We start from the raw sequence: 120,113 nt of genomic DNA on the forward strand, positions 1-120,113 counted from the left end.
CCCTGTCTCCGCTTACTGGGTCTGGTAGATGACAGGCAGCACAGACACTGGCTTTTCCAGTTTCAGGAGTAGGTTAGTGTAGCTTTCCCTCACTCCTCTGCCATCTCAGATTTATTTTTGTATTGTTATTCTATTACAGTAGTCCCAGTTTTTCCCCCTTTGTCCTCCTCTGCCCAGCCCACAGTCAAACCCCACACTGTTGTCCATTTCCATGGGTCAGTCATACATGTTCTTTGACTTGTCCCTTCCCCTTCTCTCCACCTTACCCCTCTACCCATTCCCTGCTGGCCGCTGTCAGTTCGTTCCATGTTTCCATGCCTCTGGTTCTATTTTGCTCATTAGCTTCTCTTGTTCATTAGATTCCTCTTATAAATGAGGTCATGTGGTATTTGTTTCACCAGCTGGCTTATTTCACTTAGCATAATAGTCTCCAGCTCCAACCATGCTGTCACAAAAGGTAGGAGTTCCTTCTTTCTTTCTGCTGCACAGTGTTCCATCATATAAATGTACCAGTTTTTTGATCCACTCATCTACTGATGGGCACTTAGGCTGTTTCCAAGCACTTGGCTGTTGTAAATAGCACTGCTGTGAACATAGGGATGCATAAGTTCTTTTGAATTGGTGTTTTGAGATTCTTAGAGTATATTCCCAGCAGTGGGATCACTGGGTCAAATGGCAGTCCCACTTTTAATTTTTTGGGGGGAAATTCCATACTGTTTTCCACAGTGGCTGCACCAGTCTGCATTCCCACCAACAGTACAACAGAGTTCCCTTTTCTCCACATCCTCGCCAGCACTTGTTGTTTGTTGACTTGTTAATGATGGCCATTCTGACAGGTGTGAAGTGATATTTCATTGTGGTTTTAATTTGCATATCTCTAATAGCTAGTGATGCCGAGCATTTTTTCATATGTCTATGGGCCCAAAAGTGAGCCTTGTGTCCAGAATGATAAGTGCTTATCCAGGTTTGGTGTCTTGTGATGAGGTAACTTACCTAAGATCCATGCTACCTGCTTACAACTTCCAGAAACTCCCAGGGAAGATAATGAAAAACATCTCCAACCCTGGGAAGATGTATGAATATCTTGGCCATAGGAGATGTGTGTGAGTGTCATTGTGTGATAATTCCTTCAGAGGAGGGCATAGGAGTAATCAGTGATTGTATAAAATTAGAAAGAAAGATGCTTCTAGTACCAGCCTGCTGAAATAAAAGACGTAAGAGGAGAACTTTGTGTCTGAGATGTTCATTTATGTTTATCTTTTAGCTAGTTCCTCAGTGAACTTCTTGCTATCCAACAAGAAGAGAACAGCAATAGTTCATTAATCTAGATATTCTTTTTCCTTTGTGTACTCCATACCTCTCTGAACCTAGAACAATCAATAATACTTCTTCTCTCCTTCTCCCAAAATTTTTTAGGTTTTTAAAAACGCTTTTATACAGGACTCTGTACCTGGAGTTTTCTGGAAGTACTTGCGTATAAGGACAATTTTTCCTCTGTCTATTTAGACATATGACTATTATCTATGTATTCCAATCTATTTTTAGTAGATACATTTCCCTTTGTCTTTTTTCATAGACTCTTTGGTAAGAGACATTTGGTCAGAGAGAGAAATAAAAATCACCCTTTGTTAGGTGAGTTTTCTTTTCTACCTTAAATTGTATTTTTTTTTCAGCTATAGATGGTCAATGTGATTAAAAACAAAAATCAAAACTAACTGCTTCTAAACTGTATTAAAATAGAAAGCAGACTTCTTAGTGAATTTATGTTCATTCGGAAGAGGACGTGACATTTCTTTTCCATCTGACTCTAAATATTAGGTGGAGTCCTATCACTTTGCCTAAGAAGTACTAACATTTAGTGAGAATCTTTGTGAGTCAGAGTTCAGCTACTGAGATCTTACCAGCTTGTTTTGGCTCACCTTCAGAACCAAAACTGTTGCCACTTACACTATAAATTTTCTATCTTTATATTTATTTTATCTATATCTATTAGATCATTAATTATCTGTACATGGCAGTGATGGACTTTGACTAAAAATTGTTAATAAGGAAATTTCTATGAAAAGTTAAGAAGATAATGTAGCCTCATGTCCATGTGGTCCCTAATTGTCCGGAATGTCATTACTTAGGCACTGGAGCAAAACACCAAACCCGCACACATGTCTATATAGTCCAGTTAATTTTCTGGAAAGATATGTGAAGCCTCACCAAAGAATGGGATTCTGCCAAGGATTCTGGGGGAGGAAACACACTCGGAGACTTAATTTTTCTAATTAATTTAAATAAATTGTCTATTAAAAAAAGCACAGGAGTATTAGGTGCTCCCTGTCTCTACAGACCAGGAAAAGGAACTGGAAGCCTTCCGAATGGCACAGCAGGGATGCTTGCACCAGAAGAAGGGACAAGCAGTTCTGTATGAAGGTGAGAAATGCTATGGAAAAAGCCAGCTGTTGACTGAAATAAACTTACTGGCCCAGAAGGAAGGGCACAGGTAAAAACTCCTGCTTTGTGACTTAATGAGTGCTTCTCTTGAGGCTCCTTTCCCTTGTTGGTAAGACTCTTGTATCATTAAGTTCAGCATCCTTGGGCTGGGCGAGTGAGTACCCTCTTTATGGGTCTCCAGACTCTCTGTGACCATAGTAATATTCACCAGGGTGTTTCCATTGAAGCTGAAGAAAGCAGATTCCAGGCAACGCTTCTATGCCATCCAGACCCTCATGGCCATCTTCTTTGAGATTGACACATACCCTGCCTATTACCAACAAGAGTGCCTACATAAACAGCTCCATGGGATGGTGGAGGAACCACTTCACTGCCTTTTTAATGACCTCTTCTTTGTAAAGGTAATGAAGCCAGTGGCTTGAATTGGATTACTGATGTTGATAGATAGATAGATAGATAGATAGATAGATAGATAGATAGATAGATAGATATAGATAGATAGATATAGATAGATAGATATAGATAGATATAGATAGATAGATAGATAGATAGATAGATAGATAGATAGAATAGATAGATAGATATAGAGAGAGACAGAGAGACAGACAGACAGACAGACAGAGAGAGAGAGCCTAAGAACACAGAGTTAGCAATGGCAGGAGTGAGATTTGAAATCCCTTTGACACCAAAACTCAGGCTTTCTCTTTTTTGAGGAAAGTGAATCCTAGGACTGACTCTTGCTAGTTGTATGTCCTGACACAAAGCACTTTGCTTCTCTCAACTTCAATTTTTTCACCTGTGAAAATGACAAGTATAGTACTTATATGGTTTTTGTTTGGATTTTAAAGGAGATGTTATATAAGAGATTGCATTGTAAATGTGAAAGTGCTAAATCCATCAAGATGATCCTGATCAGTCAGGCATTCCCAACAATTTTATCTCTAGTCAGTTTGCAGTGTTTTTTCCTTTAAACCTACCTTCACTTTCCCTAAACTTAAGCTAGGAGCTGAATCTCAAAAGCTTCTGGTGGTCTAGGGTGCATGTGGTACCTAATGGAGAGCAGGCTAAGAATTCCCTGGTCCACAATTTTCATTTTTTCATCCTCCATCACTTCTCCTAATCTACCCAGCCTACAAGGCCTTGTGTTTAATGGAAAATAGAGAAAACTAAAATCTGTCAATCCCTCAGCATAGCCCTATCATAAGATAGGCCTTGCCTAGGGCTCTGGCCCTGGCCAAAGTGGTTAAGGAGTAGCCCTACTTTGGCTCTCAGGTCCATAGTAGCTAATGTACCTTGGCCTAGCACAGGAAACAATGTTAGGTGATGTCCATTGCAATTGTTTCTGACAAGTCTCATGCACACATCGATCCTGGTTTACTTGGAGTAACTGAGGTACTGGAGCTGTTCAAAGTGACATTGTTAAGTCCCACCTATTATTTTATTCCTTAGTTGTGACCTTTATGGTTTTGCCCGAGTCTAACCGCCAATGGACTTTCAGTCTTACCCACTGAACTATGTATTGACATTTGTAACACTATGCCCAGGACTACAGAAACCCATTCTCACTCAAAATGGAATCATTTTCTATTCCATTTGGAGAACCTGTCTATTTTTATTAGGTTGTCATTTTGAATGCTAATATATGAATAATTTTCCTGGTCAGTTTTCATTATCCTTTGAAGTTTCACACATGGATGAACTGGCCAGAAAAAAGAAGATTAAAGCATGTTTTTTTCAAGTGCTACAGAAGGTGGGTAGTTTTGCTACATACCATTAATTCTTAATATGTGGAGATGGCTTATGCTTATTTTAATCTATCCATATCACATCTTGACTTAGGCATTGCTTGACCTGGCTATTTGTTTATATCTTCATTGTTTCTACCTGTCTTTAACCTTGCATCCATCATATAGTACAGCATACAATAAAGGTCTTGGCTCTTTTCTTATCCTGTTTCTTAAATGAAATTTTAATAATTTAGAACAGTGGTTTCTAAATATAGGTGGATAGCTAAGGAGTGGGCGGGGTTGGTGGGGAGCAATGGGGGAAAAATTGGGATGACTGTAATAGAAAAACAATAAATAAATTTTTAAGAAATACAGGTACTCAGGCCCCAACACAGAATTATAGAATCTATAAGAGAATAACCTGAAAAGCAATCTAGAAGTAATTAATCAAACTTTAAGAATATATATTCTTTAAAGTCAGCAATTCCACTCCTGCATATATATATATATATATCCCAGGGAGTCTTTATTGCAGTGTTTGTTTGTGGAGGCTAGGGAGGCATTGGCAGGAACTCATGGATGAACACAATGGACTATAATGTGGAAGTTAGAAGTAAGGGATTAGATGACAACATCGCAACACAGTGATCTTAAAAACAGCCCTTAATAAAGAGAGAGAAATAATGGGATCTGTAATGCAGTACCATTTATATAAAAATAATATTCTTGACAAAACAACCAGACATACTTATAAAAACAAAATAAAAACATAAGGTTAAATGATAAACACATTAAAATGGTTACCTGTGGCAGTGGGGAATTTGGACACTTCATTAAATGGGGAATGTGAATAAAAGTAAATAAATTTTTTAAAGGTCTGCATGAGTGGGGCCTGGTAATTGGTAGTTTTAGCAAATACTCCCAGGAAATTCTGACTTGCAGCCTGGTTTGGAAATTACTGGTTTAAAGTATTATGAACTGCCACAGAATGTGAAGCCTTTGCAAAATAAAATATTTGAAAGCTTTAAGTTTGATTTGGAGAATATTTTGATGCTTATCTTGTTTTTTTTAGTATTTTCTTGCCCAAAGAAATTCAGTATACTTCTTTAGGGATTAATTATGCAGCCTATATTTTATATTTACAAAATAAAATATTACCTAGACTTAGGATACATTTTACTGTGAAAACCTCAGCCTGTGTTGACATTGTATTTAAGTTGTTGATAGGAAATTCACAGTAGATTTGCAAATCAGGTGACTTCACCTCTAATCAGAGGTTGCTATTGTCTCTTTGCTGTTATTTCCAGGCAGTGAGGGAAACACCACTGTTTTTCCTCATTGATGAGGCCCAGCATATGGATGCAGCGTCCTGGGAGTATTTGGGAACATTGCTCTCCAATGTGCCTATCATCATGGTGCTGACATTGATGCCTACCTTCTCCCTGTGTGGCGGGGTCCAGTACTTCCTGCAGAACCCTCAGGCTATGCTGATGCCCATTTTGAAGTTAGCAATGAGCTCACTGTTGAGAATGGCATGTTGGGAACTGGGGATGGTGAGCATCCCCCAATAGCTGCAGATGTGAGTGGCTAGGACTAGCTGGACATTTCATTGAGGGAGGAATGGCATTAGTAACCATGATGAGACCCAAGACTAGATGTAAGGGTCGACAGTGTCCTAGTAAACCAGTAAGGGGCTACTTCCCTGGGATATCTACCAGGTTTTCACAGGACAGTGAGGACTTGAATGACTTACTTAAAATGTCAGTTATATGTGGTCAGGACATTTAGCAAGGGGACATTAGTCCCTTTTAACATCAATAGAATCAAAATAGTTAAGGAAGAAAAGCTACTGCCAAAACACATTTTAAAGCCAATCAGATTTTTTTTTACATTTCTGTGCTGCTGCTTACCTATGTTAGTGGATATCAAAAGCTGACCTGCACAAAAGAAGAAAGTCCTACTATGAAATACCCTTATGCTTGGCTCTCTTCTAGTGGGAATCTTTAGTCAACAATCCCCTACTTATCTCTCTACAGGTACCTTCTCCACAGGTGCTTAGGAAACCCTCTCTACTGTGAGGTCCTATGCCAGGCCCTTCTCTCTAAGGACATATTGCTCTTCCATGACCTACAAAAAGGGGAGGAGGAGAACAGCAGGTGGGAGACCCTTTCAGGTAAGCTTAGCTTCCCATGTTCTACCCTGATCCAGCTGCATCATTCCACCCATGTAAGGTACATGCCTATTCTCTGCTGAAACATTATAGGTAAGATTAGGCTTTCCTGGCTAAGTGAACTATACAAGTAATATGCAACTGTGGTGAAAATACTAAATACCTGTCTCAGATAACTTGAGTCAATCTCCTTTTTGAGAAGCACAGGTGAGGGTGGGAAAATAGGATCTAGAAATAAGACAGTCCACTAGAAGGGGTTTATAAACATGAGAATTCAGTAGAGAAGTTCACATTCCTTAAGATAAGGATGACCTGAGGATTCATTTGGACGGTGGAAATGGGAGAAGGGGGGAGAACAGAAAAGGAAAGGAAGTATGTAAATCTTGTACTTTTGTGCCTTTAAAACTACAGTCACTGAGCATGTATTTTTCCTTGCAGCCAGTGCCATGAAATCCACAATGTATAGTATTTCTCCTGCCAGCTCTGAAGAAGACCAGGAACTTTATGTCTGCACTGTCAAGAAGGATGTGAACTTGGATACAGTGCTTCTCCCACTATCGTTAAAAGGCAGGTCCCTTGAAGAACTCAAGTGAACCAATAATAGATGTCATTGTAATTAGTCATTTGGCGGGTGATTGAGTATAGGTCTCTTATTATTATGCTAGCTTCATTTTCTTCTAAAAAAGAAACATGCCTTCCAGAAATAAGTTCTGGTACTACCCAGAGAACCCTTTAAAGACTTACAATGCTATTTGAGTAATGGTTTACTTAAATGAGCACATTGTTCTCTTTGACTGATGACCTGGAAAAGTTTTTTAGTTATTTAATGAAAATGATTTCCTGAGCTTTCCTTTGTGCATATTCCTGTGCTGGAGGAAACAGTAAGCAAGGGAGATAATGTTGCTGAAATTTAAGAAAATTCATGGTGCTAGGAAAGAGACAGTGTTATACACATAGCAGGAGTTTAATAAAAAGAGTGCAAAGTAAGTTTAAAATGACTTTTGAGATAAAGAAGCCATTAGAATTAGGTAGGCATAATTGTACAGGGATATTCTTTTTAGAGGTGAGGTTTTTCTTTTGATATTCAAGTGTTTGTTGAGCAATGTACTATATTAAGCCCTCTAGAGGGATATGATGGTGAATAAGCATACCTTCAAATCAAGGATGGTTTTGCTGAGGATATGAGACATGCATATGAAATAGCAGTACAGAACATCATGGTAATTAAGAGTCAGGGCTCTGACCCTGGCTTGTGTGAATCAGTTGGAGCATTGTCCTCTGTACTGTGGGGGTCACAGGTCCAATTCCCAGTCAGGACACATGCATAGGTTGTGGGGTTCCATCCACAGTTGGGGCACATATGGGAAGCAATCATTGATCTCTCTCTCTCTTTCTCTCTCTTCCCTCCCCCCCTTCCTCCTCCCCCTCTACCCCTTCCTCCTTCACTCCCCCTTCTCTTAAAAAAAAAAAAAACACCAGGACTCTGGAGTCACAAAGATCCGGATACTGTTAGCCCCTCCACTTACTGGCTGTGGAAACTTAGATAAATTAATTAGTGTATGTACCATATTTTTCGCACTATAAGATGCACCTGTTCATAAGACACACCTAGGTTTAGAGGAGGAAAATAAGAAAAAAGTATTCTGAACAAAATGATGTAATAAAATATAACAATAATATTTCAACCATGTAAAGTGAACAGCAGTCAACAGTGGTATTAAGAACCATCATTGGAGAGGAAGTTGGGACCAAAAAGAAAAAAAAGAACCATCATCACTGTCATTAACAAATGAGGAGAGACTTTAAGATTCAAATACTCTTCTAGTTTTCTGGGAACCCCATGAACTCATCATCACTCGTGTCAGAATTTATAAAGCTCAGTTGCTCACAATCACTGATATCACTTTCTTCACTATCTTCATACTCACCAGACACCCTGAGATTCAGCAGTAAAGTGGGATATTTAAGCGTCCCCAGGGGTTTCACGTGGGCCCACCGCTTTCTCTTCTAACAGCTGTCACCACTGCCTACAGGTCAGGTAATACTCATCACGGTCTGTGATGCAATATTCGCTCCATAAGATGCATAGACATTTCCCCCACCCCACTTTTCGGGGGAAAAAAGTGTCTTATGCAGTGAAAAATATGGTAAGTCTTAGTCTTCTCATCCCTTAAATGAGGGGAATGATAGCTCCTAATTCATAGGGTTAGCTAAAGATTAAATGAAATAAATCATGATACATAATAAATATTCAATGAACAGTGACTTTTATAAGCTATTTATTCTGGGTGTTTTAAGTCCATCTAGACAGTACATGCTCCTACAACTATGACAGGCCACACTTGGCAATGGCTTTATTAACTTAGAAGGACACAAGTCAGGAAATACAGTGTGATAACAGAACAGCTGCTGGTTTTGTTCAATGGGAGTCTTCACAGCAGTTTCCATTGCTCTTCTCTGGAGCCTCAAAGAATAGTTAATGGAATAAGACCATGATGGATGGATACATAGAAGCCCCATGCCCCGGCTAAAAACTGGTATCTCTTATAACAGCATAACTTTCAGGCCCTGCAAGGGACATGACCTGTTACAAGATTTACTACACCCAAGGAATCCCAAAGCTGTGGCCTATCCCCAGGTATTTATAGTTTATTCACAGTTTCCTAATCCAAATTCAGTTTCCAATTAGGGTTCATTTTCAGCATAAGCAATATTACCTGGTAACTCAGATGACATTCTACTTTTATCAGGATCCTGAGAGAGTACTAAAAACTTAACCCAAGGTCGGCATTGTCCACAGAGAAGGAAAAAGGATTTGTTAACTCATAAGCTAAAATTAATGGCTCAGTCTGCAAACCCTTGGTCCACATGAAAGGCCAAAGCTACATTGTGAAAGGCCACTTAAGTTATAAAAGTATTTAAGAAGGAGATTGACAGGATTGTATTTGTATTTTAAGTATATAACTCTGCCAATAGCTAATATGTTATTGGGATAATAATGAGAGGAAATTGTTGCTATTAAAAACAGGGTATTATAATGATCCTGGTGAAAATGACTATTTATTAGGAGGAAACATGCAAGAACATTCAGACGAAGGATGAGTGGAGTGACCAGTTGGTTGTCAGGGAAAGAGAAAGGTTTAGAATTATTCCAAGATTCTGGGCTTGGTGAGTTACTGCTTCAATATGGACTGCTTTAATGTATGGGTCATAATATGGAGAGATTTTCTATAATGCTTAGAAGTTAAGATCTTTATAATTATTAGAGTTCTGGAACCAGGAAGCCTGACCCTCCATGTTTAGCCCAAAGTAAGAAGCAAAGAGTCTGAGTACTTACTGGTCATGAAAACGGGAAGAATTTTTAGTATAGCTGAATGATTCTGGGCATAGCTTTGGGTTTACCAACAAAAGGTTTTGGTGACCATGGGTGAAGAGTTTCAGTGATGTGAAAATCTGATCGTCGTTGGTTGAACAATGCATGAAGAATAAGGACATGCAGTTAAAGCTCTTTGAAGAGGTTTGGTTGAGTGAAGAAGGGGTGGGAAAAAAGCAAGCCTTTATATATTTTTTAAAAGAACAAATTGTCAACACAATGTATTCTATGTTTGTAGAATGCTTGTTCATTGCTAATTCTTTTTCTCCAGAAATAGCAGTAAACCAACTGGATCAATTGAGCCCAGAAGAACAGTTGCTGATTAGGTGTGCTGCAGTCATTGGCCACTCCTTCCACATAGCTGTGCTGCAGCACCTGCTGCCTGGCTGGGATAAACATAAGCTACTTCAGGTGCTGAGGGCTCTTGTGGGTATACATGTGCTCCACTGGTGTGACAAGAGCCAGGAGCTCACTGTGCCAACATTAGTGCCTTCCCCTACCGAGATTATTGAAAAATCCAAAGATGAAAAGAAAAAGTTGGGTAAGAAAGGGCTGCTCCCTTGTTCTCAAGCCTGAATAGAGAGCCTTGAGTGGGGGTTGGGGGGAACCTGTGTTCAGATAGTGCATCAATATCATATATCAAGGGCCTCCGTCTCTTAAAGCTTATGGCTAAGAAATGGGGAAAAACAATTATTTTGAACCATGGTTATAGTGAATAAAAAGCTTGTATTTTTCAGAATTGTATTAATTTCAAGAATTCTAGCTCCTTGTTAAGTATTTGTGTTTTGATTTTTGTGTCAAAAAATATTGCCATAATCCTTTACTGGTTTCTAGGTATAAATAATAAGAAGGAAGAATAAACTATTCCTAATTTTAGAAATTCACAAAGAAGATAAATACATGTGGTACTGAAACAGACATGAACAAAGCAAGATATATATTAAAGAGCTTGCAATCTCACATTCTCCACATGAAAGAATAAGATTGTGGCATAGAATACCCAAAGTACATATAATCCACAAATAATTTCCTTTTGACTTTGAAATGTGTTTGGGCCTTATATTTGAATAGAGCATTTCTGATGGTTTGACATTTATAATAATTTGTAGTATAAAAGCTCATTTTAGGAGGAACTAAGAAATCTATCCAAGTGTACGTCTGTACCCCTGATCATTCCTTCTCCATGGTACTTTATACTAGATATGGTCAATATCACTCTCAAAGTAGTGTAAAATTCTTTATATAAAGTACACAGTAATACAAAAAGGAATTGTAAATGAATTTCCTTAAAAACTAGCAGCATGTGCTTGGGAATTTGCCATATAGTAGCATACAAAGACTTTAAGGGAGAGAGACTCTCACTTAGATTTTTCTGTATTTCAGATGCTGGCTCTCCCTTCAGGCTAAAAGAGGAACCATTTCTACCTCAAGCTGAGGTGCTAGAATTTGGAGCGCCTCTATTACGGGAAGCTGCTTGGGAGCTGTGGCCCAAGGCACAGCAGATAGCCCTGCATCTTGAATGTGCCTGCTTTCTCCGAGATTTGGCCTGCCACTGTGGGAGCTGCCATGGCGGGGACTTTGTCCCCTTCCATCGTTTTGCCATTTGTTCTATTAAGAGCTCCAGAGAGACATCCTGATTCTGTAGTTACAAGGATACTGGCTCGGTGCTAACACAAGTAATCACAGACACGTTTCAGCCGCCTTCTCCCCAAGGTAAACCCAAGGGGGCAGAAAGAAGACATGTGGACAGCTCCTCACTTTATCATTAACTTGGAGCTCTTCATCCAAAAGGTGAGATCACATTAAGGGAGAAAAAACTAGGTGGAAAGGGCCATTTATCCCTGAGATTTTTTTTTTTTAAAGTAATCTCCAATTTAAAAGGAACTTTAGAAATTCATACTTGCATTGGTTGGCAATCTCGGACAAATTCTTTAACCTCAGTTTATTGGGAAAAATAACAATACCACCTTTTTAGGGATGTTGTGAGGATTAAATGAATTAAACTATATAATGTGCTTTGAATAGTGCAAGGCACATGGTTATTACACAATACATTTTAATTATTTTTTTTATTATTGTGATTATTCCACTCAGTACATATATATGGAGTCTATGTGTATCAGATGCTGCAACTATGTATTAAGAATACATAGCCCTGGTCGGCATGGCTCAGTTCGTTGGGTGTCCTCCCGCAAAGCAGGTCACCAGTTCAGTTCCTGGCCAGGGTGTGTGCCTGCATTGCAGGCCTGGTCCCCCAGTTGGGGCATGTGTGAGAGGCAATCGATGTTTCTCTCTCACATCAATGATTCTCTCCCTCTCTTTCTCCCTACTTTCCCCTCCCTCTAAATAAATAAATAAAATCCTTTAAAACAAACAAAAAAAAAGAATACGAAATGAATGAGCCTTGGTCCCCAAAATGATCAGTTTGGCAGTGGGTGATACAGACACATAAAGAATTCTAATGTAACATAGAAAAGGTGACAAAAATGGCATGCATAGGGGGTAGGTACCTAGAGAGGGGACCATTAGCCAAGCCTGAGGAATGAGTAGGAGAGGACTCTTCCTTGAAGGAGATACTGCCAGAAGTTAGACTTGAAGGATAAGTAGAATTTAGCTACTTGAAAAAGGTTGGATTAGTGAATAGATGGTCCCCAAAGCCTTCTACCACATCCCAAGTAGGAGTTTATTCATCTTTGTTTTAACATTTTTAGTTACTTTACCTTACAGACGCAACCATTCTTCTGTCTTTCTACTTTGATAGAAGAGAAGTTGGTATAGGTGTTGGCAGGGGAAAGGGATATGAGAGAGCTGATGAAGGATTGGTGGTAAAGGACTAAAATGAAGGCTTTGATCTATGATCTTAATACCTCTTCTAGCTGTAACAGTCGGGTGATTCTGTGAAGGTAGACCAGTTTGGAGAAACTGGTTGTTGACTGATGAACACTGTGAGCATTTGTACTTTTGTACTTTCTGACAATAACAGTGAATGTCCTAGTCTGGCACTGTGATGAAATTATGCCATTATTCACATTTCCTATATGGCCTTTGTTTTTAAGGGCCAGCTGTAGATTAGACAGCCTGATCAGTCTATCTGAGAGAGGCTCAAGACCTTCCCAGCACAGTGAAAGCTGAGAAGGCTTCTCAGCCCCAGGGCCTCTGTGCACGGCTACACAGAGCAAGGACTGCATAATCTAGAGGGTGCTAGTCACACAAGCTGTGATGTGATGGTGCCCTAGAAATCGTGCATTGCAACAGTGCTGCCAAACTCCAATGTCATTGCTTTCTCCTTACCTGACCTTATCTGACATTGTTAACTCATCAGAGAGTCCATCCTTGACACAAGTCCTCCCTATAGAAGTTCTCTTAGACACCTTGATCCCACCAACCCATGCTTCTGAGCCCTAGTATGTGACATGTCAATATTACTCCCAGGCTTTGCTTTTTGGTCTTTGAGAAGGCAGCTGTACAGGAAGAGTCCAATCTGGAGGATAAAGGCTATTTAAGGCCAACTAGGTAAAGTTGAGAACCTCTGCCGGCCCACAGGACTCTGCTGGACTGTGGTGTCTTGTGCTCTCATGATTTTCTTCACTAGGTCTTAGGTTCTGTGGTTCACTCTGATCTGTTCATAAACCTGATCCAGACGTTTTCATGGATTTCTACTATTAGAAGCAGTCATCAAACCAAATAGACACTTTATTTATTTACCAAACATTGAGTGCCTCCTGCAAATTAGGAACTGGTTTAGGAGGCATAAGAATGAAAGCAGTTACTACCTGAATCACAAATAGATGCCATTAAGGAATTTGCAAACTATCCTAATTTGGGCTGTAGGCAAATATTAAACCTAAACTTATCATTATTATAATGGAGGAGGCAATAATGTCATGAACTACACTGCAAGGAAAGGTGGTTAGGAATTTAAAGTGTCCTCAGTTAAACAAATATGAATAATTAAAGATAATCATCTTTTTCTCCCTACAGATTGTATTCAGTGCCAGACAAAACCATCCAGAAATCACGAGGCCTTCACAAGTGAACACTGCAGGTAGGTGGAGATGCTGGGACCGGGCACGGATGGGCCCAGAAAGTGATGCACAGCTGACCTTAAACTGGGGCCTTCACCTCCCCTGCAGAACAGGAAGGCATCTGACCCCCAGAAGGAGCAACTCTTGTACTCAGCCTAAAATTCAAGTTAACAGAGATTTTTAAAGGCAATTTTGATTCTTTGTAGAGATGTTATTTGTTAGTGGTTAAGAAAAGCTTTAATAGCTCTCAAATGCATTGTACATATACAGGAGGGTTTTTTTGTTTCTTTATTTTTTGTTTTGTTTTTTTCAGTTATAAATGTGCCTTCTCAATTATTTTTGACCCCAACCAATATTAAAATGAACTTACATTTCCCAGCCATGTACCTTCTGGCTTTCAAATGCTTGTCCCACCACACGCTGGGAACTTTGAGTTCACACATGCTGTAGTTTTCTATCTCTCTTATCCACCTTCATATCCTATTTTTCCAACAGAAAACTATATTTGATATGACTCACCTTCACACAAACCTGTGTGTCTGGCTGACACAATTCTCCCTTTTTAAAATACATCTTTCCACTTACCAGAATGTTCACCACCCTTCAAATCCCTCCTCAGTGCCCCCTTTTTTCAAGCATTCTGTCTCAGAGAGACCTGACCTCTTTTGAACTTGTGGTACCTGTGGAAAGTGCACTGGACTAGTAGTCTGAGAGGTGAGCTCTACTTTTGGTTTTACACAGTAACTGTGAGACCATATACAAGTCACTTAAGCTCTCTGAGCCTTAATTTCTTTATCTGCCAAAATGGCTGTGACTTTTTCCTGCCGAAATGACAGGGTTATTGCAGGATAAGATGGTGGTGGTGTATAAAATAATATTCAGACTTCTGGCAAAGATGGAGGCCTAGACAGATATGCTGCATCTTTCTCCACAACTAAGAAGAAATGCAACTACCTCAAAACTAGAGACAACCAGAAGTTCCAAAAAATTGAGCTGCATGGAAGTCCAACAAACAAAGGTATAAAGAAGAAATACTCATCCAGACAGGTAGGAGGGGCGGAGCCAGGGCGCAGAGGATGCAGTGTGGTGGCAGCAGCAGCAGCAGCAGTGGCAGTGGTAGGCCAGCGGAAAGTGCAGTCACACATTTTAAAAAGTCAGGAGGGACACCTAGGGAGCTATCCCAGCACAAGACCAGACTACACAGCTCACGGTTCCAGCGCCAGGGAAAATAAACCCTCGTTGTTTCTGACTGTGCAAACAAGTGAAGGCTGAGGCAGAGGAAGAAACTGCCAGTCTTTCAGTAGAGTCTGCTTGTTTAAAGGGCCACCACAGTCCTAGAACATATGCAGACCCACCCACTCTGGGAACGACAGCCAGTGAAACAGCTAGAGAGGTGCCAGTCTGATAGGAAGTGGGATAAGTACCTGGAAAAGGGGCAAGTGCTTAGCAAGCGACATTGTTCTCCCTCAGACCCCTCCCCCACATACAGTGCCACAACGTGGTGAAGCAGGTCGCCCTGTACTAACAATATCTAAGGCTCTGCTCCTTACAATGTAACAGGTGTGACAGCTCTACCTAAGACACAGAAGCAAATAAACACAGGAGCCCGTCAAGATGAGGAGACAGAGAAGTATGGCCCAAAAGAGGGAACAGATCAAGATTCCAGTGGGAAAACTAAGCAACGAGGAGATAGCCAACCTAACATAGGTAGAGTTTAAAACACTGGTGATAATGACACTCACAGGTTTGACAGATATGCTTAAGTACAGCAAACGCATAAGGGAAGAAGTGAAGGCTATACTAAGTGAAAGGAAGGAAAATCCACACAAAACCAATGGGGTAGGGAAGGAAGCCAGGGTTCAAATCAATGATTTGAAACATAAGGAAGAAAAAAGCAGTCAGCCAGAACAGAATGAGAAACCAGGAATTGAAAAAAATGAGGAGAGGCTTAGAAACCTCTGGGACAAATTTTAATGTGCCAACATCCAGATCATAGGGGTGCCAGAAGGAGAAGAGGAAGAACAAGAAATTGAAAGCTTATGTGAAAAAATAATGAAGGAAAACTCCCCAAATTTGATGAAGGAAATAGACATACAAGTCCAGGAAGCACAGAGTCCCAAACAAGCTAGACCCGAAGAGGACCACACCAAGACACATCATCATTAAAATGCCAAAAGTGAAAGATAAAGAGAGAATCTGAAAAGCAGAAAGAGAAAAGCAGAGAGTTACCTACAAAGGGGTTCCTATAAGACTATCAGCTGATTTCTCAAAAGAAACTTTGCAGGCAAGAAGGGACTGGCAACAAGTGTTCAATGTGATGAAAAGCAAGGACATACAGCTGATATTACTCTATCCGACAAAGCTATCATTTAGAATGGAAGGACAGATAACGTGCTTCCCAGACAAGGTAAAGCTACAGGAGCTCATGATCACCAAGCCATTATTATATGAAATGTTAAAGGGACTTATTTAAGGAAAAGAAGACCAAATCTATGAACATTAAAATGACAGCAAACTCACAGTTATCAGCAACTGATTCTAAAAAATAAAAACAAAATCCAAGTAAGCAAACCAGAATAGAAACAGAATCCTAGGTATGGGGATCATTTGGAGGGTTATCAGCTGGGAGGGGGAAGGGGGAGAAATGGAGAAATGGTGCAGGATTAAGAAGCATAATTGGTTGGTACAAAATAGGGGGAAGTTAAGAATAATATAGGAAAGGGTGAAGCCAAAGAACTTATATGCATGACCCATGGACATGAACTAAGGGGGGTGGGATTACTGGAGGAAAGGGAGGTGCTGGGCGGAGGGGAGCAAAGGGGGAAAAATGGGGCTACTGTAACAACATAATAAAAATATACTTAAGAAATAAAAACTAAAATAATATTCAAATATTCTGTGACAAAGTTCAGATATGCTAATATATAAATGTATTGTTATTGCTTTGTATCACTTTTATGTTTTTATTCAACACATTGTTAGCTTACTCTTCAGTTGTGGTTGTTTCTCCGTTTAGTGTTTGAGGTATTTAAATTGGCTTTAGGTTTTTAAAAATCTGAAATAGGTCTTTGCTGTTATAAGAGCAGGTCCCTGCCTTTCTAAAACTTATGGAGTAATGGAGGAAAAGGGTAGGCATAGAATTAATGAATTATAAAGGCAAACATCCTGGAAAACGTGGCTTGGAGACCTTGTAATGCTCCAACAACAGTGGCTGCTGCCTGGTCTCTCTCATTTCTTCATCTTCTTTCCACAAAGAACAGAGGGAGAGTTCCTAGATCAAGTGAGCAGGAAGCTGGCCCAGCCCAGCCCAGATAAAGACATGCTGACCACGAAGCCCTGTCACTGCGAGGAAATCCTGAAGTTAGCGCTCTCGCCCCTTACCCAGCACTGCCTGGTCATCGGAGCAAACAGTTGTGCATTTATTACCTGCTGGAGGCTGCCGCTGCCTCCCTCCTTGGACCTGTCAGATAATTACATGGTGAGCAGGCTCTCCTGTCTGTCCCTGAGCTGAGCCCTTTAATTAGGGAATTCCATTGGAATTTCTTAGTATGAAGTTACCTGGAGAGAAAAGTGGAAGAAGTGGGAGAAAGGAGCTTGAAGGGGTTTAGCAGAAAACATGAATGTGGTTGTGGTAGTGAAAGAGCACCAAGCTGCTGGCCCTGCCCCTGCCCCTGGCCCTGCATGTACAGTTCAGCTCCTCATTTCTAACTCAAAATCCGGACAGAGTCAAGTGCAAATCTTGACCCTTATAATCTTACTGCAGTCTTCATTCACCCTTATCATACAGCAAGCATCATCTGAATCCTAATCCACTTTCTCTATCTGTTGTCTTGTTTGGAGGCTTTCTTTTATTTGAGGAAGGCAAGCAGTCTTTGGGGCCAGCCCTTAGCACTCTCACTTTTTAAAAAGCACAAGGTGAAGATCTGTCAGTTTGAGAAGGCCACTTTCTGCCGCCTTCAGTCAGAGGTGAGAGCAGGGGTGACTTGGAAGTTTGGGTTATTTCTCCTTGAGGACTACCCTACTATTTCTTTTAAAATCCCTTCTTTTGTGTGTGTAATTATAAATTTGATCTTGTGATAAAATGTGTACACATTCAAAACATAAAAATATATAATATGTTGAAAATGAAACAGTCCTCACTAATCTCATGCCATCCCCAGCATAGTTAATAATCTGCTGCAAATTCCACTAGCTATATAGACATAAATCATGATTGTTTTGCTATTTTAAAAATAGAATACTATTGCTTACTCTCTTCTGTAGCTGACTTTTATTCTTAATAGTACAGATTGAATGTATGTGCATATTGATATACTTCTAATCACAGTTACAGCTGCCAAGTACTTCATTGTATGCATATGTCAAACTACTTAGCCATTCCCTTTTTCATGTGCATTTAGGTTGTCTCTAATTTTTTATTATTATAAACATTGCTACAGTGAATATTCTTGTAAATGCCTCTTTCTTCCCTTGTGAGAGTGTTTCTGTAAGAGAAATTTCCAGAGATGGAAATAATGAGGCAGAAGATATAAGTGATTTTACATTTAGTAAAGATATTGCCAAAATGTCCACCAAAATATATCAATTTTAGTTTTTTCCATTTCTTTACATCCTTACCAACATCAGATATTATTAGTCTTCTTTAAAACTTGCTAATACATAGATGAAAGTCATACTGTATTTTAGTGTCTATTTTTTAATTAATATGATACATTATTTTTACATGTTTATTGATCATTTATTTTTCTGTGAATTGCCTGGTAATGCCCTTTGCTCATTGCAGTATACATAAACTTATATATACACAGTGTATATGTGTTGGGGTGGAGTGGGAAAACTGAGTGAAGGTGGTCAAAAGGTATAAACTTCCAGTTATAACATAAATAAGTCATGGGATGTAATGTACAGTGTGGTGAGTATAGTTAATAAAACTGTGTTGTATATTTGAAAGCTGTGAAGAGAGCAGGTCTTAAAAGATCTTATCACAAGAAAAAAACTTGTAACTATATGAGGTGATGGATGTTAACTAAACTTACTGTGGTGATTATTTTGCAAAAATGCTAAATTAAAATAGAAGAAAAAAAAAAAAAAACATACAGTTGAAAGTCTCCCAAGCCCTGTCACTCAGCCTCTGTGTCCCTCCCCCGGTATTATGTATCTTTATGTGTTCTACCAGAGGGGCTCAGCATACATAAATACATATAGACGCCCCCTTCGTTTTTCATCTTGTTTTTAAAAAATCATTCTATGTTATAACAAATCTCATCAGGGAATGAAATTTGTGTAACAAAAAGAAACTGGGGAAAGTACACTATGAGCTACTCCATTTTCAGAGGACACGTTGGAGTAAATTTATTTATTGTGTGTGAATAACTTAGGACAGCTCAACAACTTCTTCCAGCCTTAGAGCTAGGAAATTGAACAGAACATAATGTGTTGGGATAATTATTTAGCAGTTTATAAATAATGGCTTCGTAAAATCATAGGGGTGTTTTGTTAGAGAGGCTGAGCTTTAAATTTTTTAAATTGAAAATATGAAACCTAATTTTAATGCAAACCGTAAGATAATCTGGTTAGGAGAGTAAAGCTGATGTATGTAATGCCTTTGAAAGCCAAAGGAAATGTTAGTGTTGTCCACAGTATTGCATTATTTGTGTTTTAACCAAGAGGTCTTTGGAGCAGGGTAAAATAATTATTTCTTTCCTTTATAAGAAGTTATTGTGCAATCTTTCCACAATTATTCTACAATCACTGTAGACTTAATTACTTTTTGGAGGTTTAACCTTAGAACATGAAGGTATATGATAACTTCAGCCAGCTCCCCAGTTCCTACCCCCACAATGACGGATAGTGCAGCCTGTGTAGGAAGAGAGAGATGGGATGTGGTGATATTTCCTGATGCATCTGAATCCCTGCCCAAATGACAATCCCACCTCAGTCTAGCAGTATTAGTTCCTAATCACAGCTTTCTCCACTGCTCACTGACAAATGTATGGGAGATGAGAAAGGAGGGTGCTTTCTCTTTAATCCTGTTTTTTCACTCCTTTACTTGCTCATGGCCCTACAGGTGCTTGTTAGTGTGGCCAGGCTCTGCTCCAGCTCAGCTCACTCAGGCACCTCAGTGACCCCAAGGACACGTCCCAAAGTGAAAGTCAGTGTGTTATATCCAGGACCTTGTCCATAGTATTCCTCCCACATTTACATTACTATTTCTTATTTCCTTATGTCCAGGTCTGTTTCAACATGAGACAGACCACCTTGGCCAAAAAACTGGCTAGGTAAGCCCTTCGACTGCTAAAAAGGAATTTCCCTTGGACCTGGTTTGGTGTTCTTTTCCAAACATTCCTGGAAAAATACTGGCATCCCTGCTCCCCGAACCAACCTCCAAACAACCTTAGTGAGAAGTGAGAAGACTGACCAAGTTGCCCTGGTCCCATTTAGGGCCATAGAGAACTGAAGCAGGACCCAGCCTGGAGTTTTGCCGCATTGACCTGAGACTTCTCTCTTCAAGCCTATCACAGACAGTTCTAATCTACCTTACTTCCCCGGCCAATTAAATGTAACAGCGTGGGGACTTTTGTTTTTTGGAGCATGGTCTTACCCTGTCTCTTTCAAATAAAGATAGGCGTGCGTGCGTGTGCGTGTGTGTACATACGTAGATATATAACTAGGTGGCAATTTAATGTTATTTCTCTGATATAAAATATTAAATTTCTACCTAGTTATTGACCTATAATAATTTATAGGAAATATATTTAACCTAAAAAGCAATTCAAAGAATGCACCTTTATAAAAAACCTCTCTTAACTTTTCCTGGTCAAGATGGATGAGTTATAAGGTCTGTTGGATTAAAAGCAGTGGGATCCCAGAAACATTTCTGAGTTTGGAAGTCTGTAGATGGCCCACCAATGAGTAGATTTGGGTTTCCTGTGGGGAGGGATAGTTGGGCGTTACCAAAGAACGAGGTGTGCTAACCACCCTGTGTTCACAACAGTAAGAAGAAGCTGGCCGTCCTGCAGCAGCGGGTGCCTGCCTCTCCCTGCTCTGGCAGCTCTATAACCTGGAGGCCACAGCCAGCAACCGCAGGTTTGCCTGCTTGGCCGCTCTGATGCAGAAAAATTCAGCCGAGGAGTTTGGAAATGAAGCCCACGTTAAAAAAAAAAAAAAAAAAAAAAGTCCTTGCTTTGCCTCCAGACCTCACTCAGAAACCTAAAATGCTAGGGAGAGAGACACTGCCAACTTTCTGGTTTTGCATGGTCCACAATAACCCAGATTTAACAGGACACCATGGATTTGAGCAAGGTTTCTCAACTTGTAGTTTATAGATGGGTTTTCCAGGCATGAGGCTACTTGTGAACTTCTTAAATTAAATGTAGAACTTCATGTGTGTGTTCAAAGAGCATTTGGGGAGTGGCAGGAGGTCGAGAAGGAGTCATAGCTTTCATCGGATTTTCAAAGAAGTTCATGATCTAAAAAAAAGATTCAAATTGCTGACTTAGAAAAAAAAGAAGGAAGAGAAATGTCTCCTAATTTTAGTCTGTCTGTCCCTCTCTCTCTTTCTCTCTCATACTTATTTGTTCAACAAATAATTGATGAACACCTGTTATGTGCCACACACTGATCTCAGTTCCAGGGAAATAGAAAATAAATAAGGGAAATATATAGTACCTTAGATGATAATATATGACATGGAGAAGAATTAAGTGGGGGCAGGGGACATGGGGTTCTAGGAGCTAATGGGTGCCGTTTTAAACAAGGTGGTCAGGAAAAGCCTCACTGAACAGGTGACATTTGGATGAATATCTGAAGAAGGTGAGAAAGTCAGGCACATGGCTCTCTGGTTGAAGAGTGTACAGGCAGAGGGCACACTGAATGCATAAGGCATGGCCTCTGTGTTTGAGGAACAGTGAAGAAGCCCGTGTGACTAGAGGGGAAGAAGGGGAGGAGAGAGAGGCAGGAGATGAGTCAGAGGGGCTGGGGTGAGTTGGATGGATGGCAGATCATGCAGGCCCTGTAGACCACTTTAGGGGGTTCGGCCTTTTCTCTAAAGATGGGCAGCCTTTGGTGGGTTCTTAAAAGATGGATGACTGTGTCTACTTATATTTTAATAAGATTATTCTGGCACCGGTATTTAGAATAAATTGAAGGGGGCAAGAGAGGAAGCAGGGAGGCTAGTTAGGAGGCTATTACAGTAATACAAGCAAGAGATGGTTGGCTTGGATTGTGGTGGCAGAGTTAGAGAGGAGAAGTGGTCTTCTGTTGAGAGAGAGCCAGCAGGTTTCATTCATGGATTAATTCTGGGATGTGAGAGAAAGAAAAAAGTAAAGGATAATCCCAGATTTGCCATGTGGACTACTAGAGGTCTAGAAATGCTCTCAGTTGGGATAGGGAAGTCTAGAAGGAACAGATTTGGGGGGAAATTGGCTGCAAGGACAGATTTAATTTGAGATGCCCATTACACTTCCAGGTAGCGATGTGGAGGGGGCAGTTGAATATACAAGTGTGGGGTTCATGAGAGAGGCCTGGGGCTTCATGAGAAAGCTCTGGGCTGGAAATAGAAATATGGAATCATCAGTGTGTGAATGGTACTTAAAGCCATGGAACTCTGTGAGATCACCAAGAGAATGAGAAAAGGTCCAAGGACTGAGTTAACAGCTCCAGTGTTAAGGGTTCAGGGTCATAAGGAGAAACCAGCAGAACCTGAGAAATTGCCAGAGAAGAAGGAGGAAAACCAAGAGGAGCATGGTGTCCTGGAAACCTAGTGAAGATGATTCTGAGAGTGATCAACTATGTCAAATGTGCACATAGTTATAACAGATCTAACAACAATTCTGAAGAGCTGTAAGGAATAAGAATCAGAGACCTTAGTTAGAGGGAACAGATGAGGTTTGGCCACTGTTTTGAAAGGGAAAGTCTTGCATTAGAGACTCAGAGGGGCAGGTTGAGAAATCGGTTTGTTTAAAGAACAGGCAATGAGAGGAATCAAATTTGAAGTGTAAGTATGTTTTCATAGCCGGAATGGAGGTGAGTGGTAGGGACACCAGAGTCCTGACTGGAAGGGCCGCATAGCACCAGAGCAGGCACTCCTGCAGAAAAGGGATGAGATGGAACTGTAGTGTGAATGTACAGTCGGGATATTTTGCTCTGTGTTTGTTGCCCTGCAGGTTGCCTCCAGCTATGTGGCCCTCTCCCAGTTATCCCAGAACGTCGGTGACAGGGAGAAGTGGCTGCACTGTGAGTGAATGGCCATTCAGAAAAACAGCCTGTGTTGGTCCTCCAGGGAGGGATTGTTGGCCACAGCCCAGCTCATGCAGGCCTTGGCCTATACCAAACTCTGCCTTGGCCATCTTGACTTCTCCATCAAGCTGGGTAATGGGGCTTGGGGCTGGTGCGTCTAAGGCTTTTGGAGAGGTCAGATTCACTACTAGACCTCACACAATGCTCTTTCACCTCCTTAGGTTTTCAAGCTCATGAGATATACAGACACCTCAAGAAACCAGCTCTGGAGAATATGGTTCTCTCAGTTCTCTTCAGATCTGCATTTCTGAAGAAGAAGTATTAAGATCATTTTTTGTCATTTCTATCTGTTGCCTAAGAGGGGAGGGTATGATCTCCCAGAGAAGTTTATAGGAGAGAGGGAGATGGTGTTCATTTCCACAACCAGGACTATCTCTTCTCTAGTCGCTGCAGGATCAGGGGTGGAACGTGTAGAGTCCAAGCTGCTACATACTCTTATGTTTTTCCATTTTTCTTTAGGGAGGTAGATAATTGCAGTAGTTCCAGACCCTGGAAACTGTCTTGGAGGCATTTTCCCACTCCCTTTGCTTAGACAGCTCTGCTCCCAGGCACAGATGCTCTCTATATAAATAGAGCTGTGGAGAGGAGGTGTACCAGATGTTAGGCTGCTTTGAGGTGGTAAGATCCCCTCCTGTCCTGCACCATGCTCCCCTCTCCATAGCTGGACCCAATGGCTCTGTCTCTTGGCAGATTTGAACTGTGTGTCCATGTGCTGGACAGTCAGTGGGCCCTCATTTCCCAGGGTCACGGTATCCTTGGCCTGGCCTTATTCTATTCTGCTTGCTTAGATCTGCTGCTCTACGGAAAAGGTAAATCTCATGCAGGGCTCTGCTGTACTCCTGTGGGATTCAGACCTTAGTTGGGGCCCTAGGTTTGGAACACAGGCAGTCATGAGCCTGTCCCTCTGGCATGGCCTCTGCTTCCAGTCCCTGGCTCTGTCAAGTGTAGGAACCATGTTGTGGTTCAGGGGGTCTGCCTTTCAGATGTTGTCTCCTCCCCTGTACCAAACACCTTCGAAACCAGTTCCTACATGGGCAATTTCTAGTAGCCTGGTTACTTTCTCTGTCCACAAGATTGCTGTGTCGGCCCTTTGAAGAGCGTCTGCGTTTCATTCCATACTGGGAGCATAGCTGCGTTCTCTCTTACTTCTCAGAGCAACATCATGCTGGGGACCCACTCCTCTCCGGCGGTGTGGTAATGTAGGGTCTACATGAAAGGGTTTAAATTAAGGACATCATGAAGTCGTTATTTCGCATCTCTAACCCTCTTCTAAATACCAATCACTTCCCATCCCCATTTTAGTAGAAGGGTTCTTCTTTTCTTCTTTTTCCATAACAGATTTAGGTCTACAGATTGAGCGTTAGTAGATGGGAAGCGGTATCTTATTGTGCTGGTAAATTACATTTCCTTAATGACTAATCACATTAAGCATTTTTATGAGCTTATTGGCCACTTATATCGTCGGCAGCCGTCCGTCTCGAGAGACGATGGTGTAGCTTCTTAAGAGTCTATCTGCACCGCTGAGAATGGTTGTGCAGTCCGACTCGGGAGTGACACGGTATCTGTCTCCTCCCGTGTTGAATCGACATCTTGCGATGACGCTGGAGTGTCCTCTCCAGTGAAGCTGAAGCTACAGAGCCTGGGCAGGGTGATATGGAGGGTCTGCTGTTGCCCATGCAGCAGACCCCCCCCTCTCTTCGCAGCTGAAGGGTCCAAGGGAAAGACGGAGTCAATATAGCTTGGCTTCAGGTGCGCCGCAGGAGTTGCCGGTGTTGACTACAACGTCAAACCGCCTTAGGGACTCCGGCTCCGGATTTTCTGTCGGGGTTTACTCCCTTAGCCTTTCCCCTGAAGAGGTATGCCGCAAGGCAGCGGAGGTTTTTTGGAGTCAGAGTTTTCCTTCTCTGATTGGCCACATATATAACTTCTTGGAAAAATGTCTAAATCCTTTGTCCATTTTTTATTGGTTTACTTGCCTTTTTATTGTTGAAAGGTTTTTTATATATCCTGGGTACTAGACCCTTATCAGATTTGATTTACAAATATTTTCTCTCATTCTATGAGTTTCTTTCACTTTCATGATGGTATCATTTTGCAGCACAAAAGTGTTTAGTTGTGTGTTTTTATTAAGATTATATTTATTTATTTTTAGAGAGAGGGCTAGGGAGGGAGAAAGAGAGGGAGAGAAACATCAATGTGTGGTTGCTTTTCCCATGCCCCCAACTGGGGACCTGGCCTGCAACCCAGGCATGTGCCCTGACTGGGAATCAAACTGGTGACCCTCTGGTTTGCAGACCAGTGCTCAATCCACTGAGCCACAGCAACCAGGGCCAAGGTGTTTAGTTTTGATGAAGTCCAATTTGTCTCTTTTTTTCTTTTATTGGTTACTTGTGCTTTAAGTGTCATATCTTAGAAGCCATTGCCTAAAATGAGGTCACAAAGATTTACTCCTCATTTTTCTTCTATGAGTTTTATAGTTTTATCTCTTAAATTTAGCTTTTTGACTCATTTTGAGTTAATTTTTGAATGTAGTGTGAGGGAAGTTTCCAAATTTAACCTTTGCCTGTGGATACCCACTTGTCTCAGCACCATTTGTTAAACAGACTATTTTTCCCCCATTTAAATGACTCAACACTTCTTGAGGTGTGGTTTTATTAGATGTATGGGTTATTGTTGTTTGTTTGTTTGTTTTTCAGAACTCTTAATTTTATTCCATTGGTCTACATGTATATCCTTATGTCAGTACATGAGTCTTGGCTATTGTAGTTTTGTAGTAAGTTCTAAAATCAGAAAGTGTGAGTCCTCCAACTTTATTATTATTTTTCAAGATTTATTTATTTATTTATTTGTTTGTTTGTTTATTTATTGCTGTTCTCTGGGTCCCTTGCATTTCCAAATGAATTTTAAGATCAGCTTGTCTAATTTTGATAGAGATTGTGTTGATTCTGTAAATCAGTTTGAGAAAAATAACTATCTTAACAATATTAAGTCTTCTGATCCATGAAAATGGCTTATCTTTTTTATATATTTAGGTCTTCTTTTATTTTTTTCAATGATGTTTAAAATTTTCAATGTACAAGTCTTGCACTTCCTTTGTTAAATTTATGCCTAAATATTTTATTCTTCATAGTACTATTATAAATGAATTTTTTTTCTTAATTTTTATTTTTGGATTATTCATTGCTAGTATAGAAATAAACCAACTTTTGCATATTGATTTTGTACCCTGAAACTTTTTTGAACTCATTTATTAGCTCTAAGTGTTTTGTGGATTCCTTAAGATTGTCTATATGATCATGTCATCTGTAAATAGAGATGATTTTGTGTCCATTTCCAATTTTGATGCCTTTTATTTATTATATTTTCCTTGCTTGATTGCACTTGCTAGAACCTCTACTACAAGGTTAAATAAAACTGGCAAGAGTGGACATTCTTGTCTTGCTCTCAACCTTGGGGGGAAAGCTTTCAGTTTTTCACGGTTAGGTATGATGTTAGCTGTGAATTTTTTGTAGATGCCCTTTATTAGGCTGAGGAAATTTCCTGCTATTTCTAGCTTGTTGAATGTTTTTTTCATGATAGGGTGTTGGATTCTGACAAATACTTCTGCTCTCATCTATTGAAATGATCATGTAGTTTGGTTATTTTTAAAAAATAATACAAAATGTATCATATTGATTTACATATGTGGAACCAACCTTGCACTCCTGGGATAAATCCTACTTTGTCGTAGGGTATAATCCTTTTATTTGTTTCTGGCTTTTATTTGCTAGCATTTTTTGAGGATTTTAGGGTTGGTCTGTAGTTTTCTTATGATCTCTTTGTCTAGTTTGTGCATCAAGGTAAAACTGCTTCTCAGAATAAATTGGGAAGTATTTCTTCCTCTTCCATTTTTTAGAAGCATTTGTAAAGGATTGGTTTAAAATATTTTTTTTAGTATTTGGTAGAATTCACCAGGAAGGCCATGTGGGCCTGAGCTTCTATTTATAGAAACTTTTGTGATTACTAATAAACCTCTTAACTTGTTACAGGCCTATTCAAATTTTATATTTCTTGAGTCAGTTTCAGTAGTTTGTGTCTTTCTAGGAATTTGTCAATTTCATCTAGGTTATCTAATTTGTTGGTATCTAATTGTTCATAGTATTTCTTATATATCCTTTTTATGTCATAAGATCAATAGTTCTTTCTCCATTTTCTTTCCTAATTTAATAGTTTGAGTCTTTTTTTCTTGGCCAATCTAGCTAAGGTTTGTCAATTTTGTAGATCTTTTCAAAGAACCAAATCTTGGTTTTGTTGTGTTTTGTTTTGTTTTGTTTCTATTGCTTTCTATTTCATTCATTTTCTATCTCTGTTTCATTAATTTTTGCTCTAATTTTTATTATTTTCTTTCTTCTGTTTGCTTTGGGTTTAGTTTTTTCTTCTGTCTCTAGTTTCTTCAAGGGGAAGTTTAGGTTATTGATTTGAGATCTTTCTTCTTTCTTAATATAGATGTTTACAGCTATGAATTTTCCACTAGGCTCTAAATTTGCTGCATCCCTTGTGTGTTGATATATCACGTTTTTGTATCCATCTCAAGGTATTTCTAATTTCTCTGTATTTCTTCTTTGACCCATTTTTATTTAGTAGTATATTGTTTAATTTCCACATATTTGTGAGTTTTCAAAATTTACTTCTGTTATTAATAATTTCATCTATTATGGTCAGAAAGCATAATTTGTATTATTTCAATTGTTTTTATAATTATTGAGATTTGGTTATCCTGGAAAATGTTGCATGGACATGCTTTTGCGTAGAGTCCTCTCCAGATGTCTGTTAGGTCCAGTTGATTTATAATGTTGTTCATGTACTAGTTCCTTCTTGATATTCTGTCTACTTGTTCTATCAGTTATTGAAAATGGGATATTGAAGTCTACAACTATTACTGTTTAAGTGTCTGTTCTCCCCTCTGTCTGTCAGTTTTTGCTTTATGTATTTTGAAACTTTGTTTTGATGGATTGACTCTTTCATCTTTAGAAACTGTTCCTTTTTTTGGTTGCTGGTAACAATTTTTGTCTTAAAATATATTTTGTCTGATATTTGTGTAGCCACTCCAACTCTCTTTAGCTAATTTGCATTATACATTTTTCCATCCTTTTACTTTCAACCTACTTGTGTTTTGAATCTGAAGTTTATCTCCTGTAGGCAGCACATAGTTGGATTGTGTGTTTTTTAATCCATTCTTCCAATCTCTGCCTTTTAATCTATTTACAGTCAATGTAATTACTGATAAGATAGGAGTTATATCTGCCATCTTATTTTCTATTTATCTAATGTTTTTCCCTCTAAAAATAATGTTTTTATTTTATTTTTAATTTCCTTGTCACTTTTTTTACTATATAATTTTGAGTTATTTTTTTAGTGGTTGCTGTGGAGATTACAATTAGTATCTAATTAAAACAGTCTAGTACCAACTTAATTTCAGTAATATACAAAAACTTTTCTCCTGTATAGGTCATTTGCTCCCTCCATTTCATACTGTTACTGTCATAAAAGTCACATCTTAATAAATGGTGTTTCCATCGATGGTGCTTTATGAAGTTGTGTTTTAAAATCAGATATGAGGGGAAAACACATTTTTCTTGAGTAAACACTCCTTGAATTGATGCAAGCCATTGTTTAATTTCCAGAATTCTGAAAAAGTTGAGTCTATTTTTACCAGTTTTCTTGTTGCTTTTATGGAAGAGAGAATTCTCACAGTTCTTTAACTACCATTTTTGTTTAAATCACTCTTAATGTACTTCTAATTTGCATTTCCCTTATATGAAGTTAACATCTTTACTATGTTTATATTTCCTTTTGTGTGAGCTATATGTATATATCCTATCACCATACTCTATTAAGTATTTGCTTTTCAACTGATTTGTAGGGGTTAGGGAAATGAGCCCCCTGCCTTTGTATGAGTTGCAGAAATTTTCTTCATTTTGTCTTTTGTCTTTTGTTTATGACAATTTTTGTCATAGGAAAAAAGTATCAGTCTGTTCTTCATTTATTTTAATGTATATATGAACTGTGTTACTGTTTCTGAGATTTGTATAATACTTTAAAGAGCTTTTTCCTCTTTAAGATTATTTTAACGATTTCCCAGTGATCTTTCAAGTATTTTTAATATTGACTTTATCAAAATATAATTTGCATACAAGAACATGCAACGTCTATTTTTATTAAGCGTTTTCACAAGTGTATACACCCATTTAACCACCACCATGATCATGATAGAGAACATTTCAATCACCCCCCAAAATTATTTTAGGCCCCTTTATAGTTATTTTCACTTTACCACCATCACCAGCACAAAAATACTCTTATTTTTTTCATTGTCTTTATATCTGTGATTATATCCCCCTTGTTATTTTTATTTCATCCTTCTTCTTGAGATAGCTAATATTTTGTCTCTTTTTATTTTAATTTCATGTAAAAGTATTAGCTCTTTTATTTATATACTATTTGTATCATTTTTCTCTTTTAAAATTAACTAGCTATTTGAATAAGAAATTTAATCCTTGTTGTTAAGGGTGTAAATTTTCGTCTGGGAACTTCTTCAGCTGAATTCCAAAGGTCCTGTTATGAAGCCATCATTTCACCATGCCACCTACATTTTCTTTGCTTTGTTTTCATGTGTTTCTTACAAAATTTAGGTTAGTATTTTCATTTTAAAAGTTATGTATAACTATGACTTTGGTTGGTATTCACTGACTTCCTACCATGAGCAACGATGGAATTAATGTCTTTCTCTTCCCTCCTTTCCTCTTCTCCCCAAGCTGATTGATTATGTTCCTTAGTGTTCTCCTTTGTACTGCTAAATATACTTTTACTTCTGTCAGGTTCTGACAAATACAAAATACATTTAGACTAGGGTAAGTTTTTCTCATGGAGGTTCTCTTTAGACTTTTTTCTGCTCTTCCCCCTCATCCTTCCCCCACCCTCCACCCCCTCACCTCCCTACCAGGCAGGTTTTCAGTCAGCTTAGCCAGGGAAAGTGAGGACTTAGTTGATTGGTGGTCAGCTCTTGCCTCCACAAAGGAAAGAAGTAAATTTAGGTTCTGTCACAGACTGAGGCTCTATCAGGGAAGCTCAGAACATCCTGCCATAGCTCCCTAAAAATAGCTTCTCTAGGCTTATACAGCTGGAGTCCAGGGCACAGCCCCTGCCCTGTCCCTTCTCCTGAGGTGCCTAGACCAAGCTTAGGGCCCTTCCCAGTGGGGAAAACCTCCTTATGTCCACCTCTCCATGACTGTAAGACAACTGGATTCCTGGGCACCTCAGTCGCTCATCTCAATATGGGCAAGTATTTTCAAATTGAATTGTTTCAGAAGAAATCCTGGCAGAAATCTTAAAGTCCCTCCCACCCCCAGCCTGGACTAACCTTTATTTAAACTTAACCCTGGCCACACCCTTATTATCCATTTCCCCTCCCCAAGCCCCATGCCCTTTCTCCACTGGGCTCTTCCCAAGCTCCAGAGTTCAGGCCAAAGTGAATAGTGATACCAGATGGCCACCCAGCTGAGAGAGGCAGCTCTAGTAAAACCGATGTCTGCAAAGGTCTTTTATCTCCTGGTGTTTGAAAATCCTTTGTCCTGCCAAGGGATAATATTGATGCATATTTCTGTTTCTGTCCTTAATTCCTGTTTTTGTTTTTGTTTTTTTCAGCCCCCTATCCTGAGTCTCCTTGTTTTTGTTTTTGTTTTAATTCATTAATTAATTTATTAATTTATTTATTTTTAGAGAGAGGGCAAGGGAGGGAGAAAGAGAGAGAGAGAAACACTGATGCAAGAGACAAAAACTGATCGGTTGCCCCTTGTACGTGACCTGACTGGGGACCGAACCCACAACCCAGGTATGTGCCCTGAGCTGGAATTGAACCAGTGACCTCTCACTTTGTGGAATGATGACCAGCCAGCTGAGCCACACAGGTCAGGGCTATCCTGAGTCTCCTTTAAACCATGATCCCCTCCTGCCATGATCTGTTGTCACAACAGAAGATGTCACTTGTTTACAAGGTGTACATCAGAAACAGAAAAGATTTCTAGACTCAAAGAAATGAATCTATACTTTCAGATATCATAATAAAAGCAAAAAATACTTTTGAAGAAGGCTTCTTGGTGCCCTTTGAATCAAAATACATCACAGTGCCCAGACCAGGGAATGAAACATCTTCCTCACTAGCAGGGCAGGAAGAGATCATGCAGCCCAAGTTCTAAACTGGAGTTTTTTCAGTTCACAAGCCCTATAAATAGTCAAACTTGGGCCCTTCCCTTTCCTCTCAACATCAAGAGCTCATATATCATCATTAGGAGTTTATTTAGCCCAGTGGTAGAATGGCAGAGGAACCAAAGAGGGAGCCTCCTCCAACACACCTCAATCATACCTCATCAGCATTTTCCAGGTCAGGAAAGTCAAAATATTAGATTATATCCTAATATCCCTAGATGCTGTGCCACACTAAGGACGTAGGGCGTGGACTGGCTGGGTGGACGCACAGAAAGAAGCCCAGGATGGTCTCCGTGAGCACACAGTGTGGTGAGCAGCTCAGCTGGGTGGAGTCTGGCTCTTGGCAGAATCCTGGGCGGGCTCCCAGGAGGCACCTCCACCCTTGTGCCCCCCAGGGAAGATGACTGTGGCATATGTCACGGGCTCAGAGCAGGTCAGGATCTTAGGAGTCAGAGGGGGTGAGGAGGATGGGGCTGGGTGTGGGGGTTTCCCTGATGGGGGCTCAAGGGGTAGGCTGGTATAGGTGGTATCGTCAAAGGAAGGCGGTGAGTCGAGCCTCGCGTACGGTACGTTCGACGGCACATCTACAGCCAGTCCAGCATCAGCAATGTGGACCACTGAGGTGGGCACCTGTAACAAAAGCAGGTGAATCAGGCAAAGAGAGAACTCCTTCCTCAGCCCCAGTTCCTTCTGGGGCAAATCCCAGGACCACACTGGATCTGTCTCTCAAATCCTGAATATCTCAGTGGGCAAGAGGGCTTCCTGAAGATTTTTAAGCCCCAAGTCTTTCCCCAAATCTGGGGAGGCAGGATACCAAAGTGGGAAGGTGGGACCAACAGTGCCAAGTTTACAGCATTTAGGAAGATGGTTTGGACCCCGACTGGGTCCCAGTCCTGTCTCCACCCCATCAGCCTGGGAACCCCTCAGTGAGCATGGCAGGTGGAGGGTCTGGGGAAATTGGCTGGGAGCCTGCAGAGGCCTCTTACCATGCCTGGAACTCTGCTGCTCTGGGATTGGCCACAGACACCACGCCTCTTCCCTGGCAAGAAGGAGGACGGCAGCACAGTCTGCTTCCCGTCCTGGTTCAAAGCCCATCCCCTCATCCCCTCATCCCCTCACCCCCTCTTCTTTTGGAGTTCAGACTCACCTTCCCTGCTCCCAGCACTGAACCTTCCCCTGCGACTCCACAGCCCCACCCAGCCTGCCCTGACTCCCCGACCACTTACTGCTTCCACAGCTCTTGTCCAAACCTGCCTGGATGCTGACCCTAGCTCCAGAAGCCCCCTTCTCACCTCTCCAGTCCCCTGTCTGCAAATCCCACTCTCCTACCCCTTCCACTTCCTGTCTTCCCCAGGTCTGCTCCCACCCAATCTCCTTCCTCCCCTCCACCCCTCAGCCATGGGAATTCTAGGGTCTGGGGGTCCTTGCTAATGCCCAGACAAACCCCTCTGTAGGGAGCAGACCTTATTTCTGGCCTTGTCTGCAAGAGTGGCTGACATGCTCAGTGAGGCCATGCTGGGGTGGGAGAAGGGACCACTACCTACCTTTCTTTCTGGCCACCACAGCAAACAGCACCACCGCCACCATCAGCAAGCCCACCAGGAGCGCAGAGCCCCAGATCAGGGGGATGCTGAGGGACACAAAGGGACAGATGAGCTTGACTCTCAACCTAGCTGGGAGCTGCTGGCCAGGAATCCTAGAGCAGTGACACAGGGCGCAGTCCTTGGAGAGCCATGGTCGGGAGAAGGAGATTTCAGGAACGGAACATGGAGGGTAGGCTCAGGTGGGGCAGAATAAAGACACATTATCAGGGTATCCTGACTGAAGACCCCACGGGATGAAGGACCTGTTGCTGAGCTGAGATAGAGAGGTCTGTCTGTCTGTCGGCCTAGCTGCCCAATCAGAAGTTCCCCAGGAAAGGAAGGAATGATAAATTTCTGTCTGATTTAGTCTGGGGCTCTAAACAAGCCCTCTCTTCACCCCCACCCTTGTCCCAGCCACCAAGACACCGTTCTTGTCAGTACCTCTTCTCCTCCTGCCTGGGTTCCAGAGGGCTGGCACTGACCCCAGGGTCTGAGGAATGGTCGTCAGCCAGACTGACAGCCTCCTCTTCCTCGTTCAGGCCAGGAGCTGAGCCAGAAGGAGATAATGAATGAGCACATACCCACGACGGGCAGGGTTCCAGGGCCTGTTGAGGTCTGAGCAACGGGAGAGTGGAGCTGAGGAAGGAGAGGTCTGCGGTAAGAAACACAAGGAAGAGGGCTTGACGTATTCTTTAGGGCCCTCTCGTACTGGGGGCCAGGGAATGGCATTCTTGAAGCTTTACCTGACTCTGAATATGTCCACTTTCCCCTCTACCACCATCTCCCACCTGTTTCCTCCTTTATTTCTCTAAAGGGCCTCAGCACAGCATTCTAGGCCTCTTCGCAACCTGCCACCATGTGGCCCCCGGCAGGCTGGCTGAGCCCCACCCCAAGCTCTGCCTCGGTATCTAAGGAACTGCAGGGTCAGCCGCAAAGTGATATGTGCCAACGGACCCTCACTGAGGGACTTGCCCTGATCCTGAGAAACAATTTAGTGACAAAGCTTCTGTCATCCCTACAACATGCTCAACTTCCTGCTGAGGGACTTAGAGTCAGCTTCTCTGGTCCTGAAGATCTGTCTTGGGAAGCTGGCCAGTCCTTCTAGACCCTCTGGGATGGGAGCCTTGCCCTGTTCTTAAGAGAGTCACGATTCCTACTCCCCACCCCATGCCAAAGCAGGAAACAGAGGTGCTGTGGCCCCAGTCTTGCTGCTATGTCCTGTTCTCCTGGTACCTTTTAAGCCACCATGGATGAACTTCCCTGAAGCTAAAAGCTTGCCTGAGCTGTCCCCCACATGCTCCCTGGACACCATGCTGCACCCGCCGGCCTGAACATCCGCCCCCTGCAGCCGTCGGGGCCCCGTGCCCTCCTCTGCAGGTCCTGTCTCCCTGCGCCTCTTCCGGGGCATCTTGTCTCATCACAACCGGGGGAGTTACAGCCTTGAGTTCCCAGGCCTTAGAGTGTCAAGGAAGGAGGAGGACAAAGGTGACTAGGATGAACAGGAGTGTATTTATAATATAAAATAGTAACCATGGACTCCAGATAAGAGGGATTCTCATGACAACTTAGTCCATCCTCTTAATTAACAGACAGGGGAACGTGCCTTTCGTAATTTGTTTTTGGGGATGGGGCCCACATTACTTGAGAAAAAACCTGAAAATGAAGAGATGTCAGCATTCCTAAGAGAAAGTTACTAGCAGTCTCCGCTTCAGCAGCTAGCTGACCATTTTCCTTTTGAAACATTTCTTTAAGTAACATCCTATTTTTCTGGGGAAAAAATTAATACTTTCAAGTTTTATTTAAATTAATGCTTAGACATTAGGTAGTTGTAGGCTGTGTGAATGAAATCTATATATTTTTAAGTGCTTTCTATACTGAAAGTAGGGTTGAGAATATTAGCTCAAATAATAATGACACTTTCCCCATTTTTAAAACTGAATGAGTAAAAATAATTCAGGCATTGCACGTCCCTGCCTGTGTAAGTGAGAAGGCACATAGCCAATGCTCAGAGAAGACTTACAAAATTAAATAAGGTATGAATTCAGTACTCTTCAGGCCATAAAACCCATTATTACAAGAATAAAACAGTCATTCAAGTTGATATGCCCAAATTAAAACTTTGTTTAAAACATTTCCAAAGGAAACAAAAATAGCATCAAGTATGTTGGAAACATTGGGTGAGGAGGCCAAGGCCATGGGTGGGGAATAGGCTCTGCCTTCCTAGGGAGGACCAGCCTGTGCAAAGGGGAGGAAAGGGCTGCATTTGGCTGTTTTATCTAAGACTTTTCGCCCAGTTTGATTTCCATTCCTTGCAGAGCTGTCGAAAGGATGTCTCCTCCCAATCCTCTCCCCCAGAGCCGCCACCCCTGGACCCAGGGGCAGTAGGTGGGATGGGGGTGGGGGGCAGGTCAGAGGAGCAGTGGCCAGCCTAGGATAACTCACCTGCAGGGAGGATTTTCAGAGTCACTCTGCGCACTGTCTGGGGCCCAGTGGCTCCCTCCACCATGCAGCCATACTCCCCGGCATCCTCCTCCCTCAGGGAAACCATCTCCACCTGGAGCAGGCCGCTGCCCATGTCGCTGAGAAACGTGCGACTGTGTCCTGGGGCTCTGCGATCCACTGCTGAAGATACCAAGGGCTGGCACCCCTCCGGCAAGAACCTGCACCACACCTTCCGAGCCTTGACGTCCTGGACTTGATAGAGACAGTGCACCTGAATGGAGCTCCCCACCGTTGCCTGCAGCTCCTCAGCCGAGCCCTGGCCTAGGGAAGGAAAGGATGTGAGAATGTTAGATAGGACTTCGGGGGACCTCCTAGCCCACCCACTGGCATAGGGACACAGGGACCTAGAGTTCCACCTCTGGGCCCTACACATGTTATTGTTGCCACAGTAATATCAATTATTTCTAGCCATGAAACAGAGTATGTGGGGCCCAGAGTACTGCTCTTTCTCAACTTTACCTGCTAATCCCAGGAGCAGCAGCAGGAGCAGGTTGGGACCCATCGCTACACAGGGAGATGGCAGCTGAGGGGCTTGCCTGGACACTGACACAGCATTCCCCTGGGGGCAGGAAACATCTGCCTCAGACAGTCACATGGGGCTCACAGTGACCATGGGGTGGGAGGCAGACACTGGTGGGGCCCTCCATGGGTGGGGACAAGGAGTGCTTCTGAATGCTGGTTGGCTCATTGCTCAGAAACTGACCCTGAGGGCAGGGGTCAGCAAGGCAGGGCTGGGTCCCAGCTAAGGAATAAGGTGGGATGATCAAGGCAACTGGAGAATATTAAAGAAAGAGGAAAGATCTTCAGGGTCTTCCAAATATGACCTCTGAGGATACAGAGCTGTGAAGTAGTAAGATAGTGTCCTTCGCAAGGTCCAAGGCCATTCTGATTCTAAACTCTGTATGTGTGTCCACACCTAAGCTCTCAGGGCACTGTCCTTCTCCCGTGGTCCAGCGTCACTATAGGAAGTCCCACCTCAGTGGTAGACCTGGCCTGTCTCTGTTATTTCACTGTGTGCTCGCTAGACCCTCCCACTGTGGACCCACATTCTTCAGTTCTGGAAATTGCATTATTTCTTTATAAATACTCTTCCATTTTCTTTCTCCCCCCTGTTTGTCTGGAACTCCTTAATTAGTCGGATATGGAAACTTATATAGTCATCTCATTTGCATATCCTTTCTCTCTTATTTTTTATATTTTTTGGCTATTTTATTATGATTTCTAGAAGATGTCTTTTTCTTCCATCCCTTCTATTATTGTCTTAAAAAATATTTTTAGTGCTCTTAGTTTATAAGATGTTTTATCTTCCAAGCATTTTTTATTTATAGCATATTTTTGTTTCAGGAACACACTATCCTCTCTGTTAAGGAGACAATTCTTTATGAAGATTTTCACATTTCTGCCTGGTCTCGGCCTTCTGAGCAAAGGGCACTGGGCAAGCTTTGTTCCAGGGAGACTGAGTAACAAACGTACCTGAGAAGCTAGAGACAGGGCATCGGCTCCAGTGAGATTTGCCTAGTTCTTCCTTCCCTCTCTGGAGAAGGTGGGCTGGTTTTGTTTTGTTTTATTTTCATTTTATTTTTCACTTACAATTTATATTCCATATCATTTTGTAGCCAGGTGGATACTTGTTTTGTTTTCCAATAGGAGAGGACCCTGAAGCTCTGAGGAGTTAAGGAGATTGCTTAAAGTTTCTTAGTAGGAGGCAAAGCTGAAGTATGAAGCCAAAGTATCTGACCCCCTTCAGTCCACTGTGCCCCACAGAGAGTCCAAGGCAGGGGTCCCAATGGCCTGGAAAGGTTCTCCAGGAGAAGACACGCCCGCCTGGGGAGCCTCCCTGCCATCTCATCAACACTGTGCAGAGCAAGGGGTGACAGGGTGGTGGGACCCGGCTCAATCTGGGCTCCACTCAGTCTTGATGATGGTCCTGCCTGGGTACATAAGGAGGAAGTTTCCGGTGCCCCTGAGTCAGAAGGCCAGGAAAACACACAGATCAGACAAGTGAGGCAGCCTCATTGGGGAGTGGACGGACGCGGCACGGCTGGGCAGGGCTCTGAGGCTGGAACACAGAGCTTAAATCAGGGATTCGAAACCCCAGGGCCCACAGCCAGGTTAGGGGCAAAGCAACCCCTGGCCCAGGGCATAGGAGCTCCTTTCCTGCTCTTCCCAGCTGAAGCGGATTTAACGGTGGGCGCACCAGGCGCGCCAGGCATGCGTCCTGGGCCTCCACTTCTGAAGGGCCCCACAAAACCCAAACTTTACACTTTTTTCTAATGACACCAAGTTTGGTTTCTTATGTGCAATTTTAATTACGTACAAGTTGTAAACTTGTGGGGCCCTTCAGAAGTCGGGGCCCAGGGCGCGCCCCCGCTGCGCTCACCGTTAAATCCGCCTCTGCCAGTGGCCGAACCCGGGGAGGTCTTGGTCCAATTCCCCCTTTCCTCTCGGCCTGGGTGGGGTGTGTGTCGTGAAGACTGAGATGAGATTCACTTCCACACCTCCTCCAAGTGTTTCTCAAGTGCTGCCTCTCACTGCCCTTTAGAATTGCATCATCCCCATCCCTTCTGCCTGACCCCCATATGCCTGATTTATACTCTGTCTCCTCTCTCCTCCCATCAGAACACGTCTCCGCGTGGGCGCACATCTTTGCCCGTTGTGTCCCCTCTGTGTCTCCAGTGCCTAGAATAGTCTTGGCACAGAAAAGATGTTACATAAATAAATGAATAAATGAGTAGGACTGAGCTAGAGGGAAGGGCACCTTGAAAGCCAAGTGAATTTGGATTTCCAGGCTCTACTGGGGACTTGGGGTAAATCCCTTCCCTTGTGAGCCTCAAGTTTCCCTTCTGTCCAATGAGGGGCTTCGATCAGTAGTTGCCAGTTCTGGTGTGCTGCCCTCTGTAACTCAGGGGTTTGTCTTTCCTCTGGAAGGGAAGTAACATGATGAAAGCAAAGCTCCAGGAAGAGGAATGGATGAGTCAGCTGGGAATTGGATGGAGTGGAGTGTGGGGGTGGGAAGGGAGGAGGGAGGTCAGCAGTAATCTTAGGGAACTTATGGACAGGAGGCAAGCGGAGGAGAGGAAAGGAGAGGAAGACTGGGTGCTAGTGGAATTCCAAAGGAGAAAGAGGACTTGGCAATTAGATCCAGGAAAGGGAGAGAGAGGAATGAAAAAAACTGGCTAGTTTGGAGCCTGTGAGAATGGAGGGGCCTGCTATCCTAAGATCCTAGGTTCCAATGAGTCGACCTTTTTTGCTCATCAAAATTTATTCTCCTGGTACTGAAGCAAAAGAGAAGAGCTTCATGATGCCCAAACACAATCCAGTTAAACATGAAGTCTCAGATTTATTTGTGAAAATGTTTGATGTCCAATGTCTAGAAGTGCGTAGATGATCTTTCCACCTCCGAGGCACACATGCCCCTCGGGTGTGTGTGTGTGCGCACGCACACACACACACACACACACACCTGGGGTCAGGAAAAGCAGAGCACAGGCAAAGTGGCGCTTCACCAAAGCAGAGCCAGGAGTCTTGGTGGCTGATGGGCAAGTGTGCAGACCTCTCAGGGCCTCTCGTCCCACGCGGGGTCCTCTCCTCTCAGGTGTCGCTCAGTCCTGCAACATACTGAGTACTCACACTTCCCCTCTTGGCCCCACCTCGCCCCCTCAGCTCAGCGCACCCACAGCCATACTGTGCTCTCCAAGCTCACCTGGTAGAGTCTGGAGCTGGTAACCTGGGTCATGGCCACAGTCAGGCCCACTGGCTGGGGGTGTCCCCCACGTCTTTCCATGCCAGGCCACAGCCCAGAGGGCACTGGCTGCTAGAAGCTTGATGAGAAAGATGCAGGCCAGGAGGAAAAGGAAGGAAGTGGGCGGGAAGGAGAGCTTCTCTTCTGAGAGACTCCTTGGAGAAACAAGGAGAGCATATGGAAGGCCTCAGAGAAGGATAAGACATCAGGATCTTCCTGCCGCTTAGGGTACCCCCCGCTCACCCAGCACCATTCCTGGTATAGAGCTGTTGGGCATTGGGAAGCCTGTATTCAGGAGACCTAAGTTCTGGGCATGGGTCTGCCTGCTGAGTGTATTTAAACACATCACCTTTCCTCACCAGTTTCTGCCTTACGTGACGGAATGATAGGGTGTGCGTGCGTGTGTATTTGTGTGCATGGGGGAGCACATGTGTGCTCCATGGTTATCTTAACAATGTTTAATGCCAATACACAGACATGAACCAATCAGAACTGGTTCTGGTCCCCTCAAAGGAACAGATCTGGGGATCCCAGTTTTGTACTAAAGTACTAAAACGCTCCTTGTTGCTGAATTGTGGGGGTGTCTGAGGGCTGCCAAGGGAGGTGCAGAAGGCTGACCATTCAGGAATCTTGGAGCTACAAACTGTTCATGGAAGAATTTCAGCTTTTAGCAACCTGCATGGTCACACCAACACACACTGGCTTGCTGGAAGGGTGTTTAGACAAGATCATATCCAGGCCCTTTCCCGCTCTAACTACCTTGGAATTTGTAGTCTGGGACCCGCAAACTCAACACTCTCAACCCCATGCCCAGGATCTGCAGGGTATAAGTCTGCCAGGGACCTTAGGAAAGACCGGTCACTGTACCTGGAGATGCTGTGCTCCATCTGAGGGTCCTCAGGGATCCAGAGCTCACTGGGGTCCTGGCGATCAAGAGGGTCTGTGGAAGACACGGTCGGTGAGCTTCAACGCCCTCCCCCTGAGGCAGCCTGGCAAGGCAGGGAGGACCTCTCTGAGTGGGCTGAGGCTGTGGGCCTTGGTCCTGTGTGGAACAAGTTGTTAACCTCTCCAAGTCTCAGTTTCCTCGCCTGTAAAGTGGGGCGATTAGAAACATCTTGTCAATAATAGTGCTGCAAATTCAGTGGGAACAGCCTTTGTACAAGTGTCTAATTCCTCCCAGAAGCTCAGTGACTGCGATTCCCATCCTCTCATCTCACAGGGTCACTGGGAAGATCAGATGCAGTAAGGGGTGTGCTCATCAGTCCTGCGTGAGCTGCCAGGCTGTCTACACCAGCTATGGATTTTTTTTTTTTTTTCTGCCTCAGACCCTCATAGCTGAAAATTTGTGTCTCCTCACCCCTTGCTCCTCTTTGCACTTAGAAAGGTGGCAGAAGTGGGGCTTGGGGTCTAGGGCAGGCAGTCCCCCCTGAGCACCCCACCTTAGACAAACACTACCTTGAAACCACATTTCCATAAGGGGTCATGTTGTGGGGAAGAGCTGGGAAGGAAGAGGGTCAGAAAAGGAATGGTAATCTTATATTTCTTCTCCTTTAGGACACAGTCTCATTCTGGAGACATAGGCACAGGCTCTCCTGGAGGGCACCCCCTGTGCAAAGCTCAGGGTGGGGGACCCCTCCCCCATATCACCCAATCAAGCCCAGAATGAAGATGCCAAGCAGTTCAGCAGAGGGAGGCTGGGGCATAGGCTGTCACTTACCCCCAAGCACATTTAACTCTGTCATCCCATGTGTGCCTCACAAGACCTCACGTGTGTGGCGTCAGTAGGACTGATACATTTCAGGATGAGGAGCTGGAGTCCCAGAGAAGTGAAGCACGTTGTCAGGGACACAAACAGTGTTTCTTTCTAGGGCTGTTTTTCTGTACCTGACTGGTGCTTAATGTATGTTGGTAAGTCCCTTGCAAGGTTGGCTGAGAAAATAAAGGAATCTTCCTACTGCTCAAATAGCCCCTACAGTGTTCACATCCCAACCGATGCCAAAGGGATAAAACTGTTTGGGAAGCAGGACCGGTGCCCTCTGCAAATCAGAGACGGGTCCCCTTCCTGCAAGGGGTGCAGCCCTGCCCCAGGGAGCACAGCCTGGACAGAGGCAGCAGGGCTGGACAGTGGCCCCCTGTGCAGTAAGCAACCTGCATAACCAGCCACAGTGGCCCTCAGGGGGCGATGGGGGGGCAGGATCTGCAGTGTGGGTTTCCCCAGGGTCCCCGAAACCCCAGAGGGTGGTCCTGTGCACAGACACCAAAGATGTGAGCCCCAGCCCGAGGGAAGGCCAGGGTGCTGCCTGCTGCCCACTCACCAGCCAGCACCTCCACGAGGACTTTTCTGAGGGTGTCAGTCTCCCTGCCGCGGAGGCTCTGACACTGGTAGAGGCCAGCGTCGTGGGCTTGAAGATTCTTCAGTGTAATGGTGAGGGTGCCACCCAGGGCATCGTCTGTGATGGTTGTGCTCCCATTCCGCCTCTTCACAAAGGACAGCAGCCACGAGCTGTGGGTGCTGACCACTCGCTGGCACTGGTCCCCTTCACCCAGCTGGCGGCACCAGGCTTTGCGTTGTCCCCAGTACTTCAAGGAGTTATAGGGGCAGGAGACCCTCAGGGACTGGCCTGCCAGGCCCTGGAACACCGTGGTGTTTTGGGCTTGGGACAACCCTGAGAAGGAGACATTCATTCACTCATTCATTTACCAAATATTTATTGAACACCTATTACGTGCAGTGAACAAAAGAGGTAGAAATCCTGCCCTTAAGGAACTCGGGTTCTTCTAGAAGTTAGGAGGTGGCACAGTCCATGCATGTGATTATGGAAAATTGGGAACGATGAAACATGGGTCCTGGGTCTGGCTCATTCACCATTGGACTTACTGAACATCATTGAAGAAGTAACTGACCCTCTCTGGGCCTGTTTCCAAAACCACTTGGTCTTGAAGTTCCCTCCAGTTTTATTCCACGCATCTTCTTCCTATCACATGGAAACGAGACCTCTCCTAACCCAACTCCATCTCAAGAGAGAAGGGCTAGTGACCCTCTCAGGCCCGGGGCTGGGCACCCCCTGCTTGCCTGGCTGTGTTTGTTCCTCTGCCACTGCCCACACTGGCACCAGCTTTGCATTCTGCTCTTCCTGACCTTTAGCTTCCAGCTTCCCTATTTCTGTGGCTTTGTTCCCCTTTCAGGATGGACTCGTCTCAGAGCTATTTTGGGGGAAACATGAGGCTGCTATTTTGGGGGTCCTCCTTGGGGTGGGGGAGATGGGCTTAGAGCACCAGTCTGCTTCCAGGGCAGAGGCTGCAGGGGAATCATCCAGAGCCCTTTGCCTCAACTTCCTCTTTCTTGATCCTCCTCCATTCACCCCATGTTCAACCGTATGGTGTCAAACTTGAAAAACAGGATTGCGGAGCTGGTGGCCTGCCTTTTGGAACCAGAACGACCTAGTGAGCAGCGGGATCTCCCACGCCATCCCCACCATCTCTCTGCCTCCAGGCGGCCACTCCCACCTTTCTCCAGTCCACCCAGCTAAGAAGCTGCAGGAGCATGGCTCTGTTGGGATGGTCTCTCATCCAGGTTTGCACATTGCTCTGCGGGAGCAAGAGGTACTCCCCATCCAGGGCTGAGGACAAGAGGACTTTCTGAGCATGGGAGGGGGTACCTAAAACACAGATTCTCAGTCGGGTTCCTTCCTCCCTCCTGTCCTGCCACTCCTCTGGGTCTAGTCTTGTGCTTAAGTGGTTCATAAGTTTTGAGGCTCTTACCAGTGCCCCCCCAAGTTTCCCTCAGCTACTAGCTAGTGCTTGAAATGCCACCATCAGAACTCCTTCCCTTTCCACATGACCAGAATCCGCCAGCTCTTTCTACCTGCACAGGCACGAAGAGTCTGAAGGCAGGTCCTGATCCCGGGGAGGGAGGGGAAGAGAAAAGGAGGGATACGGGGCGGGGGTTGGGGGGAGAGAGGCACAGCACATCCCAGGACCTCAACCTCCTTCGGCTCAGTGCTTCCCCACCCAACCACCCACCTGCCATATACTCAAGAAAGAGGAAGGAAAAAAGCCACCAGCTGTGGAGCAAGGGGATCCTACCTGTGACAGAGAGCAGAATGAGCAGCCGGAGAGGCTCCATGTCACCCTTCCCTTGCGGAGGGCAAACGCAGGGTGCCTTGTGCAAGATCTCTTCTTTCCCTTGAATTGCAGAAAGGAAAGGGTCAGGCACATCAGGCGTCAGGCGCTGCCCACGGGAACTGGCTCCTGGGGATTGAGCAATAGTCGGGACTGGGGTCTGGCTTTATGATTCAGGGGGAAGGAGGGGCTGCAGGGTGGGGGAGGAGAGGAGAGGTGGAGCTGGCCACTACAGCATCATAGCGGGAGGCTGAGGATCTTAGACCTCAGAGAGGCCAGCCTTTCATCTATGCACCCCCACAGGGTGACCCCACATGGCTGGGGCTGGTCAGGGTCTGAGGCTGCAGAGCCTAGCCCAGGGATCACCGTCCTTACAGCCATGCTCAGACCCTCCTCCAGTGGCTCTGCCTGCCATTCTCTGGTTGCAGCCTTGCATGGGGATGGAGAACAGTTCCTTCGTTTGGGAGAAGCCAGAACCCTCACCCTCTGGACTGACACCCCTGTACTGTGGCAGTGGTAAAAAAAAAAAAACAAAAAAACAAAAAAAACAGCTCTAGAGCCAGGCTTTGTGGCTTCAAGTCCATTCTGACTCACCCACTGTGTGTGCAGCCACACATCCATAGCCTCTCTGTGTCTCGGTTCCTATCCCTGTCATATGGGAATAATAATAGTGTATAAGGTTACTCAGGTGATTAACATGGATTTCTACAGGCAAAGTGCTTCAGAACAGGATCTGACACACAGCAAACACTCAACAAAATTAACTAGTACCGTATCCTGTTTAGCAAGGGAAAGAAATAATGGGCTGTCTGCAAGAGGGAGAACTTTCTCTGCCACCCAGAATCTCCTGCCACGTTTAGCCTCCTTTGCCCAGCTGAGTGCCTCCTGTGAGAACATGCTCACACAACCATTAAATGGTGCACACACACACACACCTTCAACTCCCCACCATCCTATGGGACAAGACAGGACGTGACATTTCCTTTCCTTTCCTTTCCTTTCCTTTCCTTTCCTTTCCTTTCCTTTCCTTAGCCTCTGTTTCCTCCCTCCCTCCCTTCCTTCCTTCCTTCCTTCCTTCTTTCTTAGAGGGAAAGGGAGGGAGAAAGAGAGGGAGAGAAACATCAATAGGTTACCTCTTGCATAAGCCCCAACCAAGGACTGAACCCATGGCTTAGGCATGTACCTTGACTGTGAATTGAACCAGTGACATTTCACTTTGTGGGATGATGCTCAATCAACTGAGCCACACTGGTCAGGGCAAATGTGACATTTCTGGGAGATCTGAGAAGTAAGAGGTGCTTTTCTCACAGGTGCGGGTCTTATGAAGGGTGATCCAGCACAGAGGTGTGGAATGGCCACATGAGTCAGGATGAGGTAGGGGAGGCAAAGCAGTTCCCAGGGGCAGGAAGGTGAGTTGTGCTGGCAGAAGTAACGGGACAGGCTGCAGGAGACCACTGCGGCCTGCAGATCACCAGAGTCTACTTTGGCTTCCTCCAAGCCCTCTGATTTGTTCCCTCATTCATTTATTTACCCACATTTACTATGCATATACCATGTGGACATGGAATGTGCATGGAGATGAGTAGTTAAGAATGAATGTAAGATAGTCCTTCACTTAGAGTGCCAACTGCCCAGCCTTGACCTAGCACCTAGGGAATGAGACTCTGAGGCCACCTGAAGATCACTGTGTAAGAACCTTCTGTGGTCTTTAAAGCTGAGATTATTGGCATATAATTTAACAGATAAAAATTCACTCCATTAGGGTGTCCAGTTCTATGAATTTTGACAAAGTCATACATCTTAGTATCAACCACCATAATCAAAATATAGAACATTTCTATTAGCCAAAAAACATTCCTTCATACCCCCTTTAGCCAATTCCTTCCTCTCCAATCCAGGCCCTGGCAGCTACTGATCTGATTTTTGTTCCTAGAGCATCCTGCCCTTTCTAGAATGTCACATGTGTGAAATGATACGGCATGTAGCCTTTGAGTCTGGCTTTTTTCACTTATAATAATACATTTGACATGCACAAAGTTGTACTTCTCAGTAATTCATTTATTTTTATTGTTGAATAGTATATCATTGTGTGGCTGAATTATGGGTGATTTATCCATTCACCAGCTGATAAACATTTGAGTTATTTTCAGTTTGGGACAATTATGAATAAAGCCACCATATACATTTATGTACATACAGTTGGTGTGGACATATATTTTCATTTCTCTCAGATTAAATCTTACCAGTGGGAGTGCTATATCACGTGGCAAGTGTATGTTTAACTTTATAGAAGCTGATGCACTGTTTTGTGCCATTTTTGCAGCCTTGTCAAGACTTGATATTGTCAGGTTTCTTTTTAAGTCATTTTAATAGGTTTATGGTGATATCACATTATGGTTTTAATTTGTATTGTCCTAATGCCTAATGATGCTGAACATCCTTCATTGTTTATTTGCCATTTGTTTATCTCTTTTGGCAAAGTTCAAATCTTTTGTCCATTTTAATGGTTTATTATTATCATTATTATTTAGCTGTGAGAATTCTTTATATGTTCTGGTTACAAGTCCTTTATTAGATATGTGATTTGAAAGTATTTTTCCAGTTTCTAGTTTGTTTGATCACTTCCTCAACAGTGTCTTCCAAAGGGGAGAAGATTTAATGCTGATAAAGTCTAATTTATTGATTTTTTTATTTATAATTTGTTCTTTTTGTGTTCTATTAAGAAAAGTTTGCCTACTTGAAAGTCACAAAGATTTTCTCCTATGTTTTATGTTAGAAGTTTTATAGTTTTAGGTTTTACATTTTGGTCTATGAACTATTTGACGTTAATTTTAAATGTGGTGCAAATATGATTTGTGGTTCTTTGTGTTTTTTACTTTTGTCTATGGATGTCCAATTTACCAACATCTTAGTTGAGAAAACTATTCTTTCTCCCTTGAATTGCCTTAGTATCTTTGCCACAAATCAGTTGACATGTAGGTTTATTTCTTCCTCTCTCTCTTTTTATTTTTTTTTTAAGACATTCAATTGGGTCATGCATGTTCTGACTGCAATTGGGAAATTACAGATAGGTGGTTTTCCACATGTGGCTTTCCCTATGCAATTTTTTTAAAGTATATTTTATTAATTATGTTGTTACAATTATCCCAATTTCTTTTCTCTTTGCTTCCCTCTGCCCAGTCCCCCTCTTCCCTCCAGCGATCGCACCTTCCTTAGTTCATGTCCATAGGTTGTGCATATAAGTTCTTTGGCTTCACCCTTTCCTATATTATTCTTAACTTCCCCTTGTCTATTTTGTACCAACCAATTATGCTTCTTAATCCCTGAACCATTTCCCCATTTCTTCCCTTTCCCCCTCCCAGCTGATAACCCTCCAAATGATCCCCATACCTATGATTCTGTTCCTATTCTGGTTTGCTTAGTCAGATTTTGTTATTTTTTAGATTCAGTTGTTGATAGTTGTGAGTTTGTTGTCATTTTAGTGTTCATAAATTTAATATTCTTTTTCTTAAATAAGTCCCTTTAACATTTCATATAATAATGGCTTGGTGATGATGAGCTCCTTTAGCTTTACCTTGTCTGGGAAGCACTTTATCTGCCCTTCCATTCTAAATGATAGCTTTGCTGGATAGAGTAATCTAGGTTGTAGGTCCTTGCTTTTAATCACTTTGAATTCTTCTTGCCAGCCCCTTCTTGCCTGCAAAGTTTCTTTTGAGAAATCAGCTGATAGTCTTATAGGAACCCCTTTGTAGGTAACTCTGCTTTTCTCTTGCTGCTTTTAAGATTCTCTCTTTATCTTTCACTTTTGGCATTTTAATGATGATGTGTCTTGGCGTGCTACTCTTTGGGTCTAGCTTGTTTGAGACTCTCTGTGCTTTCTGGACTTGTATGTCTATTTCCTTCACCACATTTGGGAAGTTTTTCTTCATTATTTTTTCACATAAGCTTTCAATGTCTTGCTCTTTCTCTTCTCCTTCTGGCATCCCTATGAATTGGATGTTGGCACATTAAAAGTTGTTCCAGAGGTTCCTAAGCCTCACTTCATTTTTTTTTCAATTTTTGTTTCCTCATTCTGTACTGGCTGACTGTTTTTTTTTTTTTTTTTTTTTCTTCCTTGTGTTCCAAATCATTGATTTGAACACCAGTTTCCTTCCCTCACCATTGGTTTTGTGTGAAATTACCTTTGTTTAATTTAGCATAGTCTTCACTTCTTCCTTTATGTGTTTGCAATACTTAAACATATCCGTCAAGTCTGTAAGCATCTTTAACAGCAGTGTTTTGAACTGTACATCTATTAGGTTCGCTATCTCCTCATCACTTAATTCTATCACTAAAACCTTGATCCATTCCTTCTTTGGGGCCATACTTCTCTGCCTCTTCATCATGACGGGCTCCAATGTTTGCCTCTGTGTCTTAAGGAGAACTGTTGAACCTGTTACATTGTAAGGGGCAGAGCCTTAGGTATTTGTCAGTACAGGGTGACCCATTTCACCACATTGTGGTGCTGTATATTGGGGAGGGGTCTGAGAGGGAAAAATGCCACTTGCTCAGCACTCACCTTTTTTCCAGGTACTTCTCCCACTTACCCTGTGGGACTGGCACTCCTCTAGCTCTTTCCCTGGCCATCATTCCCAGAGTGGGTGGGTCTACAAATGTTCTAGGACTGTGGGGGCCCTTTAAACAAGTGGACTCTGCTGAGAGACTGGCAGTTTCTTCCTCTGTTCCATCCCCCACTTGTTTTCACAGTCAGAGGCAATGAGGCTTTATTTTCTTCAGCACTGGAACTGTGAGCTCTGTGGTATGGTCTGGCACTTGGAGTGCTCCCCAGGTTTCCCTCCCTACTTTTTAAAACTTGTGACTGAGCTTTCCACTGGCCTGCCACTGTGGCTGCCACACTGCTTTCTCTCTGCCCCAGCTCTACCCCTCGTACCTGTCTGGATGAGTATTTCTTCTTTATATCTTTGTCTGTTTGACTTCCATGCAGCTCGATTTTCTGGAACTTCTGGTTGTCTCTAGTTTTGAGATACAGTAGTTGTATTCCTTCCTAGTTGTGGAGGGAGACATAGCATGTCTATCTAGGCCTCCACCTTGTCCAAAAGTCCTAGGTCTATTTCTTGATTGTCCATTCTGTTCCACTAATATATGTGTCTATATTTTAAACAATATCACACCATCTTGACTACTTACTGTAGTTTTATGACAAGTCTTTAAATCAGGCAGTGTGGGCAATTCAACTACATTATTCTTTTTAAAAATGGTTTTGACTGTCCTAGTTACTTTGTTTTGCCATGTAAGTTTTAGAACCAGCTTGTCATTTTCTCCTCCCACCCACCACCACCAAAAAGAGAGCCTACTGGGCTTTTGCTTAGGATTACACTGGATCTATAGCTCAGTTGTGTGGGGTTGTGGGGTGTGGAACTAGACATCTTAACACTACTGAGTCTTCCAAACCATGGACACAAGTTAGCTCTTCATTTATTTAATTATTCTATGGGTTCTCTCACCAATGTCCTATAGTTTTTAGCATACAAATTTTGCACATATTTTGTTGCATTTCTACCTAAGTATTTCATGATTTTGCTGCATTTTAAATGTTTCTAGCTGTCTACATCTTAAATAGAAGCAGAACTCAAAAGTCCCATGGATCTTTATCTTACTTTCTGGGCCATTAATGCCCCATTCTGACCCCATCTCACTTCTTTCCTACCTGAAGAAAGGATCCTTTTTCTTCCTTTAAATCTTATATTAAAGGGCAGCCACCAAGAAGTTTTTACTGATTCCTCATAGCACATGTATATCAAATGTTCTCATCTTTTAGCTTGTGCTAATGTAGCTTAATTCCCTGGTCCTCATATTTGAGCACAAGAACATTTATGCTCCACCCACTCCTAAGCATAGGGTCCTTCCTTTCTCTTTGCTAAATCTGGGTTCCAAGACATTTGCCACCTCAGATTTGGGCAGAGAGGTCTTTTCCTCTCTTTCATTATATCTGAACATCATCACTCACCAGTGCATGCATTTAAACACCATGAATGTGCTAGTCACTGTGATAAGCAACTCAGGTCTCTTGGAGACCCAGTATTCCTAGATATGATGGTGACCATTGATGAGGAAGCCACAGAACCAGGAGCATGACTGGATACATGAAATACTCCTGATGTCTAACTGGCTGAAACTTCACAGCTGCCTTTTCAGAATGCCTGCAGGTTGTCTAGTAAACTCCCTATAGCAGTTATTTGGAATTGCACCCTCTTCAAATACATACTTCTACAGACTTTTCCCTTCCCTAAGAATAAGTCAAGTTCATTATATGTGAGCATCCTCACCTTCTTTCAGATCCCCCATTATTCTCTCATCCCCAGTCTAACATGAGTGGCTAGAGAAGTACCAGAGTCTTGTCAGGACCATGGCCAGCACTCAGGCCTGCACTAGCCTATGGGAAGGGTGCAGTTGGAACAGCAGACATAGAAACCACTCAAACTATCAGGGCACCCCTCAGCCTACCCCAGGAAAACCCCTTCCAGCCCTGCCTGAGAAGTGGGCAGTCACACCTCTTCTGAAAACCCCTCACATGTCTCCATGTCCCCCTTCAATTGCTGCCCTTTCATTATCATGTTTTGTTTTGTTTCTTACTTTTTATGGTTGCTTTGTTATTCACACTCAACTGCTCCCTTGAGTCTGATCCCTAGAAGTCATCAGTGGCCTCCTTCCAGCCCTCCTCTCCTTGGCTTTTCTGCTGCCTTTGGCATCCCTGACCACCATGCTGGTTGTGCTCCACTCCTGCCCCAACCCTGACCCATGCTCTGCCTGCTCAGTTCTGCTCTGTCCCTAAGAGAATGACTCCTCTGGTCTCCATGACTCAGGCTCGCAGCCCGTGAGCTTACTGTTCAGTCTAACCACAGGAGATACTGGCAAGAGTTCAGACAGTAGCTGCTTCTCTCTGCAACCACAGCTCCTGCAGGTGACCTGACTGTTTTTCCACAGCTGCAGTCATACCATACTCTCCCCCTGTTCTTTCAAGCCTGATGCATTAGCAGTTCCCTGTCTTTATGAGTCACCATCCCTTGCTGATTCCCTTATCCTTGCCCACTGCTCTGTAAAGAACCCGGTTAAAAATGATGAGCAATTGAACCCTTTTGTTTGTACATCTGTTCCTGGAAGGGAACTTGGCCTACAATGACCCTCTCCCTTTGGCATTCCTCTTGTTCCTCTAGAAGGGAATGAGAAAGCCTGAAGCATTCTTCCCAGAGGCACAGTCCTTTGTTCCACATGTATTTTCCAAACACTTACCATGTGCCAGGCACCATGCTAGGTGCTGGGAAGGTGCAATAAACAGAAGAGGCACTGCCTCTTTGCTGTTGGAGGTGGCAGTGATGTTGTCACCGTAAGCCTGTAGCAGCTGAATTCTAGGAAGTCAACATCATGGTTTAGGGAATAAAGGGAGGACCTCAGATGAGTCATCAGAGATTGTCTGGGACATATCTGGCCACCTCAGCTTAAAAGGCACATTTAGACATCTAATCTGATTGTGAGTTGAGAAGTCAGGATGTCTATTCGTGTGGAAATGGGGACCCAGACATTCACCCCAGAGATTTGCACACTGAAGGTTGCATTTGCTATGGCTGGGAGCATAATGCCTTAAAAACGAAAGAGGAATATTAGAGAATTGCAGCCTCTCTGAAGAGAAAGAAAACAAGTTTCTGCAGGGAGAGGATGATTCCCACTCCAACACTGTTTCCTTGTAACGCCCTTGCCTGAGTGAGGCCATAGTTCTTTCCCCTGCACCCCAAGCGCATGGGGGCAGTCAGGGATCAACGAAATAATAAATCCTGAGACTAATGTGCATTCAGGTCAGCTCTTCCTAACATCCTCTGACCATGAAACCCTTTGAAAATTAAGTTTTTGAGATGTCAGCAGAAGCTCTGGGGTCACTATTTCTGGCTGGATTAGAGTAGAATACAAAAATAGTCCCAGAGGCAAATTATTGGCTGCAAAATTGGATCAATTGTCAAACAAACAAACAAACAAAAAAAACTTTAAGCAGAGATTTAAAAGTCTCAATTTAGAAACATTAGATAATTCTTACAGACCTAGTGTTGAAATGATAAAACTCAAGCTATGACAGAGCTTTATTCAATAGATGACATACATTGGATGCTATTAACAGTTACTCACAGTTGGAACATCATAGTTGCAGACAATTTTCCCCAGGATCATGTGCCATACTTAGGTGGGGCACAACTTGAAGTGGAGATTATGTCTATTATAAGAATACTTCATACTTCCAGCCAAGATGGAGGCCTAGACAAACACTCTGGGTCTCCCTCCACAACTAAGAAGGAATAAAACCACCTCAAAACTAGAGACAACCAGAAGTTCCAGAAAATAGAGCTGCATGGAATTCCAACAAACAAAGATATAAAGAATATTCATCCAGACAGGTAGGAGGGGTGGAGCCAGGGCGGAGAGGATGCAGTGTGGTGGTGGCAGCAGTGGCAGGCCAGCGGAAAGTGCAATCACACATTTTAAAAAGTGGGAAGGAACACCTGGGGAACATTCCCAGCTCCTGACCAGACCTCGCAGGCTCACGGTCCCAGCGCCAAGGAAAATCAAGCCTCATTGCTTCTGACTGTGCAAACCAGTGGGGGTTGGGGCAGAGAAAAAAACTGCAGGTCACTCAACAGAGTCCGCTTGTTTAAAGGGCTCCCACAGTCCTAGAATGTCCACAGACCCACCCACTCTGGAAATGACAGCCAGGGCAACAACTAGAAAGGCGCCAGTCCCATACAAAAATGGAAGAAGTGCCTGAAAAAGGGGCAAGTGCTGAGGAAGTGGCATTGTTCTCTCTCAGACATCTCCCCCACACACAGCACCACAACGTGATGAAACAGGTCACCCAACACTGACGAATACCTAAGGCTCCACCCCTTACAATGTAACAGGAGCAACAGCTCTTCTTAAGACACAGAGGCAAACAAACACAGGAGCCTGTCAAGATGAGGAGACAGAGAAGTATGGCCCAAAAGAGGGGACGGATCAAATTCCAGTGGGAGAACTAAATGACGAGGAGATAGCCAACCTAACAGATGAGGAGATAGGCAACCTAAGAGATGCAGAATTAAAGACACTGGTAATAAAGATGCTCACAGGCTTGACAGATATGCTTGAGTACAGCAAATGCATAAGGGAAGAAGTGAAGGCTATTCTAGGTGAAACAAAGGAAAACCCACACAAAACCAATGGTGAAGGGAAGGAAACTGGGGTTCAAATAAATGATTTGGAACACAAGGAAGAAAAAAACAGTTAACCAGTACAAAATGAGAAAACAAGAATTGAAAAAAAATGAGGAGAAGCTTAGGAACCTCTGGGACAACTATAAACATGCCAACATCTGAATCATATGGATGCCAGGAGGAGAAGAGGAAGAGCAAGACATTGAAAGCTTATGTGAAAAAATAATGAAGGAAAACTTCCCAAATGTGGTGAAGGAAATAGACATAAAAGTCCAAGAAGCACAGAGAGTCCCAAACAAGCTAGACCCAAAGAGGATCACATCAAGACACATCATTATTATAATGCCAAAAGTGAAAGATAAAAAGAGAATCTTAAAAGTAGTGAAAGAAAAGCAGAGAGCTACCTACAAAGGGGTTCCTATAAGACTATCAGCTGATTTCTCAAAAGAAACTTTGCAGGCAATAAGGGACTGGCAACAAGTATTCAATGCGACGAAAAGCAAGGACTTACAACCAAGAGTACTCTATCCTATCCAGCAAAGCTATCACTTAGAATGGAAGGGCAGATGAAGTTCTTCCCAGACAAGGTAAAGCTGAAAGAGTTCATTTTCACCAAACCATTATTGCATGAAATGTTAAAGGGACTTATTTAAGAAAAAGAAGATCAAAACTATAAACACTAAAACTATCAACAACCGAATCTAAAAAGTAAAAATAAAATTCAACTAAGCAAACCAGAATAGGAAGAGAATCATAGATATAAGAATCATTTGGAGGGTTATCGGCTAGGAGGGAAATGGGGAAATGGTGCAGGGACTAAGAAGCATAATTGGTTGGTACAAAATAGACAGGGGGAAGTTAAAAATAATGTAGGAAAAGGTGAAGCCAAAGAACTTATATGCATGATCCATGGACATGAACTAAGGGAGGTGGGATTGCTGGGGGAAAGGGGATACTGGGTAGAGGAGAGCAAATGGGAAAAAATGGGACTACTGTAACAACGTAATCAATAAAATATACTTTAAAAAATAACTTCATAAAATGTGTTCAGCATTAAAAAATGATTAAAAATTATATTGAATTTATTTTTATGTGAAAAACACATAAAACACACTCTAATATGGTGAAAGTTGTCCATAATTCAACCACTTAAAACACACAAGCATTTATTGAGTGCTTACTATGTGCTAGACCTTGTTCGAAACACTTTAAATGAGTTACATCATTACCTATGAGGCAGGTAATATTATTGCTCCAGAGAAACAAAATAACTTATCCAGGATCACACAGCTGGTAGAGGTGAAAGTTAGATTTAGATCTGAGTGGAGTCTTCCTCCTCTCAGCTAATTCCATTCCCCAGAGATAATCACTAGTAGTATTTTGGTGTATGCTTATCTAGTCTTTTTCCAATGGTCACACACACAGACACAGACGCAAACAAGCTCATGCTACATATATTATTTTGTGTCTTGTATTTTTTCATTTAATATATCTGTATTATCTTTTCATATGAATAGATATAGTTTTAACTTCCTTTTTATAGTGTCTACATAATATTCCTTGGTGTGGATATAACATAATCTATTTAATCAGCCTTCTATTAATGGATATTAAGAGTTTCTAAGAGTTGGCTCTTGCAAATTGTGATGAGCATAACTTATTTTTCTTCACATTCAAATATTTGGAGAAAATATATTACTAACATGGGTTATTTTCACATGACATTAGTGTCTCTTAAAAATGTTAATGGTTAGTGGAGCTTTTGGAAGCAAATCTAAATACTTAAAAAGCTGAAGTAAAAGTTTCAGCTTGTGATCTCCTGCTTTTATGTTCCAAGGCCATTGTAATGTAGCAGAACCCACCTGTGGTCAGTCTCCTGCCCCACGTCTCCAAACTATCTCCACAAATTCAAACATCCCAACTCCTAAGACAGGACTAAAATATCAGGGACCAGAGAGATATGGAGGTTCCATACTTTCTCCAACCTCAGGCCCAACTTGTTGATCTCTAAGTTTTGGGCCCAAGGGGACATGACTTCAGTGCAGATCCCCACCAGTGGGTGGGCAAAGGATTGAGGAGCCTGGAAAATGCTCAAGGAGAGCCCTGATGGGGAGATGTGAGAAGGTAGTCGCCAGATACTGACAGCAAGGTAAATGTGGACTTGAAAATGTGCTCTCGGGTGTTTCCTTGAGGAACAGGGTAAAGTTCCAAGTTATTCTGATGACTTTTGGTTGGTTGCAGCCTGGATGTCCTCAAATGAAACTCCTCAAAAGACAGGAGCATCATGAAGTCCAGCTTGTATCTTGGTTACATGTGTGACCGCTGCAGTGGGTGGACCAAGGGGTTTGTTTTGAGAAATCCAGTAAGGATTTGAGGAAGAAAGATGCTCAAGCAGAAGAAGAGGTGGTAGCAGTTAGGAAAGAGAAGACAGGCCAAATTTCTGAACCCTGGGAAGCTGCCTTAAGATTTAGAATTGGCATTAGGAACTTGTTTTTCACTATCTTGATTCTTGGAGGAGACTAAGTAGTTGTTCACCAAACTATTTCTTCCTGAGAACACAGCTAGACTTTATCATCCAGCCTCTCTTGCTGTTAAAGGTGGCCACGTGACTGGGTTCTGAAAGAAATGACATTTGCCCCTTCCAAGCCTGGCCCATAAAGCCTCCTGTGCAATCGCCTGTGCTCTCTCTCCCCTCATTTGCTGCCCATGCCAAGGATCCAGCAGGGGGCTCTGAAACACTAGAAAATAACTAGTTGAAGAGGACCTGAGTCCCTGAGTGACTATGTGGAGCAGAGCTGCCTCACCAACCTGTACTGTGCTGTGACAGGAGTGAGAAATAAACTGGTCTTAGGGGATTTTCTTCTTGTTGTTGTTTTTGTTTTTGTTACAGAAACTAGCTACCCTCACTGATGCATGGTGAAATAGTGATACTTCTCCTACTTCTGTGGTTGCTTCTCCTCTGTCTTCTTCCTTGAATCCTTGTCTTTCTCTCATCACCTGAACAAAACTATATCCCACAAGTTAGAGCTCTTCTGGCCACTTTCCTCTGGGTCACTGGTGGTCCTGGGTATCTGCACTGACCCTAAGTTCCGATCTCTCTTTTCAACTCCAGACTCTCATGTCCAGCTGCTTAAGCTTAGTTGTCCCACTGTTCTAAATACTTCTAAATCTAAATTCATTACCTTCTAACTTCCTCCCCAAACTGTCTCTCTCTTCCAACTGCCCCAGTCACTGGCCACCAGGCCTCTCCTAGCCAGGCTGGCCATACATCTCTGTGTGTTCCTCAGTTGCTTTGTCTCGCTCCCCTTCCACACCAGGCAGAGACCTGTCACTCCCTTCTCTGTCCCCTACATCCATCCCCAGTCCTCTGCTGCCCTCCTGGCTCTAGTTCTCTCCTCAAGTTGAGTGGCACTCCCAGCCCTCTTCTCTAAGCCAGCACCCTGGGCTATTTCCACATCAGCTCTCACTTGGCCTTTTGCAATAACTTTTTTTTTTTTAATTCAGAAAAACATTAAGCATCCAGAAAAGTCTAGAGAGTAATGTACCTAACTCTTGCACCTATCAGCCAGCTTTGTCAAATCTAAATATTTTGCTCTACTTGAAAATGAAGAAAAGGAGAAAAAAGTAGTTCAGATCTAGGAAATAAAAAGCTTGTGTTATCTCTTACATTGTATTAGATGGAATTTAACAGCACACTAACTTAATAGCAAAATGTTTATATAAAGCCCTGGCTGCTGTGGCTCAGTGGCTTGAGCGTCGGCCTGCGAATAAAGTGTCGCTGGTTCTATTCCCAGTCAGGGCACATGACTAGATTGCACGTCAGGTCCCCAGTTGGGGGTGCAAGTGAGAGGCAACCACACAGTGATGTTTCTCTCCCTCTCTTCCTCCTTTCCCCCTCTCTCTAAAAATAAATAAATAAACAAACAAATAAATAATTTAAAAATAAAAATTAAAAAAATGTTTATATAGTGTCATGTTTCAGGTTTTTTCTGTTGTTCTATTTTACCTAAATCTCTAATGTGACAGAAACCTAGCGGTCTTACATGCATTTTTATGGAAAAAATGCCATCTGAAGTGCCTAAATTTATTCACAGAACTAGATTTTTTTTCTGTATTATTACAGTTTCTCAGAATTAGAAGATTTGAGGCTATCTAGCTATGAAATCAGGGGTGAGGCAAAAGTAGGTTTACAGCTGTGAGTACACAGAAGAGCTTATTCTTGTATTATTATTTATTAATTATTATATTATTTTCCATATGAACAACTGTAAGCCGATGTTTGCCTACCCCTATACCTATGTTTAAATAAAACATTACAGACCCCTAAAGCTGCCTCCCCTCCCAGATTGTTCCTGTTCCTGGGTGACCTTCAGCCCAGCCTGGCCCTGGGGTAAGGGCTTGGGGCAAGACCTCTGAGAAGGGTTGGGGAATGGCCCAGGGAACAGCCGGTGTGCCCCAAATCTTCAGGTGTCCTGGAAGGGCCCCATCCTGTCCCTCTTTTTAGTCTGTGACTGACAGGCTTCATTTAGCCCACCCTTCACAAAGAATCAATGAAGCAATTGTGTTTTCTCTAGATTACAAGGTGTGAACCTGGGGAATGAATCTGTTCCCAGGCAAGTGCGGGGAATGAAGTAGTTCCCTGGGGAAGGAGAGCTATCAAAAGCTGTGGAATGCTACCTCTGCAGAATGGGGGAGGTAGAAATTTGAGTCAGGCCCAAATAAATGTTTCTTGATCATCAGACCCTCCCTGGTTATTCCTCTACAGAAAACGTTTTAAGCTGAGTGAGAGCTGTTCCTTTGCTAGTCTGAGTTCTCAGTGACTTTGAAAACCAGGGCAAAATGGTTTGTGTACCTGCCCTGAGCACAAGTTAGTTGGAATTATTTGGGTGTGCCTTCAGTTGGATTTGTGTGCACAGTACTTCCTTTGTGAAGGCCTTTCAGATAATCAGTCTAGAGAAAAGTGGATCCTCCTTGTTAGGACTGTAAAGGGGGAATTACCATTATTTTAGTGAATATGGGAGCCTTTAAGATGTTTTTCCTGGAAGTTTAAGCATTATAATTCATTCACTTGTTCAACAGTTGTATAATAATTTTTTAAAAACCTAGACAACTCAAAGAAGTTGTTATAAAATGGGGAGGCTGAGACTTGGGTGCGGTCAAGGCCGAGGAAGGCATTGCTGCTGGAGGTGTAATGGACGTTAATACTGCTTTACAAGGGGCGCTGAAAACCGCCCTCATCCACTATGGCCTAGTGTGGGGAATTCGTGAGGCTGCCAAAGCCTTAGATAATCGCCAAGCTCACCTTTGTGTGCTTGCATCCAATTGGTTTAAGCCTGTGTTTGTCAAGTGGTGGAAGCCCTTTCTACTGAACACCAAATCAACCTAATTAACTCTGATGACAATAAGAGACTAGGGGAATTGTTACTGTAAGACTAACATAGAGGGAAAACCCCATAAAGTGGTTGATTGCAGTTGTGTAGTGGTTACGGACTATGGCAAAGAGTCTCAGGCAAAGGATGTCATCAAAGACTACTACAAATGTAAGAAATGAACAAATAAACTTGGCATTGTTTCTAAAATAAAAACAACTTTTGATATTTAACAGTCAAGTTTAATAACTCATAATATTTGGGGAAAAGAGTCAAATAAATTGATGAAGAATATGTGAAGGTGAACTGTTTATTCAATATGCATTTATTGAGCACTTGCTATGTACCTTGCACTGGGATTAGAAATATGAGTATCTTTCCTCAAGGACATCAGAAAGACATATTCATATGAAAATTGTAGTGCTATGTAGTACATATCCTTATAGAGGAATTTATACAGTGTGAAGGGACTACTGCCATTGCCTGGAACAGTCAGAGAAGCCTTGACAAGGGGGAGATATTTGAGTTGGGGGATGAAGGATGAGTAGGAGCTTGCACAAGTAAGAAATGGTATTCCAGTAGAAGAGAACAGTATGAGCTCAGAAACAGTGAAAAATGTGAGGAAGAAAAATAACATGATTTTAAATGTCAGAAATTTGTCCCAATCAGGGTGTGTAGTAGGGAAGTTGTCAGGAGGTGCTTTTTATCTTTCTGATTTTTTTAAATTTATTGATCTTATTATTTTATTTATTTTTACATTACTTTTATTTTTATTCTACTACAGTTGTCCCAATTTTTCCCCCTTTGCCCTCCTCCACCCAGCCCACCACTTGCTCCCATGGTCAATCCCCTCACTGTTGTCCATGTCCGTGGGTCACTCATACATGTTCTTTGACTAGTCCCTTCCCCTTATTTCCACCATTATCACTATCCCTAATAATTAATTTTAGAAAGAGAGAGAGGAAGGGGGAGAGAGAGAGAAACATCAATTTGTTGTTCCACTGGTTGCTTTTTGTATGTGCCCTGGTTGAACCCACAACCTGGGCATATTGGTGTGACCCTCTAACCAACTGAGCTACTTGGTCAGGGCAGGACATGCTTTTATGTTAGGGAGTGACAGAAGTGAAAATTAGAAGTACTGAGAAATAAGGCAGTGAGACTAATTAGAGTTGTTGTCATTGATCGAGAGTCTGAATAAAGTATGCAGTAAGAATGAAGAAGAGGGGAATGGATTTTAGAAATAATTTGGAGATAGATGAAACAGTATTTAGTGACTGGAGAGAGAGAGAGAGAGTGGGATAAATAAATAAATAAATAAATAAAACATTACAGACATATTTGAAGTCCCTTACCAGTATTCTGGGTATGAATGTATTTAGTTGAGATTTGAATTTTTTTGAACACTGGTGAAGTTGAACATTATCTATGTGTGTTTTTTTTTTTTAATTTTCTTGTTTGTAAGTTTTTTATCCATAATTTGCCAACTAAAAATGTGTTTGCATTTTAATTGACTTATAAATTCTGGCTACTAACTCTTTACCAGTTATATGTATTGCCAATGCTGTCTCCTTGTCTGTGGCTCATCCTTTCCTTTATTCCTGGTGTCTTCTTTTGTACTCAAGTTTTTCATATTAACATAGTCAACCCTGGCTGGTGTGTTCAGTGGATTGAACACCAGCCTGTGAACCAAAGGGTCACCGGTTCGATTCCCAGTCAGGGCACATGGCTAGGTTGTGGGCCATGTCCCCAGTTGGGGGTGCACGAGAAGCAACCACACATTGTTGTTTCTCTCCCTCTCTTTATCCCTTCCCCTCTAAAAAAATAAATATACATCTTTCTTAAAAAAAGAAAAAGAAACATAATCAAATATGTTACATTTCCCCTTTATGTTTTGTGCTTTTGATGTCTTGCTGAACAACTCTTCCTGTACCCTGATGTCATAAAATCTCTTATATTTTTGTCTAAACATTTTATTGTTTGGCTAATGACATTTGGGCTTATAACCCAGTTGGAATTGATTTTTGTGAAAGACATAGGCAGGAATCTAATTCCACCCCCTTCCCTCATATGGGTAGACAGTTGTCCGCTCTCTCTGTGGCGGAGTGGCAGGAGAAACCCAAGTTCTCTTATCTGAGGCCACTAATTAATTTGGGATCTCCCCCCTTGACTTCCTAGCTGAGTCAGCCACACTCCTATTATCCATCCCCCCATTGGCTCCTAGAGGTTTCTATCAGAAAAGATCATGCCCTCCCCATCCGCCCCTAGCACCTTTGCATTCCTCCAGCTTTGACCATGATTGCTTTGTATTGTCATTATTTTTTCTTAAGTCTATCCACTGTGTACCTGTGTGTGAACACACACACACACACACACACACACACACACACACACCAATGAATTCCTCACAGGAACAGGGACCTAGAAACACTGTGATAAAAACTTCAGGATCCAGGATATAGCATTTACTAGCTGTGTGACTTTGGAAAGTTACCTAACCTCTCTGTGACTCAATTTCTCCATCTGTAAAATAGGTGAAAGGACTTACCTTAGAGGGATGTTAAGCCACAAATGCACATGGAGGAATGTGACCCACAGGAAGCACTCCATAAATGTTGCTTTACTAGAGTTCATCTCTGTATCCCCAATCTTGAGCAGTGCCAGGCAGTCAGCAGACCCCAGTAAGTACTTACCTAATGAATACTTAGAGCTAGTCTGAGCATATCCTTTGCATTTCTGCAGTTTGTGAGGAACCTGACCCCTAGATGGCTCCTGATGCTCCAGCCAAAGCAATGCCAGCAAGAAGCCCAAGCTGAGGAGACATGTGAAGAGGGGCTTTCTCGGAGGGTTTGTAGCCTAAAATGGAGACCAAGAGCAGAGGCACCACCAGGAGCCTGGAACTGTGAAGGACCAGAGGTCAATGGGTTGTACATCAATGTCAATGACATTTCCAAAGCAAGGTTGGGTCAGGTGGGAGGTTGGGGTGCAGCAACAGCCCACCTCTGCAGTCAGAAGGAGGAGAAGGACTCTGGCAGGAAGGGCGGCACTGAGACCCAAGGAGCCAAGGTCATGCTCAGAGCATCCTGTTCCCTCCTTGCTCCCCATCACCCCTACCCCGGTGCCTGGCCCTGCAGGTCTGCATAATCACAGTCCTGTGGAACCACAGACCAGGGACGGAGCCACATCCTTAATGCTGGGAACCTGGAAGGCGGGTGATGTCAGCAAAGGCGTCACAAGTGACAGGCACTTAGCCCACCTTCCTCCAAGAAGAAGACCTCACCCTCCCACACCAGCCTACAGGCCTCAAACTGCCCACCCTTCTCTCCCATCCTTCAATCCCTTTCTGGCGGTGACACAGCCTGAGTCTCAGGCTCTGTCCTGTGGCTACGGCTGAGGTCCCAGTGTGACTGAAGGCAAGCAAGGTGCTGCCTAAGGGAAACAGTCACAAATGAGCCACCCGAGCAGGAGGTGGTGAGTTCCCAGTCCTTGGAGGGATGGCAGCAGAGACCACAGGGTGCACTGGAATTTCACAGGGGGGTTCTGGCCTCCCAGTGGCAGTAGGATTCAATGACCTTTTAATGTTACTTTTGAGAAGTGATAAACCTGCAATTCCAAGCCATCTTCCCCATAATGTGGCAGACACAGCCTTCTGCCCAGGTGGCCAGGAGTTCCCAGAGTTCAGAGTCACTCTTTGAGGGCCCTGGCTCCAGAAGAGCCCTGTGAACATCTACTTCTGGGAAGCAGGGGCCTCTCTCAACTGCTCTGTTTGACTGAGACACAATTAGCAGAGGGATCGTGGTTTCTGTGGAAGACAGAGGAGCCCAAGCCAGTTCTGATGGAGCTTTGTGGGCTGCAGTAGGGAAGAAGTATCCCCACCCATCCTGCCTGGCAAGGCCAAGGATTAGGGGGACTCCTGAGTGGTGTGGGCACTGCCAATGTCCTGGCACGGTCATTCATGAGGATGGAATAGAATCAGGCCAAGAAGGAGAAGAGGAGCTGGGGTAGCAGAGATAGAACTTTCCAGCCTGGCTTTGAGGCTCTGAGAGGACAGTTAAGGGAGGGGACTCTCACAGGGACAGGCACCAGTAGCGGAACTTGCATAATCCGTCAGAAGGATTTCATAGCCCCTGGCCAGGAAGGAAGTGAGAGTCAGGAGGGGGCGAAGATTGGGTTAGTCAGAGGTTTGACTGAGCTGTACTCCTGTGGAGGGGAGCAGGCAGGTCTCCAGAAACCCCCTCCCGGTCCCCACAGCCTGCCCATCGCAACCCTTAGACTCAAAGCCTCTCCCCTCTAGGTTAATCAGGACTTTCCTTCTTTTGCTGCCCCCTCCTCATCTCCTTTGCAGGAAAGGATGACACTTGCTGGTCCGGGACTGTCTCAGCCGCAAGTCACCCTGTCTCTGGGAGAGAAGCCCTGTGCCTCACATGGGTGCTCACTGTGAAGTGCCTTCTGCCCCCAGATCCTGGACTCCTATTCCAGGGCAGCCGACTCGGAGCACTGGGGTCTGTTTTTAGTGATGCTGGAATATTCCACAGCCAGACATGGGTCAGGTGTGGGCTTTGGCCTGGGGTGGGTGTTGACAAAGATGGAGTCCTCGGGGCAGAAGTGGTTCACGTGGGTAAGTGAGGCATAGTGGATGTCCCCAGTGTCCTCGCCAGAGCCCATCTGCTGATTGCAGCCCTGGGAAGCAAAGGCAGACAGACGTTCATTGCACAGATCACAGCTGGGCATGGACAGTGGCCCCCAAGGAGAGGGACAGCGATAGGTGTGGGACAGGGTTAGGCGTGGGACAAGGTGTGGATCCTGCAGAGCCTCTGGGGATGGTAGAAGGCAGCAAGGGTACCATCACCAAACATCTAAGAAGGAAGGCTACTCTGAGTGTGGTCCGAGGGCCAGCAGCACCGGGGGCAGGAGCATGTCCCTGGGGGAGGGGCCCAAGAAACTGTTGTAACAAGCTCTGACCTTATTTTTAAGATTTTATTTATTTTATTTTTAGAGAGAGGGGAAGGGAGGGAGAAAGAGAGGGAGAGAAACATCATGTGTGGTTGCCTCTCACACGCCCCCAACAGGGGACCTGGTCAGAAACCCAGGCATGTGTTCTGACTGGGAATTGATCCAGTGAGCCTTTGGTTTGCAGGCCGGCACTCAATCTACTGAGCCACACCAACCAGCGCTCCAGGTGGCTAAAAGAGCTCTTGGTAGGGAGGTCGTTTAGGGAGGTTAAGACCAGATGACTTTAGAACCTCCCAATTCTGTGATTAAGTGATTTTAAGAGACTCAGATCTTCCCAAGGGAAACATCCCAGTCCCCAGCTCCTCATGACAGAGCACCCTCGAAAGCCATGTTTCCTACCATGCGATGCCTTCCCCACAGCTGATGGGACCTAGAGTGGCTGAGCCACAGGCTGTTATGATCCCCCAGATGAGTTGGCATTAAAAGCTGTCTCCCACAGAGGGGAAGGTCAAAAGCTTGGCTGGTTAGTTTCTCCCTCTCTCTGAGGGGCTTGAATTGGGAAAATGGGAGAAGAACACACATCAATGAGGCATTAGGGGCGTGACAAGGCACAAGTGAGTCCAGATTCAGAGTAAATGGAAACCATGAGTACAGAGAAGCCAAGAACTGAAAAAAGAACAACAATAATAAAAACAAAGGTATCCAGGAAAGCTGAGATTCCCTCTGTCTTGGGGAGGGATCCATCCTATGAACAATCCCATCCTCATGGGGGGAATGTCATAGATATGGTGAGGTTTGTCCTTACCTGTGGAAAAAACAGTCAGGTTTAGAGGAGCGACCTCTGTCTAGTGCTCTCATGGAAATTCGGGGTGGGCTGGAGGTCCTGGCCAGGTAGAAGGGACCCTGATGGGGGAGAGGCTGGGCTGGGTTGGGAAACACCATCCTGCCTGGGGAGATCCCAGGTGGCCAGCACAGGTTAGTGTCCAGAAAACGCGCATTAGTGCTAAGGAGCAAATTAAACTGGCTGCCTGTGCTTAATTCGCATCAAACCAGTAAGCTTAATCAACTTTAGGTCACTGCAAGCTCGAATTTAAACATCAAATTTAAGCATAAGCTATTTGCTGATGAAGTAATACTATATAATAGTGTCTTTTAAACTTTTTGGACCAGGAACCACAATGAAAAATAGTTCATCTTTCACCACAAATGCACACACTCACACACTTCTCCTTGAATTAAAGTTCAATGAAAAAGTATTCTTCCAATGTGCAAAGCTTTTCTATTTTGTTTCATAAAAGTATTATTGTGACCCACTAAATAGACTGTACACGGTTTGAAGACTATGTATATAAGATTTTACAATCCACTACTACTTTAGCATTTTTATAGCTTGACAAATTAAAGGCAATGAGGTCCAATGTAACTCTGGCCCATTCTGTGTCAATCTTGTCAACAGACACATCACTGGGTATGTGGTTAATAAACACACAGCATCTGTGTGCTGAACAAACCAACCAAAAAAAAAAAAAAGGTAGGAATCATCAAAAGACACTAACCTGATCATCTTGCAAAAATGCTGTGGATTTTACATGTCATCAAAGCTACAAACTGAAAACTTGGAAGATTAACAAGTGCTTCGAGTGCTTTTAGGAAGGCGGTATTTAAACGTGATAGCAACCATTAAAAAACAATAGCATGAACCAGAAAGGTTTTTATATCAATTTGTTTTAAAATCCTTAACTATAAAATGTATGATCAAAATATACGATCCCAAATGGATACTTGAATACCCTGTTTTAGGCAAATTGGCGCTGGCCTCACAAGCCTCAGTTTCCTCGTTGGCTCATGGGCACCTTATTGTGGCTGAGCACTCGGCGGTCTGCTTGGGGACAGCGGCGGGTTTACCTGTCCTGGCTCTTCCTTGGGCTTTGCTGAGGTGCAGGGTCATGAGGAGGGTGAGCAGCAGCAGCAGCAAGATGGCCACTAGGACGCACGCTGGAGACTAGAAACAATATCCTAGCGGCCTGGGGGGCTTTGGAATAAGGACCAGCCAGGTGAGGAAGGTCAGAGCCAACTGCCTGCAAGGAAACCATCCCGCCCTTCTGGCTGCTGTAACCCACGATGGTGCTGAGCTGGCCGGGGGACAGCCCCACAGTCAAGGTTTCCACCCTGTAGGCCAGGCAGTCGCACTATGTTATTCCATCCTGGACTTGTTTCCTCTGCAGAGCAGGAATGCTGACGATGGCTCCAGTCTTGCTCTGCTTGCTGTCCTCTCGCTGGCCTTCTGGGCCCCCTGTTTTGGGATCTGTGCTTACCTCTCCTTTATCTTTCCCTTAACTGTCCTTGTTCCCAGCTCCTCACCCTCAGCCTTTCACTGTGAGATGCAGTTAGCTCTTGGAGAATACTGGTGTCATTTGACAAATAACTCTGTCTATAATAAATGCATTTTAGTAGGTCTTGTCTTAAGTCAAAGGAAAAACAAAAGGTAGACTCTCTTACAACATAGCAGACTCTCAGGGAAGGTGCCTGGAGTGTCAGGGTCATGGGGGCCAGGCGGCAGCTCTAGGGACATTGACCACTCAGCTCCACTGACCAGGACCCCTTGGTTTGTGGTGTGATGCCTTGGAGAAGGATCTGTGGTTTGCAGGAGCCCAGGATTGATGGAGCATGGAGTGAGGGTAAGGAGGACTGAGGCAGGAAGAAAAACAGCTATCGGGCCAACTGCAGAGCTTGAAGCCTGGAGACCATCAGGCAGAGGTGAAGAAATCAGGCCATGGGCTGTAGTAACGACAGAGCGTGCCCTTTCCCAAGACCCCTGTGACTGTGGGATAGCTCCCCTAAAAGAAGGAGACAGTCTGGGAGTGGGGTAAAGAAAAAAGAAGCAAGCCTGGCACTGGGTCCTTCATGTCCCCCAAGGCAAACTTGGCAATGTCTGGAGATGTTTTCGGTGGCCACACCTGGGCGCCTGGGGAAGGTTTGTGCTATTGTCATGCAGTGGGTAGGGGCCGTGGGTGCTGCTAATGTCCTACAATGTGTGGACAGCCCCTCATAACAAAGAATTCTCTGGTGCTCAATGTCGACAGTGCCAAAAATAAACAACAACAAAAAGTTATTAGCCCCATTTTGCACATGAAAAAACTGAGGGTCGAGGAGGTAAAATGGCCTGAAGTGAGCTGCCTGACTCCTCTTCCATCCCCTGAGAGCCAGGTGTCCCTGGGAATCTGTAGTTGGAGGCATTTGACACAGCTGGCCATGGATGGGAGGAAATGGAGGTCTAAGAGGACAAGGAAGGGGAGTGACAGTACCTCTCATTGACAGGGCTGGTGGCAGAAGCCCAGGCTGTGGTCCTCCTGGTGCTCCTGGCAGTGGGTAGAGTTGAAGCTGTGAGAGACGACAGTAGGGGAGCACTCCTATCTGTTTGCCCCACAGTCCAGGGCTCCCCTTTCTGGCCCCCAACCCTGTGTGGGAGGTGCCCACACTTGTCCCTGAACCTGAGAAGCACTGTATGCCATGCAAATGCGTGGAGGTGTTACACTGAGTTGTATTGGATTTCCTTCCCAGTGAAGTGCCACTCAGGGAAAGTGGCTTTAGATGGGGTGTCAAGCTGTCACCTGTATACTGGCTATCTTCTATAGCAGTGCTCCCCAACCTTTTTGGCATCAGGGACTGGTTTCGTGGAAGACAATTTTTCCACAGACGGGAGTGGGGGGGTGGCACAGGGGACAGGAGGTGGAGCAAAGCTTCACTTACTTGTCTGCCACTCACCTCCTGCTGTGCGGCCCAGCTCCTCACAGGCCACAGACTGGCACTGGTCTGCAGCCCAGGGGACTGGGGACCCCTGTTCTACAGTCTCTTCTATTTTTATTGTTTTTCTTAACATGTCATGCACTTTCAATCTGTGACGCCTCCTGCTTCCCTCCCAACCCCTTTTGTCTCCCCGGGATTAATTTCTGCTCATCCAACCAGGCCCATGTAGTGTCACCTCCTCTGGGGAGTCCTCTAGGGGAATCCATAGTCCTGGCCTTCACCAGCAACTTGGGCCCTCCTTTCACTGGTCCTCCGTCCATCATGCTTCTGTTATGCCACCTACCATGCTGCATCATCACCCTTTATTTATGGATCTGTCTTTCAGGCTGGACTGTGGGCTCCTCCAGCACAGGAAGGGGTCTGATTTTTTAATCTCCTTCCAGAGGCTAGCCCCATGCCCTACATGGAATGGGCAATGAGTCTAGGCTTGGGCAGAGAATGATTGAACAGCTGACCTGGGCCTACCAGGCACCCAGCTGGCCAAACAGCTGGGCAGACTTGGCAGCAAGGTGGCGGTGGGGCAGCAGGGGGCAGTCTGAGAAGGCACTGTTTAACCCCTATCGCAGAGAAATTCAGGGGGGCTTTGCAAGTCTGACATATTTAGGAGACATACCCAAGGGCCGCAGGGTTAGGGGTAACCTCAAACTTCCCACTCTGAGACTTAAGGTCTTTCAAGTATATACTAGGGCAGGGGCAGGTCCCAGATAAAGGCCCAGACCCTCTGAGCCCTTGGCCACTATGCCACCCAGCCTCACCCCCAAAGTCTCACGTCTGCCTCACTGTGGCTGTTTCCGGTCTGTCCACATTACCTGTGAGCCACCTCAAGCACAGCCCTTTGAGAGAAGGTTGGGGATTGGGGTCAGGGGTAGAAATGCCCCGGAATGAACCAATAAGCCAGTCTTGCTCCAGCCTGGGGAAGCTTGGTGATTAGTGCAAGTCAACGGAGGAGTCCTATTAGTAACAACAAAAATGTTCAGAGAAGTGTGTGTGTGTTGGGGAAGGAAGAACCGACTGCAAGCCAGCAGCTCTGAGTTCTGGTGCTGGTTCTGCCCTTAACCAGCTGGTGACCCCGGGCAAGGGGCCCTAGTGTTCAGCTATGGGATGGTTGAAGGAATGACTTTTAGGGTCCTTTCTAGCACTAGCACCTGAGAAACACACATAAGAAGGGAAAGAACTCACCCCAAGACTCCACCAGATGGATGGTTTTGAGAGTAAAGACCCTGGAAGATTCCTAGGCTCACACCAACAGAACCCCAAGTCCTTCACCTCAAGCTTAGTCATGGGGGCGGTGAAGTTGCCCAATCTGGGCTCATCCTGGATGAAGTATCAAGGCTTCCAAGGCACTGTCCAGAGCCCGGGATGGGCAACTAATATCGTACAATTACGTGCTGATGTTTTTCTGCACCAGACTTTTGTGTTCGAACCTTTCTGGGGTGAGTACAAGCAGCTCACAGAGACGGCTTCACCCTCCAGTTTCTGCTGCAACTCAGGCGGCTGTTCCCCGGAGCCTGAGAATAAACCCTCAGTTCAGGGAGCCTCCCAGCTGCCACTGCACAGCTGTGAAATGGGGCCTCCCTCCCCAGGAAGTCCTCTCTTTGTGTCCGCACTCAGAATGTGCCCCTACACCTGCCCCTGGCCCCTTTCCTCCACATGGCCCCTTCATGCCCACCTCACCTAGCCACCCCTACACCTGCCCCTGGCCCCTTTCCTCCACATGGCCCCTTCATGCCCACCTCACCTAGCCACCCCTCCTCCTCTTGTCCTGTTCCCTCTGCCCCTCACCTGAGGCCAGGAACACCGACAGGACAGGTGGCAGCAGATGTGTGACCCCTTCAGGCCATGGCCCTCTTCTTGGGTGGCGTTGTGAGCAGGGAAGCCCCTGGGGAGGGGGGAGCCAGAGCTGGGGATCCAGCCACCCCAGCCTGTCTGGAAAAAAGAGTTGAGGAAGGCAAAGGCCTCTGGTAGGGAAGTGAGGGAGCCTGGGAGGAGAGAGAGACCTTGGCCTATAGGTGAAACCCTCCCCCGGTGTGCTGTATCTGGGCCTGGATGGAGGCTCTCTTGAGACCACCCCTGTCAGGCTGTCTCCCCCTCCCTGGGTGGGGTCATTTGTGAAGGCCCAGAAAGAAACTGTGGTGAATAAGGATCCATTTCTCCTCCCTCTTTCTCTCCTCTGCCTACCACTTCCTTCCCAGCTCATCTTTCTCCTCCCCACCCAAGAAAAGGAGAGGCTGAAGGTGAGTGACAGAGTTAGGGGCCCCTCTGCAGGTCCCTAGTGGTCAGAGGCCTGCTGGGAATCAGAAAGTCCTGTGGGGACTGGTGGCTGGGGGGGACAGGAGAAGAAGATGGAGAATCATTTTCAGAGATGAAGGTGCAGGGAAGCTTCCTGACAAGGGTGACAGGGGTGGGGGAGCAAAGCAGACCACAGAGGGCATGGAGTGGGGGGTAGGGGCAGTGATGGGTGCAGAAGGAGGGGAGGAGAAGGATGGAGAAAGGGAGCCTCTGCCCCCTGTGTTCCCAGCTCCCAGCTTGCCATTATCATCACTCGGTAAGCCTTTGTTGAAAGGCCACACTAATCAAGCACACTTAAAAATAATTTGTACTTTACATCCCTGTGACAAATAGGGAATATAGTCAATAACATTGTAATAGCTGTGTGTGGTGCCAGATGGGTACTGGACATATCGGGGGGGGGGGGTCACTGTGTAAAGTATATGATTGTCTAACCACTATGCAGTACACCTGAAACCAATACAAAATAATACTGAAAGTAAACTGTAATTGAAAATAAAAAGTAAAAGAAAAAGTTGTCTTTAGAAGAGCTACAGAAAAATAACTGTCACAGGTTGCTTACAGTTCAGAGACAAACAACAAAATGAAGAGAAAAGCCTGTAAGCAAGCAGCGTGGTGGCTGGCTTTGCGGACTCCCGAGGTGGAGACCAGCCCAGGGCGTGTATAGTGCTGGCACCAGCCTGGGGAAGGCAAGGGCAGGCAGCAGCCCTTGGCCAACAGGGAGCTCAGGCCACCCTTTGAGGCCCTTCTGAAGACAGGCTGCCCTTCGGGACTTACCCAGGTGGCAGGGAGTGCCGGGACCTTAGGCCCTTGTGTCATGGGCTGGTGCGGTGGGCTGCCCTGGGAGGGGGCCTTCCACCCTCACCACTCCCAGCACTGGGGCAAGAAGTCCTTCGCTCTGAAGGAGAAGCTGGGTGGCCCAGCTGACCGTCCCGACTCGGTTTGATGTGAAGTGAAAACCACAGTGTGCAGCCATTCAGGAGAACTGTGAACCTCTGGCTTGCTTGCTTGCCTCACAGGGGAAGGTGTCAGGTCCATCTGCTGGCTCCTCAGTTCAAACATCCTGAACGTCCCAGGGTGCTGGCTTTTCTTGGTTTGCTCTTTCCCTTGGTCACTACGGGACACCCTTCACAGCCGCATTCCGGCGTCTCAGCCTGTGGCTCCGGAAGCTTGGCTGTCTCACGCACCAAAGGCAGTCTCAGCTTTGGTCTGTGTGAAACCCACACCGGCCCTGCAACTCCCTGCTAGAATCTGGGTTCCCCTGGAGCTCTGGGAACAAGGGTGAGAAGAGAAAGAAGGAAGCGAAATGCTGGGGTTTGGGGGCTAATGTTCCAGAGAGGCCACCAGGCCCAGAGCAGCTGAGGAGCTGGGGCACGAGGTCTGGACCTCCTCTCAGTACTCAGCACCCTTCCTTACCCTGGAGGTCATGTGGGAGCAGGTTCCACATATAGGCAGCACGTGCGAGTCCCTCCAGTCCCAGGAGCCCTTATCCTGGGCAACAGGGACAGTGGTCTCCCTGACGGCTGTTCTGCCATTAGGGCACAGCCCAGTCCTCTGCCTGGGTCCAGCACCCACCACTGGAAGCCAAGAAAGTGTCCAAAGGTCTTTTAAAATGTAGGATATGACACAAATTATAATTTGAAAAGAAGTTGAGGAGCAGCAATCACGAGGCCCTTAGTTGTCTGAAGTTCATGGTCTTTCTTTTTATTCCGAAAAGTCTTGAGGTAGAAATTAGTGTCCACTTTCACAGGATAGGAAAAATGAGGCCCGTTAGGGCCACACAGGAGCAGCTGACAGCCCGGGTCCGAGAGAGAGATAGAGATAGATAGATAGATAGAGAGAGAGAGAGACAGAGAGACAGAGAGACAGAGAGACAGAGACACACACACAGAGAGAGAGAGAGAGAGAGAGAGAGACAGAGAGACAGAGAGACAGAGAGAGAGAGAGAGGGAGAGACAGAGAGAGAGGGAGAGACAGGGAGACAGAGAGACAGAGACAGACAGACAGAAAGAGAGACAGAGACATACAGAGAGAGAGAGAGAGAGAAACAGGGAGAGAGACAGTGAGACAGAGACAGAGAGAAAGTCCATCCCAGCACCAGGCCAGCCAGTTCCTCCCTCTGAGTCTGCCCGCTAGCGCCCTCTCCTGGACACAGGGAACAGGTGCCTCCTCCCTATACCCCACGCCCCTTCCTCTCTCTCCGTATCCGTCCTCTTGCAGTGGCCCCACCGAGGTTCTGGCTGTGTCACTCTCCTGCCTATGACATGTGCTCTCCCACTCAGGAGGTCCCTGACCCAGGGCAAAGAGTAGAGACGCCACATCTATCCCCAGATGCTTTCTCCAATCACTCTAGGCTGGGGGACCCCCCCTCTTCAGAGGACATATGCAGCGCGTATTTGCCAGCCTTCCCTGCAGAAGAGGCCAACTCTGAGCCAGAAGCCTGTGAGGCAGGAGCAGACGTCTTAGGCCACTGGGCCCAGGCTCCTTGGCTCCACCCGCCCTGCCCCACCCCGCCCCTACCAGGCAGTCCTCCAGACTGTGGCCAGCTGCGAGTTGTCTGGGCTGTGTCACAGTGGCTCCTCTCTTCCCAGGGGAAAATGAGACCCTGGGGTTGTGGGTGGGGGGATGTGCTGATCTCTCCTTTCTCTGTGCTGCGGCCCCCTTCAGTGGACTCTGAAGGGCCCTCAGCCCTTCCAAGAGCTCAGACATGGAGTCCAGGTGTGGGAACTGGAAAAGACAGCCCTGAGTTCAGCCTCTTCACCCCAGTCTGGGGACAAGCTGGTCTTGCCACTGAGGGGGCAGGGTTGCTCTCAGCCGTCTATCACAGTTGTCCCAGGAGGGGCTGGCCAGCAGGTGGCAGTGGTGAGAGGGTGGGCTGCGCTGGCTCCCAAGACTTCAGGGACAAGCAGCCAAAGTCAGGGCAGGGCATATCAGAAGTCAGTCAGAGGACACATGGCTCAGGGGATGCAGGCTTGGACATCTCTGGGGTCCTCTGCTGCTGATGCCCCTGGGGACCCTCGGCTCTTATGCACTGTTCCTTCTTCTCCTCCAGGGCCAGCCCTTGGGACATGGTTGCCTCTAGGACTCTTTCTTCCCCAGGTTCATGGGGAAGCTGGAAGGGAGCAGACGAGAGCTGAGGACGCAGGGTCCTGGTGGAGCAAGGTCAGCTGTCCAACACCCCTACCTCCCTCCGCTCCGCTTGACAGTAGGGGCTCTGAACTGATAGAAGCTGAGGTTCTATCTGTAAACAGCACCATGCGGCTGGGTCCCAGAAAGCTGTGGCTCTAAGCAGAATTCCCTCAGGGGCTTCCCCTGGGACTGGCTGCCCGGAGCCCTCCAGTCTGGCTCATCCCCAGGTTCCTGGCTGCCCAGGGGCACTGAGCGGGTACAGTCCAACCTCTGGTTGGGGAAGGTCTGAGTTCAGTGTTGCGTAAGTCCTCACCCCCCAACCTCGCTTCACTCCAGACAGGTCCCCATTTTCACTCCTGCTACAGTCTCCTGGAGTCCTTCTGGGAGAAGCTCCCCCACTCCATAAGTGGCCTTAAACCAAGCAGGCTTCCAAGGAGGCTCCAGTCTTCCACGTGGGTCCCTCCAGGGTCGAGCAGGGTCCCTGCACATCCTGTAGCCTGTGAGGACCAGGGAGAGAGCTGAAGAAGGTGGGCCCTTACCCACCATCCCCTGTGCTGCTGGGTTAGTGCAGCCCTTCTGGCCCTGCCTCCACTTCCTGCCAGGTCAGCCCTGGGGTAATGCTGCACCTGCCTGCCCACCCCCCTCCCTCACCTGGGCGCCCCATAGTCCTCCTGACTGGACACAGGTGAGGACATACTGCCTGGGGACTGTCTACACTCAGGCGCTGTGGAAAGTGTGTCAGGCCCCAGGGTTCTGCCCTCAGGAGGCTGGAAGGATGGGCTATACTCACTTCCCACATGTCTCTTCTTCCAGATCCCGTAGACCACGATCATCATCACAGGCACCAAGATGAAGGCCAGCACCCCCACAAGCACAAGGGGGTTGGAATCCTGATGCCTAAGGAGGCAGGACAGAGCAGGGAGGTGAGCACCAGCCTTCCTGACTCTGACTCATGTCTTTTGGCACACCACACAAGAGGAGGCAGAAGAGGGGAAACCTCTGCGGGGAGTGATGGACTCTCTTCCTTGGGGACCCAACAGTGGGAGAAGGAAGTGAGGCACTAAGAGTTCAGGGGAGGAAGTCTCCATATGGAGGGGAACATCTTCACTTTAGCACCCCTTCTCTATGTCCCCCAAATCTGCTCATCATTGAGGACAAGGACTCTAAGAGATACCCAATTGTAAGAGAAGAGACCAAGGTCCTTACTCTGTCATAATGACAGAGGATGGTTCTTCGCACCATTGTCCTCTGTAGCAGACGCTGTAGGTGCCCTGCTTCTATTCCTTCTGTGTACTCCTGATGTCAGCGCCTCCTTTTTCTTTGGCCTGAGGACTTTCACTTGTCACTGGCACCCTCCATGTCACACATAGCTGGCAGTCCTCAACTGATGACCAACAGGAGTGGGTATATAAATGCCCCAACTCCCTTGTCATTTGGGTAGCTGCTTGACACTGGGGCCCAGAGTTCCCCAGTAGGACCCACTGTGGCAGTGTCTTGGTTATGTGCGCTATCAGCTGCCTTTTTCCCCTTCCTGTCTCACTTCTCTGTGCTCTTCCCTGTGTTCCCAATATAGTGTGAATCCTGGTCTCAGAGTCTGCTTCTGGGTGAACCCAAATTAAAGCATCCCCCATTTCCCACTCTCCAAGCCATCTCCCTGTCCTGTCCTTACCCTCTCTTCTCCATCCACAAACCCTTGTGCTGACCCCTCCCCTGCCTTCACTTCCCACTGCCATCCTTTAGGTCACATCTCTATCCCACTTTCCAGCCTCCCACCTCCCATTCAGCAACAGGCCAGACCAAGTTTGGGGAAGGGGCGGGCAAAAGGGGAAGGTCTGCTATAACATTTGCATCTTGAGGTCTGTTCAGGCACCAAGAACTGTTGCCCTGCCTGGTGAAATGCCATTTGGCCCCTAGACCCATGGGTACCTGACAGGGGATAATTTGTTGAGGAGAGACCTGCTGGTGTGGCACGTTCTCGTGGTGGGCGATCTGGGGTGCAGGTGTTCGGCCTTGGTGGAGATGGACACGGGGTCAGTCGGGGAGGCTCTGGCATTGCTGGGAGATGCAGTCACAGTCTGAAGCCCCGTGGTCCTTCTGGGCCCCGGAGAGGAGGGGCTGGTGAAGCTGTAGCCTGCCATGGAGCTCAGTCTGATGGTCCCTGAGGCAGTGGAGGGCAAGAGTCTGGCCAAGGTGAGGACTCCAGGTGTGAACATCCTCACACCAGTGGCAAAAGGGGCATCAGGGTCTGAGGTGGGGGCTTGGCCCACTGTGACAGTTTCACTCTTGAGGATGCTGGCCAGCTGTGTAAGAGGAGTGTTTCTCTTGGTTGTGGAGACTGAGGGACCAAAGAGGGAGGAACGTTAGAGTGAGTGAGGGACCTGTGTGCTGGGAGCAGATCCCGGCAACCCACTGAGCTGCCTGGATGCTGGGGTGGGACCTGTCCTCATCTCCCCTCCTGACCTTGGACCTAGGACTCTGCTCTGCTGAGTGACTACATGTGTTTGTTCAGAGGGTGATGTCAGGAAGAGACTTCCACAACTTCTTTAACCTTCTTGCCAGGTCCCCTGGGCCCAGAGAACTATCCCCAACCCATCCCCATCTCTTTTGTCACTTCTAGACCCTCCTCATTTCTGTGGGTCAAAGAGATGTCTCTATTATGATGTTGGACAGATTTTTCCAGTTGCTCCATAATTGATGACTAGCGCCAAGAGATGAGGACAAGGGAGCAACACAGGCCTAGATTACAAAGAACAGCACAAGCAGAGGGGTCAGACACCTTCCTTGAGGGCTTTCTAAGAGACATCCTGCTACCCTCATCCATCAACCCAGCCAGAAAGAAGGCTGGTGTTTGGAAGGTCTAGGAGAAGGGAGTTGTAATTCCAAAATCCAATCCAGGGGGCAGTGTTGCATCTTTCTCTGCTGGGAACAAGAAAACTGGAGAGAGGTGGCAGGGGTTTAGAGAAGACTGCTGCATCCCCTGACTGGGCACAGAGGAAGGGACTGACCTGGAGCCAGATCTCCCAATTCACCCTACTCAGCAGTGGGCAGACCCCAAAGAGCTCACTCATAGGAGTCTTGAGAGAGCCATTTGGACACCCACTTCATAGAGGATCTCAAAGGGTTGGGCTGAAAAGCAGTGACATCCAACGGAAAGAGAACTCTAACAAGCATCAGTGAAGTCACACAACCTTCATTCCTGCCCCAGGGAATTGGGGTGCGGGGAGGCATGGAAAAGGTGACTAAGAGAAACCCCATTCCCCACCTGCAGAGATGAAGGAGATGGAGTTAGGCAGTGAGCTAGCCTTCCTTTCCCATTTCAGGTGTGTTGAGCCATAAAACCTAGTCTTCAAGGGGGAGTAAAAGAAAGCATGTATTGCTAGAAGATTGTAGTTTTTAATTGGGCTGAGGATTTTGTATTTCCTAGTAAGTGAAAAGGCCTACAAAGTTAGAATCTCCCCAAACTGTCATTAAGAGATGCAAAGTGATTTGACGTAGTACAATGTCAAACTCATGTTTGTATCCCTACAAGTTAAAACTTGAGTAAGTTGGTTTCACCTACTTCCCTGGGTCTAAATTAGAACTATAGTATAGGAATGAGATTGGGCTCCACATCTTAGAGACAGCAGTTGACCTAGTTCAGACTCAACAGAAGATGGGTACACAGTTTGGTTAGGGGACCAGGAGAGGGTAGATAATGAATTTTAAAATCATTGGCTACTTTTCACATCAGGCTCTTTCACTGGCCATTCACCCTTTCCTATCTATAAACTTGGGAGGACCTTGGGGCTGGATTCTTGGTCCTCTCCTCTTTATTTTCTACACTCAGTGGAGAGCTTATATTTCCTTGAATATTTTAATTCATTTTTTGTATAGTTTATTATGTTATCACAGTTGTCTCCCTCTGCCCCCCTTTACCTGGTACCCCCATTCCCTTCAGCAATCCCTGCTCCTTAGTTCAGGTGCGTGGGTCATACATATAAGTTCTTTGGCTTCTCTATTTCCTATACTATTCTTAACACCTCTCTATTTTATTTCTAACAATTATGCTTCTTGGTCCCTGCATGTTTTTCCCCATTCTCCCCTTCCCCCTCTCAGCTGATAACCCTCCAAATGATCCCTATACCTATGATTCTATTCCTGTTCTAGTTCTTTGCTTAGTTTGTTTCGCTTTTTTATTTTTTTTTAAGATTCAGCTGTTGATAGTTGTGAATTTGTTGCCTTTTTAATGTCCATAGTTTTGGCCTTCTTTTCCTTAAATAATACCCCCTTTAACATTTCATATAATAATGGCTTGGTGATGATGAATTCCTTTAGCTTTACCTTATCTGGGAAGCACTTTATCTGCCCTTCCATTCTAAATGATAGCTTTGCTGGATAGAGTAATCTAGGTTGTAGGTCCTTGCTTTTCATCATTTTGAATACTTCTTGCCAGCCCCTTCTTGCCTGCAAAGTTTCTTTTGAAATTCCGCTGATAGTCTAATGGGAACTCCTGTGTTATTTATCTTTAATATCTGGCATTTTAATCATGATGTGTCTTGGTGTGGTCCTCTTTGGGTCCAACTTGTTTGGGGCTTTGTGCTTCCTGGACTTGTACATCTATTTCCTCACCAAATTAGAAAAGTTTTCTTTCATTATTTTTTCAAATAAATTTTCAATTTCTTGACTTACGGCCAAGATGAAGCACTAGACAGACACACTGCATCTCCCTCCACAACTAAGAAGAAATACAACTACCTCAAAACTAGAGACAACCAGAAGTTCCAGAAAATCAAGCTGAATGAAAGTCCTACAAACAAAGATATAAAGAAGAAATACTCATCCAGACAGGTAGGAGGGGCAGAGCCAGGGCAGAGAGGACATGGTGTGGTGGTGGTGGCAGTGGCAGCAGCAGCAGCAGTGGCAGGCCAGTAGAAAGTGCAGTCAGACATTTTAAAAAGTCGAGAGGGACACCTGGGGAGCACTCCCAGAACCAGACCAGACCACAGAGCTCATGGTTCCAGCACTGGGGACAATAAAGCCTCATTGCTTCTGACTGTGCAAACCAGTGGGGGTTGGGGCAGAGGCAGAAAGCGCTGGTCTCTCAGCAGAGTCTGCTTGTTTAAAGGTCCCCCACAGTCCTAGAATATCCATAGACCCACCCACTCTGGGAACCACAGCCAGGGCAACAGCTAGAGAGGTGCCAGTCCCATACAAGAAGTGGGAGAAGAGCCTGGAAAAGGGGCAAGTGCTGAGCAAGAGACATTGTTCCCTCTCAGACCACTCCCCCACATAAAGTGCCACAACGTGGTGAAATGGGTCGCCCTGTACTGATGAATACTTAAGGCTCTGCCCCCTTACAATGTAACAGGTGCGACAGCTCTACCTAAGACACAGAGGCAAACAAACACAGTAGCCTATCAAGATGAGGAGACAGAGAAGTATGGCCCAAAAGAGGGAATGGATCAAGTTTCCAGTGGGAGAACTAAGCGATGAGGAGATAGCCAACCAAACAAACGAGATAGCCAACCTAACAAATGAGGGGTTCAAAACACTGGTGATAAAGATGCTCACAGACTTGACAGATATGCTTAAGTATGGTAAATGCATAAGGGAAGAAGTGAAGGCTATGCTAAATGCAACAAAGGAAAATCCACACAAAACCAATAGTGAAGAAGGAAACCAGGGTACAAATCAATGATTTGGAATATAAGGAAGAGAAAAACAGTCAACCAGTACAGAATAAGAAAACAAGAATTGAAAAATATGAGGAGAGGCTTAGAAAACTCTGGGACAACTTTAAACATGCCAGCATCCGAATCATAGGGGTGCCAGAAGGAGAAGAGAAAAAGCAAGACATTGAAAGCTTATGTGAAAAAATAACGAAGGAAAACTTTTCTAATTTGGCAAAGGAAATAGACATACAAGTCCAGGACGCACAGAGGGTCCAAAACAAACTAGACCCAAAGCGGACCACAAGACACATCATAATTAAAATTCCAAAGGTTAAAGACAAAGAGAGAATCTTAAAAGCATTAAGAGAAAAGCAGAGTTACCTACAAAGGGGTGCCTATAAGACTATCAGTTGATTTCTCAAAAGAAACTTTGCAGGCAAGAAGGGACTGGCAAGAAGTATTCAATATGATGAAAAGCAAGGACCTACAACCAAGATTGCTCTATCCAGCAAAGCTATCATTTAGAATGAAAGGGCAGATAAAGTGCTTTGCAGACAGGTAAAGCTAAAGGAGTTCATCATCACCAAGCCATTATTATATGAAATATTAAAGGGACTTATTTAAGAAAAAGATCAAAACTATGAACATTAAAATGACAACAAACTCACAACTATCAACTGAATCTAAAAATAAAAACAAAAACAAACTAAGCAAACAAACAGAATAGGCACAGAATCACAGGTGTGGGGATCATTTGCAGGGTTATCAGCTGGGAGTGGGGAGGAGGAGAAGCGGGAAAATGGTGCAGGGACTAAGAAACATAATTGCTTGGTATAAAATAGACAGGAGGAAGATAAGAATAATATAAGAAAGGGTGAAGCCAAAAAACTTATATATACCATCAATGGACATGAACTAAGTGGGGGAGTGGGACTGCTGGAGGGAAGGGGGGTGCTGGGAAGAGGAGAGTAAAGGGAAAAGAAATTGGGACTACTATAACAATATAATCAATAAAATATACTTAAAAATTCTTTTTTTCAATTTCTTGCTCTTCCTCTTCTCCTTCTGGCACCCCTATGATTTATATGTTGGCACATTTGGAGGTATCCCAGACTCTTCTATACTATCCTTATTTTTTGTTTGTTTTGTTTTGTTTTGTTTTTAATTCTCGTTTCTTCTCTCTGTTCTAGTTGAATGTTTATTTCTTCTTCTTCTTCTTTTTTAAGATTTTATTTATTTTTAGAGATGGGAAGGGAGGAAGAAGGAGAGGGGGAGAAACATCAATGTGTGCGAGACACACTGACCAGCTGCCTCTCCTGCACCCCGAACCAGAGACCCGGCCAGTAACCCAGGCACGTGCCATGACTGAGAACCAAACCAGTGACCCTCTGGTTCACAGGCTGGTGCTCAATCCACTGAGCCACACCAGCCAGGTTATTTCTTCTTTATGTTCCAGATCATTGATTTGAATCCCAGCTTCCTTCCCTTCGTTGTTGGTTTCCTGCAGGTTTTTCTTTATTTCACTTAGTGTAACCTTCATTTCTTCCTTTATGTTGTTGCCACACTCAGTGAGTTCTTTGAGCATCCTAATTACCAGTGTTTTGAACTCTGAATCTGATAGGTTAGCTATCTTCATTTCATTTAGTTCTTTTTCTGGGATTTTGTTCTGTTCTTTCATTTGCTCCTCACTTAGTAGCCTCCCTGTATTTGTTTCTGTGTACTAGGTAGAGCTGCTTTTACTCTGTCTTAGTTACATGGCCTATGTAGAAAAGTCACCTGCAAATTGTGTGGGGCAGAGCCTTAGGTAATTGCCAGGGTGGAGAAACCCACTTCACTGTTTTGTGGCTGTGTGGTGAAGGCTCAGAGGGGACAATGCTGCCACCTGGCTTCTGGTGGTTCACCTAGCGCTCCCCTGGTTTCCAATCACTTCACCCCTTTCCTGTGTGTGACTGGCACCCTTCCAGCTGCTGCGCCAGTGGTGAATCCCAGAGTGGGTGGTTTTGCGTATGTTTTAAGACTGTACAGTCCCTTTAAGCAAAATTTTCTGAAAATCTGGCAGTTTCTTCCACTGCTCCAACCCCCACTGGTTTTTACACCCAGGAGTATGGGGATTTATCTTTTCAGTGCTGGAATCCTTGACTGTGTGGTCTGGCCTGGGACTGGGATCACTCGCTCCCTAGGTATCCATCCTGATTTTTATCGACCCCATGTAAATATTGAACCACCTGTGCCCATTCCACCACTGTCGCCACCTCTCCAAGCCACACCGCCATCTCCTCACCTCTCTGCCCTGTCTCTGCATCTCATCCCCTCCTACCCATCTGGATGAACATGGCTTCTTCAAATCACTGGTTGTCAGACTTCCATACAGTTTGATTTTCTGACAGTTCTGGGTGTTATTTGTTTTGAGATTTCATTGTAATTTCTTTTTGTGGTTGCGCGAGGAGGTGAAGCATCTCTACCTATGCCTCCATCTTGACCGGAACTCTCCTTGAATTTTTAAGAACTTTATTGAGATATAATTTACATATCTTACAATACACCCATTTATAGTGTCAAAATCAAAGACTTTTAGTAAACTCACAGCGTCACGCCACTATCAACACAATTTTAGAATAGTTTCATCATCTCAAAAAGAAACTCCTCACCCATTTGCCCTCACCCCTCAACCCTAAGCATCCATTAATCTACTTTCTGTCTCTATATTTCTCTAATACCCTTGACTTCAAACTGTCTTTATGGAGATACTTTCAAATATATCCCCAGTTTTGACCTCTCACCTGAGCTTTAGGCTGATACATCAACTGCCCAATTCCTCCACACGAGGTTCTAGGAGGTGTCTTAAAAGTAACGTGACAAAATAAGGCTCTTCATTTTTCTCCTCCAAACTAGCTCCTCTTTCAGATCTACTCTACCCGGTACACGGTATCACTGTCCACCTTGCTGATAAAATGGCACACCTTGGAGTCATCCTTGATTTTTCACTTTTGTTCACCTCCCACATGAACAAATACAGTCTTACCTCAAAAAACATACAGGGAGGGCAGGAGTCTGACCATCATATATTCGAGCCCCTCCACTTTTTTCCACCTCTAGGAACCACATCCTACTCCAAGACACTGTCATTTCCAGGCAGGATGCCCACAATGTTTTCTCTGCCCATGCTCTTACCCCTCCATAATCCATCCTCTAACACAGCAGCCATTAATGTCTTAAAGATAAGCCACAACACACCCTGCTAAGCTCTCCAATAGCTATTATACTTAGAATAAATCTCAAACTCATGGACTTTAGGGCTGCTGTTTGACTCTCCAACCCCATCTTCTATCATTCTGTCCCACACCCAAGGTGGACAGCCACATGGGCCTGCCTTCTATAGGCCCTAGCTCCCTCTTACCGCAGGGCCTTTGCACATGCAATTCTCCCCACCTGGAATGACCTCTGAAGTACCCATATTCCAAAAGAGTTAGAAAGTTCTTGTCACTTAGGGCTCTGCTTTATGCCATCTGCTCAAGGAGGTCTTCTCCAAACCATGATATTTCAGCAGCTCCCCCTGCCACTGAGTTACTTTCTAGTTTATCACAGTTTTATTTTCTTAAGAACATTTTTTGCCATCTGCAATTATTGTCTTATGACGTACTAATGCCTGTCATCTCCCATAGGGAAGAACTCTGTCTGGTTTTGCTCATCACTGTATCCTCAGGGCCTAGAATTGTGGCTGGCACATAATCAGGGTTCAATGAATATATATTAAATAGAAGACCGAAGAAAACAAAGCACAGAGAATCCTGAGTTCAAATCTCCTCTCTGCCACTTGCTAACTCTGTTATCCTGGACAAGGTCAAAGGCACATAGGCAGTTTTAGAACTCATTTTCTTCATCTATAAAGTGGTGACAGCACTGTCTGTGAGAGCCCCACTGTGCAACACGCCCATTGATGGATTATTATCCTTAGTATATCCAATGATATTGGAGTGCAGGGCAGGGAGGACACCCCCCAACATCCCAGTGCCCCAGCAGGCCTGCTTACCTGGTGACACTTCCAGCTGGAAGCCCATCAGAGGGTAGAGGGTTCCAGAGCTGTTGCGCATGCACCAGTACCGTCCTGAGTCCTGGCGCTTGAGGGCCACCATGGTGATGTTGACCACTTTGGCCTGGGCATCGTCCTGCAGCAAGTAGTGCGGACCCTGCACCCAGACCCGGGTAAACCCAGTCTCACACTTCTTCTTCCTGATTTTGCACCAAACCTTGCCCTCCATGTGTTTTTTGCGGCCTTTGTAAGAGCACTGCACAGACAGGGTCTCCCCTTCAAAATGCTGCACTTTGGAGTACACGCTCTCAGCAGGGACACCTGGGGAGACACGCCATGTTGAGCAAGGTCTGGCAAGAGAGGAGGGAGGTGGCATCTTCAAACCTGAAGCTCGTGGCAAAGGGAGAGGAGGTAGGTATTGCCCTGCTGACATGGGACTCACAGTCTGAGGAAGAAATAGCCCTACTCTGAGGGAGCTACCCCACTCTAAAGGGGGAGATGCAGGCCCCTCCCTCAGGGATCCCCCTTCAGACAGAGCCCATTTCTTTGTGGTATTTTCTAGTCTAATGGGAACATGATAAGACCCATCTTCAGAGTCTGGTGGGCAAGGCCCAGGACTTGCCCTCAGTCAGACACACAGATGCAAACACAGGTCAGTAAGTTATGAAATTCCAGAGCACAAACAACTTAAGTAGATAAGATGATCCCATCTTAATTTTTAAAACACTAAGAGTAGTTATTTATTTTACAGATAGGTCCACCATAGACATATTTTAAATAGCAAGTTGTATTGGTTCATTCTAGGTGGTGTGTAATTTTAAAATATCCTAGCTACATACAACCCATAGATTAAATATGCCCAAAAGTGCACAGAAACTTTCATCTGTGTGCAATCCAAAGAATTCTATATTATTCTCTTTCATTTCCAACACATAGCACTCTATGCCTAGGAATAAGATGTGGTCTATGCACTTTATGATCCACAGTCTGGTGGGGAGAGGGTAGAACTAGGTCAGGGTGGTTGAATCGGGTGGAGGAGGGACCCCTCTGCTCAGCACTTGCTCCTTAACACACCAGAGCCTTCTGCAAACAAGCAATACACACAAATTACTCCCCAGTAGGACAGGACAGAGCACACACTTTGGAGTCTAAATAAACATGGGTTAAAACTCTGATTCTACCACATGAATAGATCAGGTTGGCTATGAGAACTATGTCCCATTACAGTGCCTTGAACACAGTAGGTGCCCAATGCATGCTTCCTTTTCCCAAATGCAGGTAGCTCCAGACCTGTCCAGAGCTGATAACCAAGGGCCTGGCACCTGAGACATCTGCCTCAGTTTCCAACCTAGCCGCCACTGTAGTTGAGGCTTGGAGTAAGGCAGTGCCCTCTCTGAGCATCACTTCATCTCACACAATTTAAGCAGAATGATCCAACTCAATTATTTGGAGGGTGGGAGGTTTGGGGGGAACCCCAGGATGGCTCAGCACAGGAGACATGCTTCTGCCCTGGCAGAGAGAGGGGCATCTCTGGGGGAGGTACATGGATGGGATGTCCTGGGAAAAGCATCTCCAGGGTACTGTGTTCATTTGTGTCCACCTCCCACCCTCTCACAGGCAGTGAGCAATAGGTTTTGCCAACTCCCACCATGCCCAGAACTGATCAGGAAGTGGTAACTCGGTTGCCATGGCAGCGAGGGAGGCAGGATTGGGTGACCCCCCTCCCCCTTTAAGAAACATTGGTGCCTGCGGGGTGGGAGAGGGCTTCTGGGTTTGCTTCCACTCAGGACAGGGGTAGTGGCATCAGAATTCTGAGAAAAAGCAAGTTCAAAGCACACACCCGTGATGCAATGATTCCTGTAACAACCAAACAGGGCTTTCCTGACAGAGGCCAAGGAAAGAGGCTTTCTGTGTGAGGAACTTGCGTGTCCCTGGTCAGACGTCCTGAGGAAGCCATGCAGAGAGGGTCCAGAGCTTTGTGAGATCTGGGGTAGCTTTGCCTGGGGCCAGGTGTTAGGATGGAACCTTCTCATTGGTCTCTGGTAAGGAGCTACTTAGGCTAGCCCAACCTCCTCCTCCACCTCCTCCAGCTCCACAAAACATTAAATTAGATCATTGGGCAAGAAAGAGCGAGTTGTGAGGGTCCAGGAAAAGGCCATACCCCATCCCACCCCCCAGCCAGCCCACCCACCTTCTCACCTGAAGCGCAGCCCTGAAGCCACAAGAGGAACAGCAGCAGTAACAATGTGGGCGCCATGGCTCCATCCAGCTGGGGACAGTCACAGGCCAGCAGGGGGCCAGGACACCCCCAGATCCAAGGTTAGGGCCCCAGGCCGATGCAGCATGGACCCCTTGGGGCTGCCAGGGGAGAATCTGGACTTCTAAAAGTGAAGTTGCCCATTTAGGGAAGTGAGAAAGTCACGGGCCCCACTGAGACCAGCAGACCGCAGGAGCCTGCCGCAGAGCCTATGGGAGGGCGGGGCCAGCTACTGTTTCCGCCCTCTTCCTCGAAACTTCGGGCAGGTGTGGCTGCTCCACCCATTCTGGGCCCCCAGCCCAGGCGGGTTCACAGGGTCTGAAGACTTCCCATGCTCTCTGGATTCCTTCTGGAAACTGGTCCAATAGGTGTGACTCCTATTCTAATACAGAGGATCCATCTAGGTGGGTGTGAAGTTTCTAGAAACTCAGGTACAGACTTCCCTGGAATGTTCTGGTCTCAGACAGACAGGGTCTATGTGGCCAGGGAGAAGCATCTTGAATATTACATTTTTCACAAACACACATTCAAAGGAGTTTCTTAAAAACTCACATTCACTCATTCATTCATTCATTCATCCATTCCTCCCTCACTGAATGCATTCATTCTGGTGCGCTCTCTCTCTCTGTCACACAGACACACATGTACAGACTCCTGGCTGGTCATCAAAGCTGTCACTCATGCTCACACTTACGAATAACCCCCTACATGCTCAAATTCAATCTTATTTTTGTCACAGTTAGGGGGATGGGGGAAAAAAGATGCAAATTGATAAACTCAGAGCATAAGGTTTGGGTTCAGGGCGGGGCTTCTGTGTTCTCACACATGGAGGCACATGCACACACATTCACACACACACACACACACACCACAAACACACACACAAACTGCCTCTCCTTTTTGCTACTAACGTAACTCCCTAGCTCTGTCCTTCTCTCTGCCTGTCCTACTGTCCTGCCTGTGCATTCACCCACCAGCTCTCTGAAGACTCCTGCTCCTTCTTACAGGCTTCCTGAAGCGACACCAGATGCTCCCCTCCCCCACCTCTTCCCCAGAAACCACACCCCCAGCCCCTTCTTCCCCCAGGTCTGGCCCCCAGCCAGCACAGAGGCATGCCCACTCAACTTCCTCTAGCTCAACCCTATCTCGCCTATACAGCCGCTGAACTCCAGCTAAAATGACCCAGCATTTGGCCCAAGACCCCACCCTTCACTCTGTCCCCAGGGCTGAGAATCAGGATACACTGCTAACAGCCTGGAGCTGTGTCATCGGCTCCTTTGAGGTGTTGGTCCCCCTGACAATGGGTGCTCCCCCTACTCACCTAGGCCAACTTTCTCCTCCTTTGATGGGACTCAGAGTTAAAAGCCCTCACGTTTGCATGGCCACAGTCTAACTGAGTTTGAACCTCCAAGTTCCAAACCAAGGAAGTTCTATCTTTGCTGACCCCAAACTTTTAGTCTCTTAACTTCCTTGTCTGTTTGTTCCTGCAGTGGTCCGTTCTTACAAATGTAAAATGCTAAGGGTGGTGCTCGGCGTGGGGGTACCGGAATGAGATCCTGCCGTCACTTCAGACCTGTCAGCTCCCAGAAGACGTATCTTGCTTCCCTGGCCCGCCCTTCATTTTCCAGCACTTCTGCGCAGTCCTCAGATCCCCGAGCTCAGAGACTGTCTCCCCTCCCAACACACACAGTATCTTCCGTCCTCCCTCTCCTCCGTCAGCACAGTCAACGGCTTCAGGAGTGGGGATGTCATTTATCCCTGGTGGGGACTCCACGTACTTGAAATCAACGTAGCTTTGTCCCTGCCGTGTGCCCGCCCTGGCCGAGGCATCGAGAAAAGCGCCATCTCCCTCACGGCGGTGTCCATGCGAGGAACACTCCCATTCCTCTGACAGAGGCCGTATAAACTGGATTCAGTGTTCCTTGAGGGAAATTTGGAAGACTTTATCAAAATCTCTACAAATGTGTACACGTTAGGCTGTTTCCACAAAATAATTTAATACAGCATTATATTTTTCTGTTTCTTTCTACAGGGTGGGGCAAAAGTAGGTTTACATTTGTAAGTAGGCAAAACAGACTTTATTCTTGTATTATTATTTATTCATTATTGTATTATTTTCCATACAAACAACTGTAAACCTACTTTTACCCCGCTCTGTATTTCCATTTTTAAAAATTAAGGTCTGATTTACATGGAGTAAAATTCATTCTTTTCAGTGGGAAATTCTGGAAGTTTGACATACCGATAGGACCACCATAATCAAGATATAGAAACATTCCATTACCCTTAAAGTTTCCCCATGTCCCTTGGTAGCCATCCCCTCACCCCACCCTCAGTTCCTAGCTAACACTGACCTGTTCTTTTTCTTGCCATAGTTTTGCCTTTTCTAGATGTTATAAAAATGTAATGATACAGTATGGCTTCTTTCACTTAGTATAATGCACTTGAGATGTGTGTTGGGAATTTTAGTAGTTCATTCCTCTTTATTGCAAAGTAGGATCCCACTCTATGGATGTACCACAATTTGTTTACCCACATCCCAGTTGAGGGTCATTCAGGTTGGTGCCAGTTTTGGATCATTTCAGATAAAACCACTACAAATATTTGTACACAGGTTTTTGTATGAACATAGGTTTACATTTCACTTGGGTAAATACCTAGAGTGGGATTGTTGGGTTACATGGCAAGATTACATTTAATTTTTTAAAAACTGACAGATTGTTTTCCAACGTGGCTGCACCATTTTGCATTTCTACCAGTGATGTTCCAGTTGTTCCCTATTCTTGGTAGCACTTTGATGTTGTCAGGTGTTGGCTTTCCCCCTCATTCTAATAGGTGTGTAGTAGTATTCAATGTGGTTTCATTTTGCATCCCTCTAATAATGTTGAGCATCTTTTATTGTGTTCATTTGCCATCAATATATCTTTGCTAAGATAGTGTCTGTTCAAATATTTTCTTCATTTTTGTTTTCTTATTGTTGACATTTGCGCTCTTTCTATATTCTGATGTATTCTTTTTTCTTTTAATCCTCATGCAAGGATATGTTCTGTTCTGTTTTTTGTTTTGTTTTTTTTTTACTTTATTTTAGAGAGAGAGGAAGTGAGAGAGAAAGAAAAAAACATCAATTCAAGAGAAACATCAATCAGTTGCCTCCCACACATGCCCCAACCGGGGATCAAACACTCCAACCAACTGAGCCACCATCCAGGGCTACTCTGATGTATTCTTTAATTAAATATGTGTATTACAAATATTTTTCTCAATCTGTTGTTTGTCCCTTTATTTATTAGTATATTTCAGGAGCAAAAGTTTTTAATTTTGATGAAGTACAACATATCATTTTTTGGCTCATACTTTTCATGTCATATCAAAGAAATCTTTGCTTAACTCAAGATCGAAAAGATTTAACAGTCTTACTGAACCATAATTCACATAATATAAAATTGACTCATTTAAACTATACAATTCAGTGTTTTTTAGTATATTCACTGAATTGTACAACCATCACCACAATCCAAATTTACAACATTTTCACCACTCTAAAATGAAGCCCCATATCCATTCGCAGTCAAAACCTGTATTAGTTTCCTATTACCTCACACTTAGGGACTTAAAACAACAGCAGGGTTTTTTTTGTTTGTTTGTTTTTTGTTTTTGTTTTTTCCCACAGGTTTGGAGGCCAGAAGTTTGAGATAGTAGCACTGGACCAGGGTCAAAGTGTTGGTAGGGCTGTGGTTCCTGTGGAGACTCTAAGGAAGAATCCATGTCTCTTCCAGATTAGGGGGGGGTGCCAAAACTCCTTGACTTGTCACTTTTTCACTCAAGTCTTCAAGGCCAGCATCTCCAAACTCTCTCTGCTCTATCTTCACATTACCTTCTCTGTATGTTCACATCTCCTTCAGTCTTGTAAGGGTACATGGGATTGCATTTAGTGGCCAGGCACATAATCCAGGATAATCTCCCCATCTCAAAATCCTTAACTTAGTTTCATCTGCAAAGACCCATTTTTTATTTCATTTAACATGTGGAATCTAAAGGACAAAACAAACAAAATAGAAACAGACTCAGACACAGAGAATGGACTGACAGTTGTCCGGCAGAGGTGTTGGGAAGCTGGGTAATAAAGGCGAAGGGATTAAGCAGTACAAATTGGTAGTTACAGAATAGCCACAGAGACATAGATTACAGCATAGGAAATACAGTCAGTAATATCGTGATAGCTACATATGCAGGGCCAGGTGGGTACCTGAAGCATAGGGTGGCTACTCTGTAAAGTACACGATTGTCTGACCACTTCGCTGTACATCTGAATCTAATACAGAATAATATGGAATGTAAAGTGTAAGTTAAAAAAGTAAAAGATAAATTAAAAAACAAACAAACAAACAAAAGACCTATCTTTGCCAAATGAGGTAACATTTGCAGGTTCCAAGGATTAGGACGTGGGTATCCTTTGGGAAGCCATTTTTCAGTTTATCACACTCCCCATTCCTGCCTCTTCTCCCACTGCAGCTCCAGACAACCACTAATCTACTCTCTATTTTCACAGATTTTTTTTTCCCCTGGACATTTCAGAGAAACATAATAATACAGTATACAGTCCACTGAGCATAGTGTTTTCAAGATTTGTCCATGTTGTAGCAGTACTTACTGCAATGAGTTATATCAGGACTTCATTCCTTTAAATAGCTGAACAGTATTCCATTGTATAGAAACACATTTTGTTTATCCATTCATCAGTTGATGGATATTTTATTTGTTGTCATTGCTAGGCTATTATGAACAATGCTATTGTATACATTCATGTACAAGTTTATGTGTGGAAATATGCTTTCATTTCTCTTGGGTTTGTAACCAGGAATAGAAATGCTTGAGCATATGGTAGTTCTATACTTACCATTTGGAGGAATTGCCAAATAGTTTTCCAACACGATTGTACTATTTGGCACCCTCGCCAGCAATGTGCAAGTGTTCTAATTTCTCTACAATCTCTCTAATATTTGTCAATTGTTTTTTTCATGATAGCCAGCCTAGTTACTGTGAATTACGGTATTATCTCATTGTGATTTTGATTTATTTGTATTTATCTAATGACTGATGATGTTTAGCATCTTTCATGTGTGTTTTCCATTTGTATATCTTCTTTGGATAAATGCCTATTCAAATCCTTTGCTCAATTTTTAATTGGGTTATTTGCCTTTTCAGCACTTGAAAAATGTGCCACTTCATTGTGGCCTCAATGGTTTCAAGATGAGAAGGTCTCTGTATTCAAATTGGTAATGCATTATTCCTGTCTGTTTTCAAGGCTTTATTCTTTGTCTGCAGTTTTCAGAAGTTCACTTGTGATACTTCTTAGTGTGCATTTCTTTGAATTTATTCCTATTTGGAGCTCATTCAGCTTCCTGGATCTGGAGGTTTATATTTTTTGCCAAATGTGGGCAGTTTTAAATCATTATCTCTTCAAATACCTTTTTAGTCCTACACTCTTTCTTCTCTCCTTCTGGGACTCTGATAATACAAATGATATAAATGTTAGATCACTGAGGCTCTGCTGATTTATTTTCAGTCTATTTTTTTTCTCTGTTTTTCAGAGTGGAAAAATTCTATTGATCTGTCTTCAAATGTACTAGTTCATCCAACAAGCTTTTTATTCTGGTTATTGTAGCTTTAGTCCCCAAATTTCTTTCTCTTATTGATTTCTAATTTAATTCCACTGTAGTTGGAGAACACACTCTTCATGGTTTCAAAAGGCTTTGTTGTTACTGCCATTGTTGTTACGGTACATGGGAAAGTTTGTAGCACTCTAGTTGTGGACTTGGTTTGGGACGGTCCAGGGCCTTGCTGCTGTCACTGCTGCTGGTACATCAGACCACACTCTGTCCTCTCCAACCCAGTCCAGGGAAACAGGAAATCAAAAGAAAACCATGTTATTTCATCACAAGTCTTGAGGTCTCTAGCCAGCTGCCTCCTATACCCTGCTTTTAGAATCCCTTTATTATTATCTGTTGAGTAATTTACAGGATATTTAATTGTATTTAGAGGAGAGGAGCAGGCAAAAGGGAGTCTGCCCCATCTGTTCTGGAACCAGAAACTATTTGTATTTTTATTATTGAATCATAAGAGTTTTTTACATATTCTAAATATGAGACATATGATTTGCAAATATAGTCTCCAATTCTGTGGATTGTTTTTCACTTTTCATGATTATGTTCTTTTTCAGTACATAAGTTTTTAATTTTGATGAAGTCCAATTTATCTACTTTTTTTTGGTCACATACTTTTGGTGTCATATATTAAAAATCCCTGTCTAACCCAAGGTCATAAGGTTTTACTCTTACGTTTTCTTCTAAAAATTTTATAGTTTTTGCTCTTTTATTTAAGTCTATGATCAATTTTGAGTTAATTTTTATGTATAATGAGGTATGAATCCAACTTCATTCTTTTAGATGTGAATATCCAGTTGTCTCAATTTGTTTGAACCATTTGTTGAAATGACGATTCTTTCCCCACTGAATTGTTTTGACACCATTGTCAAAAATCTAGACTCTCAATTCTATTCCTTTGATCTGTATGTAAACCAGTACCACACTGTTTTGTAATAAGCTTTGAAAGCAGGAAGTGTGAGTTCTCCAACTTGTCCTTTTTCAAGATTGTTTTGGCTGTTCAGGTCCCTTGCATTTCCACATGAATTTTAAGATCAGTTTGTCAATTGCTGAAAAGAGCCACTTAGGATTCTTATAAGGATTGTGCTGAATCTGTAGGTCAGTTTGACATGTTAATAATATTAAGTGTTCTAATCTATAAACATAATATCCATTTATTTAGATCTTTAATTTCAACAATCTTTTGTAGTTATCAGTGTACAAGTCTTGCACGTTCTATTGTTAATTTTATTCTGAAGTATTTTACTCCTTTTGATATTAATGTAATATTAGTATATTTTTGCTAGATTTAGTTTAATAGCATTCCGTTGATGATTTTTGCATGTATATTCATAGCAAATACTGGTCTAGAGTTTTCTTTTTGTTGTGATGTCTTTGTCTGGTTTGTTTATCAGGGTAATAGTGGCCTCAAAGAATGAGTTGGAATGTGTTCTCTTCTATTATTTTGGAAGAACTTTTAAATTTTTATATTAATTGTTTTTTAATATTTGATAGAATTCACCAGTGAAGACATCAAGGCCTGAAATTTTCTTTGTGAGAAGTTTTTTTATTACTAACTCAATCTCTTTATTGGTATAGGTCTATTCAGATTTCCTTTTTCTTTAGTCACTTTCAGTAGTTTGTGTCTTTCTCATCTTAGATAATTTCTTAGCATATGGTTTTTCATGGTATTCCCTTATTATCCTTTATATTTCTCTAAGGTCAGTACTAGTGCCCACCTCTCCCACATTCTTCCATTTTAGTAATTTGAGTCTTCTATTTTTTTTCTTGACCAGTCTAGCTAAAGGCTTATTAATTTAGTTGAGCTTTCCAAAGAACAAACTTGGTTTCATGGCTGTTCTCTATTTTTTAAATATTATTTTCTGTTTCCTTTTTCTCCCTATTTAATCTCTATTATTTCCTTCCTCCTGCTTTATTGAGTTTAGTTTTCACTTCCTTCTTCTAGTTGCTTAAAATGGAAAATTAAGTAAATGATTTGAGATTTTTCTTCTTTTTCTAGTATAGACATTTTCAGCTTTAAATTTCTTCCTAAATAAATTTAGCTGCACCCTACAATTTTAGTATGATGCATTTTTGTTTAAATCCATCTCAAAATATTTTCTAATTTCCCCTGTGATTTCTTCTTTGACCCATTGGTTATTTAAGTATGTGTTGTTTAATAGCCACATATTTATGAATTTCCAAATTTTATTATTGTTGTTGCTCCTAATTTAATTCCATTGTGGTTAAAGAACATATTTTGGATGATTTCAAACCTTTTAAGTTTATTGAGGCTTGTTTCACGCCTAGTATATGATCTGCCCCACGCCGCATGCACCTGAAAGGAGTCTGTATTCTGCTTTTGACAGGGGAGTGTTTTATAGAGATTGGTTAGGTCTAGTTGGTTTACAGTGTTGTTCAAGTGTTATATTTCATTGATGATCTTCTGCTTAGGCTTCTATCAATTATTAAAAATGGGGTATGAAGTCTTCAATTAATGTTGTTTGTCTATTTCCCCTTTCATTTCTGTTAGTTTTTGTTTTGTGTATTTTGGGGTACTGTTGTTAGGTGCCTATGTTATAATTTATGAATACATATAATATTCCTGATGGATTGACCCTTTTATCATTATGAAATGTTTTTGTTTCTAATAACAATTTTTATGTTAAAATTTATTTGATTTGGTATTGATATAGGTATACCAATTGTCTTTTGATTACTGTTTGCATTGTATATCTACCATCTTTTACATTCAGTCTATTCATGTCTTTGCATCTAAAATGTGTTTCTTGTAAACATTGTATAGTTGGTTCATGTTCTTTTTTTCTATTCTTTCAATCTCTGCTTTTTGATTTGGGTGTTTTATACATTTAATGTAATTGCTGGTAAATTAGGATCTATTTTTCCATTTTGTTGTTTCTTTTCTTCCTGTCTGATGTAATTTTTGTTCCTGTGTTCTTCTATTACTGCCTTCTCTTGTATTAAATAGATACTTATTATGTGCTATTTTAATGCCCTTTTAGTTTTTTCTCATTATTAAAAGCAATTTTTTAATGGTTGTCCTGGGATTTCATTTTCCATCTTAAGAATTTTTGTTCCAATTTAGCATCATTCCCTTCCCTGCTCTTTTTTACTATTATTGCCATGTAAATTAGCTCTTTAAATACTATAAGCCCATTAACACAGTTTTATAGTTATTGCTATATATGGTTGTCTTTTAATCAGGGGAAGAATTATAAACAAAATAATACATTTAGACTGTCTTTTATATTTACCTATGTAGTTACCTTTCTAGTGTTCTTTATTTCTTCATGTGGATTCAAATTATTCTTCAGTGTCCTCTCATTTCATCCCAATAGATTCCCTTCCGTGTTTCTTACAGCACAAGTCTGCTAGCACACTCAGCTCTCTTCATTTCACCTTCATTTTAGAGGAATAATTTTGCTAGATACATAACCCTTGGCTTGCAATCTCTTCCTGCTAGAATAACAAACCCATAAACATAGTTGGAATTGCTTGACATTCCTTTATTGATATTGGGCAAAACACATAGATAAAAAAAATCAATAGAGATATGAAATATTTGAATAAAACTATCAACTTGACTTAATTGACATTTATGCACTTAAGTGAAAAATACACATTTTTTTCAAGGATATATTTTATAATATAAGCTGGATCACACTATACAACTCAATAAATTGCAAAATATTGAAGTCATATAGAGTGTGTTCTATGACCTCAATGGAATTAAATTACAAATAAAAAGTAATACAATATCTAAATATTTAATAATTGGGAGTTAATCAAACCACTTATTTCCAAGTAAATCCATGGGTCAAAGAAGAAATCATGGGAGAAATTAAAATATATTTGGCCTTAAAAACACTATATAAAAATTTTCAGGATCTAGATAAATCTGCCTTTCTACAGAAATATATGGTTTAAATGCTTATATTAGAAAAATAGAAAGGTCTCCTTTAGGGTAGTATGCAAAGTAAAATGAGTCAGAAAGACAAAGACAAATACTTTGTGATATCACTTACATATGAAATTTTTAAAAGCCAAACTTATGCCTTGACTGGGTTTCTCAGTGATTGGAGTGTCATCCCATACACCAAGAGGTTGCAGCTTGGCTTCCTGCTCAGGTCACATACCTAGGTTCTGAGTTTGGTCCCCGTTGGGGCATGTACTGGAGACAATTGATGGATGTTTCTCTCTCACATCGATCTTTCTCTCTCTCCCTTCCTCTCTCTCAAAAATCAATAAACATATCCTTGGGTGAGGATTATTTTTTTAAGTCAAACTCAAAGTAACAGAGAGTGAAGGTTACTAGAGGCAGAGAGCGAGGTGTGGGAGGTGGAGGAATGAACAGATACTGGTTGGAAGGTACAAACTTTCAGTTATAAGATTAAAAAGTTCTGGGGATCTAATATACGGCATGGTTACTATAGCTAATATTACTGTGTTATATAGGAAAGTTGCTAAGAGCGTAGATTTTAAATACTCTCGCCACAAAAGAGAAATGGCTATATGTGATGGGATAGAGATGTTAGCTAATGCTATGGCAATAATCACATTGTGATATTTAAGTGTATAAAGTCAGCATGTTGTACACACCTTGAACCTACATAATGTCATATGTTAATTATTATCTCAGTAAAGTTGTGGGGAGAATAGAAAGGTTAAAAATCAGTGCTCTAAACTTTCACATTAAGGAGCTTGAAAAGAAGAACAAATTTTAAATAAAAGTATGTAAAAAAACAAATAAATATGAGTGGAAACCAATGAAATAGAAGACAATAGAGAAAGCTCACAAAGCTAAAGGTCCTTTAAAAATTAATACATTTGTTAAACATTAGCTAGAACTGATTAAGAAAAAGAAGAAGTCCTCGCAGACGCACACCACCCCAGATCTCCCTGCACCCAGCCATGGTCAACCCCACCGTGTTCTTCAACATCACAGATGACGAGCCCTTGGGCCATATCTCCTTCAAGCTGTTTGCAGGTGAAGTTCCAAAGACAGCAGAAAACAATCATGCTCTGAGCAGTGGGGAGAAAGGACTTGGTTATAAAGTTTCCTGCTTTCACAAATTATTCTGCCATGTATGTGCCAGGGGGTGACTTCACAGGCCACAATGGCACAGGAGGCAGGTCCATCTACAGGGAAAAGTTTTTTGTAAGAATTTCATCCTGAAGCACACAGGTCCTGGCATCTTGCTCATGACAAATGCTGGACCCAACACAAATGGTTCCCAGTTCTTCATCTGCACAGCCAAAACTGAGTGGCTGGAGGGCAAGCTTGTGGCCTTCGGCCAGGGGAAAGACAGGATGGATGTTGTGACGGTCATGGAGTGCTGTGGGTCCAGGAATGGCAAGACCAGCAAGAAGGTCACTATGACTGACTGTGGACAACTCTAATAAATTTGACTTGTGTTTTATCTTAACCACCAGACTATTCCTTCTGTAGCTCAGGAGAGCGCCCCTTCACCCCCATCTGCTGGAATGCTCTATAACTTCCATGCTCTTGCGCATTTCATTGGGTTCCATATTTTTCTTGCCCCTTCCAAGTCTAGCCAGAGTGCAGAGTTAAGTTTATTTCTAGAAATCCATACAGATATTAAAAGAATGTAGTATTATGAAGCTCTTTATCCCTATTAATTTGACAACTTAGATAAAATGGACAAATCAATTGAAACGTACAACCTACCAAAACTAACACAAAAAGAAATTTAAAACCTAGATAACCTCATATTTATTTTATACAGTTTTTTCTTTTAGTTCTTTTATATTTTCTTGTTTAACATTTATCTCTTTAATTCATTTAGAGTTTATTTTAGATTACTGTGTGAAGAGAAGGTAAAATATAATTTTTTTGAGCATTGGCCTGCAAGCTTAGTATCGTTGGTTCTATTCCCAGTCAGGGCACATGACTAGGTTGCACGTCAGGTCCCCAGTTGGGGGCACGAGTGAGAGGCAACCACACAGTGATGTTTCTCTCCCTCTCTTTCTCCTTTCCTCTCTCCCTAAAATAAATAAACAAACAAATAAATTATTTTAAATATATATATATATATATAACTTTTTCCAGATAGTTAAACGTGTTCCAATTCCATTTGTTAAATAAACCCACTGATGTAGATAGGACTTTGTAATGCACAAAATGCATCTACACATTTGGACTATTTCTGGCAACCCATCACTTTTTCACCTCTGAGGCTGCCTTAAACGGTAGAATTTATAACGATTCACTAATCTTCAAAGACAAAGGGAATCAAAGATAAGAACACAAGAAAAATTACCATGTGCTATGAAAAAAAATGACAAATTAAGCAAATCTACTACAGAGAAATGAATTTAACAATCTTTTACGGAGAAAGACCTAATCAGAGAACTATAATTTAAAATAAATATAATATTATCAGAGAGATAAAGGACAATATTAGAAGTGAAACTTGAGCAAGCAATAATGAAAAATAATCAATTGGAGATACGATTATGAAAAGGACAGAGTCAAAGAATACTACAAGAAAGCATTAAGAATGGATAAAGTAACAAAGTAAGAGGAAAAAATTAAGAGGTATGAAGGACAGAAATAGAAATTTAACATCCCCTCAAAAAAGTCCCAAAAGGAGAAAAAAAGAATAAATGGAGGAGAGGATTTATAACAGTAATATGGAGAATTTAAAGAAATATGTATGACATCAGATTGAATATGTTCAGTATTTCAAATAGAATGGATAATTAAATACCTCACATTAAGACACATTATAACAAAAAATTTCAAAGAGAAAATTTAAAAATGTTCCAGAGAGATAAACAGGTCAGTTAAAATGAACAAAGATGATATTAATATTAATATCAGATTTTTCCATCACAACACTGGAGGTAAGACAATGGTGTTATAATATCTTTACATTTTTTAAGAAGATTAAACCTTTTTAGACATTAGCTTAAAACACAGGATTCATCACAAATTTGAAAATAGTGATGAAAGAAATTAAACAATTAAACTTTTTTTCAATTACAGTTGACATTCAGTATTCTTTTATATTAGTTTCAGAAGGGACTTAAGCAATTTTGAAACCAAAGATGTTAAGATAAAATATTTAAAAGTTATATCTAAATGTTAGTTTTTCACTTTTATCCTATTGCTAATGTTTTTTAAATGAATCTCAGTATTTCTGTAGTGTTAGAATGAATTTGTCCAAATCCATTATAGTCATGTAAGTTCAATAAATCAAGAAAAGATTGGGTTCATCCATATACAGCTGAAAACCAAATAGCTATGGCTTCAACATGTGTTTATATGTATGTATTATTTTTATTATAAAAACTTCCAAGCATGTACAACAACGGGGATATTAAATAGTACATCTAACCCTCAGATGCCATCACTCAGCTTTATTTATTCTCATTCCCCCCCTTTTTTTTTTAACAAAAGCATCCCATAGTTGGTGCTGTGTACTTCATATAGCTTCATAATAGAAAGCACATACTAATTGTCCAGATCACTGGTTTGGGTGTCATAAGCTGGCACCATTAATGAGGGGTCTGAGATCCTACAACCCATCTAATTCCACCTAGGCATAAATGCTAAAGGAAGTCTCACGTTATTCCATAAGAGAATATGATGGAGGATATTTGTCACTTCATTGATTGTGATGTTGGGAAGTGGAGTCAAGACAGCATATCCACCCTGAGTTCTGAACGATACGCTGCAGAGGAACACACGCAATGGGAAATGCTGCATCACTGAAAAGCAGTGGGCTGTGTATGGGTACCCAGCATTGAGTGAAGCAAGCATATGAAAAAAGTATGTCACAATTTCTTTACAGAAGTAAAAAATACAGTCATAGTAACAATACTGGGTGTTTTACAAGGATGCATTCAAATTCAAACTTAAATATCAAATACATTAGAGTGGTTGCCTCAGAGCCATAGGCAAATGGGAAGGGGGATGTGGATAAAAATATAAATTGAAGAAATGAAGCCAAAGTAGTGCCTCACACAGTCAGGTGATGGTCATGTGATATGAGCTGAAAGGAAAAGGAAATGGTGTGCTGAAAACTCTGTGCTTTCTGTATGGTGACCTTTTTCCTGGCTGGTGTTCAGCCGGTCTGCACTGGGACCGCATGTCAGTGGTTCATGGTGGACACAGATTCTGAGAGGTCAATGCCCAGGACTTACAGGACGTTAAACATTCTGAATATGACTCTGGTCTTATCTTGTTTATGGAGGTGACATCCTCTTCTATCCCCTAAAGCATTTATCTTTCACTAGTGGTCAATTATTCTGTTTGTTCAACTTGCTTTTCTCTTTTAGGCTATGAATTTCTTCTCATGCGGAGCAACAAGCACAACTGATCTGGTTGTTCCGTATTCTTTATCGATGAAGCAATTGGGGATAATTGTTTTGAGCTGCTGAGTCATCTGTTCTTTTATTTATTTATTATTGAATTTATTGGGGTGACATTGGTTAATAAAATATAGGTTTCAGGTATTCAATTCTACAATACATCTGTTCTCAATGTCTTAATTACATCTGATTTTTTCCCCTAATTTCTAGGAATTCCTCAGTTTCTGGTCTGCTGGTTACAGCCGCTCTTATTTTCAATTTTAGTATTTGTTTTTAAGTCGTTTCTTTCTCATTTTAAGATGAGTGGGGTGGGAGGAGATGAAGGCCGGTAGGATTCATCTGCCATCTTGCTCAGTTTCCCCTACACATTTCAGTTCAAGGGCTTGGATTTGGGCACAAGAGAAAATACACAGGAACTCTTAGGTAGTGCAGAGGCAAGAAACAGAACATGAGGAATCGTGGTGTTCCACTGCGGTGGGGGTGAGAGACCATGAAACTCTCCAGAGAGGAGCACGGGCGTGGGAGTGGGAATGGGCTGAGCATGCCTTTGGACCACAGAATGGAAGTGTTGACCCCAGAGGCGGAGTAAGGTCGGTTGAGGCCCTGGGCGCAGAAGAAAATATTGGGCCCCTTAAAAAGAAGAGAGACAGGGAAAATAAAAATACATGTTAACATGTTATGCAGCGTAGTACTGAAACCAAACTTGGTGTCATTAGAAAAAAGTGTAAAGTTGGGGTTTTGCAGGGCCCTTCCGAAGTCGGGGTCCAGGGCACGCGCCCGGTGTGCCTGCTGTAAATCCACCTCTGGCTGACCCAGATGCAGATCAGCCTTCTGCGGGTGGTCCGTTCGCGGGAAGGTCAGGGCTGGAGAAGCCGATCTCAGAGGGGTACTCAGGACCCGGGTGCAGAGTCACCACAGGTGAACTCGGGAGCTGCTGCAGGCTGGGCGCTGGCCTCCCTGCGCAAGGCTGTGCTGCTCAGCAGTCAGGGCGGCTCCCCTACTGGGGCACAGGAGGCGGAGAAGAAAGATTCATCCTGGATCCGCAGATGAGGCTAAATGCACCCAAGGGCCCTGGGACCCAGGCTGGGAGGGCGCAGAAACCTCTGTCACTGCTGTCCACACCATGACCTTTTGCCCCTGAGAGCGAGGAAGAGGAGGAAATTAACAAATTGAAGTGAATCCTTCCCCATCCTCTTTCCCTGCCCTTCCTCCTACCATGTCCCCCTCTCATCTCCTTTTCACCTACTTCCAGCCATGCCCCTTCCTGTCCCCTAAACCTTCTCCTCAGCTCTCTGCTTTCTCCTCCTGCCCTTCCTCCTCTTAGGACGGAGAATGAGGCAGAGTCTGCGATGGGGGCTCTCGGAATGCATCTGTCTCTAAGGTCCATTTCTTTTAAATGGGAGCAGATAACATCTGAGAGAGAGGCAGAAATTGTGAGAAATTAATTAATACTTAGATTAGACTCAGTTATAGATTTTCCCACCTCTGGGTTCTCTGGTTCCCTCTTTCTAGAGAAAGCTGTCGCCAACTCTGTTGCCTTCACCCCACAGTGCAACCCAGCCCATTCACCCTGCATCCAGCACCTGAAACTCAGGGGGACGGGCAGGACTGACAGCACCAGGTCCTTGGCCACGAATAGTCCACACAGCACAGCCACCAGGATTCTGGGAGCAGCCTAACCAGAGGACAAATGGAAACTTGATCTCCTGAAGAGAGGAGAGAGGGAGGGTGGACATGGGCTGGGATATCAGCTCCTCCTACTGTGTCCCCAAGTCAGGTCCCTCATGGTTGGAGCTTGTTTGTATGTATAAGGGTCACACTGAACGGACTGTGCAGGGGCAATGCACACAAGAGAAGGGGACTCTCTGGGCCTGTGAGAAGACCTGGTCATAGGGAACCCAGGAATCTTGAATGGAGGAAAAGGCTGGCTCCGGGCAGCCACAGGGATCAGAGCTCAGTGGGTGGGTGGGGAGGGGGTAGAGCCAGAGGGATAAGAAGGAACCTGCCCACTCAGAAAGGACAGTGCTGTCAGGCTGTACCATCAGCAGAAAAGAAAGGCAGACTTTTGGGGGTGGAAGTGAGAGAAGGCTCCAGAATCAGAGCTAGGAAGACCAGGTGTGGGAGCCACATAGAGGGCCCTGGGGAGGACTCTCAGTTCCCAGCAGTCAAGAGCCTGGGTCTCTGCCTTGTCTCTGTTTCTAAGTGGCAGGGTGACAGTTTTGGACCAGCCAGCCCCGTGTAACCTCTGGACCTCATTTCTCCCCTGTGATATCTTGGATGGTCCCTAAAATGCTTTGGGAATTCTAAGAGGCTTCTCCTCTCATCTGTGGGCTGTCAGGGAGGGAGGCATGATTGTGCCTGTCTACACTCGCATCGGGGTTCCTATGTGCCCATCCCTAGGGACACCAAGCATTTCACAGTGTCCTCATTTTGCTGCTTGAAAAGGTGGAAAATGGTACTTCATGGTTGTTTTAATGGACGTTTCTTTGATTGCTAGCAAGTGTGAACATCACTTGGATGCCTTTTGGATTTCCTCTTCTGTAAACAACCTTTCACATACTTTACCCATTTCTACTAGGACACCTGTCTCTGCTGTTGGTTAGCATAGCTACTTGTATATTACATATTGTGTTGCCATGATAGTTTTAGACATTTTCAGTTCATTTTTTCCAGCCTCTCATCTGATTACTAACTTTCCCATATTGTTGTTCATTGAATAGAATCCTTCAGTCTTGAAGTAATCAGATCAATTATTTTTTGTCTATGATTTGTGCTTTTGAAACTGTTCAAGCAGTCCTTCCTTGTGCTTGGCAGCATGGCTCAGTTGGTTGAAGCAATTAAGAATGTTTCTGCTAAGTAGACAAACAGCTGTTGTTAACACTGCACCAGCACAGCGTATAAATACTAAGAAAAATGGCGACTGACAAATCAACTGCAGTACCTACAAAGAGTTGTCTTAAAGGCTTTATGAAAGCATAGTTTTCCCTGGCCTTGCAGCAATATGTGGCTTCTGTGAAACTAAAGTTGCCTGATTTTTATACCATTATAAAAAGCCCAATGTATTTAAGTAAAATTAAGAAGCACTTAGAACTTAAATATTATGTGCAGGCTTCAGAATGTATGGAAGACTTCAATACAATGTTCCAAATTATCATTTATACAACAAGCCTGGAAATGACATTGCTCTTATGGCACAAGCTCTAGAGAAGTTGTTTAAACAGAACTATTGCAGATGCCACAAGAAGAGCAAGTTGTGGGTGCTAAGGAAAGAATAAAGAAAGGCACCAAAAAATATATGCACCCCTATGTTCGTAGCAGCATTATATACAATAACCGAGGTCTGGAAACAGCCCAAGTGCTCATCAGTATAGTAGTGAATAAAAAAGCTGTGGTATGTTCACACAGTGGAGTACTATTATATAAAAGAAGGAACTCTTATCTTTGTGACAGCATAGGTGGATCTGGAGAATATTATGTTAAGTGAAATAAGCCAATCAGAGAAGGACAAATACCATATGATCTCACTTATATGTGGAATCTAATGAACAAAATAAACTGATGAACAAAATAAAACCAGGAGCATGGATACATGGAACAGACTGACAGATCTCAGAAGGGAGGTGGGAGACTGGAAAAGATTAGCCGAAGAACATATATGCATATATGCATAGCCCATGGACACAGACATCAATGTCATGAAGGGCAGGAAGTGGGAGAGGGCTGGGTAGAAGCAGGGAAATAGGGGACATTTGTAGTAGTGTCAACAATAAAGAAATTAATTACTTAATTTTTTTTTAAAGAAAGGCACTCAATAGAATGTAGCAGTTCCTTCTGTTTAAGAAAAACAGTCTCCTACAGCATCAGAAAAAGTATTCAAGCAGCAAGTGAGGCCCTCTGTAATCCCTGAAACATCCATTTCTCCTTTAAATATAGCACAAGGTGCTCCATCCAAGGCTTCCTCACCAACAGTGGCCCAGGTTACAAGGGGTATAAAGAGGGAAGCAGGCACAACTCCTACAATTCAGTAGTTAAAGCAATGGGTGAATCTTCCACAGCACTTACAGAAAAGAAAAAAAAAAAAAAAAAAAAACAATGAAAATGCCACCTATAAATGAAACTGTGCTGAAAAATGTTTTGCTGCATTCTCAGCAACAATATTAAGTTGTAACAAGTGCTGAAGTAACTAAACAGTTAAGAAAGACACTGTAGTGAGATTCTTAAGGAAATCCTTGCAAAGAATCACTTTTCCTATGCATGGCCCTTTTATAATCCTCTTGATGTTAATGCATTGGGAATCCATAACTGCTATGACCTTATGAAAAGTCCAATGGATCTTGAAATTATCAAGAGAAAAATGGACAACCAAGATCATAAAGATGCATACGAATTTGCTGCAGATGTTAGATTAATGTTCATGAAGTGCTACAAATACAGACCTTCAGATCATGAAGTAGTGACAATGGCAAGAATGCTCCAGGATGATTTGAAATGCATTTTGCAAAGATCCCAGATGGACCTGTTGAGAATATGTCTGTATGTGACATCAAAGCAGCACAGAAATCCTTGGTAGAGAAAGCAGCATGAAGCTTCCTCCGAAGATAACTTCTGGCGATTCTGAAGATGAAATAGTTCAGCGTGTTGCAAAGCTTCAGGAGCAGCATAAAGCTGTTCATCAACAACTGTAGGTTCTGTCTCAAGTACTTTCCATAAGCAAAAGAAAAAGAATGAGAAGTATGGCAGAGGTGCCGCACACACCCTAGGCTCGGTTGGAAGTTGCTCTGTCCAGCAGAGGCTTCGTGACCACGGCGGAACAAACTTTCACCCAGGACATTTCATTATGTCTGGGGGAAGGAAGGCGACTGCTCTCCCTAGTGGAGAACAGCAGCTAAACCTTCATCCCTCGTGTATTTTATTGAGGAGGATACATACGAGAGATACAAGGTCAAAATTCATAAATCATCAATAGCATTTAGGCTTTTGGCAGTAACAGATTACATATAACAATTCAAGGGTCACAGTGATCGGTCAGTGTCAGGGTCTATAAAACATCTTGACCAGGTGCAATGTTTCATATACTTCTTGCTAGAGATTGTTTATGTTACATTGCTGATAAAGAAAGCAGAGCAAGTTCTAAAGCATAATGAGCATCCTACGATCCAATTCCCATGGCAACCCTCTGAGCAGTTATCAGTCATGTCCCGCACGCAGCCTTATGTTGAGGCTTAAAGACAAGCACAGCTGGAGTGCCGTCGGCAGTCATGCTCAGGCCAGGGCTACAATTCCCTAAACCACGAGGAGTGGTTGCCCACAGAGAAGTCTAAAAGGGAAAAGAAAAAAGAAAAGGTTAATAACAGAGATGAAAATCCAAGAAAAATTCGAAGCAAATTAAATTAAAGGAAAAGTCCAAAAGGAAATCCGTCAAAGGAGAGGAAACAAGCAGCGCTGGCTCTTTAATCTGAGGATGAAAATAACGCTAAACTGATGAACTTCCGTGAGAAAAGGCAGTTAAGTTTGGATATAAAGAAATCCCTGAAGATAAACTTGGGACAGTCATTCATATAATACAATCCAGAGAGCCTTCACTGAGAAATTCCAACCCCGATGAAACAGAGATAAGACTCTGAAAAGCTGAAAGCAACAACTCAGAGAAATAGAATGTACGTTGCTGCATGTCTAAGAAAAAGACCACTCAAACCTCGTGGGAAGAAAATAATAAAGTCCAAAGAAGAACTTCATTCACAGATGAAAACAGAAGCTGGGAAAGTGCTTACCAGATGTAATAATCAGTTAAATTTCAAAAACATCAAACCAAACCTGCGGACATGCCATCATCCAAGGCTGTTGTTGGGTGTGGTCTCCAACTGATGAAGGCAGCAGCAGCTCATCAGAGCCTGGAGTAGTAGTCATGGTTCGAGTTCTTCAAACAGAGACAGGATCGCAGTCCCCTTCAGTGCACCTCTGGTTGTGGGAAATTTTTCTTCTTGTCATATTGAGACATATTTTGAGGAAGTGTTTGGCTTGGATGCCACTCTTATTATTTAATTGCGCATTGATGCTCTCACTATTTTCCTTAAGAGACACTGCATAAAATGAAACTTCATGTTATACATGTGTGACATACAGGCTTGTAATGTTGAAAATAATTTTACTAAAGGTGGGATAGCCTCTTAGTATATACTACCAGGTCAGATCTTAATACCATAAAATATCAAATAATAAAATGCTGATCTTTTTATAAGATAAAAGATTATTTGAGGACATCTTTCACTTTACTCTCCATTAATAGCAGATCACGCTAATGTTGCACAGCACGTTCTGTTGTGACAGTCTATTCTCAATCAAATAATCATTTTGGATTAAGAAACCAGTCACCCTAGAAACGGTGCAAAGCAGATTTTTTTTCACTTCTATATTTTATTCACTATAGAATATTCTCTTCCATTTATAGAAAATTGTATTTTAAATTCAGACTCTCAGTAAAAGTACCATATTACCTTGTAGAGTTTATTGTCAACTGTATCAAACTTAACACACTTGTTTTCCTCATGCTCTTTCAGAGATGATTATATAGCTGACCACTAATATCTGTCCCACGGGCCTGAGCTTGGCAGTGGCATTCCATCCTTGTTCACCAACAGGCAAATTCAGAATATAGAACACTTCTGTGCCAAAAATTTTGCTTTATTATACTTTATTTTTACCCTCACCCAAGCACATTTTTTCATTGCTTTTAGAGAAAGAGGAAGGGAGAGAGAGAGAGAAAGAGAGAGAGAAACTTCAATGTGAGAGAGAAGCACGAATCTGCTGCCTCCCGTATGTGCTTTGACTGGGGATCAAACCTGCAACCTAGGTATGTGCCTTGACCAGGAATCGAACCCATAACTTTTTGATACATGGGACAATGCTCCAACCAACCAAGCCACACCAGCTAGGGGAAATTTTGCTTTGTTTTAAATGAAATGTTTGTTTTTCCTGAAATCCACTTCTCTTTAAAAAAAAATCCCACACAGCATATTGTCACATCAGGTATTCTTAACCATTTGTAAGAATATCCCTCTTGTTTCAGTCTGATAGTGAGGGTCTGCTGGCTTGCACTACATTCTGTTATCATTTTTGGTTCTGTTTATTTTGCATTTATGTGGTGCTGATTGCTGGATTTCATTTTTACATTCCTTTTTTTTTTAAATTCTTGTTCTATTTACAGTTGTCCCATTTTTCCCCCACTGCTCTCCCCTGTCCCGCCACCCCCTCCCACAGTCAATATCTGCCCTATTGTTCATGTCCATGGGTTATTTATACTAGTTCCTTGACTAGCCTCTTCCCCTTCTTTCCCTCCTTCTCCCTCTCCCCCCTCCCCTCTGGTCACTGTCAGTCTGTCCCTTGTTTCCATGCCTCTGGTTCTGTTTTGCTCATTTGTTTGTTTTGTTCATTAGGTTCCTGTACTAGGTGAGCTCATATGGTACTTGTCTTTCACCGCCTGGCTTGTTTCACTAAGCACAATACTCTCCAGTTCCACCCACATTATCACAAAAGGTAAGAGTTCCCTCTCTCTTTCTGCTGTGTAGTATTCCATCGTATAAATGTACCACAGTTTTTTGATCCACTCATCCACTGATGGGCACTTTGGTTGTTTCTGGTACTTGGCTGTTGTAAATAGCACTGCTATGAACATAGGGGTGCATAGGTTCTTTTGAATTGGTGTTTCAGGATTGTTTTTACATTTCTAGTGAAAATAGCGGTAAACATTTTTGTCAGATTAAACAAAACTTTTAATTTTGGTTGGAATTTGTCATACCAGAAAAAGTGTAATTTAGGGCTCTGATAATAACATTATTTCCTTGTATCTGACTTTAGGCATAACACAATGCTGGAAAAACTCTTGTTGCATTTAGTATTTTAAATTGTACAATAATTGGCATTTGTAACTTCATCTGATAAAGCATTTATGGCCTAATTAAAAATAAATAAATAAGAATCAGATGCTTCTTAAAAGATTGGTGATACTCACAAAGCCATCTTGATACAGAGCGATCTTATTAAACTCACTGGGGAGAAGTAAGAGTGGCCATAGGAGGAGTTTGTGAGACAATGGAGGGAGTCTAGGACAGGACTGGCTGAGAAGCTGAATGCCTTCAGAGCCAGTGGAAATAAAAAGAGGGCTGGCCCTTGGCTCACAAGCTTTTTCTGGCTCCTGAGCTTGGGTCTCTATCTCAGGCTCTGGCTCTGGCTCTGGCTCTCAGGCTCTTCTTCCTTGAGGCCTGGATGATCTTGCTGCAGCTGTCTGCATTTCCCAACAGATGGTATTTTGTATGGGAAGAAACCCCAGCACAGCCTAGGTTTGGGCTGGCCATGCAGAGGGTGGCAGGCTTATTCTTTGGGTGTTCTAGAGGGAACAGGCTCTGAGGCAGAAGCCTGCCATTCCTCCAGAATTGTGTAACTTTTGTGTATTATGTTGTTTTAGTTTGTAAGATAACCTTATAGAAACTAACAGGGGAAAAGCTAGGAGAACCCAGGTGTTAGAGTTTAGCCTTGATTGACGGGCTTAAGTAAAGCTGTGACTTGATAGGCTTAAGTGACTGCTTTTGAATAAATACTCCTTTCCTTTATCACCAAACCTTCGCCTATGGAGTTTTGCCTAGAGGGTGGCAGAGGGCAGCGGGACCCCAACTTGCTGTTTGGTAACAATCTGAGTCGTGAAATTTCTGTGAGGCTGGGTCTTTATCTAACATTTCTATTGCTTTAATATTTATCAATCTATTTCAGTCTAGCCAATCTACTTTTTCTTGTGTTAATCTTAGCATTTTATATTTTTCTGGAATTTGTTCACTCCTAGGATTTCAAAGATTATTTGTTTAGGATTGCTTGATTGATTGATTGATTGATTGATTGATATGAGAGAGAGAGACATCGACTTGTTGTTCCGCTTAGTTACACATTGATTGGTTGATTCCTATATGTGTCCTGATGAGGGATCAAATCCACAACCTTGGTATATTGGGATGACACTCTAACCAACTGACCTACCTGGCCAAGGCCTCAGGATTTATTTATTTAAAAGTCTTTGCCTGACTGCTGTGGCTCAGTGGATTGAGCATCGGCCTGTGAGCCAAGTGTCGCTGGTTCGATTCCCAGTCAGAGCACATGACTAGGTTGCACGTCAGGTCCCCATTTGGGGGGCGCAAGTGAGAGGCAACCACACAGTGATGTTTCTCTCCCTCTCTTTCTCCTTTCCCCGCTTTCTAGAAATAAAATAAATAAACAAATAAATAAATTTTTTAAAGTCTTTGTAGAGCATGCGGCTATTTTTTTCTTTTCTTTCAATTTGTTGTTTATTTATATCTTTTATGTTCAGCAGTCTTGGCAGAAGTAGGTCTATCTTATTAAACTTTTCAAAGAACAAATTATGAGTTTTCTTAATCTCTATTTTATTTATTTATTTATTTTTATTACATTTTATAGATTACATTGTCACAATAGTTCCAGTTATTTTCCCCTTTACTCCCCACCCCCCGCCCAGCACCCCCTCCCCTATTTTTTTTAATGCTTTCAATTGACTTTAGGCTCTCACCATTATTATTTTTCTCCCTTAAATTTCTTCAAACTTGTTCTGTTGCTCACTTTCCATCTTCTCGACTTAAGTGTTTACCTCATCTATTTCTAACCTTTTATGTTTCTGACAAATGTATTAAAGTTATTAACTTCCCTGTAAATACTATCTCTGCCTCATAAATTTGATATGTAACATTTATATTATCATAATATATTTTATTATATACTTAATTATTTATTTTTAAGTATATTTTATGCTGTTACAGTTGTCCCAATTTTTTTCCTTTGCCCCTGTCTTCACCCAGTATCCCCCTTTGCCATCAACAATTCTCTCATGTCCATGGGTTGTGCATGTAAGTTATTTGGCTTCACCCTTTCCTATACTATTTTTAACATCCCCCTGTCTATTTTGTTCCTACAAATTGTGCTTCTTCATCCCTGCACCATTTTCCCCTTTCTCCTCTTGCCCCTTCCCAGCTGATAACCCTCCAAATGATCCCCAGACCTATGATTCTGTTCCTGTTCTGGTTGTTTGCTTAGTTTGTTTTTGTTTTTATTTTTTAGATTCAGTTGTTGATAGTTCTGAGTTTGTTGTCATTTTATTGTTCATAGTTTTGACCTTTTTCTTAAATAAGTCCCGTTAACATTTCATATAATAATGGCTTGGTGATGATGAACTCCTTCAGCTTTACTTGTCTAGAAGCACTTTATCTGCCCTTCCATTCTAAATGATAGCTTTGCTGGATAGAGTAATCTTGGTTGTAGGTCCTTGCTTTTCATCACTTTGAACACTTCTTGCCAGTCCCTCCTTGCCTGCAAAGTTTCTTTTGAGAAACCAGCTGACAGTCTTATGGGAACTCCTTTGTAGGTTACTCTCTTCTTTTCTCTTAATGCTTTTAAGATTCTCTCTTTATCATTAGCCTTTGGCATTTTAATTATGATGTGTCTTGGTGTGGCTCTCTTTGGGTTCAACTTGTTGGGACTCTGTGCTTTCTGAATGAATGTCTATTTTCTGCACAAGATTAGGGAAGTTTTCTTTCATTATTTTTCAAATAAGTTTTCAATTTCTTGCTCTTCCTCCTCTCTATCTTATATCCCTATGACTTGGAGGTTGGCACTTTTGGAGATGTCTGAGTCTTCTTATTCTCTCCTCATTTTTTTGAATTCTTATTTGTTCTTTCTGTTTCAGATGAATGTTTATTTCTTCCTTTTGTTCCAAATCATTGCTTTGAATCCTGGATTCCTTCCCATCACTCTTGGTTCCCTGTATATTTTTCTTTATTTCACTTTGTATAATTCTTAGGCATAAGACATGGGTTCCAGGAAGTCAAGTCTGATTTCAGAAAGTCCTCAATAAATCTACTGCCCCCAGTAACTGCTGATGCCAATAACTCCCTATGCCCTGCAGTAATTCAGTTTGATAAAGATACCTTTTTCCACTGACAAAATTTTAGTAACTTCCCTGTTCTCAGACCCTACTTCCCTATCACTCGCTCCATCTGTACATTTGAAAGCCCCCCCAACTTCCCCACCTTTTAAAAACCCCCATTCTGTTTCTTCTCAGGGCTACAGTCTGCTGAAACTCAGCCCACCTGCTTGAACATCCTTCAATAAAGGCTTTGAACTGATCCAACCAACTCCTCCCTTCTTCTGGGTACAAATATAGCAATAAACTTCACTTCTACCTTTATTTTGTAGCCATACTCAATCATTTCTCTGAGCATCCTGATCACCAGTGTTTTGAATTCTGTGTATGATAGGTTGGCTATCTCTGTTATGTTTAGTTCTTTTTCAGGAGTTTTGTTTGTTCTTTCATTTGGGCCATATTTCTTTGCCTCCTCAATTTGGTAGCCTTGCTGTGTTTGTTTTCATGTCTTGGTAGTAAGACCTAATGTAGTAGGTGTCCTGTTGGTTCCAGTGGCACAACCTCCCCTACCACTGAAGCTGGGTATTCAAGGTATGCCCTTAATGTGGTCTGAGTACACCCTCCTCTTGTAGTTTAGCCTTGGTTGCTGTTGGCAGGTCAATGGGAGGTATTTACCTAGGCCAGTCAGCTGCAAGGACTGGCTGTGACCACTTAATACCAACCTCCACCCTCTGTGGAGTATCAGCTATGCAGGAGCATGGTGGTGGTGCTCTGGCATGGCCTGTAGCTGTCCACTGGATGCACTGGTCCTGGGGTTTCCCAGGTGGTACAAGCCAAGATCAGCCCCCATCTATGTTTTGCCTGGGGCCACCCTGCATGAGCTATAAATCAATCTGAGACGGCTGATACTTCTGCTAGGCTTGAAAATTCTCAAGCAAAGCTAAGCTGTGAATCTAAGCAGGTTGCTGGTAGTGCCAGGCCTGGAGCTCACTGAGGCCAGCTGTTGCTTGTTTGATATGATTCAAGATATGTACAGCTTGAGCCAAGACTAGCCATTCATACAGAAAAGCAGCTTGGGTGAGCCTGTAAGTTGGGTGGGTTGGAGTCTCTGGGGATCTCCAAAGCAGGTCAAACAGTGTTAGCCAGGTTGATGGAATCTCAGATAGGGCACCAGCTTGCTGACTCTGTTTGGGGAGAGTTTAGAAAAGAGACAATGGCCTCTGCTCAACTTTCTGTCTGGGAGAAAGCTGTCCCCCAGCTCTCGCCTTGATGCCAGACACTTCAGTTTCTCCTTGTATAACACTGGTGCCTTTCAAGCTGCCACCCCAGTGCTGGAGCTCAGAGGGAGTGAGTTTGAGTAAGTCTCCATGTGGGTTCTTTAAGAGGAACTGCTTGGGGCTCTAGAATTTTCTTCCACCAACTCAGTCCCTGCTGGTTTTTGAAGCCAGAAGTTATGGAGGCTTATCTTCCTGGCACTGAACCCTGGGCTGGGGGGCCTGGTGTGGGGCTGGGACTCCGTGCTCCTGAGATATCCCTCCTGAATTTTTATCCACCACACGTGGGTGAGGGACCAGCCCATTCCATGTCTGCACCCCTCCTACCCATTTGGATGAATGTGGTTTCTTTAATTCCGTAGTTGTCAGACTTCCATTCAACTCAATTTTTGACAGTTCTGGCTGATGACTGTTCTATATTTTAGTTGTAATTTTGATGTGGTTGTGCAGAGAGGCGAACCATGTCTCCCTACACTGCCATCTTGACCAGAAGTCTAAAATGTATTTCTTTTAAAACAGAAACAAAAAGAAACTTATTTAAAGGAAAGTAGCAAAATAATAAAAATAGATAAATTAACAATTTATGGATGTAACATACAGCCAACCTCAATGATCCCCAAGCCCCCAGCCCCCATACCTCTTACTAAGTGGCCCCAGGCCTGGCACTAGCAGCAACAAAGCTAGATTCATAGCTTAGCTTTACCTGAGAATCTCCAAACTCAGGAGATTGTTTTATAGCTGAGGCAGGGTGGCCCTGGGCAAAACATAGGTGGGGGCTGACCTTGGCCTGCATCCAGGAAACCCCAGAGCCTGTGCACCCAGTGGATAGCTACAGACCACATCAGAGCACCACCACCATGACCTTGCACAGCTGATCCTCCATAGAGGGTAGAGGTTGGTGGTAAGTGGTCACAGCCAGTCCTTGCAGCTGACTGGCCTGGGTAAATCCTTCCCATTGATCTGCCAGTAGCAACCAAGGCTAAACTACAAGAGGAGGGTGTACTCAGCCCACATAAAGTAAGCACCTCAAGTACCCATCTTGGGTGATAGGGGAGGCTGTGCCACTGGACCCTACAGGACACCTATTACGTTAGGCCACACTACCAAGACGGAATCATAGCAGCTCTACCTAATACATAGAAACAACACAGGGAGGCTGCCAAAATGAGGAGACAAAGAAATGTGACCCAAATGAAAGAACAGATCAAAACTCCATAAAAATAACTAAACAAAAAGGAGATAAGCAATCTATCAGATGCAAAGTTCAAAACGCTTGTTATAAGAATGCTTGACAGCATAAAAAAAGATTCTGTCAGAAATGAAGAATACACAAATTGAAATAAGAAACAATTTAAAAGGTATACATTCTATTTACTTAACTGAAGGTTCATGTTGTATTGATTTACTTCAGTGCCACCTTAAACTTGTCTCATGAGAGACAATATACAGATATTGATAAGGACATAACCATCCTTCATGGCTGTTTGGCCTGTCCTCCTCAACCCATGTTGATGTTGTCTAAAATGTTATCTTTCAACTCTCATAGATATATTTCCTTTACTTCTTCATTTTGGTTCTAGCTGCCTTTTGTTAAGGCAAAAATAGACCTTACCAAGATGCTTGTTCACGCTTACTTCCTCACCTCTTGCAGCATCTCCTGGATGTGTTTTTCATCTAAATTGAGTACTTCCTCCAAGAGTGCTTTCAATAGGATCTTTGCATGTGCCAAACCTTCTGAGGCTTTAGAAGTCCCAAATTATTATGATCTCACATTTGAATGACAGTTTCGCTGGATTTAAAATTCTAGGTGCTTTAACAGTTTAAAAATATTTCTCTACTATCTTCTTGAATCCAGTGTTCCACCATAAAAGTCTTATGCAAATTCAGTTCTTGTTCTTTTCTAGTGTATGACAGTCTTTGGAATTTCCTCATTGTCTTTGATGTCTTTACATTTCACATAATAAGTCTAGAGTTGTGTGTGTGTGTGTGTGTGTGTGTGTGTGTGTGTGTGTGAGTGTGGTGTGTTTTTCCTATTTTTCTCTCTTGGCAATGTATGAGTTTTTGACCTGAGATCTCTCCTTTTTCTATAATTCTCAGAGATTTATATCCTTTCTGCCAGTATTTTTTTCTTTCTATTTTTCTCTCTCACAGATTTTTTAAAAATAAATGTATGTTAGTATATCAACTTCTACTTTTTTATGTCTCTTCACTTTTGAAAAATTTTAATCCTCACTCAAGGATATGTTTATTGATTTTAGAAAGGAAGAGAAAGAAAGAGGGGGGCATCACTGGGAGAGAAAAACATCGATTGGTTGCCTCCTGTATGCGCCCTGACCAGGGATAGAAACAGCAACTCTCCAACCAGCTACACCACCCAGCCAGGGCCTTTTTGACTTTTTAATCTCCTAATGCTTTCTTCACCTTTTTTGAGAATTTCTCAACTTTTCTTCCAGTTCATTCTCTAGTAACATCTATCCTTTAGCACTTATATGATGGTCTTTATTTCAACTATAATATTTTTCACAACCAATATTCTACTTAGAAGTTTTAATTGTTCTTCTTTTTTTATTATTTCTTTTTAACCTGTTGTTCTATTATAGTTGTCCCATTTTTCTCCCATTGCTCTCCCCTGCCCCTCTCCCACAGTTAATCTCCACCCTGTTATCCATGTCCATGGGTAATTTATACTAGTTCCTTGACTAGACCTTTCCCCTTTTCCTCTTTTGCCCCCTCGTCCCCTGTCCCCTGGTCACTCTCAGTCTGTTCCTCATTTCCATGCTTCTGGTCCTATTTTGTTCATTTGTTTGTTTTGTTCATTAGGTTACTGTATTAGGTGAGATCATATGGCATTTGTCTTTCGCCACCTGGTTTATTTCACTAAGCATAATACTCTCCAGTTCCATCCATGCTGTCACAAAAGGTAGATTTTCCTTCTTTCTTTCTGCTGCGTAGTATTCCATTGTGTAAATGTATCAGTTTTTTGATCCACTCATCTACAGATGGACTCTTAGGCTGTTTCCAGCATTTGGCTGTCATAAATAGTGCATAGGTTTTTTTGGAACTGGTGTTTCAGGATTCTTTGGGTATAATCCTCTCAGTGAAATCACTGAATCAAAAGGAAGTTTCAATTTTAGTTTTTTGAGGAAATTCCATACTGTCTTCCACAGTGGCTGCACCAGTCTGTATTCCCACCAACAGTGCACTAGGGTTCCCTTTCCTCCACATCCTCACCAACACTGAATTGTTCTTCTTGAGTCACATAGTCTGTATCTTCCCTTACTCCTTTAGCTATATGGACAACATTTACTTGGAATTCTTGTACTGCCAGTTCCCATAGTTCTGCTCCCAGGAGTTTCTGTTCTTTTGGTGTGTCATCATTCTCTTAAGGTATAGTTCTCTTCAGATGCAATGTTGTTTCAGCTTGTAAATTAAGATTCCCCACGAGTTATCATATACCCAGTCTGGTCATAAGGTTAAATTCTTTCTAGTGAGTTTTAAAAGTGGAAAGATAAGCTCCGGAGTACAAGGGTAGCCCCTTGTGTACCCACATTGCTGCCATTCTCGTCTTTTGATCCAGGCTTCAACTTCAAACTCTTTGGACTTTGGAGAAGAAAGGAATTCGGGAGCAAATATCCATGAGAAGTTGGCCATCTATCATATTTTCATCAATACTTCACTGCTCTTGCAGTGCCTCATGGTCCCCTAGAGCACCGGTGCCTGGGCTGCTGCAGCCTATTTCTATGGTGAAGGACAGGCCATGACAGCCTCAAGGTACATGACTGCAGGAGTTAAGAGCAAATATCAAGTTTCCTCTCAGCTGTCTCTTGCTATGTCTCCAGCCACCATCTGCCCCGGACTGTGGTTGCTCTCTCCATACCCGCCATTCAACACACACCAGCACAGCCTCCAGCTCCCACATTGCTGTGGTTCTATTTGGTCTCACTACAGAAATCCGTGTTTATCTTTTCTATAGGTCCTCCAGAGTTAATGGCCTGTATCATCCTCCCCATTTCTCTTTCTCCACCTTGTACCTAAGTGCCAGGAGGAGCTTACCTGCAGCACCCTGTGCCTCAACTATCTTTGAAGAATCCTTGGGTTTCCTCTTTGTGGCTCTGAGGCTACATGAGCTATTTGGCTGGCTGGCCCTTCTCTGGACCCTACCTCCTTGTGAGACCCCTCCCAGACCAACCAGTGTTGAGGTTCATTGAGGAAAGGTGGGCTAGAGGTCCTCTCTGGAGAAGTGATAAGAATTCAGGAAGACACAAAACTGGGGACCAGAATATAGAATGGGATTGACCTCAAAAACCTTGATAGGAAGTAGAGAGGGAACAGAGCCAGCACCTTAGGGCCTTTGGGGTAAAACTGGGGCCTGGGATCATTACAACCAATGAAGTCCAAACTGGCACCAAGCCCAAAGGGAGGTGTTTCTCCAAAGCTGATGGAAAGCAAGGGGCAGATCTGGGACATGCAGGTACGGGGTCTTTCAGGACAGGCTTGCCTCTTGGGATACCCAGTACCTGCCTGACTGTCCTTGTGATCAGATCAGATAATGGTACACATTTTTCTCCCTGGATCTTAAGCCTATCAAGCCCTGAATGTAGCTTCCCACCAGCCTAGGACCCAGGGCCGGGCCTCCATGATTTCTCCTTTCCCAAATCTGCAGTTACCAACCTACCTGGACACCCTTTTTCCCTCCCCACGTTGAGACCCCAGACCTACCTGTACTTTCCAGGAGCCAGGTGGGGATCCACATAGGAGAAATAGTCAGGGATGAAGAGAAAAAAAGTAGGCAACAACTTTCCAGAGGCCAGGAAACAGAATGGAGTCTGGTCCCAAAGCTGTGAGAAGAAGTAAGAGACCCAGGGATAGTCCCTAAGTGTCCCTTAGTCCAGGGTTGACCCGTGCCTGAGGTCTACACATCAGAGGTGTTGGTGTGTATGTGTATAAGAAAAAGAGTCAGAGAGAGACTCTTGGTTCCTGTCTAGTGATCCCTGAACATCTCTTCCCACCAGGTGGGACCAAGGATAGGCAGAGTGGAACAAAGGTGACAGCCCTTCTCTGGAGACAGGGGCCTCAATCCCCTTGGACATCTGGAGTAATGGAGGTACATGGGGGGGATGAGTGGTGTTTCCCCCAGGCCCTAGGGGAGAGAGCATATTTCCTCAAGAAAGGAGCTCACCTGGAGACACTACCAGGCTGATGCTTTTGAGAATAGTGACCATGTTGCTGGAAGAGTTGAAATTTCCTCACCAGTAGGGCCCTGAGTCCTTCGCTCTCAGCTGAGTCATGGTGATGATGAAAAAGCCAGCATCTGGCACATCCCAGATCATGTACTGAGAGTCCTGAGCTGTTGTTCAGGGCTTGGAGCTGGTGACTAATCTGATACAGCCATGTGGAGATGCCTGCCAACACCAGGTTTTTTTTGGTTTTTTGTTTTTTTCTGTAGGGCTCTCCCTCAGAAGGGTACAGGCATTTCAGAGACAGTGTCTGGCCTGCCTCCTTATGAAACTCCTTAGGCAAAACAATCTTTCCCTGGGAACCTGGAGAGCAAGACCTCATGTCAGGGCCCTGGCTGAATCCAGCCACCCCTGCCACAGGGCTGAAGAAAGGGGAGAAGGACCAACTTCTGATGCCCACACCCAGAAAATGGTCCCCAGAGTCACCCTGCTCCCTCCCCCACCTCTCTCCTCTACTCCCTGCATCTCACCTGAGGCCAGGAACAGTAGCAGGACAGGTGTCAGGAGCAGGCACGGGGTTCCCCAAGCCGTGCCACCTCCAACCTGTTTCTGACCAAGGAGGACAGAAGGAAAGGGGAGGCCTCTGGGCAGAGGGAGCCAGAAGCTGGGCCTAATTCTGCCCCAACTTCTCAGCATCTCTGTGCTGGGAGAACCATGAGAAAAACCAACACCTGACTAGGGCTATAGTTTACCTGAAAGGCAGGATGTGTGGACAGAGGGGAGGGACAGGCAGCCAGGCCTGGGGGCCTGGCATCAGCTGAGGGTCTGTTTCTTGGCCTGGATACCTCAGCCCTGACTCAGTTGTTCCCTTTTTCTTAACTTCTCCCATCTTCTTCACTCCACACCTTCCACTCATCATGCTCCATGGTTGCTGGGAAACCTTGGAGAATGTCCAAGAAGAAACCATGATGTGATAAGAGGCTGTTCCCCCTTTCTTTCTCTCTGAGCACTGCCTGTGAATGGTCAGGGGCCCTTTGTGGCCTGACCAGAGTCCTGAATCTCTCTCATCCCCATGACCAGGTATGTGGGTCAACAATGCGTTTTCACCCTAGGAGGTTGGTGGGGGCAGAATTTGAATTCCAGGAACTGTAAGGATGGTCCCTGGGAAAGGTGGAGTCCAGGAAAGGTAGGAGGAAAGAGAGCCCTGAATGTGGATTTTTAGAGGGGAGGGCTGGAGAGAATGGATCAGCTGAGTGGGGAGAGAAAGCAGGGAGGGGAGCTGGACATCCTGTCCATATCGTCAGTTCTCACTCCCTAATGGTGCTCAATCAGTGTCAGTTAAAGGAATTCATGAGTGGGTGAAAAGATGAAAAACCTTTTTGTTTTAATAATGTATGTGTAAAACTGTGTGGAGGAAAAAATGGCCAAAGCTGGAACAACTTGAGTGACAAAATAAAGTGGTATTGAATTGAAACCCCAAGTATAGAATAAATACCCATGAGTGTGTACTAATATAAATAAATGATTGAATAAATGAGTGGGAAAAATAGACCAATCTCCCATGTAGAAGAATCCCAATAATTTATATAAACACTCTGACCTTAAAGGGGGAGGTAGCCTAACTCCCCCTCCCTTAAATATGGGCTCTCTGTAGTGCCTTCCCTCCAAAGAGCACAGTATGGAAAGGGGGAAGGGTAACTTTACAAACTGACAACAGGTCAGCCAAGGATAAGATCAACAATGATTACCATGTTTATAGTCTGTGGCCTATGATGTGATGAGAAAGTCACTTTACCTTTATGGTCTTTCTCCCCTAAACCTCTAACCCTATGAGAAAAAAACATCAAACAACTCTCAAATGAGGGACATTACAAAATACCTGACCAGTACTCCTTAAAATTGTCAAAGTCATCAAAAATAAGAAAATTCTGAGAAACTGTCACAGTCAAGAGTAGCCTAGAGACATGATGACCAAATGTAATCAGGTATCCTAGATGGGATTCTGAAACAGAAAAAGGATATTAGATAAAAGCTAAGCTAAGGAAGGGCAGATAAAGTGCTTCCCAGACAAGGTAAAGCTAAAGGAGTTTATCATCACCAAGCCCTTATTATATGAAATGTTAAAGGGACTTATTTAAGAAAAAGATCAAAACTATGAACATTAAAATGAAAACAAACTCACAACTATCAGCAAATGAATCTAAAACAACACCAAACTAAACAAACAGAACAGAAACAGAACCATAGATATGGAGATCATTTTGGATAGTTATCAGCTAGGAGGGGGAAGGGGGAGAACAGGGGAAAAGGTGTGAGGATCAAGAAACATAACTGGTAGATACAAAATAGACAGGGGGGGTGTTAAGAATAGTATAGGAAATAAAGGAGCTAAATAACATATTCATGACCCACGGACATAAATTAAGGGAGGAATTACTGGAGGGAAGAGGGGTGCCAGGTAGAGAAGGCAAAGGAAGAAAAGTTGGAACAACTGTAATAGTATAATCAATAAAATATACTTTTTAAAAAGCTAAAGAAATCTGAATGATATCATTATTGATTGATTGTGACAAATGTATCATATTAATGTCAGATGTTGCTAATAGTGGAAACTGGATATCTGGAAACTCTGTAATATTCTCACAACTTTTCTGAAATCTAAACCTATTCTAAAATTTAAAAATGTAGAGAGGCTACTTGTACTAAACCTGTTTATAAATACTCAGTAACTAACAAAGAAAAGAAAAAATGTTTTAAAAACTTAGTTTGGGCATCAAGAATACTGACTGCAGCCATTCAAGTGACTGGCTGATCTAAGGCTCACTCGCTGTGCTGCGCAGACTACGCATGGATTCCAGTGGGTGTTGAATTCCCGCCAGCACCTTACCCGGTAGGTTGTAACCTAGGTCTCTTTCACTATGTTCAGAGTGTCCTGTTCAGGTAGGGATTGTTTCACCTCCCACCCCACATGTCCCTGGACCGCCCTGCCCTGGTCCTAGCTGTACAGTAGCCCTTCTCTATATCACGGTTCACTTATCTCAGCCTCACTGTATCGCGGGATTTTTAAAAATATTATATTTATTTATCGTGGATTTTTCGCTATATCGCAGGATTTTGCAGTACTGTATACGTATGTTGTTAAAGTTACGTAGGTTTAAGAGTGTAGAATACGTTTAAGAACATAAGTAGTATTTATAAGTGTGGAAAAGGTTAATGAGGGAGTGGGAAAGGTTAATAAGGGACCGGGAACGGTTTATAAGTGTGTGGGAAGGGTTTATAAAGCCTTAAAATATATATAAATACTAAAATAAGTGTAAGGTTCCTACTTCGCGGATTTTCACCTATCGCGGAGTGGTCTAGAACATAATACCCGCGATAAGTGAGGGACTACTGTACATCTGGGCCCTGGGAGCCCCAGGGAGAAGGTTGACCACAGGAGAGAGGAGGTGGGAAGCTAGAGTTTCTGAGGCCAATGACCAGAATGTCTGGAGCCCAAACTGTCACTAAAAACCAGGAAGCTGCCCAGATAAGAGGGGAAAAATGGGGAGGGGTCTACAGCTACAGCCTATCTATGACCATGTGTCCTCACCATGGAGCTCATGTGAGTCCACAGCTACCCTGCATTAACCGGACTTCTTGGCTCAGTCAGGGAGGCCTGAGTTCAGAGCCCATAATCTATATCCACCCGATATGTCCAGTCCCCACATGACCCCACTCCTGATTGCCATTCTGGTCCTACCTTAGACTGTGCAGGAGCTTGTATGCTTTCCCAGCCTCTGTAATGCTTCCAGGGGCTGATCCCCAACTAGCTCACTGTGTGGAACCACAAGGGGGCGCTCTTGCAGGTAACCTGAAGCCATCATCCACATCCCTGTCTTGAGTAGGTAGCATCTGGCTGCACACTGTGGCTCTGCTGTGCTGTATTTTGTTACTGCCGTATCGTGGAAGCTCTTTGTTCCTCTCCAGACAGACTGCGAGTCCCCTGAGAGCCAGGCCATCTGCTCTCATTTACTGTGTGACCCTTGCCTTGCTCAACCCTATGTCCTCAGTTGTCTTTGCACATTCTGATAGAGAGGATGCCAAAGATCGCATCTCCAGGCTCTAGCGTTTTTCCTAGTGGAGGCTGAGCTGCAGAGCAGGCCAGGGGCTTGCCCAGAGTTTCACAGAGATTTCATAGCTGAGCTGGACATTTGAACCCTACCTTCAGCGCACACCCAGCACTTTTCCCACTGCTGAGCAGCCTCAAGCACCTCCAGCTCCCTACGAGTGTCCCCATCATCCATCCCAAACAGCCGAGGCTCAAGGTCAAGGCAGCAGCAGAGCAAACTCCAGAAAAAGGACTTAGACACTAAAATAATATGAGCCCTTTCTTTGAGAAAGGAAAATAAAAGAAATCAGAAGTGTGATTGTCTAAGAGAAATACCTGCTTTAATTAAAGGGAAACTTTAAGTCAAATTACCCAGATGTAAAAGTACCATGTACTATAAGTTTTCATTTATATTAATAAGGAATCTAAGTTTATAACCAGGAACTGAAAACTTTGTTAGCCAACCAGATAATGTATGAGAATATCTTTGTACATTGTCTAAAAGACAATATTCAAAATATTATTGTTGAATGCTGGCTTCCCTAATATCACCAACACAACTTGTTGATACAAGAAAGCTGAGTTTATAATATATGCGAAGCCAGCATTTGACAATGTAATAAAACCCATCCGTTTTCCCCTTATGACTTATGTTTTGGGATCTTATTTAAGATGTCCTTTCCAACCTGAAGCATAATCATATTTTGAACATTGTATT

General features: G+C 43.5%; 4 protein-coding genes and 3 pseudogenes across 4 annotated transcripts; 3 read left to right on the forward strand and 4 right to left on the reverse strand.

Annotated features, from left to right (window-relative positions):
• Positions 1 to 31,349: 31,349 nt before the first annotated feature.
• Positions 31,350 to 35,910, reverse strand: TREML1 (triggering receptor expressed on myeloid cells like 1). Its single transcript, XM_090280435.1, has 6 exons — positions 35,823 to 35,910; positions 35,304 to 35,624; positions 33,303 to 33,408; positions 32,823 to 32,908; positions 32,265 to 32,317; positions 31,350 to 31,908 (listed from the first exon to the last, which is right to left on the reverse strand). The coding sequence occupies exons 1-6, from the start codon at positions 35,863 to 35,865 to the stop codon at positions 31,597 to 31,599; spliced, it is 921 nt and encodes a 306-aa protein (XP_090136561.1). The 5' UTR covers positions 35,866 to 35,910; the 3' UTR covers positions 31,350 to 31,596.
• Positions 35,911 to 38,683: 2,773 nt separating this feature from the next.
• TREM2 (triggering receptor expressed on myeloid cells 2) lies at positions 38,684 to 43,349 on the reverse strand. The gene is made up of 5 exons (XM_090280436.1): positions 43,192 to 43,349; positions 41,421 to 41,771; positions 39,973 to 40,045; positions 39,067 to 39,260; positions 38,684 to 38,971 (listed from the first exon to the last, which is right to left on the reverse strand). The coding sequence occupies exons 1-5, from the start codon at positions 43,229 to 43,231 to the stop codon at positions 38,955 to 38,957; spliced, it is 675 nt and encodes a 224-aa protein (XP_090136562.1). The 5' UTR covers positions 43,232 to 43,349; the 3' UTR covers positions 38,684 to 38,954.
• A 13,950-nt stretch (positions 43,350 to 57,299) lies between these two features.
• Positions 57,300 to 58,011, forward strand: LOC150006985 (small ribosomal subunit protein eS12 pseudogene; annotated as a pseudogene).
• A 2,576-nt stretch (positions 58,012 to 60,587) lies between these two features.
• On the reverse strand, positions 60,588 to 70,303 carry TREML4 (triggering receptor expressed on myeloid cells like 4). Its single transcript, XM_090280797.1, is given in 11 exon segments — positions 60,588 to 60,682; positions 62,251 to 62,495; positions 63,483 to 63,555; positions 63,558 to 63,584; positions 64,685 to 64,811; positions 66,096 to 66,160; positions 66,545 to 66,592; positions 67,059 to 67,143; positions 67,931 to 68,094; positions 68,369 to 68,465; positions 70,292 to 70,303. Coding segments are annotated over 11 exon segments (1,038 nt in total).
• A 642-nt stretch (positions 70,304 to 70,945) lies between these two features.
• On the reverse strand, positions 70,946 to 84,102 carry TREML2 (triggering receptor expressed on myeloid cells like 2). The gene is made up of 5 exons (XM_090280438.1): positions 83,885 to 84,102; positions 81,686 to 82,006; positions 73,931 to 74,339; positions 72,795 to 72,901; positions 70,946 to 72,501 (listed from the first exon to the last, which is right to left on the reverse strand). Exons 1-5 carry the CDS (start codon positions 83,940 to 83,942, stop codon positions 72,332 to 72,334), a joined length of 1,065 nt encoding a protein of 354 aa, XP_090136564.1. The 5' UTR covers positions 83,943 to 84,102; the 3' UTR covers positions 70,946 to 72,331.
• A 10,414-nt stretch (positions 84,103 to 94,516) lies between these two features.
• On the forward strand, positions 94,517 to 95,005 carry LOC150006988 (peptidyl-prolyl cis-trans isomerase A pseudogene; annotated as a pseudogene).
• A 6,611-nt stretch (positions 95,006 to 101,616) lies between these two features.
• LOC150006989 (bromodomain testis-specific protein pseudogene) lies at positions 101,617 to 102,702 on the forward strand (annotated as a pseudogene).
• The last annotated feature ends 17,411 nt before the right edge of the window (positions 102,703 to 120,113 follow it).

This window comes from Furipterus horrens, unplaced genomic scaffold (assembly GCF_987537825.1).
Source record: "Furipterus horrens unplaced genomic scaffold, mFurHor1.1.pri manual_scaffold_6, whole genome shotgun sequence".
Lineage (NCBI taxonomy): Eukaryota > Metazoa > Chordata > Mammalia > Chiroptera > Furipteridae > Furipterus > Furipterus horrens.

Coding starts and splice junctions, on each gene's coding strand:
- TREM2 (XM_090280436.1), bottom strand. CDS start 43,231: ATGGAGCCTCTCCGGCTGCTCATTCTGCTCTCTGTCACAG. Junction 41,772..43,191: donor CATTCTGCTCTCTGTCACAG/GTAGGATCCCCT, acceptor TCTCCTTCTCAG/GGTTGTCCCAAGCCCAAAAC. Junction 39,261..39,972: donor ATGGAGCACAGCATCTCCAG/GTACAGTGACCG, acceptor TGTTTCTCCAAG/GAGTCTCTCAGAAGAGAAGC.
- TREML1 (XM_090280435.1), bottom strand. CDS start 35,865: ATGGGTCCCAACCTGCTCCTGCTGCTGCTCCTGGGATTAGCAG. Junction 32,909..33,302: donor CCCAGGCAGGAGGAGAAGAG/GTACTGACAAGA, acceptor TGTGTCCCTCAG/CATCCCCCTGATCTGGGGCT. Junction 32,318..32,822: donor TGTGGTGGCCAGAAAGAAAG/GTAGGTAGTGGT, acceptor CCTTCTTGCCAG/GGAAGAGGCGTGGTGTCTGT.
- TREML2 (XM_090280438.1), bottom strand. CDS start 83,942: ATGGCGCCCACATTGTTACTGCTGCTGTTCCTCTTGTGGCTTCAGGGC. Junction 82,007..83,884: donor GCTTCAGGGCTGCGCTTCAG/GTGAGAAGGTGG, acceptor GTGTCTCCCCAG/GTGTCCCTGCTGAGAGCGTG. Junction 72,502..72,794: donor GAAGAAGAGACATGTGGGAA/GTGAGTATAGCC, acceptor TGGTCCTCACAG/GCTACAGGATGTGCAGGGAC.